We start from the raw sequence: 144179 nt of genomic DNA on the forward strand, positions 1-144179 counted from the left end.
CTTAAAAGGACAAACTAATTGAAGAGCAAGATAAATTTACACGCCACAGTCCTCAGGGAACCCAGCAAAGAGAAACCACTCACAGATGGAATGGAACTAAGCACAACATAGAAAAATAACATGTCTACATATTATTAAAGATATACACTAGGAGTACAGAGAGGCATTGGAGAGAATCCATTGTGTCCAAAACTGCCCTGATAAGTTATTTTGCCGTTAATATCAGGAGGAGTAAAGATTTCTAAGAGCACAAAACACTCAAATGTGACATATCATCTATACACAAAGAGGTTCTGCAGAAGGCGTGGTTGTAACGTGGCAAAACTGGAGCAAGATTAGGCAAGGTCCCTGATGGTGACTGTCTGGCAGGGGGGATAGTTCTTAACACAGTAAGGGCCCATTCAGACGGCCGTATGCTGTCTGCAAAAATGCAGATCCGTTTTTTTGCAGATTAGATGCTGTCCCATTCACTTCTATGGGGCCCTTTTCTTCCATTGCAAGGTTCAGCAAAAAAAATTAAACATGTCCTATACTTGTCAGTGAAAATCAGGACATGGCCCTATTAAAGTCTATGGATCAGCAAAAAACAGAATGCAATAAAAAAAATTGCGGACATGCCGAACTGTCCGCAAAAAAAACGGATCCGCATTTTTGCGGACAGCATACGGCCATCTGAATGAGCCCTAACATAGTTCAGAAGGCTGAATAAAGACATCCGTCCATCCAGTTAGGCCGTCGTGTAGAGGCTCGTAACTCTGTACCCCACAACCTCAATAACCTGAGGGCTACTCTTCAAGAAGAGTGGGTGCCATGCCTCAGCAGACAATAAGTCGACTTGTGAGCAGCATGAGACGCCGTTGTCAAGCTGTAATTGATGCTCAAGGCCACGTGACCAGTTATTGAGACACTGACATATTTGTAGGGGTATACCCAGCACTGGTGTTGGCTTTTGTTTCAATAAATTTTTTGAGATGAGGAAATCACCATTGTTGCTTCTACTTAAATGCCCGACTTTCATGATATAATATCACTGGAGCGTTTTCCATAAATTTCACCTGAAAGCCAAATATCCCTAACTTTTTGTGAGTACATTATATTGAAGAGAATAGGGCCCAATACTGACCCCTGAGGTACCCCACTAGTGACAGTGACCCAATCTGAGTGTGTACCGTTAAGGCTACTTTCACACTTGCGCTTGATCGGATCCGTTCTGAACGGATCCGATCATATTAATGCAGACGGAGGCTCCGTTCAGTAGGGATCCGTCCGCATTAATAACTTAGAAAAAATTCTAAGTGTGAAAGCAGCCTGAGCGGATCCGTTCAGACTTTCAATGTAAAGTCAATGGGGGACGGATCCGCTTGAAGATTGAGCCATAGGGTGACATCTTCAAGCGGATCCGTTCCCATTGACTTACATTGTAAGTCTGAACGGATCCGCTCGCCTCCGCACGGCCAGGCGGACAGCTGAATGCTGCAAGCAGCGTTCAGCTGTCCGCCTGTCCGTGCGGAGGCGAGCGGAGCGGAGGCTGAACGCCGCCAGACTGATGCAGTCTGAGCGGATCCGCTCCATTCAGACTGCATCAGGGCTGGACGGAGGCGTTTGGGTCCGCTCGTGAGCCCCTTCAAACGGAGCTCACGAACGGACCCATGAACGCTAGTGTGAAAGTAGCCTTATAACCACCCTCTGTTTTCTATCACTGAGCCAGTTACTTACCCACATACAGACGTTTTCTCCCAGTCCAAGCATTCTCATTTTATATACTAACCTTTTATGTGGTACAGTGTCAAATGCTTTGGAGAAGTCAAGATATACGACATCCATTGACTCACCCTGCTCAACTAAGCAACTAAGACACAAGCACAGCTCAGTTCTTCAACTCAACTCACTTTTACTCCAAGGAGCAAGGTGGTTACTCACAAAGGCAGGATATGCTTGTTGGTTGCACAATGGGCAGAATTCTTGGTTGTAGGCTCTTGCAAACACCTAAAGTGGTTGGCTGTGGTGTCCTCCCATTTAAATGGCTCTCTCGCAGTCTCTGGCTGCAGCTTGTCAATACCCAATACTCACAGACAGGGGTTTGATGACTCACTTACACCCTGCATGGTATCACCTTGAGTCTTGTTAATGACTTACTTTCTTACAGCAGCTCACGGTTGCCCCATTCAGCTTCCTTCAGTCTGTGTCTCAGGTCACACATCCTTCCTTACACTACCGCGGCCTCAGATGTCTTTGGCCCACTCTTGGCATGTTCACCTGACAACACTTTACAGTCTTTGCTGCTTCTCTGAGATCAGTACAATGCACCCCAACCTGCTGCCACCTGGTCTGCATCACAGATACTCCCTGACCCAGCTGCTACAGAGGCTGTTTTCCACCGCACGTATAGGACCAGACATGTTTGGCACCAAGGGCATCTGCTTTTGTGAACTACAGTTGGTCTTGTCTCCTGAATATTCAAATATGATGTCCTGTTGCCTGAAAACTCCACACAAAGTATACAATGCTGCCTCAGAAATGCATATGGGGCCATTGGCAAGAGACAACCACCCCAGGCTGTCTACAGCAGCATGCCCTGTGTCTCTCTCACTTCTGGACCTCTTCATGAAGAACATATGTATTGCCCTGGAACAGGGGTACTTTGAAGTCTGGACATTTGCTTATTTCCCCTGTGCAAAGTGATCAACTCCTAACTTTATTTCACTTTAAAGTCTTAACCTGCATTGACTTATACTATGTAATACTGTGTAGATGCATTTTATATGTATGTTGTGATATATATCCTATTCATTTGCACTCTGTGGAAAGAGTTAATGCATACTGAGAGACTTTTGGGACTTTCTAGCTAATAATGAGACGCTAGTAATTTTCCACAGCTACTATAGGGTTTAAAAAAGAGCATGTTTTGGAGGAAAAAAGCCAGACCTGTTTACCACCAAAACCAGACAGACTGACCTTGTCACTGTCTCGTTTAGCTATTTTATTGTGTCTGAAAACTTGTTTGTGTCCGGAAAAACTGCTGTGTCATTGTCTCTGAGTATCATTGAAGCTCTAATGTAAGGCCTCTTTCACACTTGCGTTGTCCGGATCTGGCGTGTACTCCACTTGCCGAAATTACACGCCGGATCCGGAAAAACGCAAGTGAACTGAAAGCATTTGAAGACGGATCCGTCTTCAAAATGCGTTCAGTGTTACTATGGCATCCAGGACGCTATTAAAGTCCTGGTTGCCATAGTAGTAGTGGGGAGCGGGGGAGCAGTATACTTACAGTCCGTGCGGCTCCCGGGGCGCTTCAGAATGACGTCAGAGCGCCCCATGCGCATGGATGACGTGCCATGCGATCACGTCATCCATGCGCGTGGGGCGCCCTGGCGTCACTCTGGAGCGCCCGGGGAGCTGCACGGACGGTAAGTATACTGCTCCCCGCTCCCCACTACACTTTACCATGGCTGCCAGGACTTTAGCGTCCTGGCAGCCATGGTAACCATTCAAAAAAACGAAGCGAAGTTTAGCTTAAGGCCGGATCTGGATCAATGCCTTTCAATGGGCATTCATTCCGGATCCGGCCTTGCGGCAAGTGTTCAGGATTTTTGGCCGGAGCAAAAAGCGCAGCATGCTGCGGTATTTTCTCCGGCCCAAAAACGTTCCGGTCCGGAACTGAAGACATCCTGAACGGATTTCTCTCCATTCAGAATGCATGGGGAGAATCCTGATCAGGATTCTTCCGGCATAGAGCCCCGACGACGGAACTCTATGCCGGAAGACAATAACGCAGGTGTGAAAGAGCCCTAAGTCTATTAGAGACAGAAAGTGTAACAATGTTTCTGTTTGTGCTGAGTTTCTCCACTCCACCCCTCCCACTAGAAGGTTCTAGTTCAGCCAGAAAGTTTATATAAAGAGAACAGTCAGAGCCCCTAGTGTTCTGCAGTTATTAGTGCTTGCAGGGGAAGACTCTGCCAATCTGCATAAGTAACTTGAAGAAGACTCTGAGATGGGGACACTGAGCCACAGACCATGGGTCACCAACCCTGTGACCAAGGAGCCACCTGGACTACTGAGGTACTGACCGTTGGCCTTCAGCCTTTGGCCAGGGTACCAGCCTTCTGAAAGAGAAAGAGGGACAGCCAGCTCAGGCCTTTCCTCAGCATCAAACCTTTCTTCTGCCCGGGAGGAGACTGGAGAAGCCAGCCCTGTGCCTCGCCTGGATTGTTTTGCACCTGAATTCCTCCAACATAGAAGCACACTGGTTTACTGCAAACCCTGACTCTCTGGGCTTATTTCCCATTGGCGTGCACAGTGCTTTACCATCCCTTCTGGAGAGCAGCAACACATGGTGACACCTCAATGGTGTCGGGGGGACCCATCGTAACGTTGGGGCCACCTGCAAACCTCGCCACTGCACATGTAACCACAGGTCCTGAAGCATATGACACAATAGTATCACATTCAAACATGCAATGCAACAGGGGCATCTAGTGGCCAAAGTGAAACACTGCAGCACATACAAGCATCAGCATTATTAAAAGGAGTCTTGAGCCCGGTCATGCAGTGCATATGTGCCAGTTACTGATGCAAATTTGGAGTGACGGAAGTGGTGCAGCACGAGCAGACAGCGGTAACCAGCGCATGCGCACTGCATATCTCTGTGCCTCTGTCCACAGTGGGCAGTGCACTGCGCATGCCTGGGCCTGGCCGTGATGCACAAAGGGGCTACAGGGAAATATGATGTCACACAGACACAGGGCTGGCCGGAGAACACTGAGGGGTGGAGATAGGCCGGGGTGCACTTGCAGCAAACTCTCTGCCCCTGAGCACCTGCGATTTGGAGGATTTGAAAAACTAAATGGCAACATCTGTGTCATGTCTTTTTGTCCCTTGAACTATGTGATCGGTTTAAAACTGGTCAGGTTGGTGACAGACTCCTTTTAAGCTCTTTTGCTGAAGAAAGAAAAAAGGGGTTAAAGGGGTATGCTGGCTGTCTGAAGTTTTCCCTACCCACAGCACAGGGGATAACTATTACATCAGTAGGGGTCCCAGTGGGGGCCCCGTACCCCCTGCAGGCCCCCTGAAATAAATGGAGCAGCCAGTTGCACATGCACATGGCAGCTCCATAGCTGATTATAGCGCTCGGCTATCTCCGGAATTCTCACAGAAATGAATGGAGCGGCAGCACGCATGCCTGACTAGCTGCTCCGTTCATTTTAGGGTGGCTGCAGGGGGTACGGGACCCCAATTCTCGTGTTCGGTGGGGGTCCCAGCGGTAGGATCCCTACTGATCCAATAGTTATCCCCTATCCTGTGGATAGGGGATAACTTCAAACAACCAGAATAACTTTTTAAAGCAGGTAAACATATAACATTTGACTTTTCAAAATCAGTACCTGGCACTGTGGGGCATGTTTACTAGATGTGATGGGGCAAATACGCTGCTTCATTGCACCGCTGTACCCCTCTTCTGTTTTGGCACCCTGTATGCTAATCTATAGCATCGGTGCATGGATGGGGGCGATGCAAGCATTTTTTAGTGGGCATCTCCTTCTCCCTGGCTGTGAGCTATCCAATCATAGCGGACCGCGTCACAGCCAGGAAGAAGGTGAGCTGTTTTTTTCTTAATGGTTTTGACGTGGCCCACTGTGATCGGATAGCTCACAGGTTCCGACAGAATTCATATACTCCCCAAAAGGCATTTGGGGGGCATGTAAATTTATTAGTGCTCCTAAGGGCTCATGCACACAAACGTATTTTTTTTTCCGTGTCCGTTCCGTTTCATTTTTGCGGAACCATTCACTTCAATGGGTCCGCAAAAAAACGGAAGTTACTCTGTGTGCATTCCGTTTCCGTATGTCCGTATTTCCGTTCCACATTACGGACAAAGATAGTACAGTTCTATGAAGGGCCAGCTGTTCCGTTCCGCAAAATACGCAATGTCATTTTTTTTTAATACATACGGTCGTGTGCATGAGCCCTAACACAGTATTGCTTATTTATCACATTAAACTAGTCTCTTGGGGCTAATGGGTTGCAAGAAGGGGCCCTCCCCTCTATTTATACCCCTAAACAAAAGGTAATACATATGCATTTAAACCAATAATTACATTTTAATATATATTTTTAATATATATACACATGGGAAGAGTTATCAATGCTTTTACACTACGACAACGGTGCACAAAAAAGTCAAAAATTATATTTGCTGCATAATTTGTGACATTTTGAGCTTCTCGACACTTTTTAATAGTGTTGTGGAAAGGTGCAGGTCTACCACGTCCTGCCGGATTTTCTATTAGTTACCCCAGAAACTGGCAGAAATTGTAGCTTAAAGGGGTTATCCCATGATTAATGTAAAAAATGAGAATCAGATATCATATAGTACATAATGATCTCTTTCTAACAAGGCTAGAACCAGCCCTGTACCTCACATGGATCCAGAGATCTCCTCATTCATAGCTCTGCTAGATTTATATCAAGCTGGCAATTCAGGTATTGTGCACTTTTTCAGGGCTGATGGAGCTGGTGGCAGTACAAGGATGGAGCGGAGCATGTGTGTCCACCTCAGGAAGGTGGACAGAGAAATTAGGAAAAGAGCCAACAACAGGTGGCGCTATACACATAGATTTCATTGAATAACTCAGTGGCTATGCTACATTTCTAATCACATGCAAGCATTCCTTCCCAGCAATCTGCTGATCGCTAGCGGAGAAAACCACTGCATTTACATGCAACAATCTCCTCCAGGAGGAGTGATCGCTACAGACATACAGACTCGCTGTTTCCTGGCTGTTTCCAGCATGATCTCCCACCTGGAAGCAAGGATTTTTTGTGCACAAACGATCCAATTACCCGATGACCAAGCGTTTCACTCGTTCATCGCGTAATCGGCTGTGCATTTACACCGCCAGATCATCGCTAACAAGCGTACTATGATCTGTTTAATTCTCGTCCTGTGTAAAGGGCCCTTTAGGGATAGTTAGTTACCATATACAAAGCCATTGTTCTGAGTCAGATAACCACCAGGCCACATTCCAGAGTGGTTAACTCAAAAGACATGCATACTCCACACTGGACATCCTTAGGAGAAGGGGCTGAAAGGTATAAACCTGTGTGCCCAAAGACAAAGAACTCAGCTCCAATGAGAACATCCTCCAGGTAGGATGTTGTAGGTCACTATCTCTCTCTTGTATTACCATGGGACATCAGCCATGTATTACGTGGATAACGTGGCAATAGGAGCTCCCCCATTGTGTTGCAAAGCCAGGTGATTGATTCTTATTTACCTTTACTATTCTGTATGTGATTTGTCTGTTTTATATATTTAACCAAACTTAGTAAATATTTTTATCACTTAGCCTGTCTAAGCCTATCTATTTTCAAATCCTCAAATCCATGTTAAAACAGTACATGGGCCCATCCATTTCTATGGGTCAGCAAAAAACATGGACAGCACACGGATATCACTCATGTGCTGACCACATCTGTGTGGCCATTCTGAAAAATATAGAAAATATAAAAAATAGCCAGTTCTAAGGAAGGGAGTTTGAAAATTGTGGCATGCATCCGTATTTTGCAGAAATGGCTTGTGGACCGCAAAACAGATATGGTCGTGTGCATCTAGCCTTAGGCATATATCAGGTAAAAACAGCTATGTGTGCATCAGTCCACAGCACACATGACCGGTCTGCAATCCTACACGTGAACTCAGCCTTTTCCATGTCTTGTTGGCTTTCTTTCTTCAGTTATAGATAATGAGACCCTTTTATTGCTTTTTTTTTTTTTTTCCTAAAGACATCTGCAAAACATTCTCAGCATGCTTACCCAGAGATACAGCACCCATTTTGTCTGTCTATATGGATACCGCCATACAAACGAGGTTTTGTATTGTGTGTATGTGTGTAATTGGAAGGGGAAGGGGGGGGGGGGGGGTGCAAAGCCGGAAGGCCGAAAATAGGTTTAGTTAAAAGCCTCTTGTGTGGACACTGCGTGATCCACACACTGAGAGCAAGGACTGGGCTGGAGTTCATTTTACCAGTTGAGTGAAATGGGGTCTGCAACAAGTACAAAGGATAATGCCTGGAGCAACGGCCTGCTGATTCCTTCCAGATGTGTTCCCAAGCAAACAAATAGTAAAAAGTGATCATGGTAGTAAGTGCAGAGAGATGGGGGGGAGGGGATGACTTCTTCTCTCTACCATAACAAACCTTACAGCCAAGTGCAGATAGCGTCGGAGCCCTTGAGACCTGGCAGAACATCATAACATTATAGGATGCAGCATGACCATGAACACAAATATGGCTCTTCGTATTGTACATCTACTATGAGCTGAAATAGCTTCAGGGACCACATAACTCAAAGATTTCAGCAATTTAGGATGATCTCAGATCACTCAGTTATTTCTATCTCACACGTATGGGCAGGGTTCTTTTCTAATGTTTCAAGCCTACGACGTAGGTCAGGGCCAGATGTCAAATGTAGACATACAGTACATTCGTGCATCGACCAAGTGATGTCAGGCTGGACTTTTTTCAGGCTTCCATCATTTGGCAATTTGTGCAAGCCCACCGTGTTGGTTTTTTGGCCGATCATAATCTTTTATAGAAAATAAATAGGTTGAATCAATAGATAACTTAAAGGGGTTATCCCATGATTATTGCAAAAAAAATGAAAATCCGACATCGTACAGCACATGACTATCTCTTTCTAACAAAGCTAGAACCAGCCCTGTACCTCACATGGATCCAGAGATCTCCCCATTCATAGCTCCATTTGAGGTGCTAGGTTTATTTCAGGTTGGCAGCTCAGGGGGCGTGGCCTGTCTCAGGGGGTGTGGCCTGTCTCAGGGGACATGTTCTATGCTGCAGCTCTTTCCCTATCATAGCTCATCCAAACATGTTGGACTTTGTCGTAAGTCGCATGTTGCCCGCGACATTTACTCTATTGACTTCAATATAAGTCACGTGTGGCACGCAACTCACCTGCGACATGCCTGCAACTTGGCACACAGCCCTGAAATAGTCACGTGACAGCAAGCCGAAGACAAGTCGCACATACTTTTGTGTCGTGTAGGGCTGTGTAGCCCCAGCTTGTCACAACATCTAACGGAAGACATGGCTGGTGGCAGTGATGAATGAAACTGAGCATGTGCGACCACTTCAGTAGTGGACAGAGAAATACGGAAAAGAATAAACAGTAGGTGGCACTGGCACTATACAGTTGCATTTCATAGAATAAATGAATGGCTATACTACGTTTTTTTTTACATTCCAATACAAAAAGTGTTCAGATCCAGATGCAGGTTTAAAAAAAATATAATATTTTTGCGGGGACAACCCCCTTAAAGGGATATTCTCATCTTATACATTTAAAACATATCCACAGGATATGCCTTAAATGTCTGACAGCTGCAGGCCCCAATTATGGGATCTGTACCTACCTCAAGAACGGGGCTCCGTCTTTTGGTCTCGCTGACATATGAGGCCGTCTAAACAGATTCTGTATGGGGACAAATGATGGCATTAGCGATCGCTCCTCCCCATACCGCGGAGGAGATCCCTGCATGTAAATGAGGCGGTCTTCTCCACTGACGAACAGGCGCTGGCCCGGGAAGGAATCGCCTGCTATATTGTCCCTTGCAAAGGGACCTTTATTTAGCATTATCAATGGGGGGGCAAAACTGAACTGAACGAAACGGAGTGCACCAGTACGCATTGCGTTCCGTGTGGTTGCGTTCCCATCGCGGACAGAATAACGCTGCCATGTGATGGGGAGCAAGACGGATTCGTCCTGACACGCAATGTAAGTCAATGGGGATGGATAAGTTTTCTCAGACACAATAGAAAACGGATACGTTCTTCCATTGACTTTCAACGGTGTTCATGACGGATTCGTCATTTCTATGTTAAAGATAATGCAACCGGATCTGTTCATAACGGATGCAGACGGTTGCTGATCCATGGCGGTGTGAAAGTAGCCTAAGAAAGCATACTAAACATAAAACATAATAAAGAGGATAGGTCATCGGTAGAAAAAACTCTCTGAAAATCCCTTTAAACTCAAGCAATTACTATTTAGCAACAAGAAAGCAACCTTTAACCATTTTTGTTTCTCTGCAGGAGGTAACTTTTTAGGCTTTCAGTGTTAAGGATACTTGTTTGTGTTACATTAGTTCAGTGACGGAAAGTTTCGAGGGGGGATACAAAGTCACACACAATAATTTCTAAACACACACTACATAGAAGCACACACACACACACACACTACATAGAAGCACACACACACACACTACATAGAAGCACAAACACACACACACACACACTACATAGAAGCACACACACACACACACACACACACACTACATAGAAGCACAAACACACACACACTACATAGAAGCACACACACACTACATAGAAGCACACACACACACACACACACTACATAGAAGCACACACACACACACACACACTACATAGAAGCACAAACACACACACTACATAGAAGCACACACACACACACACACACCTACATAGAAGCACAAACACACACACTACATAGAAGCACACACACACACACACTACATAGAAGCACACACACACTACATAGAAGCACACACACACACACACACACACACACTACATAGAAGCACACACACACACACACACACTACATAGAAGCACAAACACACACACTACATAGAAGCACACACACACACACACACTACATAGACGCACAAACACACACACACCACATAGAAGCACACACACACACACACACACTACATAGAAGCACACACACACACACACACACACTACATAGAATCACACACACACACACACACTACATAGAAACACAAACACACACACTACATAGAAGCACAAACACACACACTACATAGAAGCACACACACACACTACATAGAAGCACACACACACACACACACTACATAGAAGCACACACACACACACTACATAGAAGCACACACACACACACACTACATAGAAGCACAAACACACACACTACATAGAAGCACACACACACACACACACACACACTACATAGAAGCACACACACACACACACACACACTACATAGAAGCACACACACACTACATAGAAGCATACACACACACTACATAGAAGCACAAACACACACACTACATAGAAGCACACACACTACATAGAAGCACACACACACACACACACACACACACTACATAGAAGCACACACACACTACATAGAAGCACAAACACACACACTACATAGAAGCACACACACACTACATAGAAGCACACACACACACACTACATAGAAGCACAAACACACACACTACATAGAAGCACACACACACACACACACACACTACATAGAAGCACACACACACACAACACACACACACACACTACATAGAAGCACACACACACACACACTACATAGAAGCACAAACACACACTACATAGAAGCACACACACACTACATAGAAGCACACACACACACACTACATAGAAGCACACACACACACACACACTGCATAGAAGCACAAACACACACACTACATAGAAGCACACACACACACACACTACATAGAAGCACACACACACACTACATAGAAGCACACACACACTACATAGAAGCACACACACACACACACACACTACATAGAAGCACACACACACACTACATAGAAGCGCACACACACACTACATAGAAGCACAAACACACACACTACATAGAAGCACACACACTACATAGAAGCACACACACACACACACACACACACTACATAGAAGCACACACACACTACATAGAAGCACACACACACACTACATAGAAGCACAAACACACACACTACATAGAAGCACACCCCACACACACACACACACTACATAGAAGCACACACACACTGCATAGAAGCACAAACACACACACTACATAGAAGCACACACACACACACACACACACACACACACTACATAGAAGCACACACACACTACATAGAAGCACACACACACACACTACATAGAAGCACACACACACTACATAGAAGCACACACACTACATAGAAGCACAAACACACACACTACATAGAAGCACACACACACACACACACTACATAGAAGCACACACACACACACTGCATAGAAGCACAAACACACACACTACATAGAAGCACACACACACACTACATAGAAGCACACACACACACACACACACACTACATAGAAGCACAAACACACACACTACATAGAAGCACACACACACCACACACACACACACACACACTACATAGAAGCACACACACACACACACTACATAGAAGCACAAACACACACACACAAAGCACACACACTACATAGAAGCCACACACACACACACACACACTACATAGAAGCACACACACACTACATAGAAGCACACACACACACACACACACACACTACATAGAAGCACACACACACTACATAGAAGCACACACACACACACACACTACATAGAAACACACACACACACACACACACTACATAGAAACACACACACACACACACACTACATAGAAGCACAAACACACACACTACATAGAAGCACACACACACACTACATAGAAGCACACACACACACACACACTACATAGAAGCACACACACACTACATAGAAGCACACACACACACACACACACACACTACATAGAAGCACAAACACACACACTACATAGAAGCACACACACTACATAGAAGCACACACACACACACTGCATAGAAGCACAAACACACACACTACATAGAAGCACACACACACACACTACATAGAAGCACACACACACACACACACTACATAGAAGCACACACACACTACATAGAAGCACACACACACACACACTACATAGAAGCACAAACACACACACTACATAGAAGCACAAACACACACACACTACATAGAAGCACACACACACTACATAGAAGCACACACACACTACATAGAAGCGCACACACACACTACATAGAAGCACAAACACACACACTACATAGAAGCACACACACTACATAGAAGCACACACACACACACACACTACATAGAAGCACACACACACACACACTACATAGAAGCACACACACACACACTACATAGAAGCACACACACACTACATAGAAGCGCACACACACACTACATAGAAGCACAAACACACACACTACATAGAAGCACACACACTACATAGAAGCACACACACACACACACACACACTACATAGAAGCACACACACACTACATAGAAGCACACACACACACACTACATAGAAGCACAAACACACACACTACATAGAAGCACACCCACACACACACACACACACACACTACATAGAAGCACACACACACACACACTGCATAGAAGCACAAACACACACACTACATAGAAGCACACACACACACACTACATAGAAGCACAACACACACTACATAGAAGCACACACACACACACACACTACATAGAAGCACACACACACTACATAGAAGCACACACACACACTACATAGAAGCACAAACACACACACTACATAGAAGCACACCCACACACACACACACACACACTACATAGAAGCACACACACACACACACTGCATAGAAGCACAAACACACACACTACATAGAAGCACACACACACACACACACACACACACTACATAGAAGCACAAACACACACACTACATAGAAGCACACACACACACACTACATAGAAGCACAAACACACACACACTACATAGAAGCACACACACACTACATAGAAGCACACACACACACTACATAGAAGCACACACACACACTACATAGAAGCACACACACACACACACACACACTACATAGAAGCACACACACACACACACACACACACACACTACATAGAAGCACACACACACTACATAGAAGCACACACACACACACACACACTACATAGAAGCACACACACACTACATAGAAGCACACACACACACACACACACACTACATAGAAGCACAAACACACACACTACATAGAAACACACACACACACTACATAGAAGCACACACACACACACACACACACACTACATAGAAGCACAAACACACACACTACATAGAAGCACACACACACACACACACACACTACATAGAAGCACACACACACACACACACACACTTGCGCAGAACAGATAGAGACACACGCAATCTTGGCACATCAGAGAGTGTGACATCTGGGAGCGGATAGAGAGATCTGCATCTGGCAAAGCTTTCTATCCGTTCCCAGATGTCACTGTGGGGCCACTTCCTTCTTACTATGATGTGAGGGGCTCCTATCCCATCAAATTCATCAGCAGCAGAGAGAGGGAGAAAGTGAGTCAAAGGAGGGAGAGCTGAAGAGAGGGGAGGATGGAGAGTTTTCAAAGGTGATAGTTTGGGATGGGACGCCGCTAAGGACACGCATTAGGGAAAAAGGGAGGCTAGAAGAAAAGAAATATCTAATTAGAGATAGAGAGAAGACGGAAGGTGGCTGAGAGAGGGCCAGAGTCAGGACCGAGTCAGGACACAGGAAAGGGGTCAAGGAAGCTCAAGCAAGAAGCAGAAGTTCTGTAGGTTTCAGAGAGTGGACAGAATTTTTTATTTATTTTTTTCCCCTTTTTTTTTACTTTTTGGAGTAAAGGTGACAGACCCAGAAAAGAGAGGAGAGACAGCGCACGGAGATCCCACTCACTATTGGTCTCTGCTGGATATGGGGCTGGTTCGAGGGCTCATCATGATCCCATTTTGGATGAGGGTGTCCTGCATACTCCTCCTAACTGCTGGAAGAGAAGGGAGAATTTACAACGGGAGGAAGAAGCCGCCAGCACTGACAGCACAGAGGTATATTGACACAGCAAGACTGACTCAGAGAAATTCTGAGACGAGTATCCCCGGGCATGCGCAGAGACCGAGGGGGGCTGCATTACCATGAGGATGGTGCTTTCCACTCGGGCAGTGCATTACACCCAGACATGGCTGCGCTAAGGGCATTGTACCCCACTGGAACCATCCATGGTATTATAATACATTGCATCATGTACAGAAAAACTACATTACAGGATGATGGGAGCAGGAGACCTTCTACCATGTCAATTCCTGTGACTGCTTGTGTTATGGGGGGACTCTGGCTTGCACAATGTACTGTAGCTGCTACTGCGACTAGGGGTGCTGTGTTCTGGCATTGCTATCTCTGCAGGCACTGTTTTGGGGGCACTGTGATTGCCACTGTAGCCGATTCTGTATAAAGAGCTCTGTTATTGGGCACTATTATTGGGTGCACGATAGGTGACTCTTTGGAGGGGGCTATATTGCACTGTGGCTGATGCTATAGCAAGGTAAACTGTGGCTGCAATGTTACAAAGCATGGTAGCTGGTTTGGTGGCTGTGACTTTTAGGGGGCACAGCTGCTGCTGTTATGGGGCGCTGTGGTTGGTACTGTTATGAGGGTACTATTTCTAGAAAAACCATTTAAGCACCGTGGCTGGGTCTTTAGCAGGGGGATACTGTGGCTGCAATGTTATGAAAGCACAGTAGCTGGTTCGGTGGCTGTTACCATTAGGGGCACAGCTGCTGCTGTTATGGGGCACTGTGGTTGGTACTGTTATGAGGGTACAATGTATAGTAATAGCATTTAAGCACAATGACTGGGACTTTAGCAAGAGAAAATGTGGGTGCAATGTTAGGCCCTTTTCACACGGGCGAGAATTCCGCGTTGGTGCAATGCGTGAGGTGAACGCATTGCACCCGCACTGAATCCGGACTCATTCACTTCAATGGGGCCGTGCACATGAGCGGTGATTTTCACGCATCTCTTGTGTTCTTGCGTGAAAATCGCAGCAAGCTCTATATTGCGCATTTTTCACGCAACGCAGGCCCCATAGAAGTGAATGGGGCTGCGTGAAAATGGCAAGCATCTACAAGCAAGTGTGGATGCAGTGCGATTTTCACGCACGGTTGCTAGGAGACGATCGGGATGGGGACCCGATCTGTATTATTTTCCCTTATAACATGGTTATATGGGAAAATTATAGCATTCTTAATACAGAATGCTAAGTAAATTAGGGATGGAGGGTTAAAAAAATAAATAATTAAACTCACCTCATCCACTTGTTCACGCAGCCCGGCTTGTCTTCTTTGAGGACCTGGGAAAAAAGGACCTTTGGTAACGTCACTGTGCTCATCACAGCTCATGTGATGAGCGCAGTGACGTCACCAAAGGTCCTTTTCTCCCAGGTCCTCAAAGAAGAAGAAAGAAGACAAGCCGGGCTGCGCGAACAAGTGGATGAGGTGAGTTTAAATATATATTCTTTTTTTAACCCCTCCATCCCTAATTTTCTTAGCATTCTGTATTAAGAATGCAATTATTTTCCCATATAACCATGAAAAATATAAAATCTACACAACATCGATCCCAAACCCAAACCCGAACTTCTGTGAAGAAGTCTGGGTTCGGGTCTGGGTACCAAACACGCTGATTTTTCTCACGCGCGTGCAAAACGCATTAAAACGCTTTGCACTCGCGCAGAAAAATCGAGCATTTTCCCGCGACGCACCCGCATCCTATCCGGCCCTCACACGCGACGCCCGTGTGAAAGAGGCCTTACAAAGCATGGTACCTGGTGCTGTGGCTGTAACTATTAGGGGGTACAGCTGCTGCTGCTATGGGGCACTGTGGTTGGTACTGTTATGAGGGTACTATGTCTGGTAATAGCATTTAAGCACTGTCGCTGGGATTTTACCAAACAAAGTGGCTGCAATGGGGCTTGTTATCTGGCTTGTGTTAGGTACTGTAACTGTTCCTATTGTGGGGTGCAACGGCTGTTCTTATGGGGCACTGTGAATCAGACTTTTATGGCAGCACTGTTATCTGCGCTGTTACAGGGGCACTGTGGCTGGCACTGCCATGTACTAGCGTAGCTGGCAATATTAAGGGAGCAATGGATGGATGCACAGTGCATGGCCCTGTCATGAGAGGTATCTAGCTGGCATGTTAGGAGCAGTACTGTGGCAATGTTATCAGGGCACTTTTGCTGGCTTTCATATTATCACTGTATACTGTATGCAGGGCTGCACCACCAATGAGGCCAAGTGAGGCGGGTGCACCACCAATGAGGCCAGGTGAGGCGGGTGCACCACCAATGAGGCCAGGTGAGGCGGGTGCACCACCAAAGAATCCTCTTCTATGTTTGTGTACAAAATACTGTACATCTTTAAATACACGTACACATGTAGTACACACTCATACATACTCACTGAACTAGAGATGAGCAAATCGATTCTAACGAATCATCTCTACACTGAACACATATTACATACACATATATACACATTACACATACATATACGGTAGAAACACATCACACATACTTACCTGTCACAGTGGGGAGGAATCTATGGTGATCAGAGCAAAGTCTGCTTCCTGCCAGAGCTGCTCTCTGCACCTCCCTCTCCTGTCTGTTACAACAGCCGGTAAGATGCTCTGGCAGAAGAGGCAGGAGAAGGAGAGGGAAGGCAGGAATTTCAGACAACTTCATCCTGTGCTCCTCTCTATGTCCAGGGATAATGCCCAGCCTGGCCCTTCCCCCTTGGTATGTGTCTGCCCAGTGGTTATGCTTAGCATATTAATAGCATTAATACGGAGTGCCTACTGTTTGGGTCTTTCGGCTTCTCAAAAGCACATAGGATGGTTTCTATTATTTTTGTTGATGACTTTTTAAATGGAAGCCCCCCCCCCAAATATAATTAATCAGATAATTTTTATTAAAACATTTTACAATAAACACAATTCTCCCTTCAAACATACAGTATATAGTTAATATAGCGCTGACATATTTCGCTGCGTTTTACAGACATTTAATCAATTGCTGTCTTCTTTTGAGCTCACCATCTAAGTTCTCTATCAGTATGTCTTTGGAATGTGGAAGGAAACTCATGCAAAGACCTCTTTCAGACGGTCAGTATTTTTCCATCAGTATTTGTAAGCCAAAAACAGGAGTGGGTCCAAAACACAGAAGAGGCACAAATATTTCTATTATACCCTTTCTCTGTAGGTTCCACTCCTGGTTTTGGCTTACAAATACTGATGCAAAATACTGACCGTGTGAAAGAGGCCAAACACTGGGAGAACGATGTGTTGGATTTGAACCCAGGACACCAGCACGGCAGGACTACTGAGCCTCCTTGTTAATATACTGTATATGTATTAGATATAATGTTAAAACCGCTGACTGGTAAAGTAACATTGATTATCTTTTGACAGTCAGCTTTTGAACTTGATGTTTTGGAAGTAGGAAAAATGGGCAATCATAAGGATCTGAGCAACTTTGGCAAGGGCTAAATTGTAATGGCTAGACTTGGTCTGAGTACCTACAAGATGGCAAGATTTGTGGCACTGTTCCTAGAACCTACCAAAGCTGTTCAATGAAGTACAGTCGTGTCCCAAAGTTTTGAGAATTACATAAATATTGAAAATTGGAAAAGTTGCTGCTTAAATTTTTATAATAGCAATTTGCATATACTCCAGAATGTTATGAAGAGTGATCAGATGAATTGCATAGTCCTTCTTTGCCATGAAAATTAACTTAATCCCAAAAAAACCTCTCCACTGCATTTCATTGCTGTCATTAAAGGACCTGCTGAGATCATTTCAGCAATCGTCTTGTTAACTCAGGTGAGAATGTTGACGAGCACAAGGCTGGAGATCATTATGTCAGGCTGATTGGGTTAAAATGGCAGACTTGACCTGTTAAAAGGAGGGTGATGCTTGAAATCATTGTTCTCCCATTGTTAACCATGGTGACCTGCAAAGAAACGCGTGCAGCCGTCATTGCGTTGCATAAAAATGGCTTCACAGGCAAGGATATTGTGGCTACTAAGATTGCACCTCAATCAACAATTTATAGGATCATCAAGAACTTCAAGGAAAGAGGTTCAATTCTTGTTAAGAAGGCTTCAGGGCGTCCAAGAAAGTCCAGCAAGCGCCAGGATCGTCTCCTAAAGAGGATTCAGCTGCTGGGATCGGAGTGCCACCAGTGCAGAGCTTGCTCAGGAATGGCAGCAGGCAGGTGTGAGTGCATCTGCACGCACAGTGAGGCGAAGACTTATGGAAGATGGCCTGGTGTCAAGAAGGGCAGCAAAGAAGCCACTTCTCTCCAAAAAAAAACCCATCAGGGATAGATTGATCTTCTGCAGAAAATATGGTGAATGGACTCCTATTTAGGATACACAGTACATAAAGAAAGAAGTACTTTAACAACAAATCACAGCATTTGTAGAGCACTTGTCAGCAGGATCCACTCTATTAAGCCAGGCATACTATCTTGTAGGGTTGATTCTGCTGATTAAAATGATACCAGTCTTCTGAAAATCAATTGTGGCATCCCCCCAAAAAATACTTTTATGCTTTATGTAAATGAGAGCCTCAATGAACTTAGGGGAGTGGTCTGGTATCAGCTCCTCAGATTTGCAATGTTGGCCAACCCCTTGGTGCATTGTAGTCCTCATTTGCATAAGAAATAAAAGTCATTTTTTTTTCTTGGGAAGCCTCAACCGATTTTCACAAGACAGGTATCATTTTAATCAGCAGGATCAACTCTACCAGGCAGTATGCCTAGTTTAAAAGGGTTGATCCTGCTGACTTGTGCTCTTTAACGAAGCAACATTAAAGTGCCTCTGCTTAACCCTGTCCATTGCTGTATGCATTGGTTCTTGTCTGGCCGAAACCCAGCACTCATGTTAGAAAGCGGTTAGCAACAATATCCAGTTACACCAGATACGGTGGACTCTGGCAGTCTTTTTTTCTGCGAGATCAGTTAAAGGGAGGTGTGACCCTAACCCTAATGGACACGTGAGTATCCGTTTCTGGACCATACAGCAGTGGAAGAAGGTGAGCTGTTCTGATGAATCATGTTTTCTTCTTCATGATGTCAACAGCTGGGTGCATGTGCATCACTTAACTGGAGAAGAGTTGGCACCAGAATGTACTATGGAAAGAAGACATAGCAATAGGGGAAATGTTCAGTTAAGAATCCATGGATCCTGGCTTCACATAGATGTTGCCTTGACCCAGCTCTAATGCCCTTCAGAAATGGAGTATTGTGGATGTTTGGTAGCTTGCTTGTCAGTGATAGTCCGCATACTACAGTTTACATTGCCACACTTTTAGAAATCTATGGTTTTTCTATTGCTTATTGATATAACTTTTTGAGTGTGTTATACTTTATATCTGTGTGACCATATAATCACCATGACCAGAGCTTAAAAGGCTAGTACATTAACATAGAATACCAGCATTGACTGTCATGATCACATGAGTTAAAGGCTATGTTGCAAACAAATTCTTATTATTGTCCCAATGCATCTAAATCGAAACATGCAGCAACTTTACAAGAGGTTTTAAGTAGAAATTATCCATCGTTTTGTTTTATTTCTAGATTCACTATTGTTTTGTTTCCACACCCCTCTGCAGACCTATGTGTCTCCACGGTAACAGACAACAAACAAACCTGGTAGTCTGATCCTGTAGACATAGTCACTTCCATCGGTTCTCTACTTCTACCTAACATACTAAATGTCAAAAAAAGGTTGGGAACAGATGGAAGGCACTAGTAGCATGTTAGCTAGGAGATACATAGTTCTGCAGAAGAGCTGTAGCAACAAAACAATAGTAGATTTAGATACAAGATTGGCTTATTAAGGTGGACATGTCCTTTCAGGAAGACATATCAAGTAGCTAAAGTAAAAAATATTTTCTAATAAAAATGTGTATCTGTTTTTTACAACTATTTTATTTCTTCCTCTATCCTACAGAATGCGTTCTGGACCTCATGTGTGTTTTTCAGCTATGGGAAGTGGGTGTTGTCCAGGTTGGACAGTATCTCCAGGCACTGGACTTTGCCTCCAGCGTAAGTCTCCTGCGATTCAAGATCACTAAATGTTTTGTCAAAGATATATCTACAGTATATATTTATTATGGTCATGCAGGTGGAATACTGGTGGAAGGAAGGTATATTTCTCACCTGGGTGAAGTAAGTGTAATCCAGGGAGTGCTGTGGCCTGAACAAACTTAGTTGTTTAGGCAGGATTTTTTCAGAAAATACTTGGGGCCTGGATTATGCGGAACGATTGTTAAGGTTGGTAGTGGGATCAACCGTTCCCTCCCTTCCAGGCCAGCTTGTTGGTGTGCCCTGAAACACCTGAAGGCAGTTAACCTTGTTAGGTTGCTATATAAAGGGTTCTGTAGCTCAGAAGGAGAGGCCTGCAAGGAGAGCACCTGGTGCTAGGACAACTGAGGACCAGTGAGCAAACCACATGCCGTGGGAACGGCAGCCTAACAGCTGTAGCCTAGGTGAGACAAACTCTTTATGTTAGTAGTTAGTCCCAGATGGGAAGGTTTTTGTTTTTGTGATTTGTTACTGAAATACTGGAAATCCTGGGTTCCACTAAAGAACGCATGTGTTGATTTAAACCTCATGAAACTGGATCCTAATAAAAGTGACGTGAACTTTATGCCACCCGTGCCTCCGTGAGTGTTCGTAACCGTACGCTACCCCCCACAGGCTTACAATATATAATTGCTGTTTACTCATTTTGTGCTAAAAGTCATTTTATTTCAATTGGCCTTTATTAAAAATGTTCAGACATTTTTGAGTACAGGGGTTAAAAAATCAGTCTACATTGTATCACTTCTAAGTCCCAGACATCTCATGTGAAACCTTATCTTTGATCTTCTGACCTTATAAACACTAATTTAAGCCATATTCTTATCAGTTTGATAAGAGTTTAGCGATAATGAATATTTATGAGGTCAGGAGATCAAATATATGGCTTGTGGTCAGGGCGACGGTCCCTGGATGAAGGAGCTAGCGCCGACCTCTGGCTGGTTAATGCCGGAAGCCTGTAACGAGGATAGGCCTAAAAGGGGGCCTATCCTTAAGGAAGAGCTAAGAAAAGGGGAGGGAGGGAGGGGTACCTGGCTGCACGTCCCGTCCCTTGCACTCCGTGGGATTTATAGCCAAGGGGCGGGACCTATGCCCCTCCCACAAATACATCTACTTGTGGTCAGGGCGACGGTCCCTGGACGAAGGAGCTAGCGCCGACCTCTGGCTGGTTAATGCCGGAAGCCTGTAACGAGGATAGGCCTAAAAGGGGCCAAAAAGGAGACACAATCATACGGACAGATACTTATGGTACCGTTACAGGGCAAGAGAACAGAAAGCATTACGCATCTCTGATTGAGGATTTGGAACGTATCTAGCAACACATGACGACCTCCAACGCCCCATTCACCTGATGACATGAGGAGGTATCTGGTGCCTAGATGCCGCAGAGGCCGCCTCACTACGAAAGAAGTGTCCCGAGATGCCCTTCGGGTCCTGACCTAACCCCGCCACTAATGAGCGCACATGTGATATGAACTGGGGCGTGGACAACGGCCCTCCTTTGAAGGGGAGTAGGGGACTAACTGCTGCCACCGCCTGCCGGGCCACAGACAACTGTCGCAGCACATTGACCGGGCACCAGTCGTTGTGCGAGGGGTAGAAAGAAACCAGGGTTGGAGGCCCTGTCTGAGCGGTCTTGGTAGACGAATGCTCAGTACAAACAGGTCGTGATGCCAGGTCAAGTGCTGCTTCTGGAGATGACGGACGTTCCGGACGGAGGCGGTGAATTCCCCCGGACGAAGGAACCCGTAACACCCTAGGTAAAGGGCGGCTTTAATGATGGTGCTAACCAAGGGCCCAAAAAAATCACCATCCAGAGCCAAGGACAACTGCCTGAACAAGGAGCCGGACATGGGTTGCCGGACCACCCGCCTACTTGCTTCTCAATGCCCCGGAGCGTGGCCTTGATGGCCTGCGATGTAAAGAAAGAGATCCGGGCCGGTTTGTCCAACGTGAACTGATGTTGCACCCCCGCCAAATACAGGCGGATGGTATTGTGAGCGAGTCCGAGGTTGGCATGGCAATGCGCGATGAAGGCCATAATGAATGACACGTCATCCCCGCTGCCCTGTGGATGCCTCTCTGCAAATTTTCTATACAGATTCCAGCCCGTACGATAGTTCCTAACTGTATTTTCAGACAGGCTCTGGTGCGACAGGTCCTTTGCCCTGCTGATCAATGATGTTAGTCCCACACCAGGTTGCTGTATGCCGGAACGCCTGCCCCCGCTGCGTCTGCGAGTGGCATGTTCAGAAAGAAGATATCGACGTTAAACCGGGACAGCACATCAGCAGCAGTATTCTTGGAACCCTGAATGTGGGAGGAACACCACACCGGAGCAAAACAGGAACACAACACCTGAGCAACTCAGGGAACATACCACCCGAGCGATCCAGGGAACACACCAGACCTGAGCGATTCAGGGAACACACCAGACCTGAGCGATTCAGGGAACACACCAGACCTGAGCGATTCAGGGAACACACCAGACCTGAGCGATTCAGGGAACACACCAGACCTGAGCGATTCAGGGAACACACCAGACCTGAGTGATTCAGGGAACACACCAGACTTGAGTGATTCAGGGAACACACCAGACCTGAGTGATTCAGGGAACACACCAGACCTGAGTGATTCAGGGAACACACCAGACCTGAGCGCTTCAGGGAACACACCAGACCTGAGCGCTTCAGGGAACACACCAGACCTGAGCGACTCAGGAAACATACCAGACCTGAGCGACCCAGGGAACACACCAGACCTGAGCGATTCAGGGAATACACCAGACCTGAGCGATTCAGGGAATACACCAGACCTGAGCGATTCAGGGAATACACCAGACCTGAGCGATTCAGGGAATACACCAGACCTGAGCGATTCAGGGAATACACCAGACCTGAGCGATTCAGGGAACACACCAGACCTGGAACGCTACCTCTAAGTGACCAAGGGGAGGCAGACGCCAGAGTGATTCAGGGAACCTGAACCCTGAGCCACTGAGGGAAGACATGACACATGCGATTTTGGGAACATGACACCTGTGAATTGGAGAAAACATAACCCTGAGTGATTCAGGGAAGACATGACACCTGTGACTCTTGGGAACATGACACCTGTGAATTGGAGAAAACATAATCCTGAGCGATTCAGGGGAAACATGACACCTGCGATTTGGAGATAAACGTTACCCTGAGCGATTCAGGGGAGACATGACACATGCGATTTTGGGAACATGACACCTGTGAATGGAGAAACATAACCCTGAGCGATTCAGGGAATACTTGACATCTGCGATTCTTGGGGACATGACACCTGTGATTTGGAGAAAACATAACCTGAGCGATTCAGGGAAGACATGACACATGCGATTCTGGGAACATGACACCTGTGAACGGAGAAACATAACCCTGAGCGATTCAGGGAATACTTGACATCTGCGATTCTTGGGGACATGACACCTGCGATTTGGAGAAAACATAACCTGAGCGATTAAGGGAAGACACGACACATGCGATTCTTGGGGACATGACACCTGCGATTAGGAGAAAACATAACCTGAGGGATTCAGGGAAGACATGACACATGCGAATTTGGGAACATGACACCTGTGAATGGAGAAACATAACCCTGAGCGATTCAGGGAATACTTGACATCTGCGATTCTTGGGGACATGACACCTGTGATTTGGAGAAAAACATAACCTGAGCGATTCAGGGAAGACATGACACATGCGATTCTTGTGGACGTGAAACCTGTGATTCGGAGAAACATGACACCCGAGCGAAACAGGGAACAAAAACCTGAGTGATACAGGGAAGCCAGACCACCGGCGTGCTTCAAGAAATACCACAAAACAAAAACACAAGTGCCTGAGCGGTTCAGGGGACGTATGGCCCCTGACTGATTCCAGGAATGCGCATACTGAAAGAACCCTGGAATAAAACACAAAACGTACCCTTGCGCAATCTGGCGACCCCAGTGCCTTGGGGACACCGGGCACTTCCTTTTTTTTTTTTTTTTTTGAGGCCGCAGCTGGCCGGCAGAACCCACCCCCTGATCTGTGGGGGACAGAGGAGCGGCGCCCGCAGCGGGCCGGCTGGCAGAGGACCGTGACTCCTGCTAGCCACCCCAAGCTCCCCAGGAACAGCCTGCCCCCCCCCCCATGCTGACCCTTGGTGACAGGGACAGCTGGGATGCTCGTTGGAGGACCAGGCATGGCCAGCAGGAGCGGCGCAAGCCCAGGAAGACAGGGGGTGACCGGGACCTTGCCGCCTGACTGGATAGTCAGGAGGCCATATCCACAGAGAACCTGTCCCTCACCTGAGGACCGCGGCGTCGACTAGTGCCCCCGTGCTGCCGTACCGGGGGGAATGCAGGAGACGCCGTGCGGGTCCCACGACCGGACTTGCTCTAGTCTGCATGGAGAGAAGCGGGGGTGCGTCAGCACTGCCAATAGGGCTCGGCTACCCAGCCGGGACCACTTACCGGAGGCACCGCGGTCTGGATTCCACGAGGACGCGAAACCGGAAGTAGCATCACGGACGGGCAGGTAAGACCGACCCTAGACTATGGCCGGGCCTGACGGACCAGAATTGATACTCACCTGGTTATGGAATTTGATGAAAATGGAATAGATACCGTACTGGAGGCCCGCACCACCGACCGAGGTGGAGGCCTTGTTTATGGAAGGCCGAAGGCACTGAGACCCCCCAACGTGCTGCCATACAAACAAAGAACAATGTATGAAAATCTAAATGCACTGGGAATATTACCAACCTGGTTGTGTCAGGCCGTGCAGTCTGCCCCTAAGGGTAAAAGAAAACATGGCCTAAATGCCTCAGGCAACAATGATGAGGACTGAAGAGCCAACAAACCAGGATGACATGGCCCCGGGCGTGCTGCTAGGTCATGCATGCTGCTATGGGCGGATGTGTGCCAAGATTGGTGAAAAAGACCCTTTGGACGTACTTAGACAGGACACCATGCCGCCGGGGCGGCTGACGCGACATTGCCTGAACGCTTCAGACAGACGTGCAACAACAGACGAGTAAGACAACCTGGACGTACCAGGCAGGACCACGTGCCACGGGGTGGCGGACGTAACATTTGCCTGAACGCTTCAAGCAGACGTGCAACAGGAGATGAGTATGACAACCTGGACGTTCCAGGCAGGACCACGTGCCACCGGCGTGGCAGACATACTTTGCCTGAACGCTTCAAGCAGACATGCAACAGGAGACGAGTATGACAACCTGGACGTTCCAGGCAGGACCACATGTCACCGGAATGACCAACATAATAACGCCTGAACGCTTCAAGCGGACGTACCACATGAGATGAAAAAGACACCCTGGATGATCCAGGCAGGACAATGTGCCAATGAAGTGGCGGACGTAACATTGCCTGAACGCTTCAAGCAGACGTACCACAATAAACAAAGCGACAACCTAGAGTTCCAGGCAGGACCACATGCCATAGGAGTGGCGGACGCAACATTGCCTGAACGCTTCAAGCAGACGTACCACAATAGACAAAGTGACAACCTGGACGTTCCAGGCAGAATCATGTGTCACCGGGGTGGCTGACAGAATGGCGCCTGAACGTTTCAAGCAGACGAGCAATGAGAGAGAGACGAGTATGACAACACGGACGTGCTAAGAGGGACAACATGCCACCGGTGCGGCGGACATAACATATGGGAGACGTGTGAACGTGCCTGCGGCTTTTTTTTTTTTTTTTTTAAGGCCCAACCCAGCTTTCCCGCCAGAGCCACAGGCCTGCCACAGGACGCAGGCACTGCTGCTCCAGCACGGAGAGCCCCACACGTTAACAATACCGTGAATAATGCTGGACCATATGGAGCGGTCGTAACTATAAAGTAATGCAAATGGTGGAATGGTAGTCCTAACAGACTAAAAACAGAAAAACACCTGGCCATGAGAATATATATATGAAGTTGTCCCGCCACGTATAATCTCCCCACCAGTGTGAAGTGCTCATGTGTAATGGTCAGTAAAAGCGCTCGTGTATATGGCGGTCATGCGACGTGCTCGTCTGTACAGGGTGTTCTGCGCACATGTATGCAGCGGTCAGTATAAAGCAGTTCTGTATATGGTGGTCAGCAAGCATACAGCAATCAGCGGGAAGCGCTTGTGTATATGGCAGTGTGTAATGTGCCGTGTATACTGGTGTGGGGAAGGCCGCAGGTTTAATGTACCGCCGATGCTCATGAGGAAATAGGGAACAGGTGACAAGAGGTGGCAGCTCCCATGCGGTTATGACCTGACACAAGGGGGCACATGCGGCGATGATTGTGACATACAGGACGCCTCCGGCTGCAGGAGGGATCCCTGTAACCCGGAGCGAGCGTGGCAGGGGGCGGAGCCGCCGGGCGTGCCTAGCAACCGGCCCCCGCAGCCGCCTCTTGCACACGTGACCGGAACGAGAGCGGCCCTGCGCCACCCGGCTTGCCCTGTGCCGCGAGCAGAGGCCCATGAATCTCTCCCTCTCTCCCCCCCGACGGACCTCCGTCCCCCTGCACAGGGGTGAGTACATACGTTGCTGCGTGCACGCTGCTGCCGCCGTCGATGCCCGGCACCGGACTCCCTGCTTACCTCTGGCCGCATGACCTGCCGAACCGCCGACCTGCGATACTTACCTGGCTGCACGTCCCGTCCCTTGCACTCCGTGGGATTTATAGCCAAGGGGCGGGACCTATGCCCCTCCCACAAATACAGGCTGCACGGCAGCCTTATCTACTTAACATATGCCATCAACTGGCAAATAACAGGACTGATAAATGAGACTCTGCAAACAGACTGATTTGTTTAACCCCTGTACTCAAACATGGCTGAACACTTTTCATAAAGACCAATTGAAAAAATTATTTTAGCACTAAATTAGTAAAAGGCAGCCATAAAAAAAATTGCCTAAAGTTGTCCAAACCCTTTAATGTGTGGCCATATTAATATGTATACATAGAGGATGTGGGGGAGGAGGGGGATGCAACTGCATTTTTCTGTCTCCCTGTGTTGTGTGAGAGTTGATGCGGTGGAGAGGGAGAAAAAAGGACTGGTTCACAGTGCTGAGCTCGGCACTAGCATCACACCAGGGTAAGCCCACCTACTCAGCGGGCCAGGAAGGAAAGAAGTGAGCATTTCCAAAGTATATGCAGAAGAATAGAGAAAGACTCAAAACATAGATTAGACAAAAATATGCATTCCTAGATCATCGAAATAACCGTGACTTATTTTTATCCTGTAGCTCTGTGTGCTTACGGCTGTGGCAGCGGGTTCTGTATCGCCCCCAATGTGTGTTCCTGCAGAGATGGCCATCAAGGCATCACCTGTACTGGTAATGAATGTATTACTTATCCCAACGTGTATTCTGTCTAGCCACTAAGCAGACCAAAACCTTTAAAGTAATGTCTCATTTCAGATCATTATATCATTGAACGAGAACTGGAAGATAAAGGTATGTGGCGCACCTAAAATAGTGAAAAATAGGAACTCCCATCTAAAAAAACTGTACAGAAACTATAATGTTAGATTATTGTTTGCATGGACGCGTGTAAGGAGGCTTGGTTGGCCAGCCTAAGCGGTGCTTCCTGATCCACCACTAATCCAGTAACTATCAAAAGTGATTCCAATAAGGTTCTTTTTACATGGTAGCTCAAATACAAAAAGTAAAAATGGGAAAAAGAAGGAATATACATGTTAATTATATATAAAAAAAACACATAATAGGAAAAAATAAGAACATGAACACCACAAGTATAGGTGCAAGAAATACCCATGGCCCAACTAACATGTTAGGAGGCAAGTAAGTTGTCCAATATGACATGGTGCTGCAATATCCAAAAAGAAGAACCACAGAGCAAAGAAAAATTTGTGAAAAATCTATTTTAGTTATAGATACAAGAAAATTAGGTCCCTTAAGTCCGGGTCCATTGGTACCCCCACACATATCACATACTCCCCAGCTTCTTAAGTACTTCTTATGTAGGACAACATGATTTTAAACAGCCATTGTGTGTTAAGCCTCTCGCCCAGTTAAGCCAGTACTCTCTGCTCTGCACCTATGATGGGCAATCACCCCGAAACAGCTGTCCACAGATGAGATGCTGGCTTATTTAATATCCGACTTAATGTCTCAAGGCCTGTTTAAAGGTTCAAACATTGATTTATAGGATATCTGCCTTACATCTGGTGGCATTAGAGGCAGAGCTTGTTAAGAGCTCATTTCCATCCCTTTCTTTCCAGAATTCCAGAGGAGCATGTATGGCCTATAAGTCTCCCCACGCCGATTAAGGCTCTCACTTCCCAAGGAGAGATATTACACCCCAATTCCTAGCATTTGCAATGGTCTGAGTTCTGTGATACCAAGGGCCGGTGCAAGGATTTTTGCCAACACAAGCGAAGCTACATTTTGCCCCCCCCCCCCCCCGCCACCGCAGCTCACCTGGCCCTGGTCCCGTCTGCAGCAGCTGGCTTCTCCTCTGTGTGGTCCTGGTATCTTCGCTCTGCTTCAGACAATCGCTGGTTTAAGGACAATATTTTTCGCCCTATAAGACGCACCGGCCCATAAGACACACCTAGGTTTTAGAGGAGGATAATAAGAAAAAAATATTTTCCATTACACCTCAGGTCAGACCATCAATCAGACCCCCAATGTTAATCAGACCTCAGCTCACAGCCCTAATCAGACCCCCAATGTTAATCAACCTTAGATCAAACCCCCAATGCCTCAGATCAGCCCCCCATGTCAGCCATCAGCCCCCATCATCAGCCTCCCATGTCAGCCATCATGCCCCCCATGTCAGCCATCATGCCCCCATGTCAGTCATCATGCCCCCATGTCAGCCATCATGCCCCCATGTCAGCCATCATGCCCCCATGTCAGCCATCAGCCCCCATGTCACATTTCTCCCCCTCCAGGTCAAATCACCCCCTATGTCACATCAGCCCTCCATGTCACATTTCTCCCCCTCCATGTCACATTTCTCCCCCTCCATGTCACATTTCTCCCCTCAAGGCCTCAATGTCACATTTCTCCCCCCCCCTCCATGTCAAATCACCTATGTCACATCAGCCCTTCGTGTCACATTTCTCCCCCCCATGTCACATTTCTCCTCCTCCATGGCACATCACCCCCTCCTTTTGACATCACCCCTATGACCCCCTATTGTGTCACATTTCTCCCCCCCATGGCACATTTCTCCCCCCCATGGCACATCATCCCCCCCATGGCACATTTCTCCCCTCACCATGGCACATCATCCCCCCATGGCACATTTCTTCCCCTCCATGGCACTGCCACTGGCACAGACTACAGACAATCCCCCCATGAATGTTGTGTGAGTAAAGTAAGTTAATAAACATTATGCGCTCTGTGTGCCTGTGCTCACCTACCACTCCAGTCGGCAGTCTGGCTGTGTGTGACTCACAGCATGAGTCACCACCAGCTCCCTACAGTCCCTGCTGCTGCCCGCCGCCGCGGGTCGCGGCGCCACTCGCCCCGCCAGTTACACCCCCTGACCCTGTGACCGGCCGTGCTCACTCACGTGCTGCACCTGCTCTGTGAGTGAGAGCTGCCGCCGGGGCCGCACTCACGGCACACACTCACAGCACACACTCACGGCGCCCTGCGGCGCAAGAACTACTCAGAGTACTTGCACGCAAGTGAATTGCCTTATGGTAGCGCCGGCCTGGTGATACCAGGGAAAGAACCACCTGTATGTCACAATTCACCTACTGCACCCCACTTTTCTGTGACTTAAGGGTGAGATTACTTAGGGTTCATGGGCAGATTTTTGCCCAAAATGAGCACCAGTGATTATATAGCATGTCAATTGCTGCTCGTTTAGCTCCATTCACATGGAGCAACCGTGCCCTAACAATTGTCTAGGCAACAGACTTCCATAATTGTGGACAGCACATTCCTGTCTACACATAGCAAAGTTCTTCCGAAAACCGAAGAATTTTAATGCTGCCTAAAAGATGCAGTCTCCTAGTTATATGCCTTTAATATCTGTGATAAAACAATCCGATTAGGTGACAGATGAGTGAATTTCCTAAAATCCATTTTGGGTCTGATTCAGTGGAATTGGCTGTCAGATGCCATTTGAATAAATTTGGCTTGAGTCAAAGTGCCCCATTGTCCAGAAAAGTCATGTATGCTAACGGCAAGACAGTATAAGGGCTTTTTTACGCGACCGTATATATTTTGCGGTTTTCAAAAAAACTGACCTGCAAAAAATACGGATGACGTCCGCGTCCATTCCGTATTTTGCGGAACGGAACAGCTGGCCACTAATAGAACAGTGCTATCCTTGTCTGTAATGCGGACAATAATAGGACATGTTATATTTTTTTTGCAGAACGGAAATACGGACATACAGAAACTGAATGTACCTTCCGTTTTTTTTGCAGGCCCATTGAAATGAGTGGTTCCGTATATATTTGGCCAGTAGTTGACACGAAGTGTTGATCACATGTGAGCTACTCTTTGGATTCTATGACCCAAACATTTCTTACCTTCCAGGTTATTCTCTTACCTGTCTATCTGCAATGTGCGAACAAGGCTGTGCAGTTATCAATGGCGCCACTGTGTGTAGCTGCTTCCATGGTTACTCTCTTGGAAAAGATGGTAAAAGCTGTTATGGTAGGTTCTTTCATTTTACTGAAAATAATGAATTATCTGTCAGCAGATTTGTCCCTATGACACTGGCTGACCTGTTACATGTGCGCTTGGCAGCTGAAGACATCTGTGTTGGTCCCATGTTCATATGTGTCCGCACTGCTAAGAAAAATTATATAAAGAATAAAAATATAAAACTACCAAACAACTCATTTTAATATGTACAAGCAAACAGACTTGTAACAGTCACATAACAGATCCTGTAAAATCAGAAACCAAGTCAGATCTCAGCTCAATAATGTAAAGTAAAATAGGGAACATATAGGGACGGGCAGAAGGTAGGCTAAGAAAAGGAAAGTGTCAAGATCCCTGTCAGATCCAATTATAGTCAAGGCTAGTCTTGAACTGGTGAATGGTGAACTCCAGCAGAACAGCCACCATTTAAGGCAAGTATGATCCTACCCTTAGTCATCCGTTACTTCATTCTGAAGAAAAATTACTTTTAATCCATAAACAAACGAACAGTTAAAGGGGTTGTCCCACGAAAAATATTCTGCAGTTTTCAAACCACCAGCTGGATCTGAATGCTTTTGTAACTGTATATAATTAAAAATTTTGCATAGCTACTGAGTTATTCAATGAAATGTATCTGTATAGCGCCACCGGCTATTTATTCATTTTCTTATTTCTCTGTCCATCTCAGTGAGGTGGACACACATGCTTAGTTCTATCCTTCCACTGTTTCCTGAGCTGTGATAGGGAAAGCTGTAGCAGAAAGGATACGCCCCTGAGCTGCCAGCTTGATATAAATCTAGAACATCAGTCAATGGGGAGATCTCTGGATCCATGTGAGGTACAGGGCTGGTTCTAGATTTGTTAGAAATAGCTTGTCATGTTCTATATAATGTCGTGTTTTTATTTTTTACATTAATCATGGGATAACCCCTTTAAGTGCACCAAAGACAGACCCGCACCTTCGCTCCTCCTACCTCTCCTTCTTGATTAACAGGCCCAGGAACAGGTGACAAGGAAAATGGTGACACCCAGTTATCCATGTATTCATACCTTACCAGGAGGAATAAAAGAGAAACACAAAAGGGCTCATTTACCAAACTGGTGTAAAGTAGAACTGGCTTAGTTGCCCATATCAACCAATCAGATTCCACCTTTCATTTTGGACAGCTCCTTTGGAAAATGAAAGGTGGAATTTGATTGGTTACTATGGGCAACTAAGCCAGTTCTACTTTACACCAGTTTAATAAATGACCCCAAATGTTCTAGGAAAAATGCTCCTGAATTATTATTTTATGGACAATTCAAGTTTTCACTAAGACAGACATGTCGGAGAGCTGATCCTCGTGATCCTTGTTGTATGTTCTTATGATTTATATCAATTTACTGTTTGCTTTTGTGTCAGATGTTGATGAATGTTCTCGACCTCAAGCCTCAAGTCTTTGCCAACAGCAATGTAAGAACAACGTAGGAAGCTACAGATGTCTGTGCTATTATGGATATCAGATTTCTCCCAATGGCCGCTCATGCGTGCCTATAAAGCACCCCAACACAATTGCTGGTAAGACTTACGAGTTCTTCTAATATTAGACGTTTTAATGCAGCGTATTATTACTGCAAGTTATGGAATTATTGATCTTGGCAAAATGTAAGAGTTCTGGGGGTCATTTATCAAACTGGTGTAAAGTAGAACTGGCTTAGTAGCCCATAGAAACCAATCAGATTCCACCTTTCATTTTCCAAAGGGGCTGACCAAAATGAAAGGTGGGATCTGATTGGTTGCTATGGGCAACTAAGCCAGTTCTACATTACACCAGTTTGATAAATGACTCCCTCTATCTCCGAATGGTTGGAGGGTTTTAGGTATTCTTAGAACTTATTCTAGTAAACTGTTCCTCCATGCTACTCATCACAATCACATCCTAGTATATCTGGTGAAGCACTTTGATGTTAAAGGGGTTGTCTAACGAAAAATGTTCTACAGTTTTGTAAACCAGCGCCTGGATCTGAATACTTTTATAATTGCATGTAATTAAAAATGTATTATAGCCACTGAATTATTCAAGACAAACTGCATCTGTATAGCGCCACCTGCTGTTTGCTTTTTTCTTATTTCTTTGTCCTGCTCACTGAGATGTCCGCACATGCTCAGTTTCAACCAACTTGTGATAGGGAGAGAGCTGCAGCTGAATGGACACACCCCCTGAGCTGTGATAGGGAGAGAGCTGCAGCTGAATGGACACGCCCCCTGAGCTGCAGCAGAAAAGACACTGCCCCTGAGCTGTCAGCTTGGTATAAATCTAGCAGAGCAATGAATAGGGAGATCTCCGGACCCGTGTGAGGTACAGGGCTGGTTCTAGCTTTGTTAGAAAGAGATTATCATGTACTATCTGATGTCTGGTTTCTATTTTTAACATTAGTCATGGGATATCTCCTTTAAAACAAGGTATCTTGGTTCAGAAAATTATGGACAGCACGGTGGCTCAGTGGTTAGCACTAGTGATGAGCAAATCGTTAATTTCTAACGATAATTTGTTTTACCTTAGTCCTAACAGCAGCACAGATGGGGTTAACTGCCCCCCGTGGACTGGTAGGACCGGCGGAATGTTTAATGAGCCCAAAGAATAAACCAATAAAAGAACTCCATCTCCCTTAAAGGGTTCATCCCCCAGCCCACCGTGTATATCACAAGAAAAAAATGCTTTAGGGCGGGAAATTTGTGTGCTGCTGTTAGGACTAAGGGAAAACAAATTATCGTTAGAAATTAACGATTCCCTTACGTCCTACCAGCAGCACAGATGGGGAGATAGCAAGAAGAATCCCCTAGGGAGGGTCCTCATGCTCGGCAGAAGCAAGAACTGTCTGCCCAAAAGCCGAAAACTCTGATACCCTAGCATCAATCCTATAATGGGAGATGAAGGTTGATTCAGAGCTCCAGGAAGCTGCCTTACAGATCAACTCTAGGGGGAGAAGACTTCTCTCCGCAACAGAGGTAGCTACGGCCCTTGTAGAATGGGCCCTCACAAACTCCGGAGGATCTAAGGATTGAGAGGTGAAAGCTTCCCTGATAGCTTCCTTGACCCAGCGACTAATAGTCGTTTTAGACGCCTTACGGCCTTTAGACTTACCGGCAAACAGGATAAAGAGATTTTCATCCAACCTGAATTCTTTGGATCTATCCACATAGATCTGAAGGCATCTAGATATATCCAGTGGATGTCGCACTGGGACATCAGAGGAGGAGGCAGAGAGTAATACAGGTAGAGAGACTACCTGATTAATATTCTGAAAGGTTGAAACCTTAGGTCTAAAGTAAGGTAGAAATTTTAAAAGGACCCTATCCTGTAGAAACATGGTATATGGGTATAACGCGGAGAAAGCTTGTAGCTCCGAAATTCTTTTGGCCGAAGTTATGGCCAGAAGAAAGACCATCTTAAGTGTTAAAAATTTAAAACTTGCCTCCTCCAAGGGTTCAAAGGGGGGGGGATGCTAGCCCCCTGAGAACAACTGACAAATCCCATTGAGGGACGGGTTTCAGTATTGTAGGCTTCAATCTTTCCGCTCCTTTAAGGAAGCGCTTGATGAGAGGGTCCCGAGAATATGGTCTGTTAAGACAGGCCGAGATGGCAAACACTTGGACCTTTAGGGTAGATGGGGCGAGACCTCTGTCCATCCCATCCTGAAGGAACTGTAAGATCGCTGCGAGGGGCGGATCTGCAAACGCCACCTGGTTGGAGCTACACCAAGAGGTGAAGATCCTCATGATCCGGGAGTAGGCCTTTTTAGTAGACTCTGCTCTGGAATGCGATAAAGTTCTCAGGACCGACTCAGAGAGCCCATCCACTCTGGGAAGGGACTGATCAACCTCCAGGCTGTCAGGTTGAGTCTGTGCAGATCTGGGCAGAGATGCGTGTCCCATGACACCAGGGTCTGCTCCGGGGGGAGTCTCCAATATTGTCCCCGACTCATCTGAATGAGCTGGGAAAACCAGGATCTCTTGGGCCAAAATGGTATGATGGCTATTACCGAGGCCTGATCCTGACGGATTTTCATCAATACCCTCGGAATCATGGAAAGGGGAGGGAAGATGTACGCCAGCCTGAACCTCCACGGTGTTGTCAGAGCGCCTATCGCCAGGGGGTTGACCTCCCTGTCTAGGGAACAAAACCTCTGTACCTTGGCGTTGAACTCGGTTGCCATGAGATACTCCTATGGCATCCCCCATCTGAGGACTAACTATTTGAAGATCTCCGGATGTAGTGACCATTCCATGGTCGATAGGCCGCAATTTAGGCGGTGCGTGATGACGTTGAAGGAGCCTCAGATGTGAGTGGCGGATAGATGGGATAAGTTCAGCTCTGGCCACCGCAGAATTACCCCGATCACAGACGGAAGGGGTAAGAATCTTGTGCCTCCCTGCTTGTCTATATAAAGCACGACAGTCCTGTTGTCTAACGGGACTTTCACTGCTTTGCCCCGAATCTGAGGGGCGAAGTGAAGGAGGGCTAGCCGGATAGCACACATCTCGTGGAGATTTGAAAAAAGATGCCACTCCTGAGGAGACCAGGATCCCCGAACTGGGGACCCGTCTATATGAGCGTCCCAGCCTACTAGGGACACGTCCATGGTCAATATGAGCCAAGCTGGTTGGGTCATAGACTTCCCCTGTGGTAGATAAAACCACCCTGTGGGGGAAAGTTGGGACTGGTTGAATAGGGGGCACAGGGAATCTAGCCCCAGGGGGCTGCCGTTCCGTTTGTTTAAGACCTCCGACTAAAGGGGCCGGAGGTGCTATAAAGCTCAAGGGACTGCATCCACAGTCGCTGACACGAGCCCCACCATCTTCATGAGGGTCCATATGGAGACTCATTGTGGTACATAAGGGACCCTTACTAGGTCCTGTATCCGCATTCTTCTTTCTGGTGTCAACTGGAGGGACATCTCCAGAGAGTCGACTAAGAATCCTAGATGACGGATAGAAGTCGAAGGGCTCACGTTCGACTTCAGCCAGTTGACAATCCAACCTAGGTGGAGCAGAAGAAAAAATGCGACATGAAGAAGATGGGAAAGTAGAGGCCAGATGTCCAAGTAAGGGACAATGGTCAGATCTTGGAGTCTCAATGCTGCCACTACCGATACTATGACCTTGGTGAAGGTCAGGGGGGCAGACGAGATTCCGAAGGGAGGGGCGGCAAACTGGAGATGTCTGCCTACTCCTAGTATCTGGACCGTGATCGTGAAAAATTTCCCAGCCTTGAGGTCCAGAATGGCCATCACCTCCCCAGAGCTGGGGAGGTGGCTGACCGACCTTATAGTTTCCGTGTGGAATCTGGTCCTCCTTAAAAAGGGATTGAGAAGTATTCAATCTCTGATCGTCCGAAGATCTCCCGTCTTCTTGGGAACCAGGTATACTGGAGAATAAATCCCTAGACCCTTCTCCCCTGCCGGTACCTCCTCCAGGGTTCCCTTGGAAAGGTAGTCTTGAACATAGACCTCCAAGATTCTTTGCCTGGCCGGCAAAAAACTGCGACTTCCTGGGGGGAGAAAAACAAGGTCTATTAGATTGCCTATGGCAACGATATTTTGGACCCAAGGATGCGGGATTTCTTGGGCCCATAAGAGTCTGGGTAAAAGACGCCCCCTTAGAGGGAGGTGGAGAAGGGGTACGGGAAAAACCAGAAGTGTAACGACAGGGATAGCAGGGCTTATCCAAGAGCCTCAGAGAGGCCCATAGTCAGGAGGTTTGTTTTGCCTCCCTGGTGGGTTTACGGGAGCGCCTAGAAAATTTTCTAGGCGGCCCCCCCCAATCTCTGCGTCCAACCTGCTGTCCTGGCCGGCCCCCGCGGGCTTGTCTACCCCTGCCTCGAAAGGATTGTTGGGGGAGACTCTTCCCCTTTTTATCTGAAAGACCCTCCATAATGGTGTCTAATTCAGATCCGAATAGACGGCCAGGTTCAAAGGGGAGCCCACAGAGGTTATACTTGGACGCATTATCTGCGTTCCAAGGTTTCAGCCACAGAGGTCTCCTAGCGGCAGATACTAAAGCCATTGTTTTGGCTGCCAACTTTAACTGAAGTTGGGCTGTGTCACATAGGAAGTCCATGGCCAAATTGACGGACTTGAAGGCAGCGAGGATATCATCGCGAGAGACACTCTGGTCGACATCCGTCTGGATCTGATTCAACCTGGCTCTGAGGAAGGACGAGACCTCTGTGGCAGCAATGGAAGTCGAGGCGGAAGCGGCGGCAGCCGAGTAACCTCGTCTAAGGGTGCACTCTGTCCTTCTATCTAGAGGGTCCTGCAGGCTAGACCCATCGTCCGCAGGAACCAGAGTGCGCCTGGACAACTTGGCAATTGCCATGTCCACCTTAGGAATGGAACCCCACGATTCCACTAAGGGTTTAGCCATTGGGAACATTTGTTTGAATTTCCTGGTAAGGACTGGGCCTTTTTCCGGCTTTTTCCACTCTGTGCGCATCACAGAGAGAAGGGTCTCATCTGCCCTAAAGACCCGCTGGGTCCGGTAGGCGGGATCGGAAGACTCCCCTACGTCGACATCATGGTCCCCCGACCTGATGGACCTCAGAAGCTTCTGAGTCTTTTCCGATGGAAAAAAGCCAGAAGTCGATTCTTCTTCCTCAGAAGAAGATGACCCCACAGAAAGGGGTAAAGGCCTATCGGGGCCCCCGCTCACCTCCATAGGAGCTTGGGAGGGAACAGGTAGCCTCTCATTAAGGAGACGTACGACCCCTTGAATGGAATCGTCAACATAAGTTTTGGCCCACTGGTACATGTCCTGCATCGAAGGCTCAGTAGCAGTGGTGGAACGACAACTGTCACACCTGGAGAAAGGGCAGCTCTCATCAAGAGGCGTATTGCAATCATAGCAAGCCAGGTGTTTCCTCTTGGTAGCTGTTTTCCGTAGCTGATTGGGCTCTTGGGGAGAGGCCATAGCTGAAAATAGAAAGGGAAAACAATTAAAACATCAAAACATCCTAAAAGAAATAAGGGAAAAACCCTCCATGATTTTAGGAGCACGAACCAGAGGAGTCAGTAATAGGCTCTGAAAGGCAAAAAAATCCCGTCTGGATAGAGAAATATCACAGAAATGCAGGAGACTCTGGAGCTTGCTTGTAAGAGCAGCGCAGCCAGAGACCGACTGAATGGAAGCAGGGAGCTTAAATAGAGTAGCTCCGCCCAGGGGAGTGGTCTTTGTTAAAATAATCCTCCCCCTAACGATACTGCCATTCATCAGCTGTAGCCTTCCCTAAAAGAGAAGGTTAATGAATAAGTGGTGATCACCACCACACCTCCATCCCCCCTGGAGAAGAAAAAAACCGGCCGGTAATCTTTATCCTGAATTTCTGCAGTCAGGACCGAACGGCCGGCCGAGGGACCGGAAGTGACGCCGCGGCTAGGCCCGCGTCACTTCCGGTCATGGCGGCGCCCATACCAGCCATGCAGCGGAGCGCTGCCGACTCACAGGGGGAGACCGAGGCAAGTAGAAATAATCCACTTGCAGAAAATGAGGCGCAAATATAAGCGCACTAACAACTGGAAAAAAAAAGGGGGACACTCATGGCTCAAAGAGTCAAAAAACGTCCCCAATTCTCAACAAGGAGAGAGTAAAACTCGCCAGTCCACCTGTCCAAAGGACAGAAAAAAACACGGTGGGCTGGGGGATGAACCCCTCCCTTTAAGGGAGCTGGAGTTCTTTTATTGGTTTATTCTTTGGGCTCATTAAACATTCCGCCGGTCCTACCAGTCCACGGGGGGCAGTTAACCCCATCTGTGCTGCTGGTAGGACGTAAGGGAACTTGTGTTTTCACGTTTAGTATACAAGATTGGGGTTCAGGTTATCTAAGAATTCCGTTATGGATTCCGCTAGCACGGACCACAACCTATGGTCCGTGGTAGTGGAATCCATAATTGAATTCTTAGATAACACGAACCTTGTACGCCGAACTTGAAAACACAAGTCTGCTGATCCCTAGTTAGCACTGTTGCCTTGCAGCGCTGGGGTCCTGGGTTCATATCTGACCAAGAACATCTGCGTGGAGATTGTATGTTCTCCCCATGTTTAGGTGGGTTTCCTAGGGGTACTCTGCTTTCCTCCCACACTTTAAAGATCTACTCATAGGGAATTTAGATTGTGAGCCCCACTGGGGACAGCAAGCGATTAAGATGTCTGTAAAAGCGCTCTAGTATATGTTGGCACTATATAAGTAAGGACATTAAATTATAATAACATTTACTAATATACAACTATTATATTTATTTATTTTTACACAAAAGACAACCTGTATAAACCATTAATCTCATTACACAATATGGGTGACATTCTTTATACAGGGACTCTGTCATCAGTGACCTCCCTGTTCAACTGTTTGCATAGACATTAGTGTTAAGTGCGAATATTCGAATCACAAATTTTAATCGCGAATATCGGCACTTCGAGAATTCGCGACAATTTTGAATATAGTGATATATATTCGTAATTTCGAATATTCTAGATTTTTTTTTTCACAGTACACATGATCCCTCCCTGCTTCTTGCTTGTGGGCCAATGAGAAGGCTGCAATGTCTTTGTCAGAGCTTAGCAACATCCCTAGCAACCAATAGGAAAGTTGCCTACCCCTTACTATATAAGAAAATTTCCAGCAGCTATTTTGTGCTGTTTCATGCAGTTTTCAGAGAGAGAGAGAGGAGTGTGATAATTGTGCTGTTCTGAATTGATGTTCTATGATACTTCTCATGCCTTATATATAATCCAGATAATTAGTGGTAGATAGTGTAGGTTAGTTGGTGAATAGGTTAGCTGATTAGGTTCCAGTGTAGGGTATTAGGTACATTAGTTAGGTAGCTCAGTAATATATATAATCCAGATAGTTAGTGGTAGATAGTGTGGGTTAGTTAGTGTAGCTGATATCTTCCATTGTAGGGTGTTAGGTACATTAGTTAGTTAGTTAGCTCAGTCCTATACACTCACCTAAAGAATTATTAGGAACACCTGTTCTATTTCTCATTAATGCGATTATCTAGTCAACCAATCACATGGCAGTTGCTTCAATGCATGTAGGGTTGTGGTCCTAGTCAAGACAATCTCCTGAACTACAAACTGAATGTCAGAATGGGAAAGAAAGGTGATTTAAACAATTTTGAGCGCGGCATGGTTGTTGGCGCCAGACGGGCCGGTCCGAGTATTTCACAATCTGCTCAGTTACTGGGATTTTCACGCACAACCATTTCTAGGGTTTACAAAGAATGGTGTGAAAAGGGAAAAGCATCCAGTATGCAGCAGTCCTGTGGGCGAAAATGCCTTGTTGATGCTAGAGGTCAGAGGAGAATGGGCCGACTGATTCAAGCTGATAGAAGAGCAACGTTGACTGAAATAACCACTCATTACAACCGAGGTATGCAGCAAAGCATTTGTGAAGCCACAACACGCACAACCTTGAGGTGGATGGGCTACAACAGCAGAAGACCCCACCGGGTACCACTCATCACTACAAATAGGAAAAAGATGTCAAATTTGATAGTTGTATCTGCGCTGTCACAATATGTCCTTTCTCTGCTATACACAGAGCCGCTGCTGAACACCTAAAAGATAACGGTTGCCCCGATCCACAAAATAAATATATCAAATACAAAAGTGAGGCATTAGCACTGGAAAAAGGACATGGGGCACAATTGAGCAATGAATACCTGTTCATCTGGATATAGGTTCGGGAATACTCCTAGTCCAGATTCAGTTTTCGTAGCACTTGTCAGTGCGGGATGGGTAGCAATTCTTCTTGCTCTACTTCAAAAAAGGTGCGCGCCGATCCGGCCGGCAGCTGGCGCACGCAATGTCACGTAGAATTAAGGCAGTTCTGAAGGCAAAAGGGGGTCCAACACCGTATTAGTATGGTGTTCCTAATAATTCTTTAGGTGAGTGTATATATATATATAATCCAGATAGTTAGTGGGAGATAGTGTGGGTTAGTTAGTAAATAGTGTAGCTGATAGGCTTCAGTGCAGGGTCTAGTGTAGGTTAGATAGAGATATAGTAAAGTGTAGCCTTTTGCTGTCTGTTTAGTCTGTGAAAAAAAAAAAAAAAACACACACAAAAAAAAGGCTTTGCCTTTTTAGGGTTTCGTTTGTTAGGGAGGGATTATTGTCTGCATCTTTTGTCTGTGAAAAAAAAAAAAAAGTTTTTCTGTTTTAGTGTTACTGTTTTTGGGTTTTTTTTGTACTAGGGAGGGATTATTGTCTGCGTTTTTTGTTATTGAAAAAAACAAGAAAAAAACAAAAAAAAACATTTTTGCCTGTGATTTAGGCTTTCGTGTCTATTTTATTTAAGTTTTGCCCCATTGTCCTCAAGCCAATAAAGTTAAGTTTGCCCAAACTCCCTCATTATTTTCTTTCTCTATTTTTTTTGTGTTGTTTAAAAACTTTTTGGTTTATTGTAAATTATTAGTCAAAATCATGAGTGGCTGTGGTCGTTCCAGCAGCTGTGTTCGTGGTAGGAGAGTTGGTTCTAGTGCTGGACCGCTGCCAGCATGGGGCCGCTCCTCTACCCACAGAGGGGTGGGCACAGGTGGCAGGGGTGTCCGCCTGATCCGTGATTTTTTGGGGGTGGAAGCCACCCCATTTTACCTCAGGACGCCGAGGCAGTGGTGTCATTCGTGACCCAAGCCAGTGGCACGGAGTCCTCTGCCCTGGCTCTCAGCAGCAGCTCGCCGCCTCCTGCAGGACCAGCCCCCAGCCCCCAAGACCCTGATGCTGTTTGACAGCGACAGTGAGACGGACACCTTGGCGGTGGTAATGCAGGAGAGTGAGCTAGAGCTTGGTCTGGATGGTCAGGACCTTTTGGAAGGGATGGAGGAGAAGGAGGGGGTACCGCCCATCAGTGCCCCAGTGGCATCCCTTCAAACTGGTGCGGGTGGTATCAGCCACAGAACCCCCACACCTAGTCAGACCAAGTCGTCAGTGAGGGGACAGCCTCCACGGTCAGGGGCTCCACGTCTGCTGTTCCCCTTAGTCAACCACTGGTCGACCTTGGGTCTGACATTACAGGCGATGAAGAAGAGGGTAATTTTGAATGGGGGCCACCTCCCTTTTCAGGTGATGGCAGCACTGATGAGGAAGGTAGGCACCCGAGGCAAACGGTGCGCCAGGTCACCAGGGAGCTCAGTGGCAGGGGCTCCACTTGTAATGGCAGTAGGAGGCGGCAGCAGCAGGTGCCGGCTCCACCTGTGCGCACCGAGCCCGAACAGGCGCAAGCCAGCACCATCCAATCTGACAGGAGGTCGGTGCGTAAGTCGCCTGTTTGGGCTTACTTCACCTTGGCAGCAGACGATGTGAAAATTGCCATCTGTCAGCTGTGCCATGCTAGGGTAAGGAGAGGGAGGTCTGTTGCTCGGCTAAGTACCACTGCCCTTGCTCAGCACCTGAGAGTCAACCATTGGCGGGAGTGGGAACAGATGCAGGGTGGTCATAGCAGCGCCAGCAACAGTGCGCAGGGGACAGCAGCTCATGCCACTGTCCTGCAGCCACCCCACCTCCTTCCAACAATGCATTCCCACTCCCCCACTCCCTCTCTTATAGGTACTAGTACCGGCAGCCAGACCTCTGCTTCCTCTGCACCCTCCTCTACCGCCTCCACTGTCTTCCAGCGCCAGCCGTCGGTTTCTGATGCATTTGAACGCACCGCGCCCTACGCCCCCGGGGACCGACGCTTGCGTTCACTCAATAGGCTTCTGGCAACATCTCGCCCAACATCTGCTGCCCTTCAATATTGTGGACTGCAATCCATTCCGGCAGATGTTGGAGCAGGCCCAGCCCAGGTGGCGTGTCTCCAGCCACCATTTCTTTGGCAGGACCGGCGTCCCTGCCCTACACCAGCACATTGTGCAGAATGTATCCCTGTTGCTGGATCACGCTGTCAGCGACAGGGTGCATCTGACAATGGATGCTTGGACCAGCAGACATGGGCAAGGACGATATATAAGCTTTACTGCCCATTGGGTGTCCCTCCGAGGCACCGGGGAGGGATCATCAGATGTGGTGGCATCTCAGTTTGTGGTGCCAGGGGAGAACTGCTGCTCTCCCTCAAGCCACGGTCTCCACCGCTGCTGAGCCCGCCAGCAAGCGTGCCCGTAGCTATGCTAGTTTGGGGCACGTCTTCTGCATGGCACATGTCCTCAACCTTGTGGTACAGAAGTTCATACGCACATACCCAAGGTTGAGTGACATCATGCCAAGGGTACGTAGGATTGCCATCTCCGACTCTCCCCAACCGCCACCTGTCCAAACTGCAGCAAGACAACAGTCTGCCACCTCACAGGCTGATTGTGGACAGCGTGACGTGGTGAAACTCCACCCTCCACATGCTGGAGAGGTTGTGGGAGCAGCGACGGGTGGTGAAAGAATACCTGCTGGACCAAGGCACTTCTGGGCCATCACACTTACTCCCCTACATCACCAATGCGGAGTGGGGGCAGATACATCAGGTCTGCCACGTGTTGGCCCCATTCGAGCAGGCAACCAAGATGGTCAGCTGGGAGCTTGTCGGCCTCAATGACGTGCTCCCCATAGTGTTCCTGCTGGACAAGACAATAGATCGCCTGCTCAAGCTGGGGAGAGTGCCTTGGAGGAGCAAGTAGAGGCAACAATGCTCCACCAAGACCAGGCCCAGGACGAGGAAGAATTTGTTGAGGAGTTTGCCGACATCCAGGAGTCTGGGCCTGGTCAGGAGGGAGAGCCGGTGCAGGGGGGCACCGTTAGTCCAGGGGTGCGGCAGCTCCCACAGGGAGCAGCAGCAGCAGGAGGACCAAGATGTCATTGTTCCGGGCAGCCAAGAAGAGTCACAGCGGGCCGTTCTCTTCCCCATGGCTGCCCACATGCGGCAAAGCCTCAGGAGGGACCCCCGGATCAGAAAAATTAAGGAGATGGATGAGTTTTGGTTGGCCACACTTTTAGACCCTCGCTGCAAGGTGAAACTGGAGCAGTTCATCCCAGCCAGCTGGAGGGAGGCCTGTATGCAAAACCTGCTCCTCCAGCTGGAGCAGGCAAACCCTCATCCTTATGCTCCAGTTCTCCTTGCCCATCTCACCCAGCAGGTGGCTGGCCCAAGAAGCATATCCAGCCGAGCAGGTGATCTTATGGGTGAGATGAGGTTGTTCTACCACTCTCCGCGATCCAGCAGCAGCAGTCACCACCAGCGGCTGGCCCGCATGGTGCCAGACTAAATGGGGTCTGTCGGTGCTTCCGACAGCATGAGCACCAACGACCCCATGGAGTACTGGATTGCCAGGCTGGACACCTGCCGTGAGCTCGCTCAGTATGCGCTGGAAGTACTGTCTTGCCCCCCCTTCCAGCGTACTGTCTGAGCGGACATTCAGCGTGGCAGGTGGGGTGGTCACAGACAAGCGGACCCGTCTGTCCACTGACTCCGTGGACAGACTGACATTTATCAAAATGAATGAGTCCTGGATCGAAAGCAACATCTTGGACCCCGCTGTCAGTTCCGGGCGCTGAAGGGTCCCTTGTCAATCCCTCTCCTTGGCTCTCCCTCCCAAACGTTGTTGTTTTTTAACTTTTGTATATATTTCTTGATGATTTTAATTATTTATTTATTTATTTATTTATAGATGAAATTTTTAATATATTTATTTATTGATAACTTTTTATATATATTTCTGTATTGATGAATTTACTTATGTATTTATTGATGATTTTATTTATTAAATTATTTATTTATGGATGATTTTTTATATATTTATATATTTATTGATAACTTTATATATTTTTGTATTGATGAATTTATTTATGTATTTATTGATGAATTTATTTATGTATTTATTTATTGATGACTTTATCTATATATTTCTCTATCGTTGCATTTCTTTAAATATTTTTTGGACGACCAATTTATTTTTTAAATCAAATCTTTCAGTTTATTTATCTTTTTTTTCCATTAATTTATTAAACCTCTTATTTATTCATTCATTCATTCATTCATTTAACTAATTTTAGAAATATATATGTATATATACTACACATTAAGCCCGTTTGAATAACGGACGCTAGAACAGTAGTGAATAAACATTAGTAGGAACATTATATCTTAAATGTCAAGGGAACTTTACCACATTGACTTTTTGTGTCGAATAACTCGATTCAATTGATTAATCTTTTCAGCCCTAGTATAGTGTAACCCTTAGTCCTCTGTGTTATCTCTGGACACTGCCCTCTATACATAAACCCTATTGGAAAATAGACCTCTGAGATACCAATTGGCACACAGCGCTCGACACGCTGCCCACTCTGGTCTGCTCTCAGTTTCCATATCGGGCACATCGAGTCTGGAGAAGAACACTGCGGTAACGCAGCCTGCCGCGCCATGAGCTGATTCCTCCAAGCCAGAGGGCAGCAGGACTGGCGGGGTTTAGCAATGGCTCTCTTATCCTCCTTTTGTCTGTGAAGAGTCATGGTTACCGACGCTCGCACAACCCATACATGACCGGCGCCACACACACGCTGGGCTCCAGTCATCGGCAGCACCCTGCCATCCTCTGCCCGTCAGAGCACAGAAGCCAGTGAGGAACCAGCTTGCCTTGGCCAGGGAGTGAAAGTGTCCCCAGCTCTGCGGCCAGCATCAGTTCCTCTCCCCTCGGTGATGACTCTGCGACGGTCCGCAGCTGGTGGCGGGGTCCTCGGTGGCTGCCTTCAGTGCGCAGCGGGGATGATCAATCGCAGGTCATGCTGCAGAATAAGCCTTTAGCTACAAGGCTTGGCTACACACGGGGGGGGTAATGTCACACAGCCCGGGGCAGACTTCACCAGGAAGGGGCTGACAGGCACCGGGGAGCACCTACACTGTCATCCAGCAGAGCGGAGTTTGTAGTCTGTTTTGAAGGCAACATGTGTTCTGGAGTTATATAGAACTGCCGGTAAACTTACCCCACAAAAAACATATGCTCTCCCTGGAAGCCCTGCATTATTCCCCCCCTCCAGACATCTGCATTGTAGAGGACCGGATTACTGTACGTTTTTCTGGAACCTACAGGATCTGAATTTCTCTGTCAAGTCCACAAAGATGAAGCAGAGCTGCATTTGTTTTTTGGGGTAAGTTTAACGGCAGTTCTATGTAACTCCAGAACACATGTTGCCTTCAAAACAGACTACAAACTGCGCTCTGCTGGATGACAGTGTAGGTGCTCCCCGGTGCCTGTCAGCCCCTTCCTGGTGAAGTCTACCCCGGGCTGTGTGACACTACCCCCGGTGTGTGGCCAAACCTCATAGCTAAAGGCTTATTCAGCAACATGACCTGCGATCGATGATCCGTGCTGCGCACTGAAGGCAGCACAGCTATGTTATGATAATGTGCACATGCGATTTTTATAGAATCAAAGCTTTTCACTTTACAATATAAAATGTGGTATATATAATATTCTTGAAGACATGTCACCATTTTGGGAGTTACTCTTATCATTTCCAAGGTTTGCTATCATGTGACCGCACAGACTGGATGCGTTTGTGTCTCAGCTTGCGTTCAATTTCTGGTGCGAACACGTGATTTGTTATCATGTGAACGATCTGTCTAAGGACACTCGCGGCCTGAGTGTGTTCCTCCTTCGATGCGATTATTATTGCATTACATTTTTCTTTATGTAATGCGAAAGCAATGCGCCAACATGCACAGTTAACCAAACGGGAAGCTATATTGGATCCATGCTGGTTAGTTCTTGGCCCCCTCCATTATGTTTTTAATCAGTACACCTGATATTTTAGTGCCAAAATTGCTTTTTGATATATTTTTTTAATATTGAAATTTGATGAATTAAGAAGATAATATGAATTCACATATGTTAATAGAAGTTATTAATCTCTCCACAGTATGGATACTAGTATATTATTGCATTTTTTTAACATTATTTTTTTGTTTTAGACACAATACGAATCAAACACATTAAATCAAATTCTATTTTTAATAGTTTTCATTGCTTGAGAAAGGTCCCATTGTGTGGACTATAACGTCGCTTTTGGTTGAATAAGCGCACATTTTCTTGAGGCTGTGCCATGGCATGTGTTTATATACGGTATATACAGTGGATATAAAAGTCTACACACCCCTGTTAAAATTCCAGGTTTCTGTGATGTAAAAAAATAAGACAAAGATAAATCATTTCAGAACTTTTTCCACCTTTGATGTGACCTATAAACTGTACCACTCAATTGAAAAACAAACTGAAATCTTTTAGTTAGAGAGAAGAAAAACATATAAAAATATAATAATATGGTTGCATAAGTGTGCACACCCTTAAACTAATACTTTATTGAAGCACCTTTTGATTTTATTACAGCACTCAGTCTTTTTGGGTAGGAGTCTATCAGCATGGCACATTTTGACTTGGCAAGATTTGCCCACTCTTCTCGGCAAAAACACTCCAAATCTGTCAGATTGCGAGGGCATCTCCTGTGCACAGCCCTCTGCAGACCCCACCACAGATTTTCAATCGGATTCAGGTCTGGGCTCTGGCTGGGCCATTCCAAAACGTTAATCTTCTTCTGGTGAAGCCATTCCTTGGTTGATTTGGATGTATGCTTTGGGTCGTTGTCATGTTGAAAGATGAAGTTCCTCTTCATGTTCAGCTTTTTAGCAGAAGCCTGAATGTTTTGTGCCAATATTGACTGGTATTTGGAACTGATCATAATTCCCTCTAGCTTAACTAAGGCCCCAGTTCCAGCTGAAGAAAAACAGCCCCTTGGCATGATGCTGCCACCACCAGGCTTCACTGTGGGGATGGTGTTCTTTTGGTAATGCACAGTGTTGTTTTTGCGCCAAATATATCTTTTGGAATTATGGCCAAAAAGTTCAACCTTGGTTTCATCAGACCATAACACCTTTTCCCACATGCTTTTGGGAGACTTCAGATGTATTTTTGCAAAATGTAGCCTGGCTTGGATGTTTTTCTTCATAAGAAAAGGCTTTCGTCTTGCCACTCTACCCCATAGCCCAGACATATGAAGAATACGGGAGATTGTTGTTACATGTACCACACAGCCAGTACTTGCCAGATATTCCTGCAGCTCCTTTAATGTTGCTGTAGGCCTCTTGGTCGCCTCCCAGACGAGTTTTCTTCTCGTCTTTTCATCAATTTGTGCCATATTTACTCCACTTGATGATGACTGTCTTCATTGTGTTCCATGGTCTATCTAAATTCTTTTGTGCTCTTATCCTGACTGATACCTTTTAACAATGAGATCCCTCTGATGCTTTGGAAGCTCTCTGTGGACCATGGCTTTTGCTGTGGGATGAGACTAAGAAAATTTCAGGAAAGACCAACTAGAGCAGCTGAACTTTATTTGGGGTTAATCAGAGGCATTTTAAATGATGGCAAGTGTATGCTGACTCCTATTTAACATGATTTTGAATGTTATTGCTTAATTCTGAACACAGCTACATACACACTTATGCAACCACATTATTTCATATTTTTTTTGTTTTCTTCCCTCCACCTAAAAGATTTTAGTTTGTTTTTCAATTGAGTGGTACAGTTTATAGGTCACATTGAAGGTGGAAAAAGTTCTGAAATGATTTATCTTTGACTCATTTTTTTACAGCACAGAAACCTGACATTTTAAAAGGGGTGTGTAGACAACCTTTTCAACACTTCATGGAGGTCTGACATTTCCTTCATTCTTTTATTTTTTATTTCTTGTTGGCTTTACAATCTGAAAAATCCTTTAAAATAAAAATTGGCAAAGGAATATATTGAAATTTGTATGCATGGGAACACATTTCTGCTGCCAACAAAGAACATGCTGCTGTCAGAGGTGTATAAGTTTATTTTTGGGGTTGCCTCGGTCTGGCGGGGGACCATTTGTGGGAACATATTCATCCTACAAACAAAGAACCGGCTCCTGTCTGTTCTGACTGAGTTTGGCCCAGCTATGTGTAGGGCCTTATACTACACCATTACCATTTACCTGCTGCTGTCTGTCCTGATATGTTTGGCTGAGCTATGTGTAGGCCTTATACTACACCATTACCATTTATCTGTTCATGTTTGTCCTGATGAGTGTAGTGGAGCTATTTGTAGGTCTTTTACTACACCATTATGAATAACCTGCTGCTATCTGTCCTGATGAGTGTGGTCAAGGTATGGGTAGGCCTTATACTACATCATTACCATTTACCTTCTGCTGTTGTCCTGATCCTGCTGAGTTTGGCAGAGCTATGTGTAGGCATTATACTACAGCATTACTATTTACCTGCTGCTGTTGTCCTGACCCTGCTGAGTTATGTGTAGGCCTTATACTCGACCGTTACCATTTACCTGCTGCTGTTGTCCTGATCCTGCTGAGTTTGGCAGAGCTATGTGTAGGCCTTATACTACCACGTTACCATTTACCTGCTGCTGCTGTCTGTCCTGAACCTGCATAGTTCGGTTGAGCTATGTGTAGGCCTTATAATACCACGTTACCATTTACCTGCTGCTGCTGCCTGTCCTGATATGTTTTAACCAGGTCTAAAGGGTCCTTACTGCAACCTTATCGGTTTAAATTACATGAAAACATAACAATATAAAAAATTGCAACCAAACGTTATAACAGGAAAACTATATTTATTTACGAACAGGCCTCTAAGGCAACTTTTTCAACACTTCATGGAGTGCTGACATTCCCTTTATTCTTTTTCCATGCAGCACCTCCATCTTACGCAGCTGCCTCTGCATATCCTGCAGCCGCCTCCGCATGTCTGCATAGTGTTGGGCTTGCAGCTAGCCCATTTTTTAATTGAATTAGTACTGTTAGGATAGAATATAGAAAAAATAATTAATTGCAATTCAGATTTAGATGCATGAATACCGAATGATATTGCTGTATGAACATATTTACCCTCCTGGGGGGGGCTGTTGACAACCTCCTCCTCCTTTTCAGGAGCCGAGTGTGGGGAATCTGGCTTCTGGGAGGGACCAGACTCTTCCACCTCCACCTCCTTACCCACTTCAGGTGGTGTTGGTGGTGCATCAGGCTCGTGCTGGGAGTGTCCGGCTTGGTCTCCCTCCTCCTCCTCGCTGGACACCACCACTACCTCCATCTTGTCGGTTGATGACCTGCGACGGACTGAGGGAAGTGGAACCCCTGTAATCACACAATGTTCAGAATTTAGACAAACAACTCGGAACTCATAATAACATATGCAAATTCACCCCTTAATGACGGCCATTTTTCACCTTTCTGCCCAGGCCATTTTTAGCAAATCTGACATGTGTCACTTTATGTGGTAGTAACTTTAAAACGCTTTTACTTATCCAGGGCATTCTGAGATTGTTTTCTCGTCATATATATTATTTCATGACAGTGGTAAAATTCATTCTCAAAATTTCATTTTTATTTTTAAAAAAATACCAAATTTAACAAAAATTTGATCACTTGGAATTACGCCTTTTGTGATGTAAGGTGACAAAAAATGGCTTTGTTGACACAGTTTATAATTTCTTTTTTTTTTTTCGGTGTTCATCTGAGGAGTTAGGTCATGTGATATTTTTATACAGCTGGTTATTACTGACGTGGCGATACCTAATAACTTTTTTTTGGGATATTAGTATTACACAATAACAGCATTTTTTAATCGAAAAAAAATCATGTTTTAGTGTCTCCATATTCTGAGAGCCATATTTGTGGGTTTTTTTTGGATGATTGTCTTAGGTAGGGGCTCATTTTTTGCGTGATGAGGTGACGGTTAGATTGATACTATTTTGGGGGTCGCTTGGTGCTGCACTTGGTGCCAAAAAAATGGTTTATTTAGCACAGTTTTTATTTTTATTTTTTTACGGTGTTCACCTGAGGTTAGGTCATGTGACATTTTTATAAAGCCATTCGATATGGACGCGGCGATACATAATATGTCTACCTTTTGGGAAAAGGACGCTTTATTTTTCTAATTTTTCTAATTAGAAACCTTACATTTTTTTAGCTTTTTTTTTTCTGTTTATTTTTTGTCCCCCTCTGGGACTTTAACTTTTGGGGTTCTGATCCCCTTTACAGTGCATTACAATACTTCTGTATTGTAATGTATTGGCTGTAAGTGTATTACCAGTAGCTGGATCTCACAGGCCCTCCCGGAAGGCATCAGGCTACCTTCCCTGCCATCAGGTCTCCGTCACAGCAGCGCGGGGACCCGATGGACACCCCGCACATGTTTGAAGCTCACACGTGCCGCGGTCAGCGCTGACCGCGGCGTGCAGGGGTTAATGTGCCGGCATTGGTGATTTCATCGATGCCGGCGCATACAGCAGTAGTCCGGCTATCAGTGACTTCCGGACGCCTGCCCCCGATCGGGTGGGCGCAGCTCCTGCACCCGCCTGATCACCATGCAGTACATTTACGTCACTGGGATGTAAGTCACGTCCAGATCTGACATACATGTACGTCATCAGGCGTTAAGGAGTTAGGTGTGTGATGTATCTAATGTAATGATGTACGGGGCCTTTTACTGGAATACAGAATGATGATTGCAGTTTATGTATATATATATAAATATATATACACACACATATATATATATATATATATATATATATATATATATTTCTGTGTGTAAAATGCACGAGGAACACCTGTTCTATTTCTCATTAATGCGATTATCTAGTCAACCAATCACATGGCAGTTGCTTCAATGCATGTAGGGTTGTGGTCCTGGTCAAGACAATGTCCTGAACTCCAAACTAAATGTCAGAATGGGAAAGAAAGGTGATTTAAGCAATTTTGAGCGCGGCATGGTTGTTGGTGCCAGACGGGCCGGTCTGAGTATTTCACAATCTGCTCAGTTACTGGGATTTTCACGCACAACCATTTCTAGGGTTTACAAAGAATGGTGTGAAAAGGGAAAAACATCCAGTATGTGGCAGTCCTGTGGGCGAAAATGCCTTGTTGATGCTAGAGGTCAGAGAAGAATGGGCCGACTGATTCAAGCTGATAGAAGAGCAACGTTGACTGAAATAACCACTCGTTACAACCGAGGTATGCAGCAAAGCATTTGTGAAGCCACAACACGCACAACCTTGAGGCGGGTGGGCTTCAACAGCAGAAGACCCCACCGGGTACCACTCATCTCCACTACAAATAGGAAAAAGAGGCTACAATTTGCACGAGCTCACCAAAATTGGACTGTTGAAGACTGGAAAAATGTTGCCTGGTCTGATGAGTCTCGATTTCTGTTGAGACATTCAAATGGTAGAGTCCGAATTTGGCCGTCCCTCATGACCATCATGTACCCATCCTCTGATGGCTATTTCCAGCAGGATAATGCACCATGTCACAAAGCTCTAATCATTTCAAATTGGTTTCTTGAACATGACAATGAGTTCACTGTACTAAAATGGCCCCCACAGTCACCAGATCTCAACCCAATAGAGCATCTTTGGGATGTGGTGGAACGGGAGCTTCGTGCCCTGGATGTGCATCCCTCAAATGTCCATCAACTGCAAGATGCTATCCTATCAATATGGGCCAACATTTCTAAAGAATGCTATCAGCACCTTGTTGAATCAATGCCACGTAGAATTAAGGCAGTTCTGAAGGCAAAAGGGGGTCCAACACCGTATTAGTATGGTGTTCCTAATAATTCTTTAGGTGAGTGTATATTAACTCATGGCGAGGTAGAGATGTATGATGTAACCGGCTGATTTGCTACATGTCACACCAGTTAATAAGTAATCATTTGTAATGGGATTAAATACTTATTTTCATAAATGTATATATACATTACAGAATGTTGGAGAGAGATACAAAAGTAACTTAAGCATTGTACCTGGGCATATTCTGTCCCGGATCTCCCTGATCCGATCCGAGTTCCGACGCTTCAAATCGGACCATTTTTTCAATATGGCCATGGGAGGGTGATTGACTTTAAATTTTCTTTTCAGCTTGGACCGGATCTCACTCACAATGGCCTGCTTCTCTGCGTTGGCCCGGGTCTGGTCATAGCCCCACTCCAATATGCGCTGCAGGATAAAGACGAAGAATATAATCCCAAATTTTTTAAATAATAAGTATTGAAAATAATGTCCTCAACAAAACATCAAAAAGTATTTAAGTCTTTGAACGGGAAATATTACATTTGATGTTACCATTATAAGATCGGATTGTATTGCGATTGTATGTGTGTGGGGTCTGAGCAATCGGATATTGGCCAGCTGAGCAGAGATGTACCTGTCTAGTGAAGTGACGGTGCGGTATGGGGTGTAAAGCTGGTTCGCCTCCTCGTGGTGCACCCTGGGTAACTCTAAAGGAACCAGCAAATACTGGCGGTAATACAAAGAAAGCTTCTCCTGAGTCCCGACCAACAGGACACAAACTCTAATCTATAGACTGTGTTTGTGTGTGTGGGGGGGAGGGGGGTATATAGTGTGCGGCAGAAAAATGGATGTGCAATGTGCATGTGAGAGAGATTTCTATGCTGTCCATACACACATGCTACAGACATAGTGCTGTGATGTCGCATCAATACTTAGTGCACCAATCAGTAATATCTACTTAGACCTGAGAAAATGTGAAGTTGTATGTATTGCGAAAAAACATTTGCATCATAATTGGCGATTTTCGCAATTCTGAATATTTTTTAACACTCTATCTGCATATATAGCGATTGTGCTGACATGCTTGTGAAATGTAATTATATACACTGCTGTAATGTCAAATTACTTACAGTGATCATAAGTTCTTCCTCACTGTTGCGAAAATTGCTTCCCACCATCTTTTCCAATCTTCTCAAACTTAGGGTAGTTTGAAAACAGTTGCGGAATTAGGCCACGCCCCTTGTGAATGCTCATTAAGCGAATTTTAGTGTACGAAGATAGCGAATTCGCAAATATATGACAAATATTCACCCATATATTCGTGAAATATCGCAAAATCGAATATTGCCCCTGCCGCTCATCACTAATGGACACATGCTGTGGTTCACCTCACTGAAAACCCTTTTTTTCTTTTGTTGATCCAAGGCTCCATTCCCGAGTTATGGCACTAGTTCTAAATATGCAAATCATGCCTTTGGTGCAATGATGGTGTCATTATTGGCCTTGTTGCACCCAAGCTCTGCTCCTTTCTCTGGCCAACCCCTCCCTCGCTGCTTTGTCACTGCCTGGCCCTGTCATTCAAAACAGCAAGTGAGGGGCCTTGTCACAGAAATGAGTAGAGCTTGGGTGTAACAAGAGCAATGGTGATGCCCTCAAGGCCTAATATTTTTTGCAGTGCGGAGGCAGAAAACCCCACAGAAGAGCCTGTAGTGCTTCCGTGGGATTCCGTGCCTCCGTTCCGTACCACAACTTCTGGATTGCTGATTCATTCAAGTGAATGGGTCCGCATTTGTGATGCAGTGCAAAAATGGCCGGGGCCCGTATATTGCGGATCCACTGTTTGTGTGCATAAGCCCTAATTGTGATACATCTGTGCAGATCCATGTGCCAGAAGTGAAATCTAGTTTTCCGCTGCACTTCTCTCCCTACCCCACTGAGTAAAACCATAAATAGACTTACAAACATTGTACAAGCATTTTTGTGCAAGTGTGGGTTTATGCAAAAATATGTGGCTTTTTGATACCAGAAAACTGGAATGATAAATGTACCCCTATGTATTCCAACGTCCAGCCCCCTACAAGTGGAAAAATGCCAATTCCAGGTCCATTCTTATTTCTTGGCCTTAGATCGATATAATCCTGCCACTAATATTTAGGTTCAAGGTGAACATCGTAGGTGTGATAGATATAAGCCATAAGTGTGTATAGTTTCTGGCTCTATAGGTTCTGGCACCTTCAAAATACTAAAGAACAGGTAGTTTTGGGACTTTCTAAACCACTGATTAGTATACATAACCATAAATACACTTAAATATTAATTTTATAGATTTTATAAAATAAAGAAAATAACCTCTTCCTTATAGTTTTATCAATTTGAGCAGCGCAATATCAAAGGAACCCAATTAATTTCCTTACCCAGACATTTTGGACATTTACCTGTTTCTCCCTTTCCTATACCATAGAGGAACTTTTTTGAAAGCTATAATCTGTGATTGATCATGACCTGAGTTGTTTTGTGAGAATAGATCCTGGCCAAATGAATGGCTCTACTATAGATCTTCACCCATTGTGATTTAGTGATATCTCCAAGGTCTAATTTCAATTTTTCCTGGGAGTTAAATGTGATTCCCCCCCGCCCCCCCCCCCCCCCCCCCCCAAAAAAAACCCATTAACCTCTATGCAAATTTTGGAGATAAACTCTTTGCCCTTGGGCACATGGTTATCAAGTCTATTGTTTTATTAAAATTGTAAAAATAATTTGGAAAGTGACAAGGAAATTGAGAGTCTGCACTCTGAAATTTAACCCCTGTAACAAAAACTGCTGAAATGTTTTAATAAGGACCAACTGCAAAAATGATTTTTAGCCTAAATGCGTAGAATGCAATAATAATAAAAAAAATTGCCCCCAAAGGTGTGTATAGCCTTTAAGTGTAGGGTGATCCTGTAGTCATATACACTTCCATCTATCACCTACTTTGTGATAACCTACCAAATGTAAATTAGAAATAATTGGGGGACAATGGAAGGACACGATACTACAGGATCAGACTATACTGTGCTTATGTGTAGTTATAACCACGGAGACACCTTGGTCTACATTGGAGCTGTATGCACAAAATTGGATATTCTTAATCAAGACTTTCTGAAAAGAGATTGGGGGACTATGGAAGGACACAAGAATACAGGATCAGACTACACTGTGATTGTGTGTAGTCTGTAACCATGGAGACACCGTGGTCTGCTGTATACACAAAACAGAATACTTTTAATCAAGACTTTTTGAAAAGTTACTTTTTTTAATATATATAATTTAGAGGCTCTTGAACAAGACAGCATTATTATATATTGTATCTAGTTTAAGAGAGCAGTCACTGTCTTTGCTGCAATTTATTGTTCAAGATGTTGCATGTCAAGACAAACTTTCAGGTCCTAAAGAGCAGTGTAAATGTGTATCTTCACATCTGATAAAAGGAGGAAACCAGAACGTTCTGCAAACATCTGTATCCTGGGGCACTGGTTCCCTGGTGGAGAGCAGATGTCTCCTAATGTCAGACATTAAAGACCAGGCTCTGGATAATTCTCTTCAGCTTTAGCTGATAGCGGAGAAGGAATGTGAACACATACATATGCCCAGCATCAGTCTAGTATCACAGTCACTGTCATGCAGAGGAAGACGTTAAAAATAACATAATGTTTTGTCATTATCTCACAGCGAGACAAATGTGTTTATCCCCAAGTCTGTCAATCTACATATGTAATCTCTACCCCCCCCCCCCCGATTCTTTCTATGTATTAATTATAGTCAGATGTGATACAAAGCAGCAATGAGCTTGTTTTCTATTATAGAACATAGCTTTTATTTGCATCCAGATTGGAAAATTGTGCTGCAGGAAAATTGAATACTGGAGTTCCCAACAAGTTAAAAGCTATGTAAACCCTTGGGGGCAATTAACCTGTTGTGACAGAACAGCTCAATATTTTTAATAAAGACCAATAAAAATAAATAAAAATAAGAGTAAAATGCAATCATAAAAAAATTTTTAGAATTGCATTTTACTCTTTTTTTTATTTATTTTTATTGGTCTTTATTAAAAATATTGAGCTGTTCTGTCACAACAGGTTAATTGTTTTTCTAGCTGTGTGAATCATACTTTTTACTTTCATTTTGTGTCGGTCATCTAATAAACCTTATCTGTAAATTACTAAAAGGTAGTAATCAGTAAGATAGAAAATGAACTATAATAAGTATTTATAAGGTTAGAAATCAGACATAAGGAGCCATCAGCTCAGCTGCCTGACAGAACAGAGTGAAAATTCGGATCTTGCTACTAGATAAATTAAGCCCTGTACAAAGAAAAGGGCTCCAGATTTTTTATAAAGACCAATTGAAAAAATTATTTTTAGCTCAAGATGAGTACATGTCACAGATGTACCGAGACATACGGATGTCCCCGTGACAGTGAGTGGCAGGAGATCATTGAGACTGGCAACACGTGGTTTGATTTGACATGTTTACCTTGTGAATCAATAGGCGTCTGTGTTGTTTCTGGTACTGGCCACATCCTTAACCTCCAGGTGTTGCTATTGTGGTCATTTAACTTTCCCTATTTATAGTTGTTTCTCCCAAAATGCTGTGCAGTTTATAGCTTCATTTGGACCTGTGGATAGCTGGTGATTGGATCTCGGCTGAGTTCCTGGTGCTTTCATAGCTTCTTGGAAGTTAAGTGTTACCATACCCCTTTGTATTTTGGCTTTTGTGTGGTGCATTTCCCTGTTGTTTTGTATTAGGCCTTAGGGAGACTCATGTTCATCCTTCCTTTTGGAGGAACAGGATGTCTAATACCTGTCATTAGTACCAGGGTCCTTTAGGGATAGATAGAACTTTAGGTATTCCTGTGTATGAACTCACCTCCCTCGGGGGTCTGTTCATACTGGTAGTTAGTCCGGCCTTTGATTAGGGTTTTCACTATGATTTGTCTATCTTCCTTCCCTAGTTTTCAGGCCTTATTTCCTTTCCCCTTTGCCTCCTATGTTCGGTGTGGGGGTTTCCCTCCCACACTAGAGCGTGACAGTACAAAGGTGTACACAGCCTTTAAAGTCGATATCATTCTACTAATTTTGGACTGCAACTAATTTTTTTAAATGGTGTTTATTAAAAACGTTCAACCCTTTTCTCTATACAGATGTCAGTCTCTGTGTATTTGCAGAGTAGCAGGCTCTCTGTTCACAGTGAGCCCTGTCAGATAGAAGCCCTGACGTTTCATGTGTATCTCTGAATTCCTGACAGCTCACAAACACTCTTTTAAGCCATATTCGTATCAGGTTGATAAGAAGTTAGCTTTAATGAGTGTTTATGACCTGTCAGTATTTCAGACATAAGGGCTACAGAGCAAGCCGTCATCTGAAAGGACTCAGTGTAAAACAGACAGTGACAGTCTGCATAGAGACTAAAACTCAACCCTGTAGCACAAAAACTGCCTAACCTCCAATCAGCACTTCAGAAAGGAGGAAACCTTAAGGCTAGGGCTACATGGTGACAGCTGTTGCAGCCAGCATCTGAGTAGGGGTGATCCCATAGAAATTAATGGGGTTGCCGCTGCAGTCGCAAGGAATCCAACACTATGATCTATGGGATCACTGCTACTCAGCGATCCTGGCCGCGACAGCTGTTGTTCGACCAGTGTTGCTTTGTAGCCATAGCCTTATGAAAGTGGGCTAATGTTTCACAACCCCCATTTGCAATAGTTAGAGCTGCATGCATAGAAAGCTCCCTTAAAGGGAACCTGTCACCGGGATTTTGTGTATAGAGCTGAGGACATGGGTTGCTAGATGGCCGCTAGCACATCTGCAATATCCAGTCCCTATAGCTCTCTATGCTTTTATTGTGTAAAAAACCTAACCTACATAACCTACAAAAAACAGAGATGAGTCAGAGCTTGAAAATATGACTCTTCTCTGGTCACACAAGTAAGATATGACTCTTTTATGTTAATTCGCATATGTATCAAATCAGATTTTTTTACACAATAAAAGCACACAGAGCTATGGGGACTGGGTATTGCGGATGTGCTAGCGGCCATCTAGCAACCCATGTCCTCTGCCTTATACCCAAAATCCTGGTGACAGGTTCCCTTTAAACTCATGCTCCTTCCTGTAGTGCCAAGAATAGGTCAGGGGGTCCCATTCTCCAGATATATGGAGGACTCAAAATGACCACACAGTACACCATTAGCAATTACTGCCCCTGCTCTTAAACTCTGACTTGGAAAGTAGGCACACACATAGACATGCATTTCTGGATCCAGATTGTGCATCCCTGGTCTAAGGCATAGACCAACAGCTATGTCATATTCTATCAGAATGCGGCATCTAGAGAGAAATTCCCTACTTTTAGGCCTTGTTCACATTTCCGTCAGTTCTACGGACAGTATACGTATTCATTGAGTTTAATACTTTTTTCACATGTCAGTATTTTTTTACTGACCACGGGTCAGTGAAAAAAAATCACGGAGATATGCACTACTTTGGTCCGTGATGTGGACCAAACACTGAAGTCTATGGATCCATGAAAATCAAAGAGACAACATGAATAGCATCTGCGTTTGGTCTGTTTTGCACTGACCATTGGTAGGATATGCTTCTGAAATTAGTGTCCATGAAATACGGATGACATACGGCGTGCAAAAAATGGACACACGAACCAAGCACAGATCCTTCACGGTCATCTTTATGGATGGACTGATTTTTTCATGGATGTCAAAGGGACATGGGGATGTGAACAAGGCCTTAGTGAATATTTTCCCAGGGCTGGCCTCAGTTTAGAGCACCTTCAGTACAATCAAATGAAGCCCTCTTCATATAGCATACCATATCATCTCGAAATTACATATTATAGAGCGCTCAAAGGACATGGTTTAAAGTGTCTAAAAATACCCCATCAATATACTATGGAACAAAGCTCCACCCTGTGTCGCTGCCCTTCCATGGGTTCAGACTCAAGTGTGGGATCATAGGTACAAACTCTGGGTGACCAAACCATCAAAACCAGTATTATCCCCCTCAGTAAGGACAGCACAGGCCATATACCAATCTGGCTGGCTCCGTTGCTGCAACAGGTCTTCCATGCTGATCTAGAAAGAAATACAAATTCTGACCACAAGGGGTCAGTGCACACTAGCTTTAGATTTACATTCACATAATCAAAAGCTTAACATATAGTTACATAGTAATACAAACGCCTGTTACTATATACCAATAATATTGTTTCAATTATGTTATAGTATTTGCAAAATACACTACTCACAACAAGTTAAGGATATTTGGCTTTCAGGTGAAAATAATAGAAAAGGTAAAAAGTTCACACTACAGTGATATTATATCATGAAAGTCGGGCATTTAAGTAGAAGCAGCAATGGTGATTTCCTCATCTCAAACTATTTATTGTGGTGGGTATACCCCCACAAAAATGTCAGTGTCTCAATAACTTGTCATGTGGCCTTGAGAATCAATTACAATTTGACAACGACGTCTCCTGCTGTTCACAAGTCAACTTTTTGTCTGCTGAGGCATGGCATCCCACTCTTGAAAGGTGGCCCTCAGGTCATTGAGGTTCTGGGGTGCAGAGTTACGAGCCTCTACATGGCGACTCAGCTGATCCTATAGGTTTTCAATGGGATTCTGGTCTGGAGAAAGTGCAGGCCACTCCATTTAAGGTCCCCCAGTCACCAGCAGCCGTTCCCTAATGTTGCGACCTTGGATGAGCTGGTGCATTGTCGTCCATGAAGATGAAATTAGGCCTGTGTTGTCCATGCAGAGGCACAATGACTGGATTAATGATGTTATTCCAGTCGTATGGTCTTGTCACTGTACCATTCACAAAGTGTAGGGCGGTTCTGTATTGACTAGACACACCTGCCCACACTGTAACACCACCACCACCAAAGGCTCGTCTGGTGACAACAGTGGCTGATGCATAGCGCTCTCCTTGATGTCTCCAACATTGTTGGCGTCCATCATTTCTGCTCAGCGTGAATCGACTTTCATCAGTGAACAGCACTGAGGCCCACTGGTCCCTTGTCCAGTGTAGATTCTCCCTAACCCATACAAGACGATGACGCCTGTACCTGGTGGTGTGGTCAGGTACCCTTGCAGGTCGTCTAGCACACAGACCGTGCTGATGTAAATGGTTTCGAATGGTCTGACGTGACACTTTGGTGCCTCTCACCTCCCTTAAATGTTCCTGGAGTTGTGTAGCATTCATCATCCGTGTGGGATGTGGCCAAAGGACGTCCACTTCTATGCCTTTCTGTGACTCTTCCAGTCTCTCTGTATCTCTGATACAACCTGCTGATGACACTCTCTGACATTCTACGCTCAGTGGCCACTTCCATCTAAGAACATCCTGCTTGAAGCTTCGCAGTGGCGAGGTAATGTTCATCAATTGTTAGGTGTCGTCTTGGTCTCATGATGTCAATATGTGAACACCATGATGAGGAGGACTGTTTAAATGTCAATTCTTCTTGAACCAGGAAATTTATTGGGCGATTCATGGATGAAACACCTGTTGTGAATTTTGCGATTAAGCTCCTTGTTAGAGAACAGCAAGTTGTGCAACAAGTACTGAAATACTGAACAGCTGGACATGTGCATTCAAAGGTTTAGAGAAGGTCACATTTAGTTCACCTGTAAAGGTTAGAGTGCATTTTAGGTTCATCCTGAAATTTCTCCCACAAGCCAAACATCATTAACTTTTTGTAAGTAGTGTATATACAGTTGCAAGAGAAAGTACGTGAACCCTTTGGAATGATATAGATTTCTGCACAAATTGGTCATAAAATGTGATCTGATCTTCATCTAAGTCACCACAATAGACAATCACACTCTGCTTAAACTAATAACACACAAAGAATTAAATGTTACCATGTTTTTATTGAACACACCATGTAAACATTCACAGTGCAGGTGGAAAAAGTATGTGAACCCTTGGATTTAATAACTGGTTGAACCTCCTTTGGCAGCAATAACTTCAACCAAACGTTTCCTGTAGTTGCAGATCAGACGTGCACAACGGTCAGGAGTAATTCTTGACCATTCCTCTTTACACAACTGTTTCAGTTCAGCAATATTCTTGGGATATCTGGTGTGAATCGCTTTCTTGAGGTCATGCCACAGCATCTCAATCGGGTTGGGGCCAGGACTCTGACTTGGCCACTCCAGAAGGCGTATTTTCTTCGGTTTAAGCCATTCTGTTGTTGATTTACTTCTATGCTTTGGGTCGTTGTCCTGTTGCAACACCCATCTTCTGTTGAGCTTCAGCTGGTGGACAGATGGCCTTAAATTCTGCAAAATGTCTTGATAAACTTGGGAATTCATTTTTCCTTCGATGATAGCAATCTGTCCAGGCCCTGACGCAGCAAAGCAGCCCGAAACCATGATGCCCCCACCACCATACTTCACAGTTGGGATGAGGTTTTGATGTTGCTGTGCTGTGCCTCTTTTTCTCCACACATAGTGTTGTGTGTTTCTTCCAAACAACTCAACTTTGGTTTCATCTGTCCACAGAATATTTTGCCAGTACTGCTGTGGAACATCCAGGTGCTCTTGTGCAAACTGTAAACGTGCAGCAATGTTTATTTTGGACAGCAGTGGCTTCCTCTGTGGTATCCTCCCATGAAATCCATTCTTGTTTAGTGTTTTACGTATCGTAGATTCGCTAACAGGGATGTTAGCATATACCAGAGACTTTTGTAAGTCTTTAGCTGACACTCTAGGATTCTTCTTCACCTCATTGAGCAGTCTGCGCTGTGCTCTTTCAGTCATCTTTACAGAACGGCCACTCCTAGGGAGAGTAGCAGCAGTGCTGAACTTTCTCTATTTATAGACAATTTGTCTTACCGTGGACTGATAAACAGCAAGGCTTTTGGAGAAACTTTTATAACCCTTTCCAGCTTTATGCAAGTCAACAATTCTTAATCGTAGGTCTTCTGAGAGCTCTCTTGTGCGAGGCATCATTCACATCAGGTAATGCTTCTTGTGAAAAGCAAACCCAGTACTGGTGTATGTTTTTTATAGGGCAGGGCAGCTGTAACCAACACCTCCAATCTCATCTCATTGATTGGACTCCAGTTGGCTGACACCTCACTCCAATTAGCTCCTGGAGATGTAATTAGTCTAGGGGTTCACATACTTTTTCCACCTGCACTGTGAATGTTTACATGGTGTGTTCAATAAAAACATGGTAACATTTAATTCTTTGTGTGTGATTAGTTTAAGCCGACTGTGATTGTCTATTGTGGTGACTTAGATGAAGATCAGATCACATTTTATGACCAATTTGTGCAGAAATCCATATCATTCCAAAGGGTTCACATACTTTTTCTTGCAACTGTATATAGCTGAAACAGCCTCTTTAAGAACAAGCTGCTCTGTAGTTCCTTTTTTAAAAATGGGCAGAAAAATGTTCACTTTTTGGCAGCAAATGCCTGCAGGTGTGTGTACACATATACACACACAACGCCTGGGGTCACCTGATCCTTCTTCTTTATCTCTCCAGTCTTCAGGTGTGAAAAATGGCTCAAGCCATTTTGAGAAATTACCCGCATATAAATGCCCAAAATTCTGATTTGGTCCTAAATTTTTGAAAAGTCATATTGAATTTGATTAGTTTAGAACTGATTCACTCATCTCTAATATTAGCTAATTAGAACCAAATTGTGTATTCAGTGTGAATTCCCAAAAGCCAGGCAGTTGTGTGGGTTGCCATTAATAATGAATACTGAGCAAACAATTATGTTCTAATTAATTAAAACTCTTCTGCAGCGTATATGGCCACACTGTGCATCCCAACTGCAGCACGGCGGCGCCATGTTGCTGTTCCCATTTGCCCATCTAACCATACTGGTCCCTGCAAGATATTCACCTTGTGTCCCTACTCCCTGCATCTTCCTCAGTGATCAGATCTTGCTTCTTATTCCTTTTCATTACAGCTTCTGCCCCATGCGGAGAATACGGCTGTGAGTTAAGTTGTAACGATGGCGGCTGTGAACACATCTCCAGGGTTTGTCCTATTGGATTCAGAATGACAGAGACAGCTAATGGAGTGACCTGCGCAGGTAACCCAGAGTCCCTCTCTATACATGGTGTATGAAGCTTGTGGGCACCTGTTTTATTGTTCAATCATGTTTCATCCAGACATTGACGAATGTGCAGCGTCTTCCTGTAAAGGGACATGTCTCAATACTGAAGGCGGGTACATGTGTGACTGCAGTCCCGGGCTAAAGCTGGCTGCTGATAGGAGCACTTGTATAGGTAAGAAATTCTGTGAAAGTGACAATCTAAGTAACGGCCATCACATGGCTAATTTTTACAACCAATTAAAGTCTACAAGGCTATTCACATGACCACTTTTTTAAAGGCTATGTACACCATCTTGCATTTTACTCAGTTTGGGCTAAAAATCATTTATTCAATTGGTCTTTATTAAAAAATATCGAGCCGTTTTGTTACAAAGGGTTAACTGTTTGTCTAGCTGTGTGCATCCTACTTTTAGGCCTCCTGCACATGAACGTGTGCGCCCCGTGGTCATGCACGAACACCGTCCTATTCATTTTAATGGGACCGCGATCCGGCCGTTCCGCAAAAAGATAGGACATGTTCTATCTTTTTGTGGAATGAAAAAGATCCTGCTCCTAGGGGCTCAGTTCTTCCACCTCTGTCACCTCCCTCCAAGTCTTGATTGACAGGGCCAGGCAGCATTCGAATCCTCCTGCTGGCCCTGAGTGCATGTTAAATCTCACGCCTGCGCCATACCTTTAGTATTCACGCAGGCATAGTGAAGAAAGGATACTCACTGGCTGCCGACTTCCTTACTGCGCCTGCGCTGAATACTGAACGGCGCAGGCGCGAGATTTACCATGCACTCAGGGCCAGCAGGAGGATGCGAATGCTGCCTGGCCCTGTCAATCAAGACTTGGAGGCAGGTGACAAAGGTGGGAGAACGGAGCCTCTAGGAGCAGGAGCAAAGCCCCTCCCCTGCTCCTAGAGACAAATTTGCATATTATAAAAGTTACATTTATGGAATAACGGTGGCATGGATAAAACTAGGAATAGGCTAGTTAGATTTTGCTGACATTAGCACATCGCTAATGTCAGCCAGTTTAATTTGGGTAATTTTGGTGACAGAAACCCTTTAAGCCAAATACAGATCCTGCTATTCGAGAATCTCAAGGCTGTACAGAGAAAAGGGCTTAAATATTTTAATAAAGAAATGATAAATGATTTTATCTCAACATGAGTACAATGCAATAATAAATAAAAAAATTGCCCACAAAGTGAACATAGGCTTTAAGGACCAGTGAATAGCTGGTGTCAAAATATAGGACATGTCCTATTTTTGGCCATTTTAGGGCTAAATGGACCCCATTGAAATCAGTGCAACCGTTAAAAATGAATACGCTAGGGAAAAAAATGGCCTTTCAGGGGTTAAAATAGAATTAAAAAAAATCTCACCTCAATCACCTGCATGTGCGGGGACACTTGCTCTTCGCCGGATGCAGCAGGACCTGTGCTCCCAGTGTGATGGCGTCACTATGCTGGGAATGTCAGGTCCTGCTGTGGAGCTTCAGTTTACAACACTGATCCATTAGCCACCAGGGGTACCATTATTAACTTACTAGATACCAGGGACAACAGTAGAGACTATTATTTCTTTTACTATTCTTCTTATTGTCATTACCATAATCATTAATATCATAATAATACAGTATTATTTATCCACTAGACACCAGGGATATGAATGCACCCTACTGGACCTTGGGGATACCATAGATTATAAATCAGTAGTTTTTCTCTATTACTATGGCATTACCATTACTATTTTGCAGTAACACATACTTCTAATTCTTTGTCTGACGTTCTAACTAGGGATGAGCGAATCGACTTCGGATGAAACATCCGAAGTCGATTCGCATAAAAATTTGTTTTAGTACCGTACAGAGCAGGAGCTCTGTAGAGTATTAGAATGTATTGGCTCCTATGAGCTGAAGGTTTTGCTTCGCAAAGTAAAAAAACTGTTGGAACCGAACCCGAGTTCGGGAAATGTTTTTTACAGTACAAATTCATTTATGAAGTTATTGTGCGATGTCTCGCGAGACTTTCCAAAGCAATAACTTCGGCTCATCTGAGCCAATACATTCTAATACTGTATGGAGCTCCTGCTCCGTACACTATTAGAACAAAGTTTTATGCGAATCGACTTCGGATGTTTCATCCGAAGTCGATTCGCTCATCCCTAGTTCTAACCCAAATGTGTGTTTGCAATGTGCTGTAATAACGCTGAATCATGTATGTAGTCTCAGCAGTCGCCTGATAGTCGCCTGTTCTTCCGTGCTTCCAGATATTGATGAGTGTTCGGTTCATAGATCTATTTGTCAGCACAGATGTAAAAATGTTCACGGGAGTTACAGGTGTTTGTGTGGAGCTGGGTTCACCCTACTGAGCAATGGACACACCTGTGCAGGTAATATCATAGATTATATATATATATTCCTTGTACTGACATTAGGCAACATTCCTTGATGTTTCAGCGTCTCCCTATAATACATTTTAGTGATTTTCTTCATATTAAGGGTCCATTCACACATCCGTGTGTGTTTTGCGGATCCACGGATCCACGGATCCGCAAAACACAGACAGCGGCAATGTGCGTTCCGCATTTTGCGGACCGCACTAAGAGAATATGCCTATTCTTGTCCGCTGTTGCGGACAAGAATAGGACATGTTCTATTTTTTTCAGGATCGGAATTGCGGAACCGTAAGTGCGGGTCTGCAATTCCGATTCAGGGTCGCACGTCGTGCGGCCCGATAGAAATGTATGGGTCCGCAATTCCGTTCCGCATAAAATGCAGAATGGAATTGCGGATGTGTGAATGGAGCCTAAGGCTAATATCAGACACTGAACAGTAATTGATGTTGGTAAAGTTAATTCTCCCACTGCATGACTGGAGGTCAGCTTAGGCTACTTTCACACTCGTGTTTTGGGCGGATCCGTCGTGGATCTGCAAAAACGGATTAGTTACAATAATACAACCGTCTGCATCCGTCATGAATGGATCCGTTTGTATTATCTGTAACATAGCCAAGACGGATCAGTCATGGACTCCATTGAAAGTTAATAGGAGACGGATCCGTTTTCTATTGTGCCAGATTGTGTCCGAAAAAACGGATCCATCCCCATTTATTTACATTGTGTGTCAGAACTACTCAGTTTGGCTCAGTCTAGTCAAGCGGACAGCAAAAAGCTGTAGGCAACGTTTTGGTGTCCGCCTCCAGAGCGAAATGGAGACTGATCGGAGGCAAACTGAGGCATTTTCCATTCAGATCCTTTTCCATTCAGAATGCATTAGGGCAAAATTGATCCGTTTTGGACCGCTTGTGAAAGCCCAAAAACGCCAGTGTGAAAGTAGCCTTAGCCGTTACAGGATCGGTGACATGTATTTGCAAGCAGGGGCGGATTGGCCATAGATCCTACGGGGAAATTTCCCGGTGGCGAGCCACCCAGGCACTTCTCATGGCCGCCAGCCAAGTACATATAGATGTGATTCTCTGCTACGCAAGTAGGCCAGTAGCCGCAGGTGCCGTCCTGAATTCAACTATATTGACATCCACAGGACAGTGATACAGTTGAATACTGTGGGGCAGGTGGCAGTATTTTGTGCTGCACTGCGGTACTCGGTTTAGCTGGGGTGGTATATTGCTCTGCACTATGGTATTGTTGGCACTGCCTAATTATGTTGCCCTGCCTTCTGTCTATTTGGACCTGCCTGCACTTGGGGCCACGTGTGAATGAGGCTTAAGTGAAACTGGCGTCTTAGTGCATAAGACAAGAGCACATATAAATGGAAAAATCCTATAGGTTTAATTATGCTCTGCCATTTTTGTACCTCACTAGAGCAAAAAAAAACTAAAATAATGGAGTGCTGGATCCTTTCTATAATGGACACCAGCAACACCCGGCAGATAATGGGTCTGTTGGGTTTCCAACGGAAAGAATAACACAGAACACTGAGCAGTTTTTCCCCGGTAAATATAATGGGAGTTCCGACAGAGGTTCCTGAACTAAGCCTTTCTGATACACAAAGGCCTTGATTTATCCGGACAGGTGTGTGCTGAGCTGGTCTTCATAGGGCCTGTGCCGCTGGAGGAGGCACTTATCAAACTACTGTAAAGTAGAAGTGGCTTAGTTGCCCATAGCAACCAATCAGATTCCACCTTTCATTTTTCACAGCTCCTTTGGAAAATGAAAGGTGGAATCTGATTGGTTGCTATGGGCAAATAAGCCAGTTCTACTTTACTCAAGTTTGATAAATTACCCCATTCAGGGTGCAGACCTCGTCATAAATTAAATGCGTCCTCCTGGAGTCCCTGCTCCAGACTGTAATCTATGGCAACTCGGAGCTACCGTTGATTTCAGTAATTATTTAAGCCAGTTTCTGATAAATATGTCAGGACTGATGTCCCCGCCCATACCCCACCCTTGTCACACTTCCTTTTTTGGAAACTGGCGAGGGTGGTGTCAAGATGGAAGTTCCAACTAAAAAGTCACTTTTTAAGGCCTTAATGCACACGACCGCGCTGTTTTTTGCGGTCCACAAACCGCGGATCCGTAAAAAACGGAAGCCCGCCCGTGTTCCTTCTGCAATTTGCGTAACGGGCGTCCCATTGTAGACATGCCTATTTTTGTCCGCAAAACGGACAAAAATAGGACATGCTATATTTTTTTTGCGGGGCCTCAGAACGAAGCAATGAATGCGGACATCACACAGAGTGCTGTCCGCATCTTTTGCGGCCCCATTAAAGTGAATGGGTCCGCACCCGAGCTGCAAAAACTGCGGCTCGGGTGTGGACCCGAACAACGGTCATGTGCATGAGGCCTAACTCCAGTTTCTTCGACTATCCCATAAAAACTAAATAAGTCCACGCTGCAGACATTGACAGATTCCTAGCCGGCTGTAATGTGTCCTATACTGTAGCTCTGCTATTACCCGCATTATAGGTACATGTTCATGCTGTTCTTGCTGAGTAATAAGTCGTATTCCAACTTGGGTAACTCAGTAAATCAGTTCCAAAACCTCTCCGTTCCATGAAGAAAAACATAAAACCAAAAAGTTTCATATAATTATTATCATATCTTTAAATTAGGTTTAGCTAAAGTGTAAAGATCGGTTTATGGGTTTCCATATTATATATTTAACTGCTCTGCTGCCTGGAGATTTCCACACTTATAGCAAACACAAATAAAACCTAAACCTTAAAACTGAAAAAAAATCAATTAGGGTAGGTCATCAATATTTAAGTCCCAGACAACCCCTTTAATTTGATAGCAAACTGTACCTGGGATGCGACAAGTCACGATGTATTACATTGGTCCTTGGCGCTGAAAGGGTTAAATGGGTTTTGTCCCATGAAAAATATTTGAAAAAATATTTTTCAAACCTGGGTCTGAATACTTTTGTATTTTCATATCATTTAAAATTTAGTATAGCCACTGAGCAATTCAATAAAATGTATCTGTATAGCGCCACCTGCTGTTTGCCCTTTTACCCAAATTCTCTGTCCAGCTCTCTGAGGTGGACGCACATGCTCAGTTCCATCCTTCAACAGCCACCAGCTACAGCAGAAGGAACACTCGCCCTGAGAAAGTGCACATCCCCTGAGCTTCCCGCTTGATATAAATCTAGCAGAGCAATGAATGGGGAGATCTCTGGACCCATGTGAGGTACAGGGCTGGTTCTAGCTTTGTTAGAAAGAGATTATCATGTACTATCTGATGACTGATTTTCATTTTTTACATTACTCATGGGATTAAGACAATCCCTTTGTAAAAGGAAGACGACCTCAATGATCAGCTGATCACAATAGATCTAAGAACTGTATTACTGATGGGCTACTTTCACATCTGCGTCTTCCTTTCTGTTTTTGAGATCCATCAGAGGATCTCAAAACCGGAGGAAAACACTTCAGTTTTGTTCCCATTTTTTGTCAATAGGGAAAAAAACAAACAAACCAGAACAGAGAGCAGCAGAAAGCATTCCGTTCCGTTTTGTTGCGCTCCCATGCCAGACACAAACACACTGCAACGCTGATCAAGATAGATCCGGCATGAAACACAATGTAAGGCCTCATGCACACGACCGTGACGTTTTTTGTGGTCCGCAATCCTCGGATCCGCAAAAAAACCGAAGGCACCCATGTTGCCTTACGCAATTTGCGGAATGGAACGGGCGCCGGCAATATAAATGCCTATTCGTGTCCGCAACGGTCGTGTGCATGAGGCCTAAAGCCGAATGCACATGGCCGTGTTCCGCGGCTGAGAGCGGTCCGTGGTATGCCGGGCTGGATTCCTGTTCAGAGCAGGAGCGCATGGCGTCATTGGCTGCTATGACGCCGTTCGCTTCATGCCGCCGCTGTACAGTAATACACTAGTATAGATCATACGAGTGTATGACTGTAGTGCAGCAGCGGCATAAAGCGCACGGCGTCATAGCAACCAATGACGCCGTGCGCTCCTGCTCTGAACAGGAATCCAGCCCGGCATACCACGGACCGCTCTCGGCCACGGAACACGGCTGTGTGCATTCGGCCTAAGTCAGTGGTGCCAGATCCATTTTTTCTGACACAAAAAAAAACCAGATCTGGCACCCATTGACTTACAGTGGTTTAAGTTCCGGATCCGTCTTGCTCATTTTGGGGATAATACAACTGGATCCATTCTGAACGGATGCAGATGGTTGTATTATTGACCGGATGCGTTTTTGCTGATCCCCTGACAGATCCAGCAAAAACGCAGATGTGAACATAGCTTTACCTGGCACCTACTCAAACAAACAAAGTAGCACCTGTCTCGTCTAAGTCTTCCAAAGAAGGGGCCATGAGGATGAGCCCCTCTTCTATCATTTACATACACCCTCCTAGAACAAGGGTTTAGAGCAGGCATCCTCAAACTGCAGCCCTCCAGCTGTTGTAAAACTACAACTCCCACAATGCCTTGCTGTAGGCTGATACCTGTAGGCTGTTCGGGCATGCTGGTAGTTGTAGTTTTGCAACAGCTGGAGGGCCGCAGTTTGAGGATGCCTGGTTTAGACAATTCCTCCAGTTCCTACAAGTACGTAGTAAATCCAGTCGGCACTCAATCGAACTACAGGTTGCAGCGGGAAGGAGCAAACTCCACGTGGAATATATGAAGAAATCCCGGCAACCGAATCTTGCTTCAATCGTGGTCTTTTATTTTTCTTATTTATAAAAGAACACGATTGAAGAAAGATTCGGTTGCCGGGATTTCTTCATATATCCCACAAGAACATAGACAGTCTGTTCTGGGTTTTTTATTCATGTGCTCATTAAGATAACACTATTGTAATCTTTTGGTTCCTTTCAAGACATCAATGAATGTCGCCGACCAGGAACTTCCCATCTTTGTCAACACTTCTGCCACAACACACAAGGAAGTTTCTTCTGTTCCTGCCAAAGCGGCTTTGCTCTTAGTTTGGACAGAATGTCTTGTGTTGGTAAGTAATTTGTGGGAAAAGTCATGTTTAGGGCTCTACTAGATCATGATTATTTATGCTGAAAGTGGTTGACTTATTGCAACATTGTGTTTGTGAATTATACCGCCTGCAGTGCAACCTCCCTTTGTAATGACACATTACATAAATATGTAACTGCCAAAAACCATAGGGAAATTGGGTTGGAAACCTTTTAAGACTTCATCTGTCTCTTCTAGATCTGGAAACCATCCCTTCAGTTTTGAAGAAGATCCATCACAGGGAAATTCAATGTTAAACCAGGCACAATGGGGGTCATTTACCCTTTTCATATGTACATTAATAATAAGAAATAATAATAATTTACTAAGGTCCCTATGTGCGTTATTAGCACAAAAAAAGTCAAAAGACTTATTTTTTATGACTTTTTTTTTTAATGCCCATACAACGATATTTTGTCGCATTGGGATTTTTTAAGCTGTCCTTGTCACTTGCGGGCGTGGTGGGGACCCGGGGCTGGGAGATCAGAAGTAAAAGTTGGCAAAAAACTATTAAACTCCCAGTTTTTAATTTCAGGCGCATGGACTACCAGAGGATGCACCTAATTTATGATGCGTCTCATCATAAACTAGGCACACCCTCCGGCAGTACAGGAAGGAATGGAAGATCATTGTGGTGTTTGTAAATGACCCCAAATGTCATGCATGGGCTAGTTCAGCTGAATGTAATGATACATTTCACTTAGTGATCCATTGCTTCATATGCTAGTGAGCAGTTTAGTGCACCAAGGTGGCTCTGCACCATTTTTCTTCCTGCTTCCTTTGTCAGCCCTTCCTTCTCCTTCTCGATTGGATTGACAGAGTCCTGGCAAGATGTAGTAACCTGGCCTGGTCAATCGGGAAGGAGAGGGAAGTACTGGTAGAGAAAGCAGGAGCAGCAAGGGTGCACTAAGCGGCTTAGGCTCGTCCTCAGTGCACTTAAGTGCTCATTTGCATAGGTATTAAAAGTTCTTTTTTTCAGAATGAAGCAACGGATCACTGTAAAAGGTATTTTTAGGTTTAGCTAAGCTGGCCCTACAAGGCATTGCACCTGGTTTAAGAATGAATTTCTTGATGATTACCCTACCGTGATTAAAGCCTCTAGGCTAGCCATTTGAAAAAGCTGGATATCACCAATATACTAGAGTGAAACCTTTCTAAAGGGCCACCACTTTGAGAAGACAACCAGTTCATTAAGACTACATTTCCTACGACAGGTTTTCAGTTCCATCATATGCTATCTATACACATTCTTTGAGAGGACTGGAGTGAGCCCCTGAGGAACTGGTGCAGAAGATGGGAGTGGTAGTGGTCCCAATGAGATGTCTCATGGTGTACTCCATCAGGCCATCGCTCTTTGGGGTTCAGTGCAGCTAAAGTGTAGATTGTCGAATCAGACCAGAAGTAAACATATAACAGTCTCTCTTTACTTAGAGCAAAATGTAACCTGTGGCACATCCAGCAGCAACAAACACAAAGTGCAGTTTCTCTAGCTCCAGATGTGGAGGTATGGTGGCTGGTTGGAGGGCACTACCAAGCACTTGTGGATTTAGGTGTCCACTGTAGTATAAGCTTAAAGAGGACCTTTCACTCGTATACAAACTAAAAACTAACTCTATCTGTGGGCAGAGCGGCGCCCAGGGGTCCCCCTGCACTTACTAGTATGCCTGGGCGCCGCTCCGTTCGCCCAGTATAGGCTCCGGTCAGAGGCGGCTCTTCCATTAGGCCACTTAGGCCGCCGCCTAAGGCCTTGCGCTGGTGGGGGCCTCGCTGTGGCTCCCACCAGCACCTGACACTGCCGCAATTTAATTGTCTGCACTCTGCTTCTCCGGACCTAGTGAAGACATTAACTTAAGACAAGCCGCCACGGCCAGGCCGCTCGAGCCCCTCTGCTCTCTGCCTCTTTAAGAGAGCAGAGGCTGCTGGAGCTCAGAGCGTGTCGCCGCACAGGCACGTCTCTAAATGCAACGGCAGACCCGCCCCTAGAGCTGGCAGGGAAAGAAGGAGCGCCAGCCGCCAGTTCCCTGCTCACCTCACCGGCTGTGTCTGTTGTCCAGTGACCCGACCCGACCGTTCTGGCTGCCGCCAGCGCCGCCCTGAAGACAGTCAGTGGTGGTGGACTGTCACTGTGGAGTGTGGACTGGTGCCACCGAACCGAAGAAGAATCCTCCAAGGTGTTCAGGTGTGTGTCCTTGTCCTGCTGGCTGCTGTACCCCCCCTCTGAGTCCCCCCTTCCTGGCAGTGTGTGGGGCAAATTACTTAATGGGGGCAGTGTAGGGGGCAAATTACATGATGGGGCAGTGTGGCTGACAAATTAATGGGGGCAGTGTGGCAAACAAATTAATGGGGGCAGTGTGGGGGGCAAATTACTTAATGGGGGCAGTTTAGGGGGCAAATTACTTAATGGGGGCAGTGTGGGGGGCAAATTACTTAATGGGGCAGCGTGGGGGGCAAATTACTTAATGGGGAGAATGTGGGGGGCAAATTACTTAATGGGCACAAATTACATAGTGTGGGGCAGATTACATAATGAGAGCAAATTACATAGTGTGGGGCAGATTACATAATGGGAGCAAATTACATAGTGTGGGGCAGATTACATAATGGGAGCAAATTACATAGTGTGGGGCAGATTACATAATGGGAGCACTGTAGGGGGCAGTATTACTAATGAGGGCACTCTAGAAGCGAATTACTATTGGTAGGACTATGAGGAGCACTATTACTATGGGGCACTATTATTTCTTCAGGATAGTATTTGGGGGTATTGGGGGCATAGCGAGCATCAGGATAACACTGTTGGGGACTCCAGGTTGGGGGATGATGATAGAAAAGTAAGGAAGCTAAGATGTCTGTGTGTCACACTCTGCAGAGATGAGGCGGCTGAGAGAAGTGTCCGGACTGAATGGAGAAGATGATGACAGAGAAGATCTACATCGGAGGAGACGTCACCTGGAAGGCCCTGGATGTGAGAGGTATGTGCTGCTGTATAGCGAGTACAGCAAAATGTGTGTGTGCCGGGGGAAGGTCGATTTAGAGAACTAGGCCAGGGTTAATGCAAAGTGTTAATATGCACTGTGAATATAAGCCCTGTACTGTGTTGTCACTGTGCATTTTAACCCTTTACTGTGATGTCACTGCATATTAAAGGGGTACTCCGGGATAGGAAAATAAATCCCCTATCCAAAGGATATGAGATAAGTGTCTAATCGGGGGAAGGAGGGTCTGGCCGTTGGGATCCCCGACGATCTCCTGTATGGTACTCCGGATCTCCTTGTGCTCGGAGCGGTGGTCAACACTCCCCCTTAATGTATCTATGGGAGAGCCGCAGATACAGCACTTGTGTATCTCCGAGTCTTTCATAGAGATACATGGAGGGGGAGTGTTGACCACACCACTGCTCCGTGCGGTGGTTGACACAGCTTATTTCTAGAGGACTGAGCCGTGGCGCCGTACGGGAGAACACGGGCATCCCAACGATCTTCGTGGGGCCTCATGTTTGAGTTTCGCCTAAGGCCTCACAAAGTCTAGAGCCGCCTCTGGCTCCGGTGTCTCAGCTCAGTCTGTTGTATTGGATTGATTTTTTTGTAGGAGGCGTGTCCCTTGCTGCAGTGCTGGCCAATCGCAGCACACAGCTCATAAACTGGCTATGAGCTGTGCGCTGCGATTGGCCAGTGCTGCAGCAAGGGACACACCTCCTACAAAAACTCCGCCCAGTACAACAGACGGAGCTGAGACACCGGAGCCTATACCGGGCGAAGGAGCGGCGCCCAGGCATACTAGTAAATGCAGGGGGACCCCTGGGTGCCCACAGATAGAGTTAGTTTTTAGTTTGTATACGAGTGAAAGGTCCTCTTTATGGTTAGTCTGGTCTAGTGATGGTTTAGGTAGGTGGTGGTGTCTGAGCTGTTGTCCCTTACTTTGCAGCAGTGTCTGTAAGGGTGGGTTCAGATCAAGTTTTATGCCTCCGTTTGACGTATACGTTAGAAAAAAGCAAAAATGTAGCACACCACGTTCTTGTATCCTGCAGAGTCCGGTAAAAAAACATATAGGTTTTTGTGTGGATGCCAATGTATGGCATCAGTCTGAAGCATCCATTTAACGTATACGTTAAACGAATGGGAAAAAAGTGATGTGAACCCACCCTAAAGCTATATGTTGCTGATCACTCTGCTGTCTCTCAAGTGTTTTCTTGAGGCAGGATTAAGTCCTTCTCAGGGGAGAAGAATATCTGGTACCTCAGTTTCCCTGTGGAATGTTGGTCTCACAGGGGAATAAGATACGGTTGCTGAAAGTCGGAGTTCTGACATGTGCTTCCTCACGTCCCCCCTAATCAGAACAGGAATTCTCTATTTTCTCCTCTCTCTGTCCCATTATACTGGAACTTCCTCTTCTGGCAGGAAGCAGGACCAGCCAACTCGTACCGAGGGGGAGGAACCGAGTGGTTAGCCCTGTTCCTGCCAACCATGACCCCCTCTGCTGGAATAACTAGTATAAACATAAAATACAATACATTACATATGAAACATTAAACAACTGCAGACACCCCCAGGCCTGGCATACTTCGGGACCACACCTCTGGAAGACCAGGTTCCAAATAAACCTCACTTGTCTAATGAGTATCCGCAGAATGAACAGATGTAAGGGCATGTTGTGTCTATAACTATGATGGGACGTATGAACTAAATAAAAGAGGACATGTTACCTCTCCTGACATCAGCAACATCTAGTCTTATGACTCTATTATGTTTCATTCCTTGAATATTTCTGCTAGAAGTTATAAATGAAATACTACCAGTTTGCAATGAAGGTCCAGATGGGTGTTACCAGTTGGCAGTGTGTCCCTGCATAGTTTGACACTATCAAATCAGTGCTACCATTGTCAGACTGTGCAGGGACACACACCTAACTGGTAACACCCATCTGGACCTTAATTTCCAGCTAGTAGTAATTCATTCATAACTTCTAGCAGGAATAATAAAGAAATGGCACATCATAGAGTCATAAGAATAGATGCTCCAGAATTGTTATTACATGGAGAATGCAAGTAGTTAATAAAAGAGGCAAGTCAGGAGAGGTGAAAGGTCCTCTTTAACATGGTATATGAGTACTGTATGTTTGTCTCCTAGATGTGAATGAATGCCTGCAGAATACCACCCTTTGCTCCTCTGGCAGCTGCATCAATACTCTAGGGTCTTATATCTGCTCCTGTCCTGCTGGGTTTCTGTCCATCAATGGTGGTTGTACAGGTAACACCTTCTATTAGAACAGTTTACCTTGACCAACTCAATATCTGTGAAGGTGAAATATGGTAATATTTTGTCTCTCTATATGCTTCAGCAATTGAATTGCAGACGGTTGGCTTTCTACAGGCAGTGCACAATTTACCACAGATTAAGCCAACATACCCATCACCAATAATCCTTGGCACACCTGTAATCACTGCCCCCCAGACTACCATAGCCACCACTATCCTAGCAGAGACCTCCACCACAATGCCTACCTCAAAACCACAAGCTGCAACAGACAATCTGGATCCTTTGCCGCCACCTCAACATCTCAAAACGGGTCATTCGCCATTAGCTCAAAAATCCTCAGGGATCTCTCATATGCCAATGCAAGAACATATATTATTCCCGACTGGAGCTCCAACTACCCTGCAGACAAATCTACACTGCTGGCACAACAAAGAATTACAACAGACGGGAAGCTCATGGACCGAGGAAAAATGTATGGATTGCACTTGCCAGGTAAGTGCCACAGTTTGAAGATTTTGTCTTCTAGTGCAGTTCATAGAATTATGGTCTCAAAAAATGTGTGTTGCAGGAAGGTACCGTATCCTGTGAAAGAAGAATATGTGGCCCAAACTGCTCACATCCAGTCCTGCACCCAGACAGCTGCTGTCCTACATGTGATGGTGAGAAGACGTAGAGCTCATTAAAGTCAGATCTTTCCGATGTGCTTAGTAATTGATCCATGTTATAAGATTTTCTTTGTCTTGAGGCAGCTAGTATAAATTTGATTAAACCTTCTAAGACTTGGACTGTTGACCATCATACATGGAATTTTTGTGGTCTGTTACAGGGTGCTTCTTTGAAGGGTCCTCAAGAGCAGATGGAGAACTGTTCACCAACTCCTCTGATAACTGTACAATATGTATTTGTTTGGTAAGTTATTAAGAAGAAATGCGCCAGACAAAAAGTGTTAAATGTTCTTTCCTGGACGCCCTACGGCACCACAACTTTCGCGACTGTGCTGCCTATGGACTACAGGAAATGGGAAATTTCAGGTAAATAAATGTTCATTTTCCTGAACATCCTACTGCAGCATAGTCACAAAAGTTGTGCTGCCTAGAGACTATAGGAAATGAAAATTTCAGGTAAATAAATTTTCGTTCTCTTTTTGATACTTTCCTGCTTTTACTTACCTAACTTCTAATCTCCCTATCCATTTTACACTCTACAATTAACTTCATAGAATGTCAATTGAAGGAAACCTTCAATCTATCATTAGACTACAAGTAGGTTTGGTTTCAGTTCCATCTCTATACTGACAACACCCAGAGTTGGACAAGATTTGACAATATGTACACCTTTGGGGGCATTTTTTTTTTAATTACTGCATTGTACTCCTTTTGAGCTAAAAAAAATGGGGACATCCTAAAACATTTAATGTGAAAATGGCTTAATGTAGCTTAATGTACCATAATGTGTGTAAACCTCAATCAATTGCCTAAGTTCCCAGCCTACCAAACCTACCCTGGAAGTTTCATGGATTTTGGCTACCCACAAGGCAAATGAGTGACATTAAGCTTGTTTTTTTGGGAGCTTAATGTGGCTTAACATACAAAAAACAACTCAGATGTTCACCAATTTCCAACAAACTTCCCATCCTACTAGACTCTCTCTATGCCAACATATTCTGAAGATTTGGGGTCATTTGATTAAACATACCAAAAGTTATTCTCATGAAACTATTTTATTCCTTTTTGAAAACATTTAGCTTAAAGGGAGTCTGTCACCACATTTTAGCATGTTAGACCGTTAAAATAGGGTTATGTGATCCACCCAGAACATAAAAATGGTACCTTTGTTGTAGAAAACGGACTTTTCTTTTTGCCGAAAATGAACTTATAAGGTTATGTTAATGAGCCCTCTCAAGTGCCCAGGGCGGTCTCTCAATCCTCGGAGCCCCAGGCAGCACCTCCTAAACGGCTCATAACCCCGCCCTCCGTGCGCCTCTGCCCGCCCGTTTACTCCCCTACCCTGTCCTTTTCCACTGCGGCTGTGCGGTCCAAATCGTAGCGGGCGCAAGCGCAATGCGATGCCCGCTCCTGTCAGGGCATCGCAATACCCACTGCGCATGCGCCCGCTACGATTTGGACCGCACAGCAGCAGTGGAAAAGGACAGGGGAGGGGAGTAAACGGGCGGGCAGAGGCGCACGGCGGGCGGGGTTATGAGCCGTTTAGGAGGTGCCTGCCTGGGGCTCCGAGGATTGAGAGACCGCCCTGGGCACTTGAGAGGGCTCAGAACATAATCTTATAAGTTCATTTTCGGCAAAAAGAAAAGTCTGTTTTCTACAACAAAGGTACCGTTTTTATGTTCTGGGTGGATCACATAACCCTATTTTAACGGTCTAACATGCTAAAATGTGGTGACAGACTCCCTTTAATGTAAAAAGAGCTTAATGTGCCATAATGTGCCTAAACCTCAATTAATTGCCTTGGAACTTTGCACAACCTAAGATCTCAGCTTCCCAAACCTATCCTGGAAGTTTCATGGATTTTGGTTACCCACAAGGCAAATGAGTGACATTAAATGGGTATTTCCATCTCAGACAATGGGAGCATATCACTAGAATATGCCCCCATTGTCTGATATGTGAGGGTCCCACCACTGGGACCTGCACCTACAACGAGAACGAAGCGGGGAGAGCTGTGGCTGCCAAAACGCTGCCCCCATAAAAGTGAATGGGAGCGCACCGCGCATGCGCGGCCCATGCTCCCATTGATTTCTATGGGGAAGATGGCAATAGCCAAGCCAGCGCTCGGCTATTTTCGACGGCCCATAGAAATGAATAGAGGGCGACTGTACATGCGCAGTGTGCCCTCCGTTCATTTCCCGGCTCCGGATCGATGGGCGGTGCTGGGCTCCAGGAGATCGTGGGACAACCTCTTGGGCTCCTGACAGAGGTGATTGACATATGAATAAGATCGATTTTTATAAGAATATAAGGGATGATTAGAAACACTGCATTAGGACTAATGGGCACATATAAATATCTCCATATCGTTAATCCTGGTGACAGAATCCCTTTAAGCTGTTCACATTAAATGTTTTAGGATGGGAATAAAATAGTTTAATGTGAATAACTTTTGGTATGTTTTCTCAAATGACCCAAAGTCTTCAGAATATGTTGGGATAGAGAGAGTCTTGTAGTATAGGAAGTTTGGGGAAAATCGGTTAACATCTAAGTTGTTTTTTGTACGTTAAGCCACATTAAGCTCCCCAAAAAACAAGCTTAATGTCACTCATTTGCCTTGTGGGTAACCAAAATCTATGAAACTTCCAGGATAGGTTTGGGAAGCTGAGATCTTAGGTTGTGCAAAGTTTCAAGGCAAATTGATTGAGGTTTAGGCACATTATGGTACATTAAGCTCTTTTTACATTAAAGGGAATCTGTCACCTATTTTGACCATATAAAACCGTTTACATAGCAATGTACAATAAAGTACCTTCTTACCTACATGTGTCTTCTTTCTTTTATTCAACTTTTCATTCTTATAAAAAAGCGATTTGTCTAATATGCAAATTAGGTTCCAAGGTGCCCAGAGGGACGTTATTAGTCTGCTCTAGTGCCCAGTAACGCCCCCCTGCAGTGCCCAGCCCGCCTCTCTTCCAAGCTCAGCAGGCCTCCTAAGAAATAAATGTCCTCCCACATACTTCCGAACGGCGCCGCCCCCTCCCCACTACGCCATTTAATTTATTCATTGCACCATCGTGCTTCCTCCTCTCTTGGCCTACGGCGCCGCCCCCTCCCCATTACGTCATTTATTTTATTCATTGCACCGGACCTCCCTTCCTCCTCTCTTGTCCTCCGAAATCCCGCGCAGGCGCAGTATCGGTGAGTGCCTGCCTGCACGATTCTCCTGTTCTAGAGGGCAACAGCCTCAATAGTGTCACTGGGCTCGGCGCATGCTGCCAGGCAGGAGGGGGCAGACCCCCCTTCCTCCCCAGTTTTAAATTCATTGGTGGCCAGTGCGGCCCCCCTCCCTCCCCTGTATTACATTCATTGGTGGCCAGTGCGGCCTCCCCTCTCCCCCCTTCCTAAATAAAATCTCCCCCCCATATACTATGGCCCCAGTTGTGCCCCCATCTTTATATTATGGCCCCAGTTGTGCCCTCATACATATACTATGACCCCAGATGTGTCCATATACATATATTATGGCTCCAGTTGTGCCCCCATACATATATTACGGTCCCAGTTGTGCCCCCATACATATACGATGGCCCCAGTTGTGCCCCCATAGATATATTATGGCCCCAGTTGGTGGCAGCAGAGAGTTCCGATCGGAGTCCCAGTTTAATCGTTGGGGCTCCGATCGGTAACCATGGCAACCACGACGCTACTGCAATCCTGGCTGCTATGGTTATTTAGCAATTTTAGAAGCATTATACTTACCTGCGCTGTCTGTGGCCGGCCGGGCGCTCCTCCTACTGGTAAGTGAAAGGTCTGTGCGGCGCATTGCTTATAGCACAGACCTGTCACTTACCAGTAGGAGGAGCGAACAGCCGGCCACAGACAGCGCAGGTAAGTATAATGCTTCTAAAATTGCTAAGTAACCATGGCAGCCAGGACTGCAGTAGCGTCTTGGTTGCCATGGTTACCGATCGGAGCCCCAGCGTTTAAACTGGGACTCCGATCGGAACTCTCCGCTGCCACCAACTGGGGCCATAATATATCTGTGGGGGCACAACTGGGGTCATAATATATGTATAGGGACACATCTGGGGTTATAGTATATGTATGAGGGCACAAATGGGGCCATAATATAAGTATAGGGACACATCTGGGGTCATAGTATATGTATGAGGGCACAAACTGGGGCCATAATATAAAGATGGGGGCACAACTGGGGCCATAGTATATGTGGGGGGATTTTAATTAGGAGGGGGGGAGAGGGGAGGCCGCACTGGCCACCAATGAATGTAATACAGGGGAGGGAGGGAGGGGGGCCGCACTGGCCACCAATTAATTTAAAACTGTGGAGGGAGGGAGGGGGTCTGCCCCCTCCTGCCTGGCAGCACCTGATCTCTAACAGGGGGCTATGATACGCACAATTAACCCCTCAGGTGCGGCACCTGAGGGGTTAATTGTGCGGATCACAGCCCCCTGTAAGAGATCGGGTGCTGCCAGGCAGCAGGGGGCAGTCATGTACACAGTTCTTAGTATATTCTAACTTGAAGCGTCCCCATCACTATAGGAACGCCTCTGTGTTAGAATATACTGTCAGGTCTGAGTTTTCACGAAGTGAAAACTCAGCTCTGAAAAAGCTTTTATGCAGACGGATCTGCGATCCGTCTGTGTGAAAGTAGCCTACGGACACGGATCACGGACGCGGATGACAATCTTGTGTGCATCCGTGTTTTTTCATGGACCCATTGACTTGAATGGGTCCACGAACCGTTGTCCGTCCAAAAAACAGAACAGGTCATATTTTTTTGACGGACAGGATACACGGATCACAGACGCGGATGAACAACGGTGCACTTTCCGAGTTTTCAACGGACCCATTGAAAGTCAATGGGTCCGCAGAAAATCACGGAAAATGGAACAACGGACACGGATGCACACAACGGTCGTGTGCATGAGGCCTAATGCTGATAACACCCAACTACATACCTCATCCTGTAACATCCCTCCTGCAGTACATCAAGACACCCGTGATTGTCTGTCCGCTCTCTCTAACATCAAGTCCTCTCTCTATCTGAAACTGAATCTTTCAAAAACTGAACTACTGTTTTTTTCTCGTCTACTAACCTACCTAAACTTGATGTTTCCATCTCAGCGTGGCACTATCATAAGACCTAGGCAGCACACCTGCTGAATTTATTTTAAGCAGATCTTTCAATAACCCCGTACATTCAATCATTCACCTGCTCATGCCGCCTACACCTCAAAAACATCTCTAGAATCCGTCCTTTTCCTTAACCCCTTCCCGACATCCAGGTACATGTATGGTGGATGTTGGGTCTTTAAATATGGCTTCTACTGCGATCTGGGCCACTTTAGAAAATGAAAGGTGGAATCTGATTGGTTACTATAGGCAACTAAACCAGTTTTCCTTTACACCAGTTTCAATAAATCTTCCCCTAGATGTTTTCTGGTTAATGGAAATGTGTCACCAATTATTATTTTTCCTGCCATTTAAAACCAGATAGTAACACGTCTCCTTTTTTCCAATTTCTTTTTATTTTCTGATGGCAGATTTTTTATTCTATTTTCTGAACATGATTAAGGGGGCGGCCATCTTGCCTGGGCTTTTCTTAACAGAATTTAGAAAGCATTAAGAACATTTCTTTACAGCAGCCTCATGTTCCATAGACACAATGGTCAGGAGGGGACCTCAGTGACTTCTAGGGGAGAGTTTTCTAGGCCTGCTCTGTGACCTGGGCAGAGGTGATTGTACAAGAAAACAACAGATAATCTTTGACTGACACCTATTGTGAATGGTGGATCCTGTCTTATCTATATACAGAGGTGATATCATTACAGGCAGGATTATAATGACAGATGAGCAAGTAACTGCAGTAAAGTGATTTCTACAGACCAAGAAGTGACGTCTATTTTTTAGGCTTAGTGGCCAGTGCGGAAACTGCAAGAGTTTTTGTTTAAATATAGATATTGACATGGAAAATAAAAAATAACATCACCAAATATTCTTTAAAAATATATTAAACATAAAAATGGGATTTAAACAATCACTCATTTCTCTGATGACACATTCTCTGTAATGACTGTTATTATTGCAGGCTGGAAATATCACCTGTATTCCTCCCGTGTGTCCACCTGTTTCATGCGCTGAGCCTCTCATGTCAGATTGCTGCTTGCAGTGCCCAGGTTTGTACCAGGTTGTATATAACAGTGTAACTGGGCGGGTAAAAATCAGTGCAGTCAGGGTTCATATGCCTACGAAAAGAAACTATGACCTGTGGGAACTATTCAGAAGCTGGCTGAACTTTACTTCAGTTTTTTGATGCATTCCGTAGACTGTCCCTAATTTTCTGAAACAGTCCCCACAAATTTGGATTGTCATGGGCCAAATATGAGTGGGGCTTGTGTAAGCGGGACCCATACACGAGTGGTCTCCATGTGTTACGGGTTTTCCCATTTTGGGGCTTACATGTTACCTACATGTCCCAAATTTACCGACTGCTGATATTGCAACTGAACCTCATACACTTGAAAGGGGATTAGCTGTAATACCAGATACAGCCAATGGGAAAGAATGGCGCTGTTTCTGAAAAACAAAAACAAAAAAAACAGACCCTTATTTTTGAACTCGACAAGCCCTTTACAGGGGTTGTCCCATGAAAACAACTTATTCCTGGTCCACAGGATAGGCCATAAGTGTCTAATTAGTGGGGTTCTGATCACTGGGGCCCCCACAATCACTACTACAGGAGTCTGTTTCCTGTTTGAATGGAGCGCAGCCATGCAGGTGCCGTGACACCAATTGTTTTATATAATGTTATTTGTATATTATATTGTGATGTAATGTACAGTATATCAGCAATGATAAGAAATGGTTTGTATTAGGAATGGAACTTAACATTCCATTCCTCCCCTCTTGGTTGGCTGGTCCAACCTTCTGCCAGAAGGGGGAGCTCTAGAGAGTTTCAGAGAGAGCTAGCTAGGCTAGTGAGGAGTGAGGAAGCATGAACATCTGCTCCTGCTCCATGGTTCTTGAGGGCCACAGAATCAGCTTAACTATTAGGAACACTGCTCCAGTGAGACTAAAGGAAAAGGACCATGGAAATTCTCCATAGCTACAGTCAGTGGGGTGACCAGAAACTATACCTTTACTGATCCTGCTGCAAGTGAGGGACAACACATTAAGACACCTATCACCATAGCACAGCTCAGGCATGCTCAAAAGCCACAGATGCCAGTTTATAGCTGTAGTAAAGGGAAATCAGGAGAGGGAGAAGAGTACCCTACAGTACTATTGTCTACCATCATGCCTACCACCATATCTCATCAGTTGGGGATAGAGATATTGCACCTGGTACAGATGAAAGCTGTACTGTAATTCACCCTTTGCACTTAGTAAAGAAAAAAAAACCTTGTTGTTCTTATACATCTACCTGATTATTTCACACAACCTTTTCACTGCACCAAAGCCCAGGGGTGACAGCCTGAGGGAGTATACCATGACACAACATCTCATCAGGGCCACTACCACTCCCATTCTCTGCACTGGCTGCTCAGTGGCTTGCTGCACATGCCATTCAACTCTATGGAGCTGGTGGAGCTAGCCAAGTACAACCGCCAAGCTATCTTTGGCAGCCCAGTAGAGCTGAATGGATGCATGCACATGTGTGTTTGCTGCTCCATTTAAATGAGAACCATGGGCCCCCATTCAAAGGATCAGCAGGGAGCCCGGCAGTCATTCCCCATGGAGCAGGCAGTTATCCCCTCTCCTGTTGAGAGGGGATAAGTTGTCATAGGACAACCCATTTAAATATAAGACAATCTGAACACTGTTAGAGTCCTTCTATCCTATACAGTGACCGCTGTCTTGCATACTGTACTTTGTAGATGGGTGTGAATTCCAAGGAAACTTTTATCCGCACGGTGCCAAGTTTAGCCGGGATGAGAATGGATGCACCTCCTGTCTGTGCCAGGTTTGTACAAACACCATTCTTTTTCCTATGTGCATATTCTTCATTGTAAATATTGCCTCATGTCTTATATTACATCTATTTTCCTTTAGAATGGAGCAGTAGAGTGCTCATTTGTCCCGTGTCCCAGCTTAGAATGCCCGAGAGAGGATTGGGTGCTGGAGGCTGGAGAGTGCTGCTTCAAATGCCAGGAGCTGCTACAACACACAGGTATGGGGCACTCAGGAGAGAAAGGAGGGAGAAGCCACAGAAGGAGGACCCCAAGATATCTCCGTTTTGTTAGCAATAGATATTTGTGGCTCATAATATGCCCTCAGGATAGGCCATTACTATCCGATTGATGGAGGCTCCAAAACCCCATGTCCCACTGTTCTGCATTAGCTCCGGCACTGGAAGTCATTGCCCACACTACTCAGCTCTGTTCACTGTGCAGTGGATGGAGCTGGTTAATGCAGCGGTGCTCCGTTCACTTCAATGATGGCAGCGATGTAGTAACCAGCTGTGTCCACTGTGCAACGAAGATGTGTAGTCCGATGCTGGGGCCACTGCAGAACAGCTGATCGTCAGGGGTGTGGAGTGTCAAACCCCTACCAATCTGATAGTGATGCCCTATCCTGAGGAAAGTCCATCACTTGTAAAAGAGTGGATATCTCCTTTAAAGTCTATACTGCACTTAGGACCTTTTGTACAGTGTATAGGAATGCTTATTGTGTAACTCCACCGCTGTATCTATAGGATGCCCATTTGATGATAATGGAATTGAGATTCCTATCGGGCAGATCTGGTCACCTGGAGATCCCTGTTCCATCTGCATTTGCCAGGTAAGTTCAAACACCGTCTTGTGGGCAGCACAGTGGTTTAATAATCAGCATGGTTGCCCTTTAGTGCTTTGGCTCTTGAAGGAAACATCTACATGGAGTTTATACAATACATTTGGAAAGACTCTTTCACGTTTTCACATTTTGTTATGTTGCAGTCTTGAACTGAATTAAAATCCCATTTAGAAAACATTGCTAATTTATTTTATGGTCAGGGCTAGGACAACGTCGGCGCACGCAGAGACACCTGCCCTGAACATAGTGGCTGAATTGTGCCGGGAGCCACGGCGCGGGTACACCAGTGAAAAAAAGGGGGCATACCTGAAGGGAGTTTAGAGAAAAAGGGCGGGAGGGAGGGGCGTGAGGCTCGGGCGCCTGGCTGAGCGGCAGGTAGGGGGATAAATAGCCAGACGCCCCTCCCACAAATGCAGGCTGTTAACAGCCTTATTATTTATGGTCAGGGCTAGGACAACGTCGGCGCACGCAGAGACACCTGCCCTGAACATAGTGGCTGAATTGTGCCGGGAGCCACGGCGCGGGTACACCAGTGAAAAAAAGGGGGCAAAAAACATCAGTTAGGTACAACACTTTTGCAAACTACAAAGCCAGTGATCAAAAGGCGCGAGATATCTCTACTCGAGGATTGGGTATATACCTAGTGAAGCAGGAGGGCCGCCACCGCCCCATGGACCGGATGACATGAGCTGGCACCTGATGCCGAGAAGCAGCGGAGTCTGCCCCTAGTGACATGAGTGGCCCGAATTTACCCTGGGGTCATAGCCTAGACCCTGGGCGAGGGCACGGATGAAGATATAAACTGAGGGTGCTGAGAAGCTTGCCTGCGTGTGGCAGGAGCGGGCTATCTGGTGATGAACCTTGGATGAGGCCTAGCAGTTGACGCAGCACCTGAACTGGGCACCAATCGTTCAGCGTGGGATAGAATTTACCTCAGAAGGGGGTCCCGTCTGAATGGTTTTGGTGGAAGGTAGCAGGGGAGTGTAATGGCCCTGGCCCCATAACAGATGCTGCTTCAGAGGATGGTTATGGCGATTTGAACCCGCCAGAACCTCACCGGGCCGGAGGAATCCATAAAAGGTGAGATGCATGGCCGCTTTCAAAATCAGGTTAGTGAAGGGCCCAAAAAGGATTACCATCCAATGACGAAAAAGATCCCTGAACAATTTACCAGACACAGGTTGCCTATGGCTCACGGACCCCTTCCCCTCCTTTTGAATACCCCGAAGGGTGGCTTTAGAAAACGAAGACAGAACCTGGGTGATCCAGGAACGCTGACCACCTGGGCGATCCAGGAACGCTGACAACCTGAGCGATCCGGGAACGCTGACAACCTGAGCGATCCGGGAACGCTGACAACCTGAGCGATCCGGGAACGCTGACAACCTGAGCGATCCGGGAACGCTGACAACCTGAGCGATCCGGGAACGCTGACAACCTGAGCGATCCGGGAACGCTGACAACCTGAGCGATCCGGGAACGCTGACAACCTGAGCGATCCGGAAACGCTGACAACCTGAGCGATCCGGGAACGCTGACAACCTGAGCGATCCGGGAACGCTGACAACCTGAGCGATCCGGGAACGCTGACAACCTGGGCGAAGCGGGAACGCTGACCACCTGGGCGATCCGGGAACGCTGACCACCTGGGCGATCCAGGGACGCTGACCACCTGGGCGATCCAGGGACGCTGACCACCTGGGCGATCCAGGGACGCTGACCACCTGGGCGATCCAGGGACGCTGACACCTGGGCGATCCAGGGACCTGACCACCTGGGCGATCCAGGGACCTGACACCTGGGCGATCCAGGGACACTGACCACCTGGGCGATCCAGGGACACTGACAACCTGGGCGATCCAGGGACACTGACAACCTGGGCGATCCAGAGACACTGACAACCTGGGCGATCCAGGAAGACAGAACCTGGGCGATCCAGGGACACTGACCACCTGGGCGATCCAGGGACGCTGACCACCTGGGCGATCCAGGGACGCTGACCACCTGGGCGATCCAGGGACGCTGACCACCTGGGCGATCCAGGGACGCTGACCACCTGGGCGATCCAGGGACCTGACCACCTGGGCGATCCAGGGACACTGACAACCTGGGCGATCCAGGGACACTGACAACCTGGGCGATCCAGGGACACTGACAACCTGGGCGATCCAGGACACTGACAACCTGGGCGATCCAGGGACACTGACAACCTGGGCGATCCAGGGACACTGACCACCTGGGCGATCCAGGGACGCTGACCACCTGGGCGATCCAGGGACGCTGACCACCTGGGCGATCCAGGGACGCTGACCACCTGGGCGATCCAGGGACACTGACATTTAAAGAAGACAGAACCTGGGCGATCAAGGGACACTGACCACCTGGGCGATCCAGGGACGCTGACCACCTGGGCGATCCAGGGACGCTGACCACCTGGGCGATCCAGGGACGCTGACCACCTGGGCGGTCCAGGGACGCTGACCACCTGGGCGGTCCAGGGACGCTGACCACCTGGGCGGTCCAGGGACGCTGACCACCTGGGCGATCAGGGACGCTGACCACCTGGGCGATCCAGGGACGCTGACCACCTGGGCGATCAGGGACGCTGGCCACCTGGGCGATCCAGGGACGCTGACCACCTGGGCGATCCAGGGACGCTGACCACCTGGGCGATCCAGGGACCCTGACAACCTGGGCGATCCAGGGACCCTGACAACCTGGGTGATCCAGGGACACTGACAACCTGGGCGATCCAGGGACACTGACAACCTGGGCGATCCAGGGACACTGACAACCTGGGCGATCCAGGGACACTGACAACCTGGGCGATCCAGGGACACTGACAACCTGGGCGATCCAGGGACACTGACAACCTGGGCGATCCAGGGACACTGACAACCTGGGCGATCCAGGGACACTGACAACCTGGGCGATCCAGGGACACTGACCACCTGGGCGATCCAGGGATACTGACAACCGGGGCGATCCAGTGACACTGACAACCCGGGCGATCCAGGGACACCGACAACCCGGGTGATCCAGGGACACCGACAACCCGGGCGATCCAGGGACACCGACAACCCGAGCGATCCAGGGACCCTGACAACCTGGGCGATCCAGGGACCCTGACAACCAGGGCGATCCAGGGACACTGAAAACCTGAGCGATCCAAGGACACTGACAACCTGGGCGATCCAGGGACGCTGACAACCGGGGCGATCCAGGAACATTGACAACCTGGGCAATCCAGGAAACACTGACAACCTGGGCGATCTGGGAGGCACTGAGATCCCGGGAGGGCCAGGGGACCCCGGCCATACGTAAAGACCAGGAGACAGAAGCAGATTTGAACCGGAAAACGAAAAACCTGTGTTTTCTGAGACCGTGAAGTGAAAACACGTAAATCGCTAATTCTGGTATTGTGATGCAAGGCAGATAAACTAAAAATTAAACGTACAGAGCCCCAAATAATTTGGCAGGGGACCCAAAACTGCGCCCCCCCCTGAAAGCGGGAGGGCAACCTGCATCCCAAAACCAGAATTAATAGATATGCAAGATAGCATGGTTATATGTGAAAACAACCTCTGACACCATTTTTAACACAATAGGCTCTCATGCTGAGCCGGCATGTGACCGGCAGTTCCCTGACTAGAACGCCGCTCCCCCAACCCTGCCGCCCGCACACGTGCGAGCGCAACATGCTGGGGGGGAGCGGCAATCAAGCGTGCACCAACAGGTCATATGCACACCGGATCCGAACCTGACTAAACGCCTAACAACCCCAATTGACCCTTGCTATATGTGCTGCACTGATGCTGCCACAATTATTGATAGCGCAGCATCGCACTGCGTGCATTCATCCGCTGGAATACCATCAAATGAACTCCTTTTCCAGAGTGTAATGCTACTTTCGCCTAAAAGAGCGGTCTGAGCCTTAATATAATATAAAACTTGCTGGAGTGTCACCGTATGACTATCACGTCAGCCTGCCTGAGCAGCCCACACATCTCAGAGCGGAGAGGCAAAACATAGTACTGTGACGCCGCTCCCCCCCCCCGCCCCCGTCACCTGAACCAGCGAGGGGGATCCGTGCTGGGGGAGAGCGGCGTCTAAAACCAGCCCCGGGAGCTGGAAACCGGCTGGGAGAGGAGCTGAGCTAGACCGAAGCTAGCCGAGCCCTGATTACTTTCTGGGAGCCAGACGATCGACGATCCAGAATTCGGTGGCGCAGGCGCAGAAGACCGGAAGCCACTTGGACGGACGAAATGAGGAAGCGCGATACGCAGGAGATGCGTGAGGCTCGGGCGCCTGGCTGAGCGGCAGGTAGGGGGATAAATAGCCAGACGCCCCTCCCACAAATGCAGGCTGTTAACAGCCTTATTATAAAAAGGAAAAACTAAAATCTTGCAATAACATAAGTGTTCAGACCCTTCATTCAGGACTTAGTTGAAGCATCTTTGTTGGTGATTACAGCCTTCAGTCTTATTGAGGATGATGCCACAAGGTTTTTACACCTGGATTTGGAGATTTTCTGCCATTCTTCTCTGTAGATCAAGCTCTGTCAGGCTTAATGAGGACTGTCAGTGGACAGCCATTTTTAGATGTTCAATTGGGTTAAAGTCAGGGCTCTGGTGGGGCCACTCAAGGACGTTCACAGTTGTCCCCAAGCTACTCCTGTGTTGTCTTGGCTGTGTGCTTAGGGTCATTGTCTTGTTGGAAGGTGAACCATCGGCCCAGTCTGAGGTCCAGAGCAATCTGGATCAGGTTTTCATGAAGAATATCTCTTTGCTTTGCTCCATTCAGATTTCTCTCAACTCTGACCAGTCTCCTTGTCCTTGCCTCTGAAAAATACTCTTACAGTATGATGCTGTCATCACCATACTTCACTATAATGTTAATACTGGGCAGGTGATGAGCAGTGCCTGGTTTCCTCCAGACATGACGTTTAAAATTGAGGCCAAAAAGTTCAGTCTTGATTTCATCAGACTAGAGAATCTTCTTTTTCACAGTCTGAGACCTTTAGGTAGTTCTTTTTTTTGTTGCAAACTTTCATGTGTCTTTTACTGAGGAGAGGCTTTTTTTCTGGCCAATCTGCAATAAAGCCCAGATTGGTGGAATGCTGCAGTGATGGTTGACCTTCATCTTGATCTGCACACAGGATCTTTGGAGCTCAGCCAGAGTGAACATTGGGTTTTCAGTTACCTCTCTTAACAAGGCCCTTCTTCCTCAAATACTTAGTTTGGAGGGATGGCCAGCTCTAGGAAGAGTCCTGTTTGTTCCAAATGTCTTTCATTTAAGAATTATGGAGGCCACTGTTCTCTTGAGAACTTTCAGTGCAGCAGAAATGTTTTTGTACCCTCCTCTAGATCTGTGCCTCCACACAATCCTGTCCTCCTCATGGCTTGGTTTTTGCTTTGATAAGCATTCTCAGCTGTGAGACCTTATGTAGATGGGGCTGTGTCTTTCCAAATCATGTCCGCTCAACTGAATTTTCCACAGGTGTACTCAAATGAAGGTGTAGAAACATCTCAAAGATGATCATGAGAAATGGGTGGCCCCCAGAGCTAAATTTCAAGTGTCATAACATAGCCTCTAAATACTTACTGTATGTCCACAAGAAATTCTAAAATTCTTTTTTCGCTTTCTCATTATGGGGTATTGAGTGGCGGAAAATGTGATTTATTTTTTATTTTTTTTATATATTTTTTTTATTATAGCACAAGACTGCAACATAAGAAAATGTGAAAAAAGTGAAAGGGTCTGAAGACTTTCTTCTTGCATTGTATGTTTTCTCTGTGTTTGGTCACTTTCAGACGAGCGACAGCACCCGTCCTGAACTTGCAGCATTATATTTATTTATGATGCCATGTAACCCTTACAGCTCTGGATTGTATTGGATAACACTGACATAATGCTGTCCGTGTTATCCAATACATTCCAGAACTGCCAAGGTTACATAGCATCATAAATCAATATAATGCTATCTTACCCTGGCAGTGCTGGAAGTTCAGGATGGGTGCTGTGCTGAGAGTCCGGAACGTGACATTAGCTCGTCTGAAAGTGGCCTTAGCCTGGATTTCTTCCTAGTTCTCCTAGTTCATTCCACACTCCAAAACCGTACTGACACCTTGATTGGTTTCCTATAAAATTGGCCCTATTTTGTGTTTGAGATAGGGAAATTAAGTTGTGATGACAATCTCTGTACAGCTCTACAAAATATGTTGGCGCTAAACAAGCAACCGATATAAATAATTAATCTGATAATGGTATGTTACAGTATTACTGCTGTTTCATTTCTCATTTATTGTTTTTATGCAATGATCTTGGAGAAGAATGTCCACCACATACAGTCATTTTTGTTTTGCTTGGATCTAGGCAGACGGCTCCATTGTGTGCAAGAAGACAGATTGTGTGGAAACATGTCCTCACCCTATCATGGTACCAGGACAGTGCTGTCCTGACTGTTCAGCAGGTAACATGCATAAGTTTCTTGGTGTCCAATAAAGCACCTAAAGAGTAATGGCACTCTGTTGCCCAGGAACAATGCGGCTGTATGAGGATGAGTGATCACAGTAGTCATACTGTGGAGGTGATCGCTGCATGTAAATGCAGTACTTCACCCCACTGAACAAGCAGCCGACTGTCGGGAAGGAACGTTTTCTCCAAGATAATCGTCCGCTTCTCGCCCCATGTAAACTCACCATTAAAGTTGCCAATCTGAATAAGAGCATATACACAAATGGAAGAGCTCTTTAGTCAAGATTGTTGATAAAGTGCCTTCATTTTTTATTTCACATGCACTGGAGCCATAAAAACTGTTGCCTGGATCGCCAACAATTAATGTTTTTTGGTTTCCTATAATATACTAATAATATTTTTTTTTTCCAAAGGTTGCTCTTACGGAAGGAAGACCTATAGGAATAACGAAAGCTTCCCTTCATACCCGAATCCCTGCCTTACGTGTATTTGTTTGGTAAGAAGCCTTGGGGTAGTAATAATACGTTCTTAGAGTGGATGAATGTGTGTATTGGAATTCACAGTCCTAGGATGGTATGAAAACAGGTACATTATCTTTATAGGTGGGTACTGTTGCTTGCTCGCCTATTGAATGTGCGCCCACCTGCACTTACCCTTTCCATGATGAAGGAGAATGCTGCCCTGTATGTCGAGGTAAGAACTATCTTCTACCTTCTGTCTCTTATCTGCTTTGGGTCCATGACATGAACCTGTTCGTACCCATGCAGATTGCACATACGATGGAAGGAAAGTACTAAACAGGCAGACTTTTTCACTGGAAAGCGAACCTTGTACCAAGTGCACTTGTCAGGTGAGTCGTTGTTTTATTAGATATTCACCAAACTTGAAGTCAATCAAGTGGCTGAACACTCATTCATTGTACAGCTATCACACCCAGTCCCCTCATACCCCATCCATCTCAGGTTGGCCAAGCAAGCATGTGTTCTCAGTAGGAAATGGAGAAAGAAGCCACTGCCGGACTCCTCTGGCAGCAGCTTATCTCTCTGAAAACAAAATAAACTGCTCAATCTCATATATTGGTGGTATATGGTGGCATATGCCTGATAGGTTTTGGTCTCAAGCCTGGTACCCGCTCCTATCTCCAGAACGGACCTTCCCCCCCAAAATGAATGCAAGTGCACCACTCATGCATGGCGTGCTCTCCATTGACTTCTATGAAAGTTCTGAAAATAGCCAAGTCAGCTATATTTTTGGAACTTCCATAGACGTAAATGAAGAGCGCAACACGCATGCATGGCCACCTCTCCATATGCCTATATGAGACTGCTAGAAATAGCCAAGCCAGCGCTCAGCTATTTTCAGAACTCCTATAGAAGTGAATGGAGGGTGGACACGCTTGCACTCTCACAGTGTGGGACCCACACCTATCTGACATTGCAGGCATACCATTTCAATATGCCACCAATGTACCAGATCAGACAACCCCTTTTAAGTCCCTCAACATCTGGTAGAGGGGGAGACTCAGAAGGCCACCATGCAAATTAGATGGTTGCCCAATCCAGTGGAAAACGGAAAGTTCAGCTGACATACATCTAATGTGTATGACCTACCTTAAGGTGCTGTGCCAATCCGTTCAACATCAATAGTCTAAGTCGGTATATCACTAAATTCGACATCACAAATATACGCTGGTATGCCAACAAATCCTATATACGTAAAATAAGTAGGTATGCCTACAGTAAGTAAGTATACCAATCCTTTCAACATAGTTAATATTAGTGGGTATATTAATACATCCAACATCGATAGGAATTACAAGTGGGTCATACATTAAAAAAATATAAAAGGATAAAGTAATTTTTCTAAAACCTTTTTCTTTTCTTTTTTTTAACGAGGACGGTGAGGTACAATGTGAGTCCATCTCCTGTTCCATCTCCTGCTCCCATCCGTATACTTTTCCTGGAGAATGCTGTGCAACCTGTGAAGGTACGGACTGTTAAGTGCCACTTTTAAAGTTCTGTCTGCATGTTCTGTGATAGATTTGCTGTACTGTCTTGTGGTTTATATATGCTATACTACTCTATATACATGATCTTCATGCTGGAGAAATAGGCACTAGTGAAATTATAATTTCAGAATGCGCCTTTGAAGAACATGTTCTGGAGAATGGAGGATCCTACATGCTGAAGGTGGATCCATGTGTTGTATGTCATTGTTTTGTAAGTATTCAGAATTTTCCATCAAAGTTCATGAAAGTTTCAATACTCATAGGTTGGACCAAACCATTTAGTCCTAGTCTTAGACAAATTACATCCTGCATAGTCATGAATGGGATATAGTGATGGTTATACTGCATTTCTTCACTAGGCTGGAAATGTTCATTGTGAAGAAAGGGAAGGTTCTTGCACACCGTGTGACCAGAAGTTTCAGGATTGTCTGAATGGTATGTCAACTTTGACAAGAATTTTATGTAAGTTTCTAGATAGTCTATGATAATGTATTTTTCTTTCCTAGAAGTCCCAGGCTCTTTCCACGTTAAGCAGTTGCAATTCTCCCAGCAAGATACAATAGTACGAAAAGACCACTTTCCAGTGAAGTTACTGAGTGTGACCGACCCACCCCCACCTAGCCGACTGTCCTTAAGCTTAAAACTGATGTCAAGGAGTAGCTCTATGACTGCATCCACCGCCACGGCTCTTTCCAGTTTTGTTTCTCAAACAGAGGTCCCAAGTCAACACTCTTTTTATCATAAAAAACAGAATGACCATGACAAACCTCCTCAAAACCTCAAATCAATGTCTCTACAATCTGAACTAAAATCAGATGTTGAGCCAGATATAAAGGTTGAACCAATATCTCATGGTGACCTCATGAAAACTAATTATGTGTCTGTTTCTACCTCAGCTGTATTTTCTACTCAGTCTGTTGCCTTCTCAGGTACCACCAGAAGACCTTTGCTTTCAGCAAGTCACTTTACCTCAAAGATTTATGATCACATTGTTACCATTCTACACCCTAATGGCCTGTCTCAAGGATCTTCTGAGCCATCTGTTTTACCATCATCTTCCACTAGTTCCTTTCAACAATCAGCACAGGTTTCCATGCTTACAACCTACTCTGGAGCTTCTGTCAGAGAAGAAGAGCTTCGTGAATCTTTAAATAATTTTGGTAGGTCATTATCTTTGACGGATAACACTGATATGGCTTCAGTTACTTCAAAACCTCCAAGTGGCATTGTCTTTACATCAACTCATTCTGGTAATCTTCAACATTGGACATATAGCACAAGGCTTAAGCTTTCACTTCCAGATTTGGAAGAAACCAAGCTGACATTTTACGAGACTGAACAACCTGGAGGTAAAATATATTGCAGAATTTTACATTTGTTGATGTTTAATAGTATAATTATCCTATAGAAAAAAGTGCTATGTGGAATAAGTAGTACTAATAAAATTATAGGGGTGGATAATTAATAAAGAAGCTCATCATTAATTGGCATATTCACAGCGAGTTCTCTTCTATCAGGACAAGGATCTGATGCTTAGTGACATCACACATGAGTCACATGGTGATGTTCGCATGCATAGCAACACATTAGAGCACAGTCTCAGGTCCGAGAGCATGGCCTCTCATGCATGTGCACACATGAGAGTCATAAATCATAAAGGGAAGCACCAATCCACTAGAGGGCAGCACAACCATAAAACAGACTTACATCTGTTATTAATAGTTGTAATCTGCTCACATCAAATTTGTGTAAAGAAATAGGTAAATCTCTCTTCCCTCAGCCGCAGTCAGAGACAGACCCAGGTGCTACCATCTTGATTGAATTCTGAGCAACTCCTCCTCCTTCCTGCCCAGCCTGTTCCTTTTATTTACTCACAAAAGGTGTAAAAGGGGCTGGCCCAAGACAAGGATACAGGAAGTGATAACATACAGGAAGTAATGACATGTCAAAGGACAGGGAGGGGCAATCAATGTGGCTGGACAGACAATGCACACACCCCATCCCTGTATAAGGAAGGATGAGTCATGTCCATTGTCTGACCAGCCAGGTGGCCGCCCACCCCCCATCACTGTCAGCATGGACCTCATTCAATACTGCTCAAAAGTGACCAGTATCTAATAAAGATCATTCTACTGGTTCTTATAGGTTTGAGATTATCTGCGAGACATTGCTACGGCTATTGTCAGTATACGGTACGAGTATACCGACAAGGCAGATGTCTTAAAAGCAGATATGTATCCAGAAAGGGATAGCGAAGCCACAGCAGAGGTATAATATGTATCTCTCGTTATGCAGACTTCACTTCTCTAATGTGTATAGACATTTGAAGGAAAGAAGCCCAGTGCTTGCACTTAGTGCTCACAAACCGGAAAACGCCCCCCTACACACTGAGAACACGTCTCCAAGCCCATGAGAAGGCTTCCATACTGACGGTTTTACCACTGGTCCTGATTCAGCCAAAGTACCCTCTGCTAGAGCGCTCCTCGGCTAAATTCGACACAGGAAGACAGATGACAAGCTATAAAAACACACACACATTCTAAAATAAAATGTCTGCATAATAAAATTTCCACAACACATCAATAATTAGCAGATTCATGCAGTGGCCATGATTAATAGAAAAAGATGGTAGACAACACAAAAATAAATAGAGATACTATGATAAATAATAGAGAATATAAAATTTAATGTCCAAATAATAAAATATATGAATATAAGTTGATAAATAAAAAATAAAAAATGAATAAAAAATAAATAATAATAGTAAGTAAAAAGTGTGAACTTGTTTAACGAACGTGAAAAAATTTATGTAAAAATGTGCAAAAATATATACAACAAAATGTAAAAATAAAATATGAAACCTAGGATGAATGTGACCAAATGAATGTGATCAAACATGTAGGGAAAAATACAAAAGTGACAAAATAAATAAGTTAAAAAAAACAAGGAAAATTCCAAATAGAAAGAATATGAAAAAGTCAAGTGAAATAAGCGTAAAAAATATAATTATAAAAATAAGTGTGAAAAGGAAAAAAGAAAAAACTATTAACATCATGAAAATAAAAAACAACAAATATGAAGCACCAAAATCCATATGTGCTAACTTATCAAAGGAATGCCGCAAAGCCCAGACCCTCATTTAGACAAGTGTTTGTTGGTGCCTGACCCATTTAGCCTCATCTTTGTAGAAGTTAAAGGGTTCATCCAAGATCTATAATGCCATCCATATGCCTGGGGCCCCTCACAGAGGTTGCACTTACCTCGCTCCCTGGCACACGCGTCGCTTCTCATACCGGCACAGCCACTGCTGCATCACCCGCGATGCTAGGGAGGCTTGGTGAGATGCAGCAGCGGCCGTGCCAGTATGAGAAGCAACGTGGGTGCCCAGGCATATGGGGGAGGGCTCTTGGATAACCCCTGCCACTTTATTATTTACTTGCACTAGCATAATAGATTTACATGAACTGTGATTGTGCATCTTTCTATTTCGGTCCTCTGCTTGCACTATGTATTCAGCAGCTATCTGCACTTTACACTTTATTTACTTGCACCTAGCATACTGGGTTTACGTGAACTGTGTTGTGTATCTTTCTATTTATATGCGCTGCTTCCACCATGTTTTCAGCAGCCATCTGCATTTTGCACTTTATCTTTCTTCAGTTTGTATGTGATGTGAGACAGGGACAGGAAGAGTGATTGATGGCAGGTATTTTTCCCCCCGAATCCTGTCATATGCAGCTTAAAGGGGTTGTCCGAGTTATATTTATTCATGACCTATCCTCAGGATAGGTACTCAATATCAGATTGGCGGGGGTCCGACACCCGGCACGCCCACCGATCAGCTGTTTGAAGAGGAGGCGCGCGCCGTGCTGCCTCCTCTTCATTGTTTACCTTCTCGCCGTTACAACTGCAGTGGTGAGCAGGTGTAATTACACCCAAGCCGTCCTATTCATTTCAATCGAACCGCTTGGATGTAATTACACCTGCTCACCACTGCAGATGCAACGGCGAGAAGGTAAACAATGAAGAGGAGGCAGGGGTGCCGGGTGTCGGAACCCCGCCGATCTGATATTGATGACCTAAATATAACTTGGACAACCCCTTTAAGCTCCAGGGAGTGCCCAGTATGCAGTGGAAAGCCGAAGCTTTCCTGAGGTGGCTTTGTAGAAAAGCCGATATAGGGCCTGGAGTTTTGGATTGGGGAAGAGTTGGGTGGGTTCCCCAATCCACAGTCATCTTCTGGTACAGATCTAGCCTGCTGCCTGATTAGCTGCACCTGCAGCAGTTGCATAAAGAGAACCCGGGCAGAGAGTCTGGGCCTGGGAGCTGGATTATATCCGGAACTGATATGCTGGTGCTTGTGATTAGCTTGCTGTGGTGAACTTCAGTGCAGACAATATCGTATCTAGGACAGTTAGTGAAACACTCCGTAGTTAGTGCTCAGACGAGCAGGATTTGTTTTGTGTTTTGCCTGAAATGTAAAGGCCCTTTATTTTTTTCTTTAAGCCACAAAGTGGAACTTTGTTAGGACTCCATCCCGTGTGTCACTGTCTCTGACTTTCCGCAAGCCGGCCAATCCTTCCTCTATCAGAGCTAAATCCCACAGTGGATATTTGCACTTTTGCATATTATAAATTATTATTATTTTTTATTTGTTCTTTGTTAATATTCCATTTACATGTTTTTTTTTTATGGTGCTAGGGGAAGGGGTCTCTGTCTGGTTTTACTGGGGTTTATTTCCTGAATTCTGCACTCTTTTTTTTAATATGTTTTCAATATTATGTATTATAAAGAATATAATTTTATTGGTATTACTTGTTCCGCATAGCACTTTTTTTTTAATATGTAGGATAGGTATTCGTGGTATTACCTGCCATTTTTACCAATAGATACAATTGGCAATTTTGATGTTTAGGGTTCTTTTGGTTGATTTTTTTTTTAATAGTAATTAGTGGTATAATGGTGGCAGTAGATTTGATGCATTATATCCCTATTGAGGCAAGTATTGAGTAAGGCACGTTGAAAAAAATATGTAAGTGGACTGAAACCCTGTTAAGATCCTCCACATACATACTCACTGACCGCCCCTAAACAACCGCTATGTGGGTACAGCCACACGGTCAGGTTTCCTGATGCAGTTTTAAAAGCCAAATGAGTGGATCATAAAAAGGAGAAAAAATACAAAGGACAGATACAACTTCTCTTTTTTAAATTCCCTCCCATACTTAACAATGTTTTAGCTGGTAAAATAAGGTCATCTAACGCCCCAACCCCCCCAATGGATCACCCACTTGTGGGCATGGTTTATGTTAGCCCCAGCCATTTTGGGCCCAGGACAGCACAGATTTCTAAGAACTGTCTCTGAAAATCCGGCCGTACCCTTAGAAAAAACCTTATTGTGAAAATTTTTTGAAATATATGTTCCATGTACTTGACAGGTTTCAACCTTCTGTTCCTCCTTGTACTTATATGTATTACAACAATTCGTACTGCTTGTGTGCGTATTCACGGAAATTTGGAAGACTGAGTGCAAATCATGTTTTTTCTTTTCTTTCCTCAGATTGCTTGCTAAATGACCGAATATTCACCAATGGCTCTGTCTACATTGCTGACTTGGACTACTGCCTGCATTGTGAATGTCTGGTAAAACTCAGCCTACAAAGAGGCTCCAATAATCAACCATAATAGCAGAGACATAACTTCATGGGTTCTCCCAGTGCAGTACTATTGTCCCTGGTATCTAGTGGGTTAATAATGCTATCTCTGGTGCCCAGGGGTATACCTTGAAGCTCCAGTGCCCCAATGCAAAGCCAGTAGCAGGGAGCCCCTCACATAGCATGTGTTTGGTGTCTTCATATGTCGTAGCATGGTCTTTACGCCCAGATGCAATAGCCACCACATCTCCCCCTATAGATACGCCCTACATACCGGTCCATAAACATACACATTAATCGGTCTCAAGAGTAGGGATCAAACATCATGTGTGCTTGTGTCTGAATGTTAATGTTACTTACAAACTTTAACTGTTATCTAGGCAAGACGTTCAGCTTCAGAGAAATGTTGCATTACTTGGCAGCTTATAAAGTGGCTCTGGCTTACAGCATGGCTCTATTCTGGTCCTAAACCTTCTGGGTGGAAATTCTCTGATTGGGTTGTCCACTTTGTACAAGAAGAAGTCGCAAAATATGGACCATATCACTGCTAAGATCCCCAATGATCAGTTCCAATCTGTGAAGAACCTGACAGCAAGTGTCCCCTTCCCCTGCATCACCACCATAGGAGATAAGAAGAAATACACAGTTTACATCTAAAACCATGGGCTGTATGTCTTATAGGAAACCATCTTTGTATCTACTCTCTGATGAGGTTCCTGATTAGACAAAACTCCCTCTTAACTCTGAATTCACTAATATTGTGTTTGACGTGTATTTCTAAAGCAGACAGCCTCTTTACTGATCCAGTCACAAAAGATAATTTGTGCTGAGCAAAGCAGTTCGGTCCAAAGTTGAGCAAAACTTAGATTCGCAACTAATCCAAATTTCGGAATTTTGAATTTCAGTTTTTCCTAAAATGGCATCTGCATGTTACAAAGTGAAAGTAAGAAGCCTGGGAACCTGAGATCCCCCATAATGCCATGCAGCCATCCAATTCACAAATAGCCAGCCCCTGTGATGTCACACCCCTATAAAACCCTCATCCCGCACGGTCTCCACCATTGTCCTGTGGGATGAGCATAGGGAGAGACGTGGCAGCTCTCATGCACAAGGGACAGTGCTGCTGAAAATAATTAATAGAAGAATATTGGAGAAGGGAGATTACAGGGAGAGTAAAGGGAGACTACAGAGAGAGCGCAGAAGAGTGTATGGAGACTTATTGTGCATCAGTTTTATCTACTTATTCCTACATCACCCGTAAATATAATTGAATACCAATAAGATGGAAGCCTTTATTATTCTGGTGCCAGCGTGCCAACCAATACCATCCAGTCTGCACCCTTTAGAGGGGCCAGGTCTTAATGATGACCATCTGGCTTTACTTCTTCCAAATCATCCTTCAAACTCTCCATGTCCTAGAAAAGTTATCAAGATGCAGAGAGAGGAGGAGCTGGATCTTCCTGATGACAAATTCTCATCAATATTAGATGAGGTGGAAAAGGAGGAAAAGCAGATGGCTAAAGAAGGGCTCCCCCCTGTAGGGTAGGAGAGCGGTGGGGTTTGAGAAGTGGGTATTCCAGAGCTGATTAATATTCTGTGTTTACTGTCAAATAAACTGCAGGAGCTTGAAGGCAAGAATGGCAATAATATGCATATTGTGCCCTCACCTAACCAGCCAAACCTGTTTAAAGGTGCCGTGCCGCCATTAACAATGAAGGACTATACAGTGCGGTCTTTATTATTAAATGAAAGGCCGCTGCTGGATAATTGGCCGCACAGTTCTTCACAGCAGCATGGCTGCAACCCACGCCCACAGTATGGCCACTCCGTGTGCCTGTGCCCAGCTACCAGTCGCACAAACAACAGGTTAGCCAGTTCCATAGGTACAAATCTACTGACAGATGCCCTTTAATACTCCACCTATGGGTGCATATAATGGTCATATTTTTTTTATCTATGGCTAACTTTAAGATGCAGTTTTCCTGTTCCCTTTCAGAAGGAGGAAATCTATTGCAATGCACCAACATATTTATCCAGCGGACTGTGCTGTCAGGGCTGTGATAACGTCCCAGTGGATTCCTGCTCTAAAGAAACAAACCAGGTAATTGCCCTCTTTTAGATTATGATGACAATGAGAGGAGTGGAGCCTTCATCTATAACTGAATAAAGTATGCAAATATATGAGATTGTCATCTTCTGTAAAGATTAGACTGTTTTCTCTTAGCATAAAATTATTATTATTATGAAGGAGTATTTGCACTGAGGAAATGATCAGTCAGTGACCATACATATTGTGCAATTAAACCATAAACCATAAAGAAAGTTGTATGTCTCATAAATTAATTAAAATAGCTCTACCTTCGAACATAGCTATAGGGTTCAGATGTAGTAGTCACGCACAGGTTCTGGTAACTGAAGGAACCTAAGGACCCCATCTGCCACATATGAAGTTGTCGGTATTATACATTGGTATGATGGTAGATGAGAAATTCAAGTTACACTTCTACAACTTAGTTAATTAAATGTATCCTCATTGCCAAAGTAATCACTGTAATTAAGAGTGTGAATAGATAATGATATAGTCTGATGAAAGCACGTTGGTGCTGAAACGCGTCACTATGTTGTAATATGTGACCAATAAATTTACTGTACTAAAGATATCTACTGTGAAGTGCCGTATTTTGCAACAATGTATTTAAGATTGGTCACCTAAACTTTCTATGTGAGTTGGTATGGGCTTCCAATAAAGAAAAAGAATAGTAGATACTTGTTAGCAGCATCTGACTAATGTCCCCTGGGCCTATACACCTCTTTGTTTACAGGACCTTAAGAGCCATTTTTCATTAAGGGTCTATTATTGTCAGAGCTTGGGCCCACTGGAGGATCCTCAGGTACTCTGGTGGGCCAATCCAACCCTGCTTGTGACACACTTATTGGAGATGACTGGGTACATTGAGCCCTCCTTGCACATGTGCACCATAGTATCCCCATGATCTACACTTCTGATCAGTGGATTGCTGTCACGGATGTAGTAGGGGAGAACACCAAAAGACAACAAGAAGGAAGGGGAAAGACACTAGGCCTCACCGCTAGGGAAGGAAAAGGGTCACTACCTATAAAACCCTGCTCCTGGTCCTAACTCCTATCCGTATGGGCACCTCTCGATAGTAGAGATACCCATACACAGGAACCTAGAAAACCCTGGTGACCCTCAGATGCCCTAAAGATAATGACAGGGCAGAGACCACCCGTTCCTTCCCTGGTGAAGGAACTAGCGTCTCACTGAGGCCTAGTAAACAAACCAGGGGGAATACAAAACTGAACAAGTGGAACACTTAACTTCAGAGGATGATGGATGAACAGGACTCCAACAAGAACCACACTCCAGCTCTTCCAAGACCAAATGAAGCTATCCCAAGCAAGGAGTGATGGGTAAAGTCAGACTAAATAGGGCGAGGTAAAGGTCACATGATCCACACCTGAGCAGGAGGTGTGGCCATACCAGCAACACACAGACAAAGTGAAACCGAAAAAGGCTGTCAGATCACTAATGCGTAGATAATCTTTCAGACCTTCTGAGACCTGTCACAAATGTGAAAATTGCATTGGCTAGATTATATGTTTTTGACTAGCATTACGCATGTCCATCATATTGTTCTTCTGCAGATTCAGACAGAACGAGGGGAAGGATTTGAGTTCTGTAAATGTCAAGGAGTAGCCCTTCAATGCCACTCATGTTCCTCCAAACATGGATGCGGCAGGGAAGCCACCTCACAAAGTTCAGAGTCAGGTAAGTGCACACAGTATTAGCAAAATTCTAATCCTGTTTTGAAGGTCATAACAGAATATGTAGGGTAATGAATGCTAGGAGGTAATGTGATCAAAGAGTAAAATGTTTGAGTTGGGTTCTTCATAGGATTGATAATATCCTAACATCACTAAAGATGTATGAAAGTCATAGATCATATTGGGCACCCAACAGGAACACTCACAAAGGTACACAATTTATTGCGGTGCCCCAATGTATAGGAAAAAGCAGTATGCAGCAAGTACAAAAAAGGTATACTGATGTATATCGTCCCACCAAGGGAATCAAAATATGGAAGTGTTTGACGTATATTCTGGGAATTTTTCCTTGCACATACCCCAAACATAGTGCTCTGTGCACAGAGCCTAACACATTACCTTTAGCAGAAATAGCTTATACAAAACATATATTTCTCAACAGAATACGAAAAACATACAAGTGGCTGTAATATTATAATTCCAAAATGTCTGGCTTGTCTGTGTATTGGTCTAAGTAATAGTAACATACAAGTTGGTTTACATAAAGGAGATACTAGTCAGTTATGACTGGGATATTTGGTGATCTCATGGTTGAAACAGCTGACCATTTTAACTTTGCTTTCAGATCAAAACCCTACAAACCCGAGGAACTGGGTACCGTTAGTTATTTTTAACAAGCCTAAGATTGTGGATGAGAATTTGAGGCCTTGAGAACTTGACGTTTAGAAGATCCAGGATTAAATATACCAGACCTGTTATTAACTTCTGATGTCAGCTTCTTGAAGGTTCTTCGTCATTCCAAAGGTGAGATCATCTGAAAAATGACCATGCCTACCTGATGTTAGTATCTGCAGTTTCCAACCCAAAGCTTATTAGATGTTTAGGTAGTTCCTAGCAGCCATATGAATTACCTATAACCAGTGTTTTTCAGGATTTAGCCTACCTCTCCTCTTCCTTCCTTGTCCTTATTATGAAGACGTCATGTATATATTAGTTGCCCTACTTGATATGTGTCTTTTTTCTAGTTTGGTTTAGTACCTACTGTCTATCTACACATTTCTATTCTTTTTTGTTTTTGAACAGTTCTCAGAAGTACAAAGCATGGTTGACAGTACATACGACATGTCCCAATAACACAGCTGACATCTACATAAGTACTACTGGAAAGCAGTTTATTATTTTGTTCATGACTGATACTTGATGTAAGAAGTTACTGCTGTGTCCTGGGTGAAGAAGATATACAAGGTAGTACTACTGGATGATAAGGACAAAAAAAGGCAAAAGCTTTCCATTGTTCGAAAATGGTTTCAGAGAGCACTCTTGAGTAGAGTTGAGCGAACCCGAACTACAAAGTTCGGGTTCGTACCGAACTTTGCGAGTTCAGGTACCCGGACCCAAACCCAGACTTTTTCACTGAAGTTCAGGTTGGGGTTCGGTGTTCGGGTGATTTTATTATTTTCCGTTGTAACATGGTTATAACGGAAAATAATAGCATTCTTAAAACAGAATGCTAAATAAAATTGTTTACTGAGGGCTAAAATAAATAAAAAACTCACCTCATCCACTTGATCGAGCAGCCGGTATCTTCTTTTCTTCAGGACCTGCGGTGATGTCACCGCACTCACCACATGGTGAGCGCGGTGACATCACTGCAGGTCCGGCTGAATGAAGATAGAAGGACCTGCGGTGAAGTCACCGCGCTCACCCCGTGGTGAACGCGGTCACGTCACCGCAGGTCTTTTTGCAGGTCCTGTAGAAAAGAAGATACCGGCTGCGCAATCAAGTGGATGAGGTGAGTTTTTTTATTTTTAACCCCTCAGTAGACATTAAATTTAGCATTCTGTTTTAAGAATGCTATTATTTTTCCTTATAACCATGTTATAACGGAAAATAATAAAGTGAAGTTCGGGTTCCCATTGACTTAAATTGACTTTTACCTGAAGTTCGGCCGAACCCAGCGAACCCGATATTCCACGGGTTTGCTTAACCCTACTCTTGAGTAAAGCTTCCAGACAAGGCCAGAGGGCAAAAGAAGCAACTGCCCAGGAATCTCCATCTCTCAATTTCCTTTAGCCACTTCCTAGACAAGTCATAGACGTTTGAAAACATTTAAGTATGCGTCCAATCATATCAGCATTAAAGGGGTTGTGCAGCTGATTAGAATTTTTTAAAAAGGATCAAAATGGTGTCAAATAATAAAATAAGTCATATTCACCTTAACAATCCCTACCACTTCAGTTCTTATATGTTCCAGGCACCCACTGGTCTCTACTTCTCTACATTTTGGAAATAATCTCCCAGCCAAGTAAGTGGCTGAGCAGTAATTTCCTGTTTGTCAAGAGGGAGCAGGAAGTATAGACCAGCGGGGGACTTGGAAGTATAAGAATGGGAGCGGTAGGGATATGTACGTAAGGAAAGTATGAATTGTTTCTGAGCCTTTTTTTTAACAATTTTAATCAGCCAGACAATCCCTTTTAATGGATGTGCAGAAGAGATGGTGTGGATAAAATATCACCACACATTGATATGTACAGAGAAAAGTAAGGAGATGGAGAACTATCAAGTTAGGTAAGTATATTAAAAAGTAATTTTTAAATTTTGGATATTTTGCCCCAATAAAGTCACTTTGAATTTAAAAAAAAACATTTAAAGAGGACCTGTGAGCTGTATCAGTCCTAGTAAACTGGGCATACCTATTTGTTCCAAATCCATTGAGCCATTGTAGGGGGAAAAAAAGCTTTATTTTGTATGCAAATTAGATTTTTACAGTACTGAGGGGAACCCTCTAGCCCAGGGATGCTCAACCTGCGGCCCTCCAGCTGTTGCTAAACTACAACTCCCAGCATGCCCGGACAACCTACAGCTATCAGCCTACAGCAGAGCATGATGGGATTTGTAGTTTTTCAACAGCTGGAGGGCCACAGGTTGAGCATCCCTGCTCTAGCCCCTTGGTGCACCTCAGCTTCTCGGCTGTCCAGCATTTGTCATGCCCCTTGACTGACAGGGCCAGGTATTATCATATTCCTCTTGCTTGGCCCTGCAATCCTGTGATTATATGTTATTGGTAGATCTACTTCAGGTTTCCCTACTGCCAAGATGATCACTGGGCATGCGCTGACCAAAGAGTCTATAGCACGTGCACAGGATTACAGAGCTAAGCATGAGGACAATGATGATGCCTGCCCCTTTCAGTCAAGGGGAGGGTGTGTGAAAATGTTGCTGAGCGGAGGAGCTGAGAAGCACCGAGGGTCTAGGGCACACCCCTTAGTGCACATAGGATAAAACTCTTTTTGTCTGATTTTGAGCGAGGAGAAAGAGCGCACTATGCGAGTGCTTCTCTCTCCTCATTCTAGCGATCAAAGGGGGTCTCGGAACCCCACAGATCAAATCCTTTGATATGTTGCTATGACATGTCAAAAGTTTTTTTTTAAATTTTTTTTTTAAGTTTGGTGACCCTTAACCACACAATATATGACATCTGAGAGGGATCCCCACAAATTTTTTTGTAAAGGAGCTCCCAACAACCTTGATCTGACCTTGCTTCCAAAGTAAAAAAGTGACAACCTTCATGGTCAGTGTTTCTGATCTGTTTTCATCTCACCAAAAGACATTAGGATTAGTTTTGTGCACCATATTTATGTAAAAGTGGCCAGTATTTTCTGTATCTTCAACCACATGTGTCTTGCAGTCAGCTCTCCATGTTCTACCACTCTTCAGTAGATGCACTGACTTGACATGCGGAGCCACCTATAGTAAACATAGAGTAGTCCTAGTAAAGATTATAAAAAGTATATCTGCTGTATGGAAAAAATGGATTTTTTTAAGTATACAAGTTATATGTGATGTGTATTAAGTGTTTGTAAAATAAAATTCATATTTGATAAGATAATAAAGCAAAACAATTACTTGTGTTAAAAATAAATGGAACAGATTAAATTTTAATGTTGTAAACATTTTAGTTTTGCATTTAGTGGACAGTGTAAATAAAGGTTGCCCATAATTTGATATAAACAGGAAACAAATAGCACATAAAATAATATACACCAACATCTGATTATACAGCCCCCATTAGCAAATGGTAGATGTACAGTATATTGTTTTTTTTTCTGCATGGTTATTCCCATCTCAGACATTGTGGGCATATCGCTAGGATATGCCCCCAATATCTGATAGGTGCAGGTTCCACCTCTGGGAACCCCATCCTATGCTTAGAACGGAGCCCGCAAAGTCCCAGAGTGCAGTCACTGCAATGAAGAAGATGACCATTCCCATTTCCTGGAAGTTCCTCCTTCACCCAGGATCAGGGAGCAGTACTAGACATGATCATGTTCTTGTTTCCGCAGATACGGCTTTGGGAGTTCCTTAGTAGGTTGTAAGACATTATAATAACTTGCAAACAACAAAAAGAAAGTGCCACCTTAAAGGGACTCTGTCACCACTTTCTAACCCCCACTTTTAAAACTATAGTTCTGTCCATGGAGCCCCTGTGATTACAATGGTGTTGTTATATGCGAAATCCGCCGTCTCGTTTTGATAAAAAAACCTTTTATCTAACCTGTCACTCATGAGGATAAGGTGCCCAGGGCGTTTCTCCTGGTCTGAACATGCCGCCCGCCGCCGCCGCCGCCGTTGGTGCCCAGCTCCTCCTCTGATCCTTTCAGCGCCGCCTGAATGTGAAGAAATACACCTCCGGCTCTCCCTCAGTCCCCCCTCCTTTTCTAAAATTTCGCGCGTGCGCACAGGCCTGTGCCTGATGCGCCCGTGCGGACTTTTTGATTCAGCCTCATTGAGCGAAGTGCGCATGCGCACTTCGCTCAACCTCCCGATAACGCGAACACTGCCGCACGCGCGGGATCTTAGAAAAGAAGGAGGGGGGACTGAGGGAGAGCCGGAGGCGTATTTCTTCACATTCAGGCGGCGCTAATTCAAGGCAGAGGAGGAGCTGGGCACCAACGGCGGCGGCGGCGGGCGGCATGTTCAGACCAGGAGAAACGCCCTGGGCACCTTATCCTCATGAGTGACAGGTTAGATAAAAGGTTTTTTTATCAAAACGAGACGGCGGATTTCGCATATAACAACACCATTGTAATCACAGGGGCTCCATGGACAGAACTATAGTTTTAAAAGTGGGGGTTAGAAAGTGGTGACAGAGTCCCTTTAAGCATCTAGGAAATGTAGCATCTCTCAGCCGGGTCAACACCATTAGACCTGGCATACCGCCTGGTAAGGTTGATCCTGCTGACTAAAATTATACCTGTTTTGTGAAAATCAGTTGTGGCATTTCCAAGAAAGAAGACTTTTATTTTTTAAACAAATGAGCGTTTCAGTGCACTGGGGGGGCATGGCCAACACTGGAAAGTGGAGGAGCTGAGTTGTACTGAGGGGTTATGTTTAAACTGTTTTTATTTAATGCTCATGCATACAACATGTGTACATAGCATTTGTTCATACATGTGAATTGTATATATAACAATAAAATGAGTATTCAATAACGGTACAGCCATATTCAATAAATTCCGTGTAGCGCGGGGTATATCCCCGATTTCTGTCTTCATACGGCAGTGACTGTGTCATAGATGAACATGAACTTATAAGTTGTCAAGATAAAGGCGAGTATATAAGCAGCTGAGGAGAAGAGAAAGGAGAGAATGAAGAGAAGATAGAGCTAGCAATAAAGGAAAGGAGGGTAAGGAAAGGGGAATGGGCAAGAGGGGAGGGAGAGAAGGACAAGGGGGGTGAATGTCAGTGAGATCAACCCTTCAAGATGCGAGCACAGATAAGAGATCTGGGGATTCTTGAAAGTCAATCCATTGTGGCCATACCTTGTGATATTTGATCGATTGTTTAGAAACCTCTGCCGAGATCTCCTCCATTCTAGCGATATGCAACATTTCCTGACACCATTCTCTGATATTAGGCACATGTGTGGTGCGCCTATGCCTGGGTATCACGGATCTAGCTGCAGAAATACGGAATCATAGAATACTTTTTTTCTGAGATGCAATGGAGCCTGGCAGGATGGAGAGGAGCGCTATCTGAGGGCTGTTTTCAACTGATTTCTTTGTTATCTTTTTGTATATTTTGAAGACATTATCCCAAAATGGTTGGACCATGCTACATTTCCACCAGACATGAAGCATAGTTCCCTTTTCTATTCCGCATCGCCAACAAGATTCCAGAACAGAGGGGAAAATCCTGTGGAGCTGGGTACCTGTACCATCGTGAGATAATCTTATAGTTCTTCTCCTGAGCTGAGCAGGCCATTTGTGAGAGAATATAAACGCTTTTTGTTGGTCCTCTTTTGGTATAGAGGTTCCTAGTTCCTGTTCCCAGCCCAGGATAAAACTCGGGGTGCCCTTATAAGAGTCCTCTAATAAATTCTGATATAGCGAGGAGATCAGGTGAGTCGGCGGAGATGACAGTGAAAATAGTTTTTCTGTTTCGACTAAGGCTGTCCCGAAAGAACATCTCTCTACTTTTGAGGAAATGTATGATTTAATTTGTTCGTATTCCAACCAGGATAAACGGGTGTTTGGATGTTTAGCGGACAGGTCAGAATAGGACGGTAACGGAGCCCCAGATAACAGGTGATAAAAGCGTGGATCTGCTGAAGCCTGTAACCCCAGAAAAGAGTCTCTGTTAATACCAGCTTGAAATGCAGGGTTATGGAGAATTGGTGTAAAGGGACTTTGTTTCCCAGAGCATATATCTTTTCGTATGTACGAATCCCATAATTTTAGGGTCTGTTGTGTCATTTTATTATGTGTTTTGAATCGAGGGCGAGCATCTGCATCAATCCATGGAGCATGTTTGAGGGGAAAAGAGTAAAGGGACTGTTCTATTTGCACCCACTGCTTTGAGTCGCCATGATAATGCCAGTCTAGGAGCCTGAGAAATTAGGAAGCTGTGTGATATAACTTAAAATCTGGTAGACCCTATTCGGGGGTTTGTGGGGCCCCAAACTAATTTAGTAATGGAGGTCTTCAATGAGCGAAAAAATGAAGAAGGAGGTGTTAGGGGGACTGTTTGGAAAATATAATAAAATCCATTTTTAGGACATTTATTCGTCCGAACCAGGATAGTCCCTTTTTGTTGAAACTGGATAAGTCTTTCAGTACTCGTTCTAATAGCGGGAGGTAGTTTAATTTAAATAGGAGATCAGCAGTCCTCAGGAATTTGTACCCCTAGGTATTTTATTGATAAAGGCTGGTGCTTCAAAGGGAACGAGGTGAGTAAGTTGGTAAATTCCTTTTGCGGAATGGATACATTCAGGATCTCACATTTCGTGTAATTGACCTTGAAGTTGCTTAAATGTCCAAAACATTCAAATTCCTTCCAAATGGAAGGGAGGGAGATAAGCGCTTGTGTGACATAAAGCATTAGGTCATCAGCATATAATGCTGTCTTGTACTGTGATCCATTCACCATGGTCCCATGTATTAAGGGATTTGTGCGTATAGCCGTAGCCAGGTGTTCCATCACTATAACGTATAGTAGCGGGGAAAGTAGGCACCCCTGTCTAGTGCCATTGTGTATTTTTATTGAAGGTGATAGTAGACCGTTGACTCGTACTTTAGCTGTAGGAGTAGAATACAACGCGCGTATTCTGTTCATAATTTTAGGACCTAGCCCTATTTGTTTCAGTGAAGCGTCTAGGAAATTCCAGTGGACCCGATCAAAAGCCTTTTCGGCGTCAATTGATAGTAGACATAGGGGAGAGGCACTGCATCTCGCCGTGTTAGCTAGGAGTATGGCTTTGATTGTGTTATCTCGTGCCTCTCTGCCCCTTACAAAGCCCACTTGATCTGAGTGTATTATTGTTGGGAGTAAGGGGGATAATCTGTCTGCCAATATTTTGGAATATATTTTAATATCTATATTAATTAAAGAGATAGGCCTGTAGTTTGAGGGGGTGGAGTGGTCTTTGCCAGGTTTAGGTAGGAAGCTAATATGGGCCTCTAGAGATTGAGTAACGAATGTGGAGTGTGTGTCTATGCAGTTGAAGACCTTTGTCAAGAAGGGGGATAGGGTGTCCTTAAAATGTTTATAGAATGCTGGTGTGAAGCCATCAGGGCCGGGGCTTTTCCCTGTGGGTGAATCCGCGATAGTGTGGGTGACTTCTGCAATTGTAAAGTCTGGCATCCATATCCAATTCTGATATTGTAGGATAGGCTGTTTCAGTAATGTACTCGTCTATACGGGTATTAATAGCTGAAGTGGGTAAATCCAAGAACTGACCCTTTATGTTGTATAGTTGGGAATATAATATGTACGGAACTCTTCCAATATTTCTGTGGGATTATAAGTGTTGTGGCTATCAGCCTTTTTTATGAATGGGTTTGAGGTGTCCTAGGATGTAAGAAACGTGCCAGCGGTCTGCCACATTTGTTAGAGTATTCATAGAAAAATCTTTTCCCTTTGTCTATATATCTTTTGTATTTTTGGTCTATTAAGGATTTATTGGAATCCCTGACTTTCAGTAGTTCAGCATGGGTTGTAGGTGATAGGGTTCGTTTATGTTGCATTTCTAGATTATGAGCCTGTGTTAGTAGCGTGTGCAGTTTATGAGCTTTTTTCTTTTACAGTCTGGAACCATGTTTAATAAAAGTTCCTCTAAGGACGCATTTTAATGTTTCCCATTGAGTTGGAAGGGAAGTATTATCAGTGGCGTGTATTTGGAGAAAGTCATCTATTGTCTTTTGAATATCAGTAATACAGACCACGTCTTTAAGGAGATTATCATTGAGTCTCCAGTTCCATGGCCTATGTATGGAGTCTGGTACCTCAATAGAGAAATAAATAGGGGCATAGTCTGAAAAGAGGATGTCTCCAATAGATTCTGTAGGTTTCCATGCTAATGTGTGGTGGCTGGTGAGGAAGAGGTCTATGCGACTATAGGATTTATGTGGGGAAGAGTAGAATGTGTAATCTTTACCTTGTGGGTATAAAGTTCTCCATACGTCAACGAGTTGTAGAGAGTGAAGATGTAAAAGTACAGATCTCAGTTGTCGTCCGGAAGAGGTGCCCTGGCCTGCACTGGAGTCTATTGCTGGGTCTAATGTAAAGTTGAGTACTGAGGGGTTATGTCCCATGCTTTGGTGCACTGAAGCTTTAACTTAAAGGCTATGTACAACTTTGGCGGTATTCTTTTAAATTATTGCATTGTACTCAATGTGAGCTAAAATAATGTTTTAAATTGGTCTTTATAAAAAATATGGCATCCTTTTTCTGTACAGAGCTGACATCCTCTAGTAGCAGCCTTTGGATTTTCTGTCTTTTCCTTCAGACCAGGAGCAGACAGACTCCTTATCTCTGTTCTTTGACCTCCTAAACTCTTATTATAGCTCAGTTCTTATCTTAGTGATAAGAATGTGGCTTAAATAAGTTTTTATAACCTCTTAGTTAGTGATGATCAAGCATGCTCGCCTGAACACCAGTTCTCTGCACATCGCGGTGTTTGGCCGAATACCGCGTGTGCTCGAGCGCCATGCTTGAGTCTCCTTCCCGCATGTTTGTTGGCTGCTACGCAGCCAATAAACCTGCGGGTAAGTACTGTCACTCACTGTAATGCTGTAGCCATGTTGGTTACTGGCATCACAGTGATTGGCTGGCTAGAACGCATCATTGGGTGCTATAAAGCACCCGATGACACGTGGTTCGGGCAGTCTTAGTCAGGGAGAGCTGTGCTGTAGAAGGGACAGATAGTGTAGGGAATTCCTTTTTATTTTTTTGTTAGGCAGGGTTGGTGTTAGAGACCCAAAAGTCCTTTTAAGGACTATTGTTATATCTGGCAGCAATATATATTCTTAGCGCATACTGCGCTAAATTGCGTGCAATTGATAGAGACCCAAAAGTCTTTTTAAGGACTATTGTTGTATCTGGCAGCAATATGTGACATGCAGTGTACTTTTTCCATAGATAGTGTCCACTGCAGACAGTTGCATTACCTGTGCTACATCTCCTGTATAACGTGTGCGCATCCTAAAAATATCTGTGAAGAATCTGGTCAACAGAATCCTCACCCTGATCCTCCTTCCTCCCACCATGGAGAATCTTGGCAAACAAGTAATCCCACACTCGGATATTCCGAGGAGCTCTTTTCATCGCCATTCCTTGATTTGGGCCTCTTACCAAGCCCCTTGAAGAGGGACATGAGGAGATTGTGTGCCTAAACTCTTGAGCATCCACAATCAGAAGAAGATAACGGTGGGGAATGGCAATTAGTGTTTCACGAGGTGGATGATGATGATGAGACACAGTTGCCAATAAGGCAACGGCAATTAGTGTCTCAAGAGGTTGATGATGAGGATGAGACACAGTTGTCAATAAGTGAGGTTGTTGTTAGGTCAACAAGTCAGGAGGATGACCAGAGTGAGGAAGTGGAATAGAAGGTGGTGGACGATGAAATCACTGACCCAACCTGGGAAGGTGGCAAGCCGAGCAAGGACAGCAGTACAGAGGGGTAGGGATCCGCAGCACCGCAACAGGCTGGAAGAGGCAGTGGGGTGGCAAAAGGCAGAAGGCGAGCCACACCAAACAGGCCCGCAACTGTTCCCCGGAGCACCCCCTTGCGACGATCTCCCTTGCCAAGGGGTAGGTGTTCCGCAGTCTGGCACTTTTTTTAGGAAAGTGCGAACGATAAAAGAATTGTCCTTTGCAACCTGTGCAGTATCAAAATGAGCAGGGGCGTGAACACTAGCAACCTCACCACCACCAGCATGATCCGCCAGATGGCATCAAAGCACCCTAATAGGTGGGCCGAACACCTGGGTTCACAATTAGTGTCTGCGGGTCACACCACTGCCTCCTCTTCCCCTGCGTTACGTGCTGGCCAATCCCCTGTCTAAGACGCAGGCCCGGATGCCTCCCGCCCTGCATCTGGACCTTCACAAGCACCATCAGCTAGCACATCCACTTCTGTGTCCCAGCGCAGCGTACAGATGTCCATACCCCAGGCCTTAGACCGAAAACACAAATACCCAGCCACCCACCCACAGGCCACAGCACTAAATGCGCACCTTTCCAAATTGCTGGCCCTGGAAATGTTGCCATTTAGGCTTGTGGACACTGAGGCTTTCCGCCACAATTTTTCCCGGTGTGTCCCCGTCTTACACCAGCATGTGTCCTGCAACATCACCCATGCCCTGACCAATGCAGTTATTGGGAAGGTCCACTTAACGACTGACATATGGACAAGTGCTTGTGGCCAGGGACGCTATATTTTCCTGAAGGCACACTGGGTGAACGTTGTGGAGGCCAGGAGCGAGTCGTACCCTGGGATGGCACAGGTGCCACTGATGCCAAGGATTGCATGCCCTACTTCCATCAGGATTTCCGGCACCACCTACAATAGTGGCTGCAACCCCCTCTTCTCCTCCTCCACCTCCTCCTCCACTTCCACCTCTGAATTCTCATCTTGCAGAACCAGTCAGCCATCAGTCAGTAGCTGGAAGAAGTGTAGCACTGCAGTGGGGAAGCGGCAACAGGTCGTGCTGAAACTAATATGTTTAGGTGACAAACAGCACACTGCCACAGAGCTGTGGCAGGGTATAAGGGATCAGACTGAGCTGTGACTCTCGCCACTCAACCTAGAACCAGGCATGGTTGTGTCTGATAATGGCCGTAACTTGGTGGCGGCTTTGGAGGCTCGGCAAGCTCACACACATATAATGCCTAGCCCACGTGTTCAACTTAGTTGTTCAGCGGTTTCTCAAAACCAACCCCAATTTGCCTGAGCTACTGGTGAAGGTGCACCACGTGTGTGCCCATTTCCAAAAGTCATCTACAGCTGCCGCCGGTCTGGCAATGCTGCAGCAGTGCTTGCAATTGCCAGCTCACCGACTGTTGTGTGACGTGAGCACGTGCTGGAACTCCACGTTCCACATGTTGGCCAGGCTTTGTGAGCAGCAGAGGGCAGTAGTGGAATACCAGCTGCAAAATAGTCGTCACCTTTCCAGTCAGCTACAAGCGACGGGTGGGCATGGATGTCTGACCTCTGTGAGGTATTACGCAACTTTGTGGAATCAACACAGATGGTGAGCACCGATGCCGCTATTATCAGCGTAACCATCACACTTCTGTGTCTTCTGAAACACTCGCTGCTCACAATGAAGGAGGACGCTTTGCATGTGGAAGAGGTGGAAATGGGGGAAGACAGTACACAGGGTGATAGCCAGACCACTCTCCGTTCATCTTCTGAGCGCGAATTGGATGATGATGAGGAGGAGGAGCAGGAGACAGTTGCCTCCGCTACAGAGGGTAGTACCCACAGCAAGTTTATTCCATCTGTTCAGCGTGGAAGAGGAGGAAGAGGATGAGGAGATTGCAAGTCATCCTCCTGATGAAGACAGTGAAGTCTTGTCTGTTGGGACTCTGGCACACATGGCTGACCTGATGTTATGTTGCCTTTCCCGTGACCCTCGCGTTATACACATTTTGGCCAACACCGATTACTGGTTGTCCACCCTTCTCGACCCCTGCTACAAAGATAACTTCTTATCTCTCATTTTTGTGGTGGAGAGGACTAGCAAAATGGTGCAATACCAGAAGTTCCTTGTGGAAAAATTGCTCCAAAAATTTCCAGCTGACAACGCTGGCGGCAGAGTACATAGTTCCTTGGGCAACCGAGGAGGGGAGACGAGGGGAACACACAGCAGTTCCAACAGAGGCAGGGCAACACTCTCCAAGGCCTGGGACAGTTTCATGACACCCCGTCAGCACCCTCAGCCTGATGCGCGGCCTAGTGTCACAAGGAGAGAAAAGTTTTGGAAGATGGTGAAAGAGTACGTAGCAGATCATGTCAGCGTCCTCAATGATCCCTCTGTGTCTTACAACTATTAGGTGTCCAAGCTGGACACATGGTCAGCAGCAGGCCCTCAACCATAATTTTTTTCATGGTCAGCAGCAGGCCCTCAACCATAATTTTTTCCATGGTCAGCTCAGCAGCAGGCCCTCAACCATAATTTTTTCCATGGTCAGACCAGCAGCAGGCCCTCGGCCCTAATGTTTTAGAGAGTCAGCTCACCAGCAGACCCTCAACCATAATTTTTTCGATGGTCAGCTCAGCAGCAGGCCCTCACCCCTAATATTTTAGATGGGCAGCTCAGCAGTCAGACCCTCACACCTAATGTTTTAGATGGTGAGATCAGCAGCAGGCCCTCGCCCCTAATGTTTGAGAGGGTCACCAGCAGGCCCTTATGCCTAATGTTTTTGAGGGTCACCAGCAGGCCATTAATCATAATTTTTCAAGGGTGTGTTTGATGCCTGCCTTTATGTGTGATAAAGGGTGTATTGGAGTGCCGGTTCCTTGTAATTTTTGGCAGCCCTTTCACTTAGTGCATAGGCTTTATGAGTGAAGGAGTCCCACTACCTGAACAATTGTACCACAATGTGAATAAGGACCTCCTTTATGTGTTATACAGGTTGTATCGGAGTGCCTGTTCCTTGTAATATTTGTCAGCACTTGCACTTTATATACAAGTAAATATACAGGAAAGAATGTTTCCTAGAAATGTTTCCTCTAAAATCGATTTTATCTTCGGTTTTGTGCGTATTATTGTCAGTCTGTAAAAGTGGCGTACTACTCGGACAACATCGTTCCCAGCAGCGACCCGGGAGTCCAAGATGCATCCAGACATCCTCCCCATGCTGCTCCCAAACCATTTCAGTGGTGTTTCCATCTATATCTGACCTTTTGCTGTGAACCAGACACCCTCCCTTCTTCAGAGCATGGGGTGCCTGGTTTAATGCTCGGGTTCTCCCATTGACTTTCATTGTGCTCAGGTACTCGGTAGAGCACTCGAGCATCCCGAGGTGTTCTACTCGAGCACCCGAACACTTTGGTGGTCGATAAACACTACTCATAGTAGTTTAGAGATATGGGTTATTAGATGGTTTGCACAAAGTGAAAGTGCCAGTTACACAGCTAGAAAAACAGTTAACCCTTTTTGACATAACAGCTCAATATTTTTAATAAAGGCAAATTGAAAAAATGAGTAACATGCAATCATAAAAAAGAATTGCCGCTGAAGGTGTACCCTTTAAATAAATAGAAGTATTTTTTCTGAGGAATGCTGCAACCATTTTTACAAGACAGGTATCATTTTAATCTGGCAGTATGCCTGGTTTAATAAGGTTGACAGTTGATCTTGAAGGGGTATTGCTGCACACAACAAAAGACTCCCAGCAGCTGCATATTTTGTAAAAAATAATAAAGCTTATACTCTTATCGTCTCTGCCATTCAGATTGGTTCCGTTTTCCCTGTTGCACAAATCTGCAGCCAGTGATTGCCAGGCGTTTCCTGCCATGTAGAGACTGAAGTAATAAGTGGAGTGCAGCCAGGGACCCCCGCACCATCAGAACGCCAGGGGCAGGAAATAGGCAAGCTAATTATAAGTTTTAATATTTTTTAAACTTGGTGACAAGTGAAAATTTGAAAACACAAAAATATACTCTTTGTGGTCCTGGACTGGGGTATTTCTGCTATCATTTTTCACGGGAAAAACAGAATCCCATTTTGCCAAATGCTTGAATGCTGACCGGCAATATGTGACACCAAGTCATCCTCTACTCTGTACACATCCTCCTCTACACCATTCTTTTTATTTCCTTTTCAGGATGTCTTCTAATGGTTCTGCCTCTACATTTCCCTACCACAGGCAATCTGACATTTTTCAAATCATCAAGCTTTCAAATTTTTATTGTTCATTTACTTCCTAAATGCAAAACAGAGCAACTTCCTAAGCAGTCGCCGTTAAACATTCCTACCACTTTGCTTCTGTGGAGTGTGTGTACATCAGTCACCTAGCTGCTGCAGCTTCTGAATCTGATATAAACCCGTCAGAGCTCTGTCTCTGATGTCTCTCTGCTCTTTTCCAAGAGGAAGACAGCAACATCCTGGACACACAAATCTAGTATATATTACCAGGAGAGGAACATTCACAGGAATAGGTTGGCAACTGTATCAAATGAAGGCTTAGAAGTTTAGAAGCATATCTTAACATTTTTTAATACATTTCCAAAACCCAATTTTTAAGGGCCAGTTCAGGTCTGAAGTCACTTTGTGGGGCTTACATAATAGAAACTGTGACGAATACCACGCCTCGTGCCCGCTTGAGGTCACCTACGTCGAGCTCACGAGAGGCAGTATGGTCACTTGTTACCAAAGCGTGGTACAGTTTACACAGACATCCTCCTGTCCACGCGGGCACAGAGAGGCAACAAGCTGAGAGAGCCATTTCACTGCCGCAGTGAAAACAGAGCTGTCTCAGCCCGGGTATCTGCCACCAGCTATTTGTTTGATATAAGCCTGGTCATCCTGCAAAAAAACTGTAAACTGTACCAAGCTGACCTTACCTGCTCCTCTGGAGAGCGTAACGTCACACCTTGGTACAAATTGACCATACTGCGTCTCGTGAGCTCGACGTAGGTGACGTCAAGCGGGCACGAGGCGTGGTATTCATCACATATTACTGTTCCATCATGTAGCAAACTTAACTGGCCTCTGTGGCTTCTGCTCCTGCTCCTCAGCACCCCGAACTGGCTCCCAGGGCCTGTCCAATACATAATCAATATCATATTTCTCACCTCCCCACCACTTTTATCAGGCAGTGATATGTCGTTTCGAATTTCCTGCCACCACTGTGGCTACAAGTGCAACTACTACTTCTACTACTGGCCAGATGGAGGGTGTTGCTATTACTGCTTTTATGCAAATTCTGACTCTTGGATGACAAGGCATGGGTCTTTCTTTTTATACTCTTCTGTTTTCCATACATTTTAATATAAATTAAAAGTCGTGGATTTAGTACACAGATGATTAAATAAGCAAAATGGCCAGTATTTGAGTCAAGTAGCACACTTGGACCACACATGGGATATTTCTTAAAACTGCACAATCAAGGTAATACTGTAAATGTTGAGTCTTATGTCCCTTTTAACATGCACTGTGTTAAAAAAAATAGATTTGAAATCCAAAAATTCTAATTCTGCAAAAAACAAAATGTTCAAATTTCAGTCCCATTTTGTGTTAATTTCTGTCAAACACTAAAAGGGTTAACAAACTTCCTAAATGTAATTTTGAATACTTTGAGGGTAAAAAAATTTTTGGACATTGCCAATTTTTTACAATTTTCAGCTACCATACTTTTGGATTATTTTTGAAGAAAGAAAAAAAATTACTAAATCCACCGACAGTTACTATTAGCATAAAGTAATGTGTCATAAAAACATTCTCAGAATTGCTTTGATAAATAATAACTTTCAAAAGTTATTACCAGATATTGTGACACTTGAGATTTGAAAAACAGGGCTCTAGCGTTTGGTCCACAATGGATTCTTCTGGAACGGGTTAAAGGGTTTTAAGAATAGAAAAATAATTACATGAGATTGAGTGTAGAAAAACATGACTTCTAGAAGCAGTGCCACTGTTGTCCATGGACTGTGGCTAGTGCCGCAACCAGATCTTTCAAACAGGCGACATCAGGATCTATAGCTAGTAGGTGACCATGCTGGAGCTTCTGACCACCTTGATGCGCTGTGTATTATGGGCAAAGCAGCATCTTCTGCACCTACAGTATTTTATTGCCAGAATAGCTACTGATTCCTAATGCTGAAGACATGAACATTACAGAAGTTTCTGACCCCTGATCAGACCACTCATATGCCAGTCTGTCTGTTGTGTCATAAAGATTCAGACTGGAAGTCACATGATTCTTATTTCCAGGACAATAAGTATAAGATTATTCTAAATGACTTTAAAGGGTTTCTGTCACTAGAATTTTCAGTATTAAAGGGAACCTGTCACCTCCCAAAAGCATCCCAAGCCGCCAGCAGTACCTGCGTGAAGCCAGCAGTGTGTTTCTGATTATGCCTTTCTTCCTTAAAGGGATTCTGTCACCTCCCCTAACCCAAAAAACGATTTTAAAGCAGCCATGAAGCACAGCTTACCTTGATTAGGCTGTGCCCTTTTATCTTGTAATCCGTCCAGCAGTTTCTGCAAAAAACGACTTTGATTGATATGCAAATGTGTCCTGAAGGTGCCCAGAGGGGCGTTTTGTTCCTCTAAGAGAGCCAAGTAATGCCCCTCTTACAGTGCCCAGCCCGCCTTCCTTGAACTGTCTAACCGTCCCCAGCCTGCCACAGCCTCTCCTCCCCCTCCCTCACGCCGAACGAACTCTCGCACAGGCGCAGTACCCACTGAGGGCTGCGCCTGTGCGATCAGCAGGAGACTGAGGGCAGGAGCTTCATCCTCGTCACTGGGCATGCGCCGAGCCCAGTGACCTCCGATGCTCGCTCTTCCCTCAGTCAGCAGGGAAGAGCGAGCATCGGACACGGCACATTTGCATATCAATAAAAGTCGTTTTTTGCAGAAACTGCTGGACGGATTACAAGATAAAAGGGCACAGCCTAATCAAGGTAAGCTGTGCTTCATGGCTGCTTTAAAATCGTTTTTTGGGTTAGGGGAGGTGACAGAATCCCTTTAAGGAAGAAAGGCATAATCAGAAACACACTGCTGGCTTCACGCAGGTACTGCTGGCGGCTTGGGATGCTTTTGGGAGGTGACAGGTTCCCTTTAAACTGGCTGACATTAGCGATGTGCTAATGTCAGCTGCAGCTAACTCTACTAGTCTAATGATTATACGTGCCGCCGTTCCCAGTCTCCCACCTCAAGTCAAGCCTTCCAAGTGTTGATTGACAGGGACAGGCATCGTTCGCATCCTTCTGCCTGCCCTGTGCCTTGGGGAAATCTTGCGCCGTTCGATATTCTGCTCAGGGGCGGTGAGGGAAGGACACTCGCAGGCTGCCAGCTTCCTCAGTGAGATTTCCCCAGGGCACAGGGCAGGCAGAAGGATGCGAATGATGCCTGGCCCTGTCAATCAACACTTGGAAGGCTTGACTTGGGGTGGAAGACGGGCACGGATAATCATTTATTAGAATAGCACATCGCTAATGTCAGCCAGTTTAATACCGTGTTTCCCACGAAAATAAGACATACCCATAAAATAAGCCGTAGCAGGGTGGCGGCTTATATGCTTAATATAAGACAAACCCCCGAAAATAAAGCCATAGTGATGGGCGTGGCTTCGTACCGGCGTAGAGCGGTAATGAAGACACGGGCAGCCCTTCTCATCTGACGCATTGTGACAGCCGCTGTAGGTGGTGTCTCACCTACTGTACGCCATCGTGACAGCTGCTGTAAAGTGCTGTCTCATCTGCCCCACATCTGTAGGTGACAGGAGAGTTGCGGGCAGCCCCATCAACACGGTCGGCTCCTCCTGTCAGGTCCCGCAAGCTGAGGGAGAAAGTGAAAGTAAAAGTCGCATCAGCATCAGTGTAAAGATTGGACCCAGTTCTCACTGGATCCCTGATAAATAAGCCATAAGACATCCCCTGAAAATAAGCCATAATGTGTTTTTTTGAGGAAAAATAAATTTAAGACAGTGTCTTGTTTTCGGAGAAACGCGGTACTGAAAATTCTAGTGACAGAAACCCTTTAATAGGATAACCAGAAGAATGAGTGTAACGATAAAGATAGTTATTAAACTCCAAAGCATTCCATAATATATATGTGTGAGGCAGACATTTACAGGCTATGTCTTAATCTGTCCTATAAACAGCCATGAAAACATCACGTCATTTCCATAAATCCAAGTTTATTCACAGGTTTCAAGCCTATTAACTCTAGGAATTTATTAAAACTAATTCACATAACTTATTAAAAACTATAATGGTATAGCACAGTGAGACTGCCAAGAGGTGCTTTTATCAGGGCCCCTCTTCTTCTGAGAGGCAATCCTGCTTGGGTCTCTGTTCTGGCCCGGCGGTCATGTGACCGCCGGGGCCGGGAGAGTGCAGGAGCTGTCGGGTCTTTCACAGACCTCGATCAGCCCTGCACCGAGTGCTGTAAGCCTCTCAGGTGGTGTATTTCCACTGAAACTGGGGCTACTATGTCAGCCCCAGTTACAGGATATATCAAAAGTGGAAAAAAATAAATAAAAATGAAGTCAAATGTGCCCCAGAGGTCTTGTATGACCTTATAGGGGACACAAAGTGTAAAATAAAAAATTAAAATGTAAAAAAAAAAATCCACGATTAGGTAATAAGAAAAATAATATTAAAAATAGGAAAAAAAGAAATAAAAAATACATATTTGGTATTGCCGCGTCCGTGACGGCCGGCTCTATAAATCAAACAATCATCTCATCCTGCAAAAAATGAGACTCTACCTAAGACAATCGCCCCAAAAAATTTAAAAAACTATCACTCTCAGAATATGGAGACACTAAAACATGATTTTTGTTGTTTCAAATATGATATTATTATGTAGAACTTAAATAAATATAAGAAAATATATATATTAGGTATTGCCATGTCCGTAATGACTGGCTCTATAAAAATATCACATGAACTAACCCCTTATATGAACAATGTAAAAAAAAAATACAATAAAAACTGTGCTAAAAAAAACACCTTTTGTCACCTTACATTACTAAAAGTGCAACACCAAGCGATCAAAAAGGCGTATGCCCCCAAAATAGTACCAATCTAAAAAAATGAGCCCCTACATGAAACAATCGCCCAAAAAACTAAAAACTATGGCTCTCAGATTTGCCAAAAATATGGAAAAGGACCTGTGGTGACGTCATATGTAAAAGGACCTGTGGTGACATCACTGCGCTCATCACATGGTCCATCACATGGGCCATCATGGTGATGGATCATGTGATGGACCATGTGATGAGCGCAGTGACGTCACCACAGGTCCTTTTCCTCACAGATGAAGGCAGAAGAGAAGCCGGGCTGCGCAAACAAGTGTATTAAGGTGAGTTCAATTATTTTTTATTTTTTTAACCCCTCCAGCCCTATTTTACTAAGCATTCTGTTTTAAGAATGCTATTATTTTCCCTTATAACCATGTTATGAGTGAAAATAATTACATCTACACAACCTTGAACCCAAACCTGAACTTCAGTTCGGGTCTGGGTATCACATTCAGTTTTTTAGCACGCACGTGCAAAACGCATTAAACCCGCGCGATAAAAACTGAACAACGGAACACAATCGCAATCAAAACTGACTGCAATTGCGTACCTACTTCCGCGGGTTTGCCGCAATGCACCCGGGATGCATCCTGAGCCAAAACATGACGCCCGTGTGAAAGAGGCCTAAGAGCTGGAGGGAGGGGGTAGGGTGGTTTAAAGCAGGTCTAGGTCCCCTTATTCCAAAGCCAGAGCATGGCTATCCCTACGCATATGTCTTTAATAAACTGCACTTACTGTAACACCAAAATCGAACTGTTCTGACTGATAAAAGTAAGCTCCATCAGTAAGGACACGTAACATATGTATGCTATTTGCAGTGAGCCAAGGAGAGGGGAGATCCAAGGAGAGGAGTGAATAGCAGGAATTATGTTCGTAGTGCTCAGTCACGCTGTCGCTTTTCTGGGCCGTGCAGTGATGGGAAGGGCACACCTGTTCTTCCCTTCAAGGTACTCTCTGGTTTAGAGGTCCTCCTGCCTGACATTGGTTGAGGTGCCCTTGATGTTGATGGTTTTGAGGTACAAGGCAGGTTATCTTGGTGGAGCTGCGGATGTTGATATAGTATAGCGGGTCAGGAAATAATGAAGCAGAGCAGCAGAACGGCTCTTTACTGGAGGATTAAGTTGAATCACATCAGTTACAGTTCTCAGCATGCAATGGACTGGCAGGCATTACACAAATGCACTCGTCACAGTTCTTACAGGCAAGACGACTGCACAAGAACTTAACAGGCCAAGGTGTTCCTTTTAAAATTACCTTACATTGCACTTCTCTAGCTGACTTGTACATAAGCATCCAGGCATGAGTTAGAACACTTCTCTTTTAAGTAATGCAACCACAGAGTGGACCCTAAACATCTGGCTATGCTCCTCACCTTTTCTGAACAGGTTGCCGCACTTATAATGTACACATTCAGTGTCCCCTGCATGATGTAGATTTTTTTATGCTTTTTTGTGATCAATTCTCTCTTGGTGTGTCCAGGCAGTGGAAGAAAACTCCTGAACATGTGGCAACGAAGACTAAATGGTCCTTTTTATGACAGCAATTCTCCAAAAACTTTAGCACTACACTCCCTCATCATCAGGGCTGCTTTTCTAAGTAAAATTATTTTCTGGTCTTGGCACTTAGTTCAGGGCTGGCTGTTTGGTCTGCTATCCCATTTTGCATCTGCTCTCTCTGTTGATGAGCGAGATGAGCGTATCGAATCCAACAAAGTGGATAAATTTGATTGACCGCAAAGCCGAATTTCCTCATGCTTCATGGTAGTGAATCGATTTAACCTGAAATAGTGTAAAAAAATAAATAAATCATACTTACCTCCTCCATTTACTCGCGATGGGACGGCGGCCGCCATCTTGATTGAAGATCTTGGGCAAAATCCTGTGCGTGATGACATCACCACGCCGACCTTGCGAGATTTTGCGCGAGATCTTCAAGCAAGATAGCGGGGGCCAGCCCGTCACGAGCAATTGGAGGTGGTAAGTATGATTGACATTTTTTTCTGTTAATTTTAAACTGTATTATTAATCTCAGATGCCACGATCGTGTATGAAAGCAGCATCTGAGGGGTGCAATTAAGGGGGGCGGCGCTATCGCAGCTCTCTACTTTACAAAAAAATGTGATTCCTGACAAATTTATTCGTCATGAAGTGAATTTTTTTGTAAAATTCGGGGAGGCAGCCAAATCGAATTTTCCAAAGGTTCATCTCTAGTGGCTAGGCTTAAACTGACTGACCTGTTTCTAAAACGTTCCTCCTCAATAAGGTGACCTTTAAGAGAGAAAAGTACTTGTTTTTGTGACACCAGTTGCAGTGAAGCAACAAGGGCACAGGGCACCTTTTAGTGATATGGTAGATGGTACCCAGGTGTAGGAATGCCAGAGTGGTGTAGGGTGGCCTAAATGCCCCTTAATGTTGGTGCACGTGTCACGGTGCTCCTACATGGATACATTGGACCCCAGGCGTTGGCTTTGAAGCAATGAAAAGGGGGGTTGTTCTCTACCAGTTTCAGGCTTTGTCTTAGTTTCCAGCAGGCTTTGACATTAACTGTGGTAGTCAAACTCCTCTCTGCTACACCAGTTTCTCTCTGGCTCTGCTGCACTGACAGGCTGGCTGTATACCTTTACTTTAGCTGTAGGCTACAACTTCTTTCTTTAGGCTGACTCTAGATTTGTTCAGGGAAAACTTTAATCCTGGCTTGTGGCCTCCATAACCAGCAGCGCTGAAGGTGCTCCACCTGGCCTAGACAGGGCTCATTCAGCAGGGACATGCACCTGCTGCCTTCCCCTAGCAGGGGTTAAGCTAAAGTGACTTCTAACTTGATCTCCACCCTCCCAGCAGTTAGTGGGACACGCCCACCACACCAAAGAGGGGTGTTAGAATGGAAAATAAAGCTCCATTCTATGTAACTATAGCTCTGCCTTGTATGCTGCCATCTGCTGGTGAACCAGGCATATTACATGTGAATATAACAGTTATATAACAGATTAGAAATGCACATTGTACAGGACCTGGAAATAAATACAGAGGATGACATTAGGTTACCCATAGGAGATAGTAGTGAGGTGCAGAAGTGGTAATGCCATTCCGGGGCATTACACCCTTACTTACAAACCAAGCCGCCCTCGGCTTGTGTTTAGGGTATATATGCTCTAAGGGTACCTGGGAAAAATGTAGTGCTGCATGAAAATACACAGACATTGACTGACATATAAGACGGCTACCTATATAATGATACAGAAACAAAATATATCAGTTTGCATACAGATTTCCGGATTCGGCAGGCAGTTCTGGCAACGGAACTGCCGGACGGATTCTTCTAACGCTAGTGTGAAAGTACCCTTAGTTAGGGGCGTTCTTTTACTTTCAGGGGTAACTGTACAAGAAGAAGATGCGCCATTACTGGTAAAAATGGCGATTTAACCCTTTGGATGCCGGCGCGCACAATTTTGCTCCTGTTGCTCAGCAGCAAATTCAATAAAGTCATTTTTTAAGGGTATGTTGTCAATTCTGTAGGCATTATAATCCAAGGGAATACAGATTTATCCTGCTCTGATCCTGTTCGTGATGCCAAAATTGCAACGGGCACCTCCCCCCCAGGGCCCTTTAAGAGAGAAAAGTACTTGTTATCGTGACGCCAGGGCCCCTATTAGTGATATGGTAGATGGTACCCAGGTGTAGGAATGCCAGAGTGGTGTAGGGTGGCCTAAAATGTCCCTTAATGTTGGTGCATGTGTCACGGTGCTCCTACCTAGATACGCTGGACTCCAGGCTTTGGCATTAACTGTGGCAGGCAAACTCCTCTCTGCTACACCTCTCTGCACTGACAGGCTGGCTCTATATCTTATATTTAGCTGTAGGCTGCACCTTCTTTCTTTAGATTTGTCCAGGGAAAACTTTACTCCTGGCTTCAGAGGCTTCCAGCTGTGGCCTCCATATCCAGCAGAGCTGAAGGTGCTCTAGCTGGCCTAGACAGGGCTCGTCCAGCAGGGACGTGCACCTGCTGCCTTCCCCTAGCTGGGGGTAAGCTAGACTTTCCCCTAGAAGGGGGTAAACTCAACCTTACCGTAGAAGGGGGTAATCTAAACTGACTTCTAACTAGAACTCCACCCTCCCTGCAGCAAGTGGGACACGCCCACCACACCACAGAGGGGGTGTTAGAATGGAAAAGAAAATTTACAAATGGTCCAGAGGACCAATGGTTGTCTCTTAGTTACATGTGCTACTAATATCCCATCCTAAAACGTAACTGCTGGTCGCCCTATAGAGAGTGCTAGCGCTGTTTATTTGCAGTGCAATGTTAACCTGGAGACTGCTCAGCAGTGTTATCTATATTCTTTTGGCTAGAACTCTTCTAGATTATACAGATATTATAATGCAGCCAGATTTAAGGTGTGCATGCTGTTTAAAAAACATTTCACAATGTCACTCTGGGGCGTTACAAATGATTATGAAAACGTGTAGAAATCTGAGTCTCACTTTCTTCTGGGATTCGCATCCCATAGTTGAACTTGATGGAGTTATGTCTTTTTTTTCAACCGTATCAACTATGTAACTATGTAACATGGGATTATGGATTGTCTGCAGTACTCACCAATCAAGTTTGCTATGTTTTAACACTGGCAATGTTCTCCTGTTTTATGGGCATTTAAAAATAAATATTTATAGTTCAGATGTTCTGACGTGTGAGAAAATGGAAGCACCTCCATAGTTTATAGCAAAGAAATGGGCATCACTTGTTATACAAACCTGTAAGCCAGCCTGTTCTAACAAATCTGGAACTTTTATAAGGCTGGTAAATAGCAGCACGTACAAAAGGTCAAATACACTGCCTCTCCAACAAAAAAAAGTCAACACCAATAAAAACACTCTAATATTTAGTTGGACAGCCTTTAGCTTGGATTGTGGCACGCATTCTCTGTGGCATTGTTTCGATAAGCTTCTGCAATGTCACAAGATTTATTTCCATCCAGTGTTCATTTTTTATCAAGATCTTGCATTGATGATGGTAGAGTCTGACTGCTGAGCAAAGCCTTCTCCAGCACATCCCAAAGATTCTCAATGGGGTTAAGGTCTGGACTCTGTGGTGGCCAATCCATGTGTGACAATAATGTCTCATGCTCCCTGAACCCCTCTTTTACAATTTGAGCCCGATGAATCCTGGCATTGTCATCTTGGAATATGCACGTGTCATCAGGGAAGACAAAATCCATTGATGGAATAACCTGGTCATTCAGTATGTTCAGGTAGTCGCTGACCTCATTCTTGGAGCACATACTGTTGCTGAACCTAGACCTGACTAACTGCAGCAACCCCAGATCATAGCACTGCCCCCCAGGCTTGTACAGTAGGCACTAGGCATGATGGGTGCATCACTTCATCTGCCTCTCTTCTTACCCTGATGCGCCCATCACTCTGGAACAGGGTAAATCTGGACTTATCAGACTACATGACCTTCTTCCATTGCTCCAGAGTCCAATCTTTATGCTCCCCAGCAAATTGAAGCCTTTTTTTTTCTGGTTTGCCTCACTGATTAGTGGTTTTCTTACGGCTACACAGCTGTTCAGTCCCAATCCCTTAAGTTCCCTTCGCATTGTGCGTGTGGAAAGGCTCTTACTTTCACTATAAAACATAGCCCTGAGTTCTACTGTTGTTTTTCTTCAATTTGATTTCACCAAACGTTTAAGTGATCGCAGGTCACGATCATTCAGGATTTTTTTCGCCACATTTCTTCCTCGAATACGATGGGTCCCCACTATCCTTCCAGTTGTTAATAATGCGTTGGACAGTTCTTAACCCAATTTTAGTCGTTTCTGCAATCTCCTTAGATGTTTTCTCTGCTTGATGCATGCCAATGATTTGACCCTTCTCAAACAGACTTTTCCACGACCACGAGATGTGTCTTTCGACATGGTTGCTTAAGAAATGAGAAGCAACTCATTGCACCAGTTGGGGTTAAATAACTTATTGCCAGCTGAAAGATAATGGCCAATGCAGTAATTATCCAATAGGAGGCTCATACCTATTTGCTTTAGTTAAATCCAATTTGTTTTTTTGTTTGTTTTTTAACACAGTACACATCAGGTGATCATCCCTCCCTTCTTCTAGCTTGTGGGCCAATGAGAAGGCTTTGTCACAGCTTAGCAACATCCATAGCAACCAATAGAAAAGTTGCCTACCCCTTACTATATGAGAACCTCCCCAGGAGCTATTTTCTAAATTTTCTTGCAGTTATGAAAGAGACAGCAGTGTCATTGCTGTGCTCTGTGCTTTGTTGTATTGCATTAGACAGTGAACTTATATATATTATTCAGATAGTTAGTGAGAGATAGTCAGTGAAGGTTAGATTGATCTATAGTGTAGCTGATTCTGCTGTCCATACATACATGCTACAGACATAGTGCTGTGATGTCACAAGTTGCAAGTATTCCGAAAAAATATGCGCATCATTAATTGCCGAAAATTTGCAATGTGCAAGTGCAATTATATTGGAGCACGCTATCTGCATATAAAGCTATTCTAATGTTCTGCCGTGCCAACCATTTTCTCCAGTCTCAGGAAACATATACCAGCTTGAAAAATGTAACATAAGTGACCCACGCCTGTATTTCGTGAATATTACATTGCCGATTTTCGCAATCAAGAAAATAATCTCGAATTTGCGAATATATGACAAATATTCTACAAAATATTTGGGAAATATCGCAAATTCGAATATTGCCCCTGGCGCTCATCACTAGTCTGATGGACACACATTAACCGCAGCCTCCACAGAAAGGGATAATTGGGCATCATAAGTGATAGATTGAAGCAGTGGTCTTAAGGCAGATATAATATACCGTAAATGGCAATGGTTGGTACTCCACTCTAGATATATTCAGGTGCACAGTGATGAGATAAATACCCAATTATATCAGATGCTGTAAAATCACAGCACTTAAATTATTTTCAAATTAGAGGGTTTTATTCCATCCTTGGATTGCACATGTATTTAATTGCGGCCAACGTTTCGAACAAACCTGGACCTTTTTAACAGCCGGTACAGCAAGACAGAACGGGAGTACAAGATGGCGTTGTGCTGGATTTACACTGGGCAATTGTCAGGCTGATTATCAGGAACGAATGTTAGTATGAACGCTCGTTCCCGATAGCCGATCTGTTAAGAGGTGCCGCAGATCACCCGATCAATGAGCAAAAGAGTCGTTCATCGGGTGAATTCATCGTTCATGGGCAGCAGATCATCCTGTATAAACATCGACCTGCTTCAAGAAATAATGAATCTGTGAGAGGATGAGCGATGGCAGTAGCGATCGTTCGTCCTCATATAGTGGAGATGATCGCTGCATGTAAATGCATCTCTTTACCTCCATTGACGAGCAGGCGGTTATCGGGAAGGGACTGTTCCTTCCTGATAACTTCCTGCTCATCAATGGTGGTAAAGAGGTTGCAGAACTGCCTGTTCAGTCAGCGTGTGTAGATGATCTTTTAGCATCAGGTTCATGGGAGGTATGATGTGATGATGTTAGTAATAAGGAACTTGGGGAGTTAAGTCTAAGGAATCTTCCGAAAGCCAGGTTTATGCTGCAGATTTTTTTGTTGTGGATTTGCGCGTAGAAAATCTGTATTGTATTACATTTCCAGCAAAGGATTTTACAAAATCCCATCTGCACAATGTGGAAACAATCCTCAATGAAATCCACACGTACTGTAGCATTTTCCGTGTTGCAGAATAAAACTACAGCATTTTATGCTGTAAATTTCATCCTTTGAAATGTCGAGTGAAATCTGTGGGGTCCCTACAGTATTTATGTTATAATTCTTCCATTGTGTAAAATCCTCAACAGACTTATCCCATACATACCAAAAAACAAGAGTTCTCCTGTTTTAAAACTGGCGTTTGCTCAAATCGTGACCTTAAAGGGGTTTTCTGAGAGTTTTTTATTGATGACCTATTCTCTCGTCAGGAAATGTATATATACATGGACTCTCTAAATAAGTACATCCTCTGGATAGGTCATCAGTATCTAATCAGTGGGGGTCTGACACCGGGGACCCCCGCTGATCAGCTGATTGACAAGGCACTGGCAGTAGCGTCGTGACTTTCTCATATCGTTGCCTTGGCCATGTGACATCACGTTCATCGGTCACATGGCCTAGGCATGGCTCACCCCCATTGAAGTGAATGGGCTGGGCTGCCATAGCAACCACAGCTGCTATCAATTGGATAGCACTGTGCTTGGTGAACAGAGAAAAGGCTGCGGCGCCGCTGCCTTCTCAAATAGCTGATTGGCAAGGGTCCCAGGTGTCTGACCCCCACCTATCACATGCTGGTGACCTATCCAGAGGATAGTGATAGCAGTGTTCAGAGCAGCACTCACTACCATGAAGACATACACTGGAGTGCATCAGCCCATCACGACCTCAGATCCACTTTGGTCATCCGAACAGTGAAGAAAAGCAGATTGACGGCAGCATCTCCGGAAACGTAATTTATTCAAAGTGGGTCCATATGACACATGTGCAAAGATCGCCAATAAAGTGCTGCAACGTTTCGGCTAGCAAGTAGCCTTTGTCAAGCACGTCAAGCATCCAGAGGATAGGTCATCAGTAAAAAAAAGTCTCTAAGAGCCCTTTTAATTATGTGTTTAAAATTAAAGGGACTTTATATATCCATATACACTCACCTAAAGAATTATTAGGAACACCTCTTCTATTTCTCATTAATGCGATTATCTAGTCAACCAATCACATGGCAATTGCTTCAATGCATGTAGGGTTGTGGTCCTGGTCAAGACAATCTCCTGAACTCCAAACTGAATGTCAGAATAGGAAAGAAAGGTGATTTAATCAATTTTGAGCGTGGCATGGTTGTTGGTGCCAGACGGGCCGGTCTGAGTATTTCACAATCTGCTCAGTTACTGGGATTTTCACGCACAACCATTTCTAGGGTTTACAAAGAATGGTGTGAAAAGGGAAAAAAAACCAGTATGCGGCAGTCCTGTGGGCGAAAATGCCTTGTTGATGCTAGAGGTCAGAGGAGAATGGGCCGACTGATTCAAGCTGATAGAAGAGCAACGTTGACTGAAATAACCACTCGTTACAACCGAGGTCTGCAGCAAAGCATTTGTGAAGCCACAACACGCACAACCTTGAGGTGGATGGGCTACAACAGCAGAAGACCCCACCGGGTACCACTTATCTCCACTACAATAGGAAAAAGAGGCTACAATTTGCACAAGCTCACCAAAATTGGACTTTTGAAGACTGGAAAAATGTTGCCTGGTCTGATGAGTCTCGATTTCTGTTGAGACATTCAAATGGTCCGAATTTGGCGTAAACAGAATGAAAACATGTATCCATCATGCCTTGTTACCACTGTGCAGGCTGGTGGTGGTGGTGTAATGGTGTGGGGGATGTTTTCTGGGCACACTTTAGGCCCCTTAGTGCCAATTGGCCATCGTTTAAATGCCATGGGCTACCTGAGCATTGTTTGTGACCATGTCCATCCCTTCATGACCACCATGTACCCATCCTCTGATGGCTACTTCCAGCAGGATAATGCACCATGTCACAAAGCTCGAATCATTTCAAATTGGTTTCCTTAACATGACAATGAGTTCACTGTACTAAAATGGCCCCCATAGTCACCAGATCTCAACCCAATAGAGCATCTTTGGGATGTGGTGGAACGGGAGCTTCGTGCCCTGGATGTGCATCCCTCAAATCTCCATCAACTGCAAGATGCTATCCTATCAATATGGGCCAACATTTCTAAAGAATGCTATCAGCACCTTGTTGAATCAATGCCACGTAGAATTAAGGCAGTTCTGAAGGCAAAAGGGGGTCCAACACCGTATTAGTATGGTGTTCCTAATAATTCTTTAGGTGAGTGTATATATGGACTTTCTAAGGAAGTACATCAGCCTCATCAGGTCTAAGAGAACTATTTAATAATGCATGAAGTTTGTATTGTAAAATCTGTTGACAGCTCCCCTGTATTATCAATCTGAATTGTTGAAATGTTTCAGGCTAATCAGTAATTCAGAAATGGAGGGTCAGATCTAACAAAAATTTCTGCTGAGTAAAACGATGTCTTACAATTTCCCAGTTCCACTCTAGTATATACTGTAATTGTATATTTTATTACTCCCTGGATAATATGTATTTACTAGCTGAAGGACCCGGCTTTGCTCGGGTATATTTCATCTATTTCATTTAATGTTTGTGTGTGTAGTTAAAAGATATCAACAGTATCCACTATAACAGTGACATCTACGGCACCCTGTCCCCTTAACAGTAACCCCCCCCCCATCCAACAGTGCCCCATCCCTTAAAATTGGACCTCCACAGCAGACCACCCCCTTAACTTTGACCTTTACAGCAGCCTTCCCCTTTAACAGTGAGTTTCACAGCATACCACCCCCTTGACAGTGACCTCCACAGGGGCCCGCCCCCTTAACAATGGCCTTTACAGCAATCTTCTCCTTAACAGTGACCTCCATAGCGGACCATACCCTTAACTGTGACATCCACAGGTGGCCAGAGGTCTAGTTTTAGACCGGAAGTCCGGCTTTCAGACTCCCTGTCCTCCATCTGGCGTAGGGCCTGGATGGACACAAGGATGTCCTTTTGAACAGCTGCAGGAAGAAAGTCACTGTTCCTCCCACCTCTGCAGCTGACAGAAGTTGATTTTTAACTTCATTTTTTCAATCCCTGTCGGCTAAGGAGTGGGAGGGGCGTTGCCTAACCAGATTGGGGCGTGGCTTAGAGGGACCTAGGAGTTGATTTTTAACCTCTATTTTTTCAATCCCTGTCGGCTAAGGAGTTGGAGGGAGCATGGCCTAACCAGATTAGGGGCGTGTCCTTTTGAACAGCTCAGTCTAAGACAATAGCACTGTGCTGTCTGAGTGTGAGCTGCAGGGAGAAAGTCACTGTTCCTCCCACCTCTTCAGTTGACAGAAGTTGATTTTTAACTTCATTTTTTCAATCCCTGTCGGCTAAGAAGCGGGAGGGGTCATGGCCCAACTGAATCGGGGCGTGGCTTAACAGGACCTAGAAGTTGATTTTTACCTACATTTTTTCAACCCCTGTCGGCTTAGGAGTGGGAGGGGGCATGGCTTAGTGGGACCTGGGGGTGGGGTTTTAAGTTTGTCTTTTGAGGATGGACACATTGTGGCAGGGGACATGTCTGGGCTCCTTCCTGCAAGAGTGACGCTCCTTTGGGCACCTTACTGGCTCATTTGCATTTCAAATAAACTGGATTTTCAGAGGATAAAAACACCAAATTATAATGAAAACAGCCGGAGATACTACTGTAAACCCTGTATATTAACTGGTCGAGAGCAGCCACCACCCTATAAAATGGCTCCATCAGACAGGAAAAAGGCTGGACTTGTAAAGTGTGCGGTCAACAGAATTCCGCCTCCAGTAATACGTGCCTAGCCTGTGGTGCTTTATGCCCACATAACCATGCCTCTGTAGTTCCCTGACACATCTCATCAGTCTCCGCTATGGCCCCATCTTTTCCACACCCAATGCCCATGGCTGGACCTTTTAATCTCCTTTGGCCCGGATCCCCCCGTCACCCCTAGTGTCCCGGTGGTCTCTACGCTGTACCCAATGATAAACCTGGATGGCACTTTTATGACTCCCCTTCAGATCACGACCCCCACACCCATAATAGTGGGAGGTCAGACAGAAGAGCCCAATCAAACGCAGTCTGACAAGGTGGTAGAATCTGTGTCGGGCACAAGGACTCCCGCCCCTCCCCAATTGGCACCATGAAACGATGGTAGTCCTTCTGCACAGAACCCAAACACCGCCCTCTAGTCTCAGATTACTGCATTGCAAAGAAACATGTAAGATCTAGAGAGGGGCAATTACTAAACTCTTAGGGAAACCCTGGCACTAATACGTCCCCAGGGCCCACCCAAATATGTGTCCTTCACACTACAGCAGTTGTTCACCATAGTGAATCTCTTGCCAGATCCCGATACTCAACCAATGCCATTTTACAGATAACTATCTCAGGTGCACCAAACCTATGGATGCACATGGTCAGACCTGCAAAGCATCGTGGAGAACAAGACAGGCGAATACTCCTCACTGATAATGGGCCACATTCCCATCCCTGAGCTGAGGGGTCAGAACTTTGACCCCTGGGATCATGAGTCTGGGGAATACTTTATAGAGCAACTACAGAAACGGGCAAAAGCAAAATTAGCAGATCATTCCACCACATTGCAGGACAGCTACGTGCATCTGCGGGGGGAACTGTTGACCCCCACCTTTTCTTTTCTCAGAAATGTTAGTTTATGCTGTGCTAGTTTAACATCATCTTTGTGATAAGACACTGTTTCGCTTCTTTGTGGTTTTCGCTCAACTGCCGGATGTCTGACAATAAAATTCTGCACTGAATCATATGAGCAAGGGTATTCGCTGCAAACCATTTTGCACCTCATCCCCGATACTCTCTGGGCCAAAGGACCCCAGGATATCGGACGCCTAAATGTCCCACCAGTCACTGTGACCCTGAAGGGCCCCAAAGTCCTACCATACAAAGAGACTGGACCCAGTAGCCAGGGCAGCCCCTTCCTGTGTCAGAGCTGTACATGCAGCCAGTGCCCTGCTGGACACCACTTCTGATGTGGTACTAGGCCACCCCCTTACTATCCTAGCACCACATGACATTTCTGCCATTCTCCAACAAACACAACCTAGGCATCTGACTAATCAACGTCACCTTAGTTGCAAGGTAGCCTGCTCCTACCTGATAATGTCACTATTCAAAGATGTCACCTCCTCAATCCTGCTGCTCTTCTCCCTCTTCCAAAGGGGGAGTATAATGGAGTATCTGAAGATTTTATTGATCTACAGGCCGAAGAGGAGCTTCAAGAATAAGAACTATGGGATTCCTCTTACTCAATTTAGGCTGAAGTAGGAACGCCACCATCAATTCAGGACACTCCATTACTCAATCCACACTGGACTCTCCTTGTGGACTGCTCAAGGTACGCCGATGACAAGGGGAAGTTCCATACAGGCATGGCAATCACTAGTGAGCATGAGGTGCTGTGTGCAAGACAATTGTGCCGGTTGTGCCCAGATCAGTCAGCACAGGAGGCTGAACTCATTGCTCTCACTAAAGCCTGCCTCATGGCAAAAGACTCAACTGCCAACATTTTTAAACTGACTCTAGATATTCCTTTGGAGTAGTTCATGACTTTGGAGTAATATGGAAGGCCTGGGATTACTTCACGGCCGCAGGAACCTCAATCAAGAATAGCGGCTCTAATGGCAGCAGTACTCCTGCCCACCCAAGTGGCAGTGATTAAGGTAAAGGCTCACACTCGAGCTGACACCTCTGAAGCCAGAGGAAATGCCCTAGCTGATCAAGCAGCAAAGCAAGCAGCAGTAAAAGAAGAAGAAGAACAGACCTCACAAGTCTTGATGGCAACAGAGTCCACAACAGACCTACAGGTAACACAGAAACCAAAAGAGGTCTTCTGGGACCTGCTAGTCCAGTTACAGAAGCAGGCCACGCCACAAAAAAAATTGGATTGGCTGAAAGAGTCAGCCCAAGAAGAGAAAGAATCTGGACTGTAGACCCAAGGAAAGAGAGTATGTCTGCCCAAAGCTCTCTATCCTCTGATAGCTTCAATAGCTCATGGGCCCCCCCACAATATAAGACCATCATGAAAGAACTAATTGACAAAATATGGGTGGCCCCAGGGATAACCCATGTCCTGGTGAGGCATACTCAGTCTTGCCTCATCTGTGCGCAGTGCAACCCGGGAAGAACTGAACCTACACCAACCAAATGTCTCCCAAAAGTCCAGTACCTGTTCCAACGGATTCAAATTGACCGCATCCAGATGCCAATGTGCCAAGGGTTTCAATATGTGCTAGTAGTGGTAGACTTGTTCTCTGGGTGGCCAGAAGCCTACTCCGTCTGAAATCAGACAGCCACAACAACTGCTAAGAAACTAATGCAGGAAACTGTTTGCAGGTTCGGAGTACCTGAGGTCATTTAAAGTGATCAGGGCCCAGCATTCACTGCTAGATTAACCCAAGAAGTCTGGAAGATGGTAGGGTCACACTTAGCCTATCACACCCTACAGACCCCAAAGCAAGGATAAAGTCAAACAACTAAACGGGGAACTGACTGAAGTCCAAGATGCTGAAAATGACTAGGGAGACAGGGCTCAGTTAGGTACAATGCCTGCCAGTAACTGCTTAGTTTTCCCTTAAGGTGTCAGGATGCAGTGTTTTACTCAATAAATCAAACCTACTAATGTCCCATGGACTAAATTACACCTCTTAATCCTGAACCTGTTTATTAATAAAACTTAGCTTTTATTTATTTATTCTATCTAATATATTTCTAAAGGGTGCTTTTAAAAATTGCCAGCTAGTCTCAGCCTGCACTTCTAAATGTTGTTTCAGTTCCTGCTCTAATATTCTAGCTAGGACTGTGACATTGTTACCATTGCTGGCTGCGCGCTGCCAGTATAGTTTGTAGGTACAATGTATCTTTTACTAGTTATGGAGTCATCATGCTATTGCTTTGTTTGAGGCTATGCTGAATTAAAACATATGAGCAACACTGCCCCCCGACATGTTTCGCCGAGTTCCGGCGTCTTCAGGGGTTAGGGCAGAGTGTGAGCGTGCTCTCTGTTCGGCTCAATTTATCATCTCTGTTTGCATATCGTCATTAGAGCGCGTTATTGGCTTAGCCAATAGGGGTATACTCATCAGTGAACTTTCAATCCAATTAGTAGCGATTACTAGCCTCGCCCTCTGCTGTCATCAGCTGTTCAACCTGACTCTTCTGGTTGGTTCCGATCAATACATGTAATCAGTGAGCGCCGCGCATGCTACAGAGACTTAGACTCTTCTCTCACTGTCCGTGTCATTGTGCATGTCATGGGAGTTAGAATTCTTCACTTCCATGTCTTTACCGCAAACCGCGCATCCATTGAATGATACTTAGTTGCTTGTGCTAGCATTGGACAATGTCACTGAACTTAGTCTCGTTTCGCTAACATTCGTGCCAAGGCGCATGTCACTGGACTTAGTCTCCTTTTACCATTTAGTTGCTCTTGCTTGTTTGCGCATCCTATACATTCCGCGCCTGCGCCACCTCTTAGTGCAATTCCTTTTTCGTCATGCTAATGCGCATGTCTCTGGACTTAGATCTCTTGCACAGACTATTATGTCTATGCCTACCTTACAGCTGAGTTACTGGCACTGAACATTAGTACCACTATGCATATAATGGAGCTTAATATCTCTCACTAACAAGTCACTATCGCTGAGACTTAGTTGTTCGTACTACTACTCTAGTTGAAGCGCATGTCAGGGGACTTAGTCTTCATCACTATAAGATTATAGTGATCTATATTTAGATGTATTCTTAAGGGGCTTTGTGTTTCTCACTGATAGAGTAGGATTAAAGGTTGCGCATGTATTATTGAATTGTCCTATATCATTATGTCCTTTAGTTGAATTGATTAGCCTATTAGTTACTTTTTTCCGAACAATTTCTCTGTTTACGCTTTATTTTTTTATCATTATAATAAATTCTTTCTTTACAGTTTATTAAATAGTTTTTATTTTCATTTTCTCTCTTAGAAGGGGGTTAGGTTACAGGAAAGATGAAAAGGTGAAACCTTTCAGGCCTCTTGGGGATAGACTGTTTAAACCGTAGATTTGTCTCCTCTTGCTGGAGCCTTCTGTCAATATCTCCTTTACGTGGACCTGATTTTATTTTAGTCACTCTCCAGAATTTAAAGTTGCTTTTATGTTTTTCCCTCATATGTCTGGCTAGGCCTGTATCTTCTCCTGTATTGATACTGCTCAAGTGTCTCGAGATCCGTCTTCTTAGTTCTTGAGTAGTTTTCCCTACGTACAGCCTGGGACAGTCACATTTGATAATCTACACTACTCCTTTTGTTTTACAGTTTATGTAATCTCTTATTTTGTAGTTTCTCCCATCGACTGGATTTTCAAACGTTTTTATAATATTCATTCGATCACAGAGGGTGAAATCTCCACATGGATATGATCCTTTATGGTTTAACCAGGTTGTTTTATAAGTTTTTTTTATGGGGTTGATAGTGACTATGCCCTAGCATCTCTCTCATATTTTCTTCCCCTTCTATAGGTTATCATAGGGTATCGGGGTATCACTTGCTGTATATCACTGTCTGCTTGTAAAATATGCCAGTGGCGTCTCAAAATCTGCCTAACTATGTCATGCTCAGTATCATATGTTCCTATGCAGCGTATAGTTTTATCTCCTCCTTTTTGGATCTTACCCGCCAGCAATTCTAGTCTTCCCATCTTTTTGGCTTTTTTGTATGCTTTATGTAAGCACTTTTTTGAGTATCCCCTGTTTTGGAAGCGTGAGTACAGTGTACTACACTCTCTTTCAAATGCTTCCTCGGTAGAGCAGTTCCGCCTGGCTCTAAGATACTGCCCCACTGGAATTCCTTTTTTAAGGGGTTCAGGATGGAAGCTTTGCCAATGCAAGAAATTATTGGTGGATGCTGGTTTCCGGTATATCTCTGTTTGGATGCTGCCGTCAGGTTGCAATAGAATCTTGAGATCCAGGAAGTTGAGTGTATTTTTGTGTATTTCTGCTGTAAAGGTCATTCCAATTTGATTGTCATTAAGATGGCAAACAAATTTGTGAAAAAGTGCTTTTGTGTCTTCCCAAAAAATCTATATATCATCGATATATCGACCCCAAAATAAAATGTGTTGAGTGTATTTACTGTAAGTGTCCGTGAAAACTATACGGTCTTCCCATCACCCTAAAAAAAGGTTAGCAAAACTTGGTGCACAAATCGTGCCCATAGCGGTACCGGTTGTCTGTAAATAATATTTTCCATTAAAATAAAATAGTTGTGCTTCAACAAAAATTCCAAAAGTGTTAAAACAAAACAATTGTGCTCATGATATTGTACCCCTTTTGTGTTAAGATAATGTTCAACTGCCTGTATACCCAGGGTGTGCTGAATGCTAGTATATAAAGCTTCAACATCCAGACTTGCTATAAATGTTTGCGGATTTACCTGCATCTCCTGCAACCTGACGACAGCATCCTTTGTACCTTTAAGATATGAGGGTAATGATTTAACAAATGGGGCATTCACTAATGCCCTCACACAAACTCTGGTTACCTGAAACAATGGGTCTACCTGGAATAGGTTCTCTTTGTTTATGTATTTTGGGTATGGCATAAACTGTAGCTATGGTAGGATGTGGTCTGAAAAGTATGCTGAATTCTTCCTTGGTAATCAGATTCCTATCTTTAGCACTTTTTAGTATCTTTTTTAAGTCTAGTACATATTTTTCAGTTGGATCAGCACTCAGCTCTTTGTATATGCTTTTTTATTTCAGCAGTGTCATTACTATTTTTTCATAGTAGTCTTTTTCCAATAAAACTATGTTTCCCCCTTTGTCCGAGGGCTTTATAATGAGGTTCTCATTTTCTGCTAACTCTTTCATTGCTGCTTGTTCTTCTATAGTTAGGTTGCAGAATGTATTGTTTTTACGTACTTAAATTTTTTGTAGGTCTCTCGTTACTACACCCACAAAGGTTTGGATGTTTGCATACTGTCACCGCCAGATATCTGAGAAGCTCTGACAGACGTTCTTCAGAACCTCCTGCTTGAGGTTCTTTTGTTTTGCTTTCGTTTTGTCATCTCGTTTCCCTCTCTCAGCTGTCATCTAGTTGCACTGATTGCATCCCTTTAAATCCCCTCCCATACTGCATCACTTTGCGGTTTATACAACTTCCTGGAGTGTGTGCATGCTGGATGCTGCAACTGATGCTTCTACAGATAAGTCTTTTCATTTATTTGTGTTTTCCTGTTGGCTTGATCCTAGGTGACCCTGACTGCCTCCGTATTAAGTGTAGGGAGCCGGTGGTCGTGTCCCCTCACTATTATAGGGTGTTCAGGTGTCATACAGTCGAGGCACGAGGGCATGCAATTTTCTATCATAGAGATCTTTGCATGGGCTGAGAAGACAGGGAGAGTTTCAGGGCTTAAATAGGGGTCAACCTTTTGTTCCTTAGTTTCGGATCAAGCCAGTCGGATCCTTATTTGTACCTTCTTGTTTTCTGTTACACCATCCGTGACACATACTTCCCAAATGGTGGAGTGAATTTGTATTTCGGAGTCAGTGTACTAAAGGGGGGCTTGGAGTGACTATTTCTCCTTCACTCTCCTTCATCAGGAGTTCAAGTGTCTCAATGGCTGCTCTCTCCCGTTTTTGTATTGTTTCTGTTTCATACTCTTTGGTTTTAAATTCTTTGTGTAAGGCTAGCTTTCTAGCGAACAAATTTATGTCCTTTACCCATAGAAAAAAGTTAAACTGCGGGGCCGGTGTGAATGATAGACCTTTGTGTATCAGACTTACATGTTCAGGCCTTAGTTATATATTAGTTTTATTAATAATCTGCATCACTCTCTCAGTGTTTCCATGACATAATTAATTTGTTCTTTGCTTCACATCTTTTGGTTGTAGCCCCATGTGTCCCTGTCTCTCAACTGTACTCCCATTCCTAAAAAAACTCACTGGTGTCATAGCTAGGGGTGGTTGAATTGTGTTTGTTGCTAATGATGTAGCAGAGGAAGATGATTGTGGAAATTGTGAATATTGTGCTACCATACTTGATGATGGTTCTTGATTCCTTATGCATTTTAAATTTTCACTGGTATTAGGGTTCAGATTTGAGGGGGGATTTTTTTGGAGGATTTTTTCTCGGTGGAGAGGGTAGTCAATTTTTTACTTTCCTCTTTGTACTTGCCTTAGATTGTGTGTAGTTAGTTTCCGCTTCTGATTAGTGATGAGCGGCAGGGGCAATATTCGAATTCGTGATATTTCGCGAATATTTGGGCGAATATTCGCCATATATTCGAGAATTCGCTAATTCGTGACCTCCAGGCATTATTTTCTTGATTGCGAAAATTCGCATTAATAGTTTCGCATAAAAATTCGCATAAACTGTTATTTTAAAAAAAATAGAATATTCGCGATTACGAATATATTTTGCGATATTCTAAATATTCGCGAATTCTCAAAGTGCCGATATTCGCGATTAAAATTCGCAATTCGAATATTCGTGATCAACACTACTTCTGATATCTCAGATTCTGAGATATCAGTATATTCCCTCCAATTGCCCCTTGTGTTGTATGGAAAACATCTACCCTGTTTCTTCGGGTATATATTGCCTGTGTCAAAGTCTTTTTTTGTCTCTATTGTATTTCCTATGTTTTCGTTCTTTAATTTCCCCCTGAAGGCTCTCTGTTTTTTTTTTTGTAATCTAGATTTGTAGTCTACAAAGTCTACTTTTGTTCTAAATGTTTGGATATCCTGGATCTCTTTTTCCAGTTGTGTGGTAATTTTTGCTAATGATTTTTGTTCGTAATCTAGTAGGTATGCCTGCATACATAGAGGGTTATCAGTTAAGAGTGTTTCCCACCCCTTTATAAAGTCACTGTCTTCTTGATGGGAATTAGGTGTAATGTTAATTCTCATTCCTCTTATCCTCTGTACACTATTTTTTGTTGGATATATGTGTCTAAACTGGCTATTTCCCAGACTGCATGGATGTATCGTTTGTACGTTTTGTTAATTCCTTTGAACGCTTGAGCAATAGGTAGACTCTCAGTAGAAAAAACTCTTCCGGCTTCAGCCAGAAGCATTTGTGTTGTTTGATTGGAGAGAAAGCCTGCCATCACCTATAGTTGTTATAACCTTATATTGTTATTCACAATAGTCCTTCCTGTAGCTGTTCACCCCAAGTAAAGAGAGATAAAGGGAGATTGGTGGGGAGAGTAATCCCCAATTTTTACTAATAACTACTTAGTTTTCCCTTAAGGTGTCAGGATGAAGTTTTTTACTCAATAAATCAAACCAGCTGTAAGGTAGGCATAGACATAATAGTCTGTGCAAGAGATCTAAGTCCAGAGACATGTGCATTAGCATGAAGGATAAAGAATTCCACTAAGAGGTGGCGCAGGCGTGGAATGTATAGGGCGAGACTAAGTCCAATGACATGCACTTTGGCACGAATGTTAGCACAAGCAACTACAGGTCCTTCTCAAAAAATTTGCATATTGTGATAAAGTTCATTATTTTCTGTAATGTACTGATAAACATTAGACTTTCATATATTTTAGATTCATTACACACAACTGAAGTA

General features: G+C 44.9%; 1 protein-coding gene across 3 annotated transcripts; it reads left to right on the forward strand.

The window, feature by feature from the left end:
* Positions 1-14251: 14251 nt before the first annotated feature.
* On the forward strand, positions 14252-105803 carry VWCE (von Willebrand factor C and EGF domains). 3 transcript variants are annotated; one of them, XM_044271062.1, is made up of 32 exons: positions 14252-14350; positions 14658-14857; positions 20825-20919; positions 28220-28309; positions 28394-28429; positions 31499-31618; positions 33012-33167; positions 64163-64288; positions 64368-64484; positions 66571-66693; positions 71612-71740; positions 76884-77003; positions 77095-77504; positions 77581-77671; positions 77839-77921; positions 83791-83878; positions 85580-85665; positions 85755-85872; positions 86398-86483; positions 92871-92967; positions 93386-93468; positions 93575-93665; positions 93740-93822; positions 94868-94958; positions 95109-95191; positions 95340-95415; positions 95487-96329; positions 100541-100623; positions 102631-102735; positions 104301-104424; positions 105046-105224; positions 105504-105803. In XM_044271062.1, exons 2-31 carry the CDS (start codon positions 14727-14729, stop codon positions 105129-105131), a joined length of 4050 nt encoding a protein of 1349 aa, XP_044126997.1. In that variant the 5' UTR covers positions 14252-14350; positions 14658-14726; the 3' UTR covers positions 105132-105224; positions 105504-105803. The 3 variants fall into 3 exon arrangements, with proteins under 3 accessions (XP_044126997.1, XP_044126998.1, XP_044126999.1); XM_044271063.1 differs by lacking the exon at positions 14252-14350 and having other exon boundaries at positions 14427-14857; positions 95487-96140; XM_044271064.1 differs by lacking the exons at positions 14252-14350; positions 102631-102735; positions 104301-104424; positions 105046-105224; positions 105504-105803 and having other exon boundaries at positions 14427-14857; positions 95487-96140; positions 100541-101598.
* The last annotated feature ends 38376 nt before the right edge of the window (positions 105804-144179 follow it).

This window comes from Bufo gargarizans, chromosome 10 (assembly GCF_014858855.1).
Source record: "Bufo gargarizans isolate SCDJY-AF-19 chromosome 10, ASM1485885v1, whole genome shotgun sequence".
Lineage (NCBI taxonomy): Eukaryota > Metazoa > Chordata > Amphibia > Anura > Bufonidae > Bufo > Bufo gargarizans.

Coding starts and splice junctions, on each gene's coding strand:
- VWCE (XM_044271062.1), top strand. CDS start 14,727: ATGGGGCTGGTTCGAGGGCTCATCATGATCCCATTTTGGATGAGGGTG. Junction 77,004..77,094: donor CATCAATGGTGGTTGTACAG/GTAACACCTTCT, acceptor TATATGCTTCAG/CAATTGAATTGCAGACGGTT. Junction 92,968..93,385: donor CTGTCCTGACTGTTCAGCAG/GTAACATGCATA, acceptor TTTTTTCCAAAG/GTTGCTCTTACGGAAGGAAG.